At 38.8% G+C, this 115,146-nt stretch overlaps 2 protein-coding genes across 3 annotated transcripts; one reads left to right on the top strand and one right to left on the bottom strand.

Annotated features, from left to right (window-relative positions):
• Positions 1–19,858: 19,858 nt before the first annotated feature.
• TSPAN12 (tetraspanin 12) lies at positions 19,859–84,384 on the bottom strand. Of its 2 annotated transcripts, none has more exons than XM_039255013.1 (8): positions 84,205–84,384; positions 83,122–83,257; positions 70,481–70,563; positions 69,127–69,262; positions 47,985–48,059; positions 44,200–44,307; positions 39,962–40,105; positions 19,859–21,393 (listed from the first exon to the last, which is right to left on the bottom strand). In XM_039255013.1, exons 2-8 carry the CDS (start codon positions 83,185–83,187, stop codon positions 21,088–21,090), a joined length of 918 nt encoding a protein of 305 aa, XP_039110944.1. In that variant the 5' UTR covers positions 83,188–83,257; positions 84,205–84,384; the 3' UTR covers positions 19,859–21,087. The 2 variants fall into 2 exon arrangements, with proteins under 2 accessions (XP_039110944.1, XP_039110945.1); XM_039255014.1 differs by lacking the exon at positions 84,205–84,384 and adding an exon at positions 83,462–83,644.
• Positions 54,176–54,587, top strand: LOC120247203 (60S ribosomal protein L31-like). The gene has a single exon (XM_039255015.1). The coding sequence runs from the start codon at positions 54,176–54,178 to the stop codon at positions 54,539–54,541; it is 366 nt and encodes a 121-aa protein (XP_039110946.1). The 3' UTR covers positions 54,542–54,587.
• Positions 84,385–115,146: the final 30,762 nt, after the last annotated feature.

Genomic DNA, 115,146 nt, shown 5'->3' on the forward strand with positions numbered 1-115,146 from the left:
TTCAGCTTCCCCGGAGCTATCAGGCAGCAGCATACTGCCCAAGGCCGGAGAAACTGCCCACCACATCACTCCACCACACTACCTTGGCAACACCTAATCAGGAAAGGCCAGCAGCCACCCTCCGCCTTACTGAAGGAAGGGCCTAGGGAGAGAGAAGTTAACCTGTTAGTCGCCGAACAAGACTCTAGACTCGCTCTATGATTGGCTAAATTCAAAGGTATCCTAAATGTTATAATTGGATCCCACCAAAAACCTGATAGCGGGAACCAGTCAAATCTAGTATATGTTCACATTTAAATATTAACCAATGACAAACCTGTAACCATAGAGATCTCCTGTCCCTCCCCACGACTTGTTTACTCCTGTTTATAAAAAGGCTGCAAAGGCTTTGTTCAGGGCCTCTCAGCGTCACCGGCAACGAGTGCGCAGAGGTCCGGTTTCGAACCTGCAAATAAACAACCCTTGCCGATTGGCTTTGACTCTGGTCTCTGGTGGTCTGTTTTTGGGGGTCTCTCGAACTCTGGGCGTTTCAACACATGTGCATATAGTCAAAACACCAACACATTGAGACACATGTATGTTATACTCATGCACATACACACTCAAAATGCAAATACACGTGTGTATACAATGTGTGTTAATATACCTAAGTCCTGTGTATGTTTTTACATGGAATAGACGTTTATTAATAGCCCTTATATTACCATCTTTATTAGCTTATCATTCACTAAATTAGAGCTTCTTATTGGTGTGCCCAGCTTACTGATCCCAATCCTCCTCATCATGGTTTTTGGGGGGATTTTCTTTTGTTTGTGTTTGGTTTTTGGGTTTTTGATATAACATGCACAAATATAAAATCTATTTCACTTTTATAGTGATACTCCTGACTTTGGGTTATTTTGTTCAATTGTTTCCCATAATTACTACTCAAACCATGTGTTCTAACTTTGTGCTTACAATTGAAATAAAGTATAATTTCCAGTTACATGTTTTTTTATAACCAAATTGTATATTATGTGTGTGTGTGTGTGTGTGTGTGTGTGTGTGAACAATGTGGCTAGCAAGTGGGCAGGGGCAGAAATCTGTAAAAAAATTCTAAGTAAGAGCCAAGAGTTTGGGCTTATTATTCTAAGTGAAATAAAAAGCCACAAAGAGGGTTTTTTTTTATTTTTTTACATTTATTTTTGAGAGAACAGAGAGAGGCAGAGCACAAGTGGGAGAGGGGGAGAAAGAGGGGGAGACACAGATTCTGAAGCAGGCTCCAGGCTCTGAGCTGTCAGCACAGAGCCCAACTTGGGGCTCAAACCCGTGAACCGTAAGATCATGACCTGAACTGAAGTCAGACACTTAACTGACTGACCCACCCAGGTGCCCCGAGAGCCACAAAGAATTTTAAACAGAGGAGTGACAGGGATTGGTTTCATTTTCAAAGTGCTACCATGAGCTTGAACAACAGGGTGGACTTACTATGAAAGAGAAGCCCAGGAGTAAAAGCAGGTGATCAAAGTTCTCATAGCCACGGTACATTTGAATGCCTGTGAACCATGTGGAGATTTCAAGGAGCAGCTGCAAACATAAACCTGGACTTGCCAGGAGAGGTCAAGGCTGCAGACAGATGTAAGAATTGTGAGAATAGAGGTGGTGTATAAAGCACAGCACCAGAGGATGTTAGCAGGTGAGCATGAACATGAAGAAGATGTGAATACCTGGGACTCCCCAACATTTTCAGGCAGGGGACAAGGGGCAGCAAAGAAAATAGAAGAAACCATCATTGAAGGATCAGAAATAGCAAGTGAGTTTTTATCAGTTTCACCAGCATTGTGAACCAGCTGAACAAAATAAATCTATTTTATATGCTTTCTTCTGCCAAAGCGAAGAATTGGGGTGAGGCATTGCAGTAATTTTTGAAGATGTGTCCATGGATTCTTTGATACTTTGCCCTCCAAAAAGTGGGGCTGACTTTCCCTCCCCTTGTGTGTGGGCTGCATTTAATGACCCACTTCTAATTAATTGAATCTGGTGATTGTGATGGGCTATCACTTCAAGATGAGATTATAAAAAGACTGCAGCTTTAAAAAAATTTTTTTTAATGTTTTATTTATTTCTGAGAGAGAGAGACAACATGAGTAGGGGAAGCTCAGAGAGAGAGGGCAACACAGAATCTGAAACAGGCTCCAGGCTGCAAGCTAGTTGTCAGCACAGAACCCGACGTGGGGCTGGAACCCACAAACCACGAGATCATGACCTGTGCCGAAGTTGGACACTTAACCGACTGAGCCACCCAGGCACCCCAAAAGACTGCAGCTTTTATCTTGGGTGCTCTCACTTGCTTTTTCTCACTTTCTCTTGGATCACCAACTGCTGAGGCAAGCTGATTACCACATTACGAAGTGACCCAAACGGAAAGGGACTGAGAGCTCCAATCAAAAGCTAGCATCAAATTTCGAGCCCCGCGTCGGGCTCTGTGCTGACTGCCAGCTCGGAGCCTGGAGCCTATTTCAGAGTCTGTATCTCCCTCTCTCTCTGACCCTCCCTCCCCTGCTCACGCCGTATCTCTCTCCCTCTCTCTCTCTCTCTCCTAGAAATAAATTTAGGAAAAAAAAAAAAAAGCTAGCATCAACTTGCCAGACAGGTGAGTGAACCAACTTGGAAGTGGATCCTGCGTCATCAGTCACACCTCCAGATGACCGAAACCTCATATCAGGCCTTCATGTGAGACCCTGATCCAGAACCACCCAGCAAAGCAGCTCCAGAAACTGAGAGATAATAATTGTTGTTTTAAGCCACCAAGTTTTGGGGTAAAATGTTAAGAAACAATAGATAATTAATTCATCAGCACATTGGAGACAACAAATGCTACATAACTATGAATAATAAGCTTCCCCTCCAATAGTTTTGTTACTTTAATCCTAAGGGGGAAAAATAAATCAAACATGTTAAATGTGTTTGGAGAGACCAGAGTTGATGTTATCTTTTCTCCACAAAGAAGTGAGAACTTAAGGCATGGACCCCGGTCTGGTTAACATCTTTCATATGCAGCTATTTGGGTCATTAGTATTCCTGGTAATGAAACACAATCTCTAGACATTTAGTGTCCACATGCTATACATTTTGTAAAGTATTCCCAAAAGGAATTACTTTAAAGCCTCCCCAATCTCCCTGAAATTGAAAGGTCAAGACCTACCTTACAGAGAGTAAAGAGAATAAAGAGTGAGTGAGATCTAAAGGAAAGAACAGAAGCCCGGGTTCTCCCCCAACCCTTCTGGGGACTTTGGAAATGTATCCAGCCTTTTGAGCCTCGTGACTGCATCTCTAAAATAAAGTTCTGCCCACTTCACAGATGGATGAAAAGTTAAATAAAATAATATGTGTGAAAAGACTTTTTAAATGACAAGGTCTTAGGGACGCCTGGGTGGCTTAGTCGGTTAAGCGTCCGACTTTCGCTCAGGTCATGATCTCCCGGTTCGTGGGTTCGAGCCCCGCGTCGGGCTCTGTGCTGACTGCCAGCTCAGGGGCTGGAGCCTGTTTCAGAGTCTGTGACTCCCTCTCTCTCTGACCCTCCCCTGCTCACTCTGTCTGTCTCTCCTAGAAATAAATATAATTTAAAAAATAAATAAATAAATAAATAAATAAATAAATGACAAGGTCTTAGGTTGATTACACAGGCCATCCCTGTCTACTCCCTCTGATATTAGAATGTGGATAGAAATAGCAGGATAGAGGTCAATGGTTTGTTTGAGAATAGAATATATTCAGGTGACCTTGAATGTTCCACTTTCAAATTCTTCATATGTTGTATGAGCTCAGCACATTTTACTCCAAAGCACACATTTCTACCAAAGTATCCCTAGATAGCCTTATACACCTGATTCAGCTCTTCTTCTGTTTTACTTTTATAAGTGATTATTAGGAGCTTATTCCTTCTCCTTTTTGATAATTCTTGGTATGAGCTATTTTATCTGGATTAAAGACACAGAAAATCTTAGGGAATAGCTGTAGATTAGCTAGCATTTTTAGCATCAATTTTCTACACTCATTTCTCTGAGTTGAAATCATTAAAAAGAATCATACTAATCATGGCAGTTGCAGCAGATAATGATACTAAGTTCATTTATAAATAAAACCTACACTTTGAAAAATCATTACAGATGAAAGGTATATAAACAAAATATATGTGCTCTTAGTTGGTTCTTAAGGGAATTGTGGCATCAGACTTATTATTATTATTATTATTATTATTATTAATTATTTTAGTTTTATCCTTTCCTAACCTTTAATATAAGGGAGAAGAGCATTCCTAGGGGAAACTTATGGTCTCCAGGAGTGAATGGAGAAAACCATCATAATGACTAGACTCATCTACCTAACCAGTCAAAGAAACATGCAGAATTAACATCTCTTCATAAAAAAAATTCAAATTAGAATGTAAATTTCACCTATTTTTGTCTTTGTCTTCTTAGAAGTTAAATTTTTTGTGATCAATTCTTTTAAAGGGCCTTTAAGAATCATTCTTCTGAACTTTAGCAAATGTTTTGCAACATTATCTATACTACAAACATCTTTGCTTGCAACTGTTGGCTTCATCTCAAGTGTTTGAGATGTTAAAATATTTTTAATATAAAATATTTTGCAAATAATGAAAAGTAGGACAAATAAACAAACACTACATTCTCACCACTGAGATCCAACAAATGTTCATATTTTGACTTGTTTGTTTCAGATATCTCTACTATTTTTAAGAAATGAAGAATTAAAATGACAGGTCCAACTTTCCAGATTCCAATTCCGTCTTTGCTTTTCCGTACACAAACCTTACCCTGAGATTTATTTAAACCTTACACTGTTATTTATGTTTTAATAACTGTTCTGTATAAGGGAGTCTGCAGATTAAACAAAGTTGAGATACCAGAATGTCTTTGGTTTATTGTAGATGAAAGGATTCAAAGGCTGGGAGATGGGAATTTGGAATGTTTTTATCATGTGTGATCCACTCACCCACCCACTAACTCTGCCTTAAGGAAGTACCCAGAAAACACTACCTTTGCCAATGCTTTGAGAAATATACTGGTAAGGAAATGGACCTATACCTTAAAAAGTTCAAGATGCTTCAAGCCTGTGACGATGTTGAGATGCTCCCTCTGAAATGGGCTTCCTGATGCTCATCTTTTGCGACAGCTGGAGGGGATTATCAAGATGGGTGGCAGGCCTTGCAGGCCTAGAACTGTAATCAAGAGAGTTTAACCTAAGAAGATCGTTGGTAGTAGCTAATCGATTATGGTGCTCCTCAAAGAAATATATTTGCACAGTCTACACTCTAAGGGACAAAAATTAATCTTTAATTCTTGTGAACAGTCTTGACTTTAATTGACTCAATGCAGTCACAATGTGTCACATAATCCCTATTCTTGAGCCAGTTTGTAAACATGAGCTCTTTACATGAAAGGACCAGATTGCTTCTAGCTTAGCTGGCATGTTTCTGCCACACTACCACAGGAGGTTTGTGTAAATCTTCTTGAGTTGCCCAAAGGCACCAGCAATCATTTACTAGTGTGGCTGTGCAATGGAAAAAGTGAAATATTTAGAGTTTTCAGAGATTGTTGGACTGACTCGGAGTTAACACCAATTTAGGGAAATCCTGTAAATCAGTGGCCCTGTAGTCAGAATAAGGACATAAGAAGTCAGTGACCTGCATTAAATACAGTTGAGAAGCCAGAAATTCTTTATTATAATGTAGAGAAAGGAATGAGAATCAGAGTCCGTCTCACTGAGATGGGTGAGTGGACTGAGTGGGTCTATAAACTCACTTGTGCTTTACCCAGTTTCTGAATACAAATCATGCCTTCAACAACAGGAAGTTTACCTACTTCAGCTCTTTTATCTATGGAATGAGGACAATAAGGGAGGAAGGATCAAATGAAAGTGGCTGGAGTAGCTCCTCCCTCCCAAAACAAAAAATCACCAATATTATTTCAGAAATTAGTGCCACTATCAAATTTCAAAGATAAGAGGTGGCTGTTTCTGTTGCCTCTCTCGATTCGTTCGCGTATGTAGTCTGTGCCAAGGACAGATGGGTTTGTAAATGTATGTGGATTATCATACATGTAATCAGGTAGCACTGACACTTGCACGGTTGTTCAAGTGTGGTTAATAGTATGCCATCATTACATCTGATGAATCCTCCTCCTCTAGACCAGTTAGTGAAGACCAGAGAAGCAATTTGTTTTTATGTTCCAGGGGCAATAATATAGGTGCCCTGTATGAACCTTGTGCTTTGAAGACTCTCTGGCTCTTATGATAACCAAGTTCTGGGGATCTTCGTCACCTTACCAACCCACTGAACATCACGCTGGCCCACTATTTTGGTAGCACAGTTCCAATTGACCCTGCAATGAAATGTGTGGGAATACTATTACACTGAGGCTGAATTTCTGCACATCGTCCCTCACCTTGACAAGAGTTACATCTTTTTCTCTCTGTGCACTCTACTGTCTTTGTTTGGTCCCTTTACCTGATAAAAAAATCGTGTCTCAATTTTCCTTTACCTGGCCTCTCTTACAAAGCGTGCTCATTTTTTTTCCTTAATTTTCTGACCATTCCTTCTCTGTGTCTTTCACTGCCTCTATCTCTTTAACACACACACACACACACACACACACACACACACACAAATAAAGCTCAATCTAGTCATCGCCCATAATCTCCGTACCCAGAGTATGTTTTTGTGTTAGGATTCATGAGGAAAGAGGTCTCCAGTGTAGAAATTTTGAAATATAGGAAAATACAAGCCTACCAACGTTAGAGCTGGAGGAATCAGAATTAAGTCTGGGAAATGGCCAGAAATCTAGAAGCGATCTCTCCCAATTGTGAAGCCACCAATGAGAAGCCAGATGACAGCTGCCAGAGGAAGAAGTGAGGACTGAGCCACCTGAACTTCATGAAAGTGGCTCTCAATGGAATGATCTACCCTGAAACCACATAAGAAGGAAATTCTGAGGACTTCTTTTCCTAAGTAACACAAGATGATGAATGAGTTGACAGAAAACAATCCAACTGTTTTCAAACACCTATCCTGAACCTGAGCTTTTCCTTCAAAAAGTTGTAGCATCCTGAATTTGCCATGATCATCTCAAACTTGAATCCAAAGCAAAATCTTTACAACAGTTCTCCTTTCTAGTGTTCTCTTCTGTCTCTGGCACTGTATTCTTAACAGTCTCTCTGACTTATACATCAGGGAGTCAGATGTTATTCTCTCTTCAAAATCTATGAGCCTCATTGTTTTCAACCCTCCGTGATTGGTTTCTTTCTTCCCAATCATACTGCAAACATGGTACTTCAAGTTGTCGTGATTCAGTTCATTATACTGCTATGTTTCGTTCTCTCTGCCTTCATGTATTTTCATTGTTCAGTCTCTTCTCCATGCTATGCACATGTAGACTTCAAAAATACGGCCCTGCTGATAAAAACCCATGTGGGGCTCTCCATGGCCTCAGAATTAAGTCCAGAGTTCATAGGAGGCCCCCCACTGACCTACCTTCTCCAGCCATAAAGGGTTCCTTCCTGCTGTGAACACATTCGGCTAACGCCTGTCTTTTCGGCTTATTTATAATGACCCTAACCTGAAATATGCTTCTCATTTTTTTCTCATAAAATCTGCCCCACCACAAGTACAATTTTCCCATGATATGCCAAAACTTCAGTCTGCTTTCATGTCTTGCTTTCTCTGAAATCCTATATCTGTACCGCATACTTTTGCATTTAGCCTTATACAAATTTTCAGTGTTGTTGATTCAATTCACATATTAATGAGTACCTTCAGCTGCCAGAAACTGTACCAGGCACTGGTTAACTATTCCATGTCCATTTGCCTGATCTCTCCGATTACACTGTGAGTTTCTTGAGGCAGGGATTATGGTTTATTTTTTTGCTGATCTTCACAGTGTCCAGCCCAACTTATTCTACATAGCAGATATTCAATGAACCTTACTAAATTGAATTGAATTGGTCTCAAACTTGGCAAGAGAAAATAAGATGAATTCCAAGGAAAGCTAGGAGAGAATAGAAGAGAATTAGGACCCATCATTAGAAATCTGATTGTCAGATTGATTCATATTGAACCATAAGCAGAATAATATAGCACATTATACCTTCGTCACAGCAATTTTCTTCAATTTTGCCAGAGCACAGCTTTCCAGAGGGGAATAGATTTTAAGTTATGCATGTGTGCAGAACTTAACAACACAAGGGCAGTTAAATTCTCACATACTTTGTCCATAATATAAGAGGTAATAGTCCAAGGCGTAGGTTTTAGTACTGAAAAGGCAACTTCCCCCCCACCCAACCTTTAACTGATCTAGCTTCAGGACCCTGCGTTTTGACAAGCATTTGAACAATGAATCATAAAACAAAGGGAAGTTTCTCCTGCCTCAGTAATAGATGCCTTCTGTCTTTCTTACTATATCAATCAAAGATCATTATTTATAGGTCTATTTTGTTAAAACTTCTTTTAAGAATAGGAAAAAACATGTTCTGGAAGCACAGTAGAAATGCCCTGGATTGGAGCAGAATGAAGTCCCTGAGAAATGGAAGAGATGCTGTATCTGATTGCCTATCTTGCTGAATCATTGCAAGGCTCTAAAGATCATTTTTAGAGCAGGCTCAACATTTGATGTGTTATCTCTGTCCAGGTGAATTTCCTTACACTAAGCAGGAGTAATTCAGCCACGTCCTCAAAAAGTGTTAACCACTAAACACTGAGATTAGTAAATTGCTCAAATGGTTAATGAAGAATGGATATCAGCAAAGCCAGCCGAGATCATCCAGTTTGAGTAAGAGCAAGGTAAGAGGTGACCAAAGCCCAAACAGGCAAGTAGGGACCTAACCAATCCTCTGCATGCTCAGAGACTGAGACCCATCTTCAGTTATTTATCATCCACATGATCATTTTAATTTTTTTCCCTCCCTTTCCTTCTTCAGTCAACCACTGATCTTTTTGTCACTATCAATTAGTTTGAATTCTCTAGAGTTTCATATGAATGGAATCATATAGTATGCATTATTCATTGTTTGGCTTCTCTCACTCAGCATATTTCTTTTGATTTTTACCAGTGTTGTATATATCAATAGGTCTTCCCTTTTTGTTGCTAAGCTCCATTCTCTAAGCATAGTTACTTTGTGACTTATCTGTGTTGTTGCATGGTTCAAGAGGCCATTCTTTTTCTTATTATTATTGAGTTATTCCATTATATGGATTTAATGCAATTTGTCCATTCACACGTTCAAGGACATTTGGCTTGTTTCCCGTTTGGGGCTGTTGCTGATAAAACTGCCATAAACATTCATGTGTAAGCCTTTGTATGGAAATATGCTTTGCTATCTCTTCAATAAATAAGTACCTAGGAGAGGAACAGCTAAATCATATATTACTAAGTGTATGTTTAGCGATTTAAGAAACTGTCAAACTACTTACTAATGTCTTTTTCTTTTTTTTAAGAGAGAGAGAGAGAGCAAGCAGGGGAGAGGAGCAGAGGGAAAGATAGAGAATCTTAAGCAGGCTCTATGCTCAGCACAGAGCCCAACTGAAGGCTTGATTCCACAACGTTGGAATCATGACCTGAGCCAAAAGCTCAACTGACTAAGAATCAGGCATTCAACTGACTAAGCCACCCTGGTGTCCCATGTCAAACTGTATTCTATTGTGATTCAACCATTTTACATTTATACCTGCAATGTATGAGAGTTCTAGTTCCTCCACATCTTTATCAATACTTAGTATTGTCAAACTTTTCATTTTTGCCTTTCTAGTAAGTGATACACTGTGGTTTTAACTAACATTTTCCTAATGAATAATGGAATTTAGTATTTTTTTTCATATGCTTATTCTCCATCTGCACATATTCTTTGTGAAGTGTCTGTCCAAATATTTTACCCATTTTTAAATGCAATTTGTTTTCTTATTACTGAGTTTTCAGAGTTTTTATATATTCAGTATATAAGGTCTTTACCATATGTATATTTTGTAAATATTTTCTCCCGTCAGTGCTTTGTCTTTTTATTCTGCTAATGATGTCTTTCAATGAACTGTGTTTTTAACTTTGATGAACTCCAATTTACCAATTGATTATTTTTTAGATTATGTTTTGGTATCATATCTAAGAAATATTTGTTTAATCTGAGGTCATAAAGTTTTTCCTTTTTTTTTTTTCAGTGTTTATTTATTTTTGAGAGAGAGAGAGAGAGAACCAGCAGGGGAGGGGCAGAGAGAGAGGGAGACACAGAATCTGAAGCAGGCTCCAGGCTCTGAGCTGGCAGCACAGAGCCCTGCATGGGGCTCAAACTCACCAACCACGAGATCATGCCCTGAGCTGAAGTCAGATGCTTAACCGACTGAACCACCCAAGTTCCCCAAGATTTTCTGTTTTGTTTCTAGAAGTTTATTTTAGTTCCACATTTAGGCCTGTGATTCACTTTGGATACACTATTTTATCTTCATGTAATGGTGGTTGTACCACTTTTTTAATGATGCAAAATATGGAAGAAATTTTGGGGTTTTGTTTTGTTTTTTGGTTTTGCGTCTAGATATCTTATTGTTCCAGTAGTATTTGTTGAAAATGCTGTCCTTTTACCATTGATTTGTCTTTGCTTCCTTGTCAGAAATCAGTTGTCCATTTATGTAGGTTTATTTCTGGACTTTTTATTCTATTTAATCAGTACCACACAGTCTTAAAACCCAGTATTATTATTAGCCCTCCAACTTTGTTCTTAGTTTTCAACTTTAAAAAAAAAATACCTTAGATCTTTTGCATTTTCATGTGAATTTTAGAATTAGCTTGGCAATTTCTACAAAAACGTCTGCTGGGATTTTGATTGGAATTTGAACCCAAAGATCAATTTAGGGTGAATTATCATCTCCACAATATTAAGTATTCTGATCCATGAATATGCTGTAAGTGTTCATATATGTAAGTATTCTTTAAATTCTCTCAATCATATTTTACAATTTTCAATGGATAGGTCTTGTACATCTTTTTCCCCCTAGATACATCCTTCATTATTTAATATTTTTAATGTAGTTGTAAATGGTGTTGTTTAATTTCAGTTTCTGATTTTTCTTTGCTAGTATATAGAAAACATTTTATTTTTTCATACAGACTTTGTATTTTTCATTTTTACTAATATCACTTACTAGTTGTAGTATTACTTTTGTAAATTATATTGGATTTTCTGCATAGACAATAACATGGTCTGCAAAAAAGATAGACAGACAGACTGGGTGTCTTTATTTCTTTTTCCTGCCTTTTATGACGAGGAAAAATGTCTTATACATTTACCCATGTAGTAGACCCTCCATTATCCTTTAACACTTCCTGTAATGTAGTCTGCTGGTGATGAGTGCTTTTCAGCTTTTGTATATCTGAAGTCTTCATGTTACCTTCACGGAAAAGATATTTTCAGTGGGTAGAAAATTCTAATTTGAAATTTTTTTTCCTTCAGTATGAGACATTATCCCACTGCCATCTTTTTCCAGTAACGATTTCCAGTGGTTGTTACCTTGATGCTTATTCATCTGTATAACATGACTTTCCCTGTCCTCCCTCCCCCACCACCCTCTCTCTGGCTGCTTTAAAGATTTCCTATATTGCTGATTTTAAGTAAAGTGATTATACTGTGACTGGGTGTAGTTTTCTTCATGTTTTTGTGGTTGGGATCCTTTTATATTCCTGGACCTTTGATGCCGGAGTCCCGCTCCAGCCAGGTCCAGGGGTCCCTGAAGGATGGAAAGTGTTGGCAAGAGAGAGTGACAGAGCCATGAGAATCTTTCTGATCACCAGGCAGGCATCTCTGCTCTGACTGGGGCTCAACTTTATTTTATAATTAAGTGTTTGGCAGACGGCACAGAAGTGACATTTGCCTTAGACCATGATTTCTGATGACAAACTTTTTTGATTTGTAAAGACTCCTGCATAACCTTTATCAATAGTGATTGAGGTAGATGATTTAGATGCTTATCCTATGGGGAAGGAAGGTATCTTTAGCATACAAGACAATGTTTTTAGCATAAAAAAGGCAAAGTTAGTTTTTTGTGAGCAGGGGTCAATAGCCTGTTTACTTAAGGGGAAGTATTAAGAAAAACAGGTTTTTCAGGAAACACAAATGTTTGCTCCCATAATCACAAAAGAAGAAGTTCCTACAATAGGTTCCTTCACAAGGTGCAATCAAGCATATCAAGGCCAGAAGAAGTCACTCTGAATACCAATCAACAAGATGCCTTGGGGGTTAATGCTCAAGCAAAACCAGTTGGGTGGGGGTGGATATAGGTCGCCATCTGACAGTAAGAGTTTGTGCAATTTACCTTAACTTCACAAGGAGTTCTTTCTCAACTTATGAGTTCAGAAATGGCTCCCAACACTTTGAAAATCAAGCTTGGAAAATTTTCTTATTCTTCAAATCTTTCTTTTGCTCCTCTGGCTAGAGGTATCTAATTACATGTATATTAGACCACTTGACATTGTCACAGTTCAGTGATGTGCTTGCATTGTCTCTAATTTATTTTTCTGTTGCAGCTTTCTTTTGTATAACCTATATTGCTATGTCTTGAAACTTGTTCATCTTTCTTCCACAATGGTTTATTTGCTGTTAGTTATAAGCAGCATATTTTTCATGTCATGCTTTTGGAGTTTTTATCTCTAAAAGTTCAATTTGATTGTTGTAAAAATTTCTTCCCTGTCTCCATTTAATTTTTATAACACGTGGAATACCAAGATAATTACATTTTTAATATCTTTGTCTGCTAATGTATCTGTGCCAGTTCTGGATCTATTTCATTTGATGTTTGTTGGGTTTTTTTTCTCATTATGGGTCACATTTTCTTGATTTTTAGCATGACTGGTCACCTTTGATTGGATGTCAAACATTGTGAATTTTCCCTTGTTGGAGGATGGCTATTCCTGTATTTCATTAAGTATCTTGAGCTTTGTTCTGGTTTTATTTACAGTACATAGAAGAAGTATGATAATCTAGGGTCTCGCTTTTATGATTTGTTTGGTGCCGGTAGAGCCCTATTTACTTAAAGGCTAATTATTTCTCACTACTGAGGTGGGACTTTCTGTACTCCACTCACTGCCCTATGAATTATGGGGTTTCTGGTCTGGCTAGTGAGAATAGCACTATTTCTAGCCTCTATGGGCACTAAGTACCATTTGCTCTAGTCCTTTTGAATGTGTTGATCATGACTCTTCTGAATACTCAAAGGGGATATTTTACATATCTGCTGAGCTCTTTATCCATGCATTTCTTTTCTCCATCACTCTCAAACTCAACTGCCTTGGTCTCCCTGTATTCTGAGCTTCATCTCCTCTGAATATGGAATCCAGTATATGGAATACTTAGATTCTCCCCCCTTTAGCTACATTCTGGAAGTTGTCTTAAGGAAATAAGTTGGGGAAACCACAAGGCTCACTTCATTTGTTACCAGCCTCTTAAAGATAACTTCTTGGGGCACCTGGGTGGCTCAGTCGGTTAAGCGTCCGACTTCGGCTTAGGTCATGATCCCATGGTTCGTGGGTTCGAGCCCCACGTCGGCCTCTGTGCTGACAGCTCAGAGCCTGTTTCAGATTCTGTGTCTCCCTCTCTCTCTCTGACCCTCTCCTTTTCACGCTCTCTCTCTCTCAGAAATAAATAAAATATTTTAAAAAAGATAACTGTCTTTATTGTCTAATATCCAGTGTCTTTAAAAAAAATCATTGTTTCAAACCTTTTTTGTTATTGTATATTTCAGGCAGAAGGGTACATTTGATCCCTATTGTTCTATCTTGGCTGGAAGTGGAAGTCTTATTTTGCATTCTTAATGTTGATAATAGATATATTAAAAAAATTTCATCTCACAGAATTAAAGACAGTAGGTAATCCTTCCAAATTACTAGACTAAAAGGAAACTTAAATATATTTATAAGGCTCTAGTTTGTCCTTTTACAATATCTATCAAAGATAAATGAGTTAACAAACAAAATAAATGAATATAACTTTTGAATATGTAAAATATTCCTAAAGAAACATTAATTAGCAAAAGTCAGCAATATGTTAAAATAACATGTCATAACCAAGAAATTAAGAATAATTTAGGAAATCTGTTAATATACTAGCTCTCTTGTAAAGTAGTTAAGAGCATGGATTTTGAATTTAGACAAGCCTGGTTAAAATCACACTTACTTGTTTCAGCTCATATTAAAAAAAAAAAAAATCACACTTGGGATGCCTGGGTGGCTTAGTCGGTTGAGCGTCCGACTTTTGCTTAGGTCATGATCTCGCGGTTCGTGGGTTCGAGCCCCGCGTCGGGCTCTGTGCTGACTGCCAGTTCAGAGCCTGGAGCCTGTTTCAGAGTCTGTGACTCCCTCTCTCTCTGATCCTCCCCTGCTCACGCTGTCTCTCTCTCTCTCCTAGAAACAAATGAAACATTTAAAAAAAAAATCACACTTATTTGCTCTGTAACTTGGAGTATGTTCCTTATGATCTCTGATCAATAGGCACCTTTTCTTTATTATAAAACCTACATCATTGGTATTATGAGAAGAGTAAATAGAAAACTGTATTTGATGAACTCAGCACAGAAGTTTTGGATACCACATATTATTTTATTTATTTATTTATTTATTTTGAGAGAGAGAGAGAGAGAGAGAAAGAGAGAGAGAGAGAGAGTTCACTCATGCACAGGCAGAAGAGGGGCAGAGAGAGAGAGAATTCCAAGCAGGTTTTGACCTGTCAGTGCAGAGCCTGATGTGGGTCTCAGTCTCAGGAACTGTGAGACCATGATCTAAGCTGAAATCAAGAGTCGGATGTTTAACCAACTGACCAGCCCAGGTGCCCTTGCCAAGTATTTTCTTAAGTTACTTTCTAGAATTGCATGAAAACTGCAAAATTAGTGGTGATCTGCTACAATCTATAGCTCTCCAGAGATTTTTTTTCAGTGATATGAACTCAGATTTTACTCTGTACACTTCCAGTTTAACAAATGTAGATTCAAAAGTTAAAGGGTTTGGGGTTAGGCATAAAAACATTTTATAAATGTAAGACACTCTTATTTGACTAGACCATAAGTACAACTTGATAGTTCACTCAGACATTTTATAAACTTGACTGAGCTCTAACTGCATTCTACAGATCCAATCTACATTCACTTACAGCTTAATGAGTACTTAGCCCATGAGAATCCAGTGTCCCCTATCCCAGTCAAGAACAGATGGCCTCCTTTAGAGTAGTTTCTCCTTATTGAAATCATTTTGGACAATAGCTTTTGATTCATTTAACTAACTCATAATTCATGCATGTATTAATTCATACACATAGTGAATAGAAATGCACTGATACCTAAGAAACACTACCCAGCCCTATGCAGTGTTGAGTGGGATACAAAGGAGCATATCTGTTCTCAAGAGAGACCAGACGTATGAAGAGAAAATAATAATATAAATAAAAAATAGTGTTATAAAATAGAAAACACAAGGCTCAAACTAGATGCCATGGCAACAAATAAATGCTGAGCTCAGAGGAAGAAGGTTGCTATGGGATGAAAGAAGGTTTGTTGTGGAGCTGCAGGTAGGAAGTGGCTGCTGAGCTGGAACTTAAAGGCTGAGTGCAGGGTGAGCTGGTGGACATGAAGGTCTGTGAGAGGAGCACCAAGATGTGAGCAAGATCAAGGAGCCCCCAGGTATATCCCACGAGGTTAGTGGCAACGAACAGACTATGGTTGGCCTGTGTGGCTGGTGAATATTGACCTAAGTGGGTAAGTACAAGAGGATTGGAAAAATAAGGTCACATGGACGATCTTATTCTGCCAAGACTGAGGAATGTGACCGAGATTGCTAAGTGACACCTGTACCAGTTTCCCCTTCTTCTAAGGTCGTAGAACTTCCTGATTCAATTGGATACATGGGCACCTGGAACAGAGACTATTCCCCCACCCCCCTTATAGCTGTGAGATGTGAATGGAAGCTCTGTGTGTTTCTGGGCACGGGTATGCCCTTAAAGGGAAGAAGCATTTCTCCTCCCATCCACTTTGCGCTTCCTCCAGCCTGCTGCCATAAATGTGGAAGTAGAGTGTGCCATTTGGGGCCATGTGAACACAGCAGAGCAGCATAAGCAAAGGGCTTGAGTCCCTGACTCCTTCAGGCAGTCGTACCTTGGGCCACTCACACATGTACATTTTATGAAATATAAAATCACTTCTATTTTGTTTAAACTACTGGACTGCAGCCAAACCTGGGTGCTGAGCTATTGCTTTCCGGTAGCCCTCATTTAGCCGGGAAAGGCGCAGGATGGCCGGTCCCCTCAGACGTTCATTTACCCCAATGTGCCACAAAAATGACATATACACAAATGAGCTGGACATCTCTGTCTTAATTAAAGCAAAGAACTCCTGGAAGGGTTTGAATAAGGAAGTGACATAATAGGAATTGTGTTTTATAAAAATTGAGTGACATAAAGCAGGCCAGTGTCACCTGGGGTTGGGAGTGGGGATTGTAGGGATTTACAGCAAAGGCATGAGGTGGAACTTTTGGAGACGATGAAATGTCCTGTATCTTGATCGTGGTTGTAGTTAAATGAGTATATAGATTTGTCAAAACTAATACTTAAAATAGGTGTGATGTATTATATATATATTTACATATCATCTCAATAAAGTTGATTACAGAAATTAATTTGGCCCTGTATATGTGCAAGATAGATCAACGGAAGGAGACAAGAAATGGGAGAAGAGAGAAATGTAGGGCTTCAATCAAAGTGTTTGATAATTTGTTCTGGGAAATAGTAGGAAGAATGAAATTAGGAAAAAGAATCATTTTGAAGGAAGAGAATTTGGAGGCAAGTGGGCCTAGCGATACTGATGGCCATGGAGGAGGATTTGGCTTTTCTGTGTGGGGCAACAGACGTGCTTCACCACAGGCTGATGAAGAGGCCACATCACACAGTGGTTAGGGGTAGGATACAGCACTGCCGCTTCCTGGCTAGATGTATTTCTTCAATATCTCTGAGTCCCCCTTCTTCATTTCTATCATGGGGATCATGATGCCTAGAGATTACAAAACGGTTGTAAAAAACAGAGAAAATCCGTGTAACACACCCGGCACCTGGTGGCCTGGCACCTCACGCCCACCCCCGAATGCATCAGATGAGAAGTGATTGCAGTAACATATTCTAAGAGAAAATAAATGATTTTCAAATGGTATGAGAGACTCTCCCATACATGTTTCTAAGAGGTGCGTAGAGGCGAGGAAATAACTCGATTAATAGGAAAGAGAAATCTGCTTGTAAATCACAGGATGATCATAGGGAGTGGGGCTGGATAAGCGACATAGCATTTGGCAGTATTGTTTTAAAAGGGGTGGCTCCTTTTGCCACAGAAGATTCAGTGGTATATTCATTTCTCTTTTCTTTACCTCGCTTGACTCATCCACAGGAGTGGGAGTTCAGACAAAAGGAAGCTTTTGTAGCATCCTACTTAAGATTCTCCTCATATTAGATTTGGTTCCCAGCCCATTTTCTGTCAGGCTTCCTGAGATGGGAAAGCAATGCATAAAAATTCTCAGGCTCGACAGTGAACTCTCTAAGCTCCAGACTGGAATTTGCAGCTGCCTGTGGACATCTCCATCCGCATGTCCTGCAGGCATGTCCCACTCGGTATGTCCCAAACTGAATTAATTACCCTCCCACACACCCACTCCCCCTCCAGTCTTCTATCTGGGTTCATGCCATTGCCAATTTACTAGCTACAAAAATCTAGAATTTCGGGTCTTTTACTTCTCATTCCACCCTCAATTGGCTGCTAATTTTTCTGGATTCACCCTGTTGTAATCTGTTTTTATGCTTTCCTTTCCTGTTTTGTTTTGTTTTTTTCTTTACATCCATTACCCTGGTGAGGATCCTTCTGTCTCCAGGACTCCAGCAACAGCAATCTACCCAGCTCCCCTCCAGAGTCCCAGGTGTTCTAGAATCCAGAGCGCCCAGTACCTACACCAGGTAAAGAATGACCACCCCACAGTGATGTGTAGTAGCTGTACCTGTCCCACTGCCACCAGTTTCTCACTGGGTAATCCGGTTCCGGTTACATTTCTTTTTTTTTTTTTAATGTTTTATTTATTTCTAGGAGAGGAGAGAGAGAGAGAGACAGCATGAGCAGGGGAGGGTCAGAGAGAGAGGGAGTCACAGACTCTGAAACAGGCTCCAGGCTCTGAGCTGGCTGTCAGCACAGAGCCCGACGCGGGGCTCGAACCCACAAACCGCGAGATCATGACTCAAGCAAAAGTCGGACGCTTAACCGACTAAGCCACCCAGGCGCCCCCCGGTTACATTTCTGAAAGGCAAATCACTTCTGAGAGCAAGCACTTCAGTGGCTTCCCATTTAGCTTACAAAATGAATTTCAAAACCTAAATTTCACTCATTTCCTTTCTCATGCTATCTCTTCAAGCATCCTGTGCTCTGTCTCACCACATCAAAGGACACGCTCTGCCCCCAAAATAATAAATATTTACTGACCTCAGAGTCATGGAATGTTCTCCATGAGTTCGATAAGGGCTACTTTCCTTCCTGACTCAGCCTGAAGACCATCTTTTCGGTGTAGTTGCCGCAATTCCACTCTTCTTAGTCTTTTGTTCCTCAGCATGACCCCAGTCACTGCACATTCTCCTGAGAGTTCTATCTCTGGCTAGCACAAGGACCTCTCCACCAGATTTTAGTGCTTGAGGACAGACCCCATCTCCTACTGTCATTTCTGAAACTCCAGGGCACCCTGAATGGACTATTAACTAGTCTGAAAATAATCTTAAATTTTTACCTTACAAACTGGTGATTTTTTTTTTATTAAAGAAAGCTTTTAAAAACTTCCAAAGAAATAGTTAGCGTTTTTTTTCCTGCAGTGTACCCAAACAGTGAACTCCCTCAGCTCTCCCATATTAAATACACTTTTTAAAGGCTCTTGCAGTTTTATTTTTCCAGGTGCACTGCCACCGTAAGAGGCCTGTGTAGACCACGGCTATAAATGTCGTTTGTTCCCATTAAGCAAGTGTAGGATATATAAGATGTCTGTCTAAATTTATGTTGACTATTCTAGAGTACTAAGTTAGGTAATATATCAAAATATCTAAAGTCTAAAAATGTGGAAATTGGCTTTTATTTATAATTTGCAGATTTTTAACTGAGGTCAACACAGTATGTGCTGTTCTTCCTGTGACTGAGACACATCAATGAAAAAGCAGCCATTTGGGTAATTTAAACATTATCCAAATAATTCAAACAATAGTCATAGCTGTCTCAATTCCATGGGCATTTTAAGTGAAGTTATGGAGAGTTGGGTGTTGAGGAAATTATAAAAAGGGACTCTTTTGGTTCTGATTGAGCAAAGGATTTACTCAGTTTTCATTTGAATATAGTGGAAGAGATAAAATCTGGCAGTTAATTTCATATATTGCATTTCTTAGACTCATTTGCTTCTAACAGTTAACTTGAAGAAACTGGGATGTGCAAACATTGAGAGGATGAATTAGCATGAATGTGCATATTTTTATGTTCTAGCAAACAACCACATTATTTATCATTTCACTCAAAACCGAACCTGAAAAGTAAATGGGCATCTTTTTGTGTTTTCTCACTGAGGATACATCCTCTTATAGATTAGTTCCAGAGTTTGGATATCATTATTGTTACTTTACTCCACCATTTCTTCTCGTATTTCTCTCCCCTTGCCAATCATTGTGAGTGGAAAAAGTGCTTGTCGTGCATAAAAATTAGACACAAAGTATTACTCTCTAGAAAATATTTATTGACACATTTTAATTTTCTCTTCATTTTCTATGAAATAAAAGTAATACACAAAATACAGTAAAATGCACTCTCCCCATTTCAAATAAATATATCTTACTCTTGTAAAAAATTTAATAATCTGTGTAATTCACCACAGTATCTTAATCAGTGAAATAAAACAAAGAAAATCTCTAGTTAAATTGTCACTAATTTTAATGATTCTCGTGGCATTTTGCTGAAGAGAAGGAACAGTATTCTCTGTAGAATTATATTCAGACTTGTGAACTATTGCCTCTTGTTTGGAAAAGACAAAGGTAAGCTTCTTTTAAAAAGTGTTGAGTGTCAAAAAGAGCCTTAGTTTGGGAGAAAGGTAGCATCCAAGACTTTGCTAAATGAACTAATGTTATGTGTAAACTTTCTTGCTAATACTTCCTAGAGACCAGACTACATTCTGAGTTAAAATGATTACTATGTATCACACTGGCAATTTTTCAAAATTAGTGGATAATATTTAAATTAACAGTTATGTATGTAATATAAGCCCAAGATGGATTTTTAAAGCTCTATTAACAGGAAAGGTTAACAATAATGGTGCTATACAGGACAAATTTATCCTTTTCACTCACAATTGTTATTCTTAACATTATAAGAACTGAAATCTACTGAATTATACAGACTTGCCACAGACTCTTATATACACATAGATCCCTGATCAGTTTAAGACAATGTGTTAATTTGCTCTTGTTAAGTAGTAAGAATATTTTAGTAACCAGAAAGAATCACATTTAGATAGTCACCAATCTTTAGAGTTTTCTTATGTATAATCTACCCACTCTCAAAAGAATATGTCATCAAGTAATACAATTCATTAATACTGCCTAATTTCCTGTGTTAGCAATCCATTGGTACTTCATACTCTAGCAAGCTTATGAAAGTAAATCACACTTTACTGTGGCTCCAAGGCCACCAGAGCATGGCTTGTTTACATGGATGCAGAAATGCTGGTCAAACTATGCCAAAGTATGAGCCTCAAAGAATAACTGTATTCAGTAAAAATCTTACACAGGCTATAAAATGGGTATTAGATCTGTCCTCAACATTATAAAAGGCATCAACCATTATCCAGGTGGTGACTTATAAAACTTTTCCCTCTTCACTTTAAAGGGTAGAAAATTATATGCTTAGGCATTCCTTATGGCAACATTTTTATTTCCACACATTTCTGAAATGGTTAAGTGTGTGCTCAAAAATGCACAAGTCCAATAAAATAAATTTGTAGTTTCCTTCTTTGACATTCTCTATAATTCTTCCATCTCGAAGTGTGTAGTAAAGCTGTTTGCCATAGATGTGTGTTCAAAGATCCTCGACAGGCTTGGTTTCAACAGTTCAACTGAGTGACATGACAGATGCTGAGTCGTGTCATTCTTCAGGGACATCATTTGGTCTGTCCCAGGCTCCCTTCGATCATAATAGAGAGCCCAGAGCAGAGTAATGGTGAGAATCATGGCCAGGATTTGTGTCACTCCAATGGAGATCCCCAGAAACCTGAGCACCTGCAGTTGTTTGGTTCCTCTCAAAAAGGAATACATTTTCTTCCCACAGCCCTGTAAAAGAAGAACCACAGTCAGTATTACTTTGGGTATGGCACCGAGGGTCAAATAGTGAAAACAAACAATCTGTGTCAGTTAATGGAACCAAACAGCATGAATCATAAAAGTTTAACACAGTGACTCTCAGCAGGGAACACCTATGGAAAACTGGAGGGGAGATGGAGGGGAAACACTTTTTGAAAAGCCTGCCCAGGCGATTCTGATGAGCTTACTCCTTTTTCTATCTTCCTCACCCTTTAAATTGAGAATCACTGGCATAAAACACACTAGGGCAGGGATTGGTAACTTGTTTTGTTTTGTTGTTGTTGTTGTTGCTGTTTGTTGTTTTTTGGGTTTTTTTTGTATTCAATGTTACATTATAGCTCATTTGGTCAGAGACTTCTCCCCAAGGACCGGGAGATCAGGAATGTTTGCCCAGTCTGCTGCTGAAACTTGCTGGTGGGTGGAAATTAATCTATTCCCTTTCACCTATCATCACACAATTTTGTCCACTGCCTGTAGAAGAAATACACATGGGGGGGGGGGGAGAGGGTTCTGGCACAGTATCAAGTCTTAGCTGGATTTATTTATTTATTTATTTATTTATAGACAGAGACACACACACACAGAGAGAGAGAGAGAGCACACACATGAGCAAACCAGGGAGGGGAAGATGGAGAGGGAGCAAAAGAATATTAAGCAGGCTTCACACTCAGCATGGAGCCTGACGCGGGATTCAACCTCAGGATCTTCAGATCTTGACCTGAGGCAAAATCAAGAGTTAGATGCTTAACTGACTGACCTGTCTAGGTGCCCCAAGTAAGGGTTTGAAAAGGATCTTTAGTTTCCCTACATGCTAAAGACACTTGACTTAAACTGATTAACAATGTTTCTTGTTTGTTTATATTTAAATTTAAGTACAAAAGACTAAGGTGTGCTTGTGGGAGACAGAAGAGAATTCTGAAAAAAAAAAAAAAGAGAGGAAGAAAAAAAAAGGGGAAGAAGAACTATGACTAAGGATAACAATAGGGGTGGGGTGGGGGTGGGGGAACTGCAAAGGAAAGGAGGGAGAATGAAACTAACAATTGTCCTAAGTCACTTCTCTGGTGAACAAAAAGCATAGACAACCTGCCAAGTCTCTGTCGAATCCATGACAAAGAAATGATAATTCCCTCTTCCAAAGGAAAGCTGATTCTAAATGAAGGTGAAAATCTAAAAAAGAATTTTATAATAATAAATTTCAAGAACTTGGAAGTTTCTGAGACTTTGCTCTACTTGGAAGAGAACAAATCTGCCTGCCACAGTTTCACGGACTTCTGGCAGAAGACAGAGACCATGGACTTTATTACTCATAGCAACAGCAACAGCCAGACTATGTGCCAGTTCCTCGGGGTCCAAGTGCAACATGGAGACGACTGCACACACAGTGGACTGCATTATGAAAGAGAAACCTGAAGTTAGGGAACCCTAATCTTTCATAACGGGCAGTAAGCATAGATGTCCTTTGCACTAGAGAAAGTCATCATCTTTATTATACTGGACAGTAAATAAACTTGCCCTTTTCTTTGGAGGGAGACACCATCTCTATCATCGAGGCTGTTTTCTGTGCAAAAGCTCTTGAAAAGATAATCCAGAAAAAGGCTTCCAGTGCTTCTGCTCATAAGACATGCAGAAATGCAAGAGACCCATGGGAAATTATCTCCCAACAAGATGAACTTGACTTTTCAAGACTTTTTTGTTCTGAATTTGTGGTAACAGTGATTCATTCTGCTTACCCTATTGAGGCAACTACTTGAATAAAAAGAAATTGATAATTACTCAGAAAACTGCCTCCTGTTTTCTTCTCTAGATTCCACAAAGAACTCCGCTAAATCAAGGACAGCAAGACTACTGAATCAGTTGTTAATCTGTGCATTATAGTGGAGAAGAAGAATGAACAATATATAATTCTAAGATGTATTCTAATTAAGATTGATCAGTAACTTTACTCCAATAAGTCATTATTCTCAAAAAATACAAAATCATATAAAACAAGTTCTGGACATACTACAAGAAATTTTTCTGGTAAATGATATAATGCATTAATGACAAAAGATTAGCATAGCTTGATCAATGTCACCAAAAGTGAATGTAAAATATTTATAATTTAATACTACTTAACATGGGTTTAATAAAATCGCTTCTTTGGCCATCTTACCTTTTTAATACATATACAAATACGCATGAACATGCGTGTATGCACACACACGCACATACAGTCTGTGAAACCAAAACAGCTGTCACGGAGAAAATTCACCCAAGTTACGTATAATTCTAACAAGCATCCTTGCATGACACAGTATAGAGTAACAGTTAAGATCATGAACCGCAGAGCCAGAATTCTGAGTTTCAAATCCCTGCGCTACTTAGAAGCTATGTGACTTTGGACAAGTTACTTAATCTCTCTGTGCTTCAGTTTTCTCATCTAAAAAAGATAATAACAGTGCCTACTTATCTGTCATGTTGGGAAAATTAAATGAATAAACACACTTAAGACTTAAAGTGGGGTCTAGTGCATGGTTACAGTCCCTTGGGTGTCAGCTCTGATCTGGTGTGTCGGCCTCATGAGGTTTTGGGGGTTATTGTGGGTGATCTGGAGCCAACGGCCAAGAAAGAATTCTTGAAGATGGAAATAAAAGGGTGATTTTATTAAACACTGGGACAGGACCGTGGGCAGAAAGAGCTGTCCCAGACCCTGTAGAGAGACTGGTTATATACTTGGGAGTTGGGGGAGGTAAAGTCAAAGGAAAGTTTCCAATGAGACTTTCATATGCTAAAGAAGACTCCGAATACTGGAGACCTAGCTATGGTCAAGTCAGGGTTGTTTTTCCCTCTAGCAAAGGATTGGCATTAAGACAGTAGGGAGTTCCTAGAGAAATATTTTACTCTGCCTGCCTCAAGTATTTGTCAATGGGCTGCAGGTTATAAGGAAATTAAATTCTATCTGCCATTTCCCTCTGTCTTTGTTTCCCACATCAGGCCCACTAAAAATTAGAAAACTCAAATGAAAATAGATAAAAAATTGGGGCATCTGCCTTGGGCTCAGGTCATGATCTTGCAGTTGGGGAGCTGGAGCCCCACGTTGGGCTCTATGCGGACATCTTGGAGCCTGGAGCCTGCTTCAGATTCTGTGTCTCCCTCTGTCTCAGCCTCTCTCTCTATCTTCCTCTCCTTCACTCTCTCAAAAAAATTAAAAATTAAAATTAAATTAAAAATAAAATAGAAAAATCTATGAAAAGCAAGTTTGGATGAACAAGTACAAGGTACAACACTTTTTAAGAGTATGAAAATAGCAAAATCACAGCATTGTGTCACAACTGAGTATTGATGCAACAGCCCTTGCTCACGAGAGCCAAAGTGGCTGATGTTGTTTTTCAGGGCAGTGAACTAACTATCTAAAATGATTATTTGCCACCGATACATTAGATCACTAGCTTTCTCATGAAGCAGAGAAGTATTATTCTTTTTAAGTTTATTTATTTATTCTGAGAGAGAGCAAGTGGGAAAGGAAGAGACAGAGAATCCCAAGCAGGCTTTGCACCATCAGCACACAGCCCGATATGGGGCCCAGAACCATGAACCATGATCATGACCTGAGCTAAAATCAAGAGTTGGATGCTAAACTGACAGAGCCACCCAGGCACCCTGAAAACTATTTAATATAGTTTGGAAAGGGTCACATTAAAGATAGTTAAATTTAAATGGTTTAGCTTCAAACATTTGGAAAATTAACTTCTATAGATACATTATTTAACATCATTGCCAAGTAAGATAGTACCAGATCCCCATAACCATCTTCAGAACAAAGAAATGGATATAAAATAGGAGCGGATTATGTTTAGTTAATTCCTTACCTATATTCATCAGTACTTAGAATAAAAATGGATGCCTAATAAGTAAATAAAGGATTAGTTAGAATAAACAAATCAATAATTTGGTAATAATAATTAAAATAAACTTCAGAATTAAATGTAAACCATTCAAGAAATACATATGCTAATGATTCAATCCTGTGAAATACCAGAAGTCAATTATCGTTTGGTTTTTACCTTTTTAGTAGTCACTGGTACTTACATTTTACCTTTATCATGATATATAGTTCTTATTGGCATAAGATCTCCCACTCCTTTTGACTAATTCATTGTAACTTAAAAAACTGTGCAGGAAAGGCAATGTTTCTTATTTAACAAGTCAGTAAAATCAAGCAGAGATTGATAACCGAACTACAGTCTATTGTGTTCCATATTTTGGCTTCGGGGAAAGTTTGTTCTAATTATATTTTAAACAACCACACTTATAAAAAGGGTATGGTAAATTATATCCTCTGGGATAGTTTGGGAGATGTGATATACTAGTTAACAATGAATGTTCTAGAGTGAAAGGAGACCTTGGAAGTTAATGAGTTCAACTTTTTAACCTTTAAAAATATGGCTAAAACCCATTTCCAGAACAACATCTACAAAACTGGCAGAGAAAGGACCTCTAAATAGTCTCACTTCCACGTATGTAATGAAAGCATTAGCAAAACATTGTCACAATCAACTTTTTTAGAACTCTGAAAATTAACCAAAGCTTACAGCCATCTGAGGAGCATTATTCAAGAGAAGTACCTGAGTCTCGGTAAGAACAGCAAGCACTGTCACATCGTAATGAGCCCTGTCCCATACCCTCTCCTCAGCCCTGCAGCAGCCTTGAAAATCAACAGCCCATAATTATAGCAAAAACCAGTGGCTTGGAAGCCAGAGGCAATAGAATATGACTGGAGCTCCTTCAAAGCCCCATTCTCAGAGAACTGTCATTATTTGTCCAATCTGGTGGTTCCCTGGAAGACCTCATTTGCAAGGCTGTTTTTATTTGAACCTGAGTTGGAGCTCAACAGGGCAACAGCTTTTTCCCTGGGGGTGTCTGTCAAAAGCACCCAGAGGAACTCTGAGGCTGCCTGAGGCAGTGTATAATAACTGCACACAGTGAGCTGGTCAAAAAGCTTAAAGAGAAAATCTGGGGGAATGAGAAGTCCACAGGGGCCTTGGCAAAGCTCTGGGATGCTTGTGGAGATCTCCAAAGTTACACACAAGAGTAGGGCAGTGCTCATGCCCAGGGCTGTGTACATGTTAAGGGAAGACCTAGGAAGGCCCTACAATCTCACCTCTGGCTAACTCTGAGACTCTGTGCACCCTTGACAGAGACGGGGAGCTTTATCAGTTCCAGAAATCTTAAGGAAATCTCTGTTCATTCATTAACTGCCCCTAAGTTAATGAAGCAGACTTTAGAGTCCATACATGACAAAGAATACAGATTTTACAGAATTAATTCAGGAAGGTCACTAATGAACAAACAAGCAACAACAAACTCTAGGGAGGGAAGAGAATCTGATTTCCAGAGTTGCCACATTTTACTATTTACAATGTCCAGTTCTCAACAACAATAAAAACAATTATAAGATGTGCAAAGATTCAAGAAAAGAAGGACTCATATGAATAAAAAGAGACTTCAAGGAAAATGCACTTCTTTTTTTAAAAGTTTTTAATGTTTTTAAAATTTATTTCTGAGAGAGAGAGAGAGATAGCATGAACAGGGGAGGGGCAGAGAGAGAGGGAGATACAGAATCTGAAACAGTCTCCAGGCTCTGAGCTAGCGGTCAGCACAGAGCCGGATGCAGGGCTCGAACCCACAAAACGTGAGATCATGACCTGAGCCGAAGTCGGATGCTTACCCAACTGAGCCACCCAGACACCCCAGAAAATGCACTTCTAATGAGAAGAATTCCCTGCCTCACTAGGAACATGGTGAACATCTCAAGACAAGGGAAGGCAACCAGGCTATGTGTATGTGCACGACATTCCTTATGGCTCTGTAACATAGACTGCCCATTCAGACTGTATGGTACCAGATAGGAGATGTACAGGAGCAAAGCTTGTACAAAAGGCAGCCCCCTGCTGCACTAGGGGCTCAGTCTTTTGGGTCTTAGCCCACTGAGCCCGTACTGGCACAAATAAAGCTGATTCCTGGAAAGAAAACTCTCAGTGTCCTGACTCTCTGTGACTCACTGCTACATTCGGACAACCGAGGTTGTTGTGAATGAGATTGGATTCTGGGCAAAAAGCTTTTTCAGGTTCCCCAGATGTGTGGATATGGGGATATGTCATATGAATCATATGACACATAGTCAGGACCTGGCCTCCTTCTGGATCTTGGAGACGTTAAAGATTATTTCCATGTTAAGGTGGGCAAGGGTTGTTCATTAAAGGCAAAGGTCTTAGATTCCTCAATTAATATAACAATATGTCAACCTTATCACTAACTCATTTAGTTTACAAGCATATAGATAACTCCTCAAACAAGATAGAATTTTAATACTTAAGTTTGTCATTAGAATTCATTAAATGCAAATCTCTCTATACTGCACACAATTTAATATTTTTTGATGACTCAGAGGGTATTGTAGCATGCATTGTGCTGAATATCAGTGAATTATTTACACAATTATTTAAAGTTAATTTTCCAAAAGAACAGTCCTCTTCTTTTTTTTTTCAATATATTTTTTTAAAATTTATTTCTAGAAGAGAGAGAGAGAGAGACAGCATGAGCAGGGGAGGGTCAGAGAGAGAGAGAGATACAGACTCTAAAATAGGCTCTAGGCTCTGAGCTGGCTGTCAGCACAGAGCCCGACGCGGGGCTTGAACCCACGAAACCACGAGATCATGACCGAAGCGAACGTCGGACGCTTAACCGACTAAGCCACCCAGGCGCCCCAAGAACAGTCCTCTTCTTGAGGACAGTGTTTTTCCAAATTTCTTTTTTTTTTTTTAAAGAATTTTTTTTAAAATGTTTTATTTATTTCTAGGAGAGAGAGAGAGAGACAGTGTGAGCAGGGGAGGGTCAGAGAGAGAGGGAGTCACAGACAGAAACAGGCTCCAGGCTCTGAGCTGTCAGCACAGAGCCCGACACGGGGCTCGAACCCACGAACCGCGAGATCATGACCTAAGCGAAAGTTGGACGCTTAACCGACTAAGCCACCCAGGTGCCCTTCCAAATTTCTGTATAAGCATTGTCCTCCTTGGTCTCTCTCTTCCATTATGCACCTTTGAAGTAAGTCAGTCTGAACACAAGTTGTGAGCTTATTTTCAGTCAGTCAGATAATCATGCATAACGTTTACACTTTTCAGTGCAAACTTGGACACTTTTGTTGAAAACCAAAACACCAAGTCTAGAGAAGAAAAAAAAATACAGATGTGTCTCTATACCCTCTATTGTACTATTCATAGAGATTTAGTTGCATAAACAAACATTTCTGTTGAGTGAGTCAAAGAGGAAACAGAAATGTTAGAGTTCAAAACTGCATTCCATTTCACAAAGGGTGTTTTATTCAGAATTGGAAGGAACTCAATTATACTTATTTGCTTTTCTCAAAATAAAAATACTCTAAGTTGATTTACCTTTAATATGTTTTCTTCCTACATAAAGCAATGTTAGTCGTATGTTAATAACTTTGGAAAACTCAAAGGTATGAATACGCATGTGGGCTAACCTACTTTACTTGCTGCAATATTAAAATTCTGGTCAACTATTAACTGTAAATAATAGCACTAACTTTTTATTAGAGAAAAAAATCACTAAACTCTACATTTCCTAGAATCTATTAGAAGGTATGTCAGGATACCTCATTTTACTTAAAGGAATGATATACTTGAAATTATGCTCTGATCTATCTCCAAAATGAATTTCTAAAATTGGAAGAACCCCATGGCTTTTTGTTACTCAATATTCATGGGCAACATAGAAAAAATTAGGCAGACTTCTAATCAGCTTATAAAGATAAAGTATAAATTAAGTCTATGTGCCAATATATGCCAGTATTGATATTTTTCTAATTGATGTTTGGTAATAAACATGGCTCTCAAGTTTGAAATGACTGTGTTAATAATCACATACAACTATATAATCTTCAGCCTTATTTCTTCTAAAATTAAAAAAGAGAATGTACTTCATGAGTCCATGAACTTTACACAGGTTGGACCAAATGTTCTCCACTGATAATCATAAGTGCTGCAGGGAAATGAATGCTTCCTTTAAAAAAATTAAATAGCAAGTAATAAAATTCACCATAGGACTTTCTGTTTTCTTTAAGGGCAAGGCTAACCAAACCCATCCAAAAGAAATGCAGTAAAAAAAAGTCTTCGTATTTCTTAATGACACTCCCTGGTGTCTCTATTAATTCTCACAACATCCCCATTGGATAGACAGAATCACCAAATCTAAAAGACTGCATCTACTGAACATTTTTTATTTTTACAGAGAGATGTGGTTGTAAAGAGACTATACAGTCAGAAAACACAGACAGTGCTGTTCTCCCCTGTGAAGCCGGCTCCTGCAGGAGACACTCCTGATTGACTGAGCAGAAGCACATTTACAAGCTGCTCATTCAAACATTGTCTCATTCAAACATTGTCTCATTCAAACATTGGGCCCTTTGGCCACCTAAATTACATCTATAAGAAGTGAGAAGGTGTTAAAACAAGTGAAGTCAGAAACCACATGAAATCCTCAAACTCTTGACCTGAAAATCTACCTTCAGTCAGCACAGATCTATAGAACCAGAAAATGTATACTCTGCCTGTCTTTAACTAGCAAACCCGAGTCCAATTCGGCTGTTAAAAATCTAATCATAGATTGTTAATCTTTCTATTTATTTTAATAAATACATTAATGAATAAGTTATTATTGTCATTACTGTCATTAGCTACCGCCACACATTGGAGATTTGTGTTTATTATATGCCAAGTGGCTTGCTAAGGGTTTCTCATTAAGAAGCTTGATTTATCTTTGTAATACTAGAGTGCTGTAGGTACTATTATTATCATTATAAAAATAAAGACATTGAGGTTTATGAGTGAAAAAAATCTAGAAGCATTCAGCTTGTTCCTCACCATGTATTCTACATCTCAAAATTTTAGTGTCTAAAAATATGGGCTTTGAAATCAAATAGATCTTAGCTCAGTCACTGACTAGCTATGACACAGGGTTAGATCACTTAGCCTCTTTGAGTCTCATTTTTCTCATCCGTAAAATGGAGATAATAATACCACACCTTAATGGAAATATTTTAGGGCTTTAATGAGGTAATGCACATTTATAGAGCTATGTAAATATGTATCTTATTTTAAAAAAATCCAAGGAGTTTCTAATCTCTAATTTATCTTAACTCTCAGCTGTTACTGGTAGTATTTACTGCAAACAGGCATTGTTCTTAGGGCTTTAATATGGTCATTACTCTCCAAACAACCCTGAGATGGGTACTTTGGTTATCCTCATTTTGCAGGTGAGAAAAATGAAACACAAAGACAGGAAAATCTTGCTCATGATCACACAGCTAGTAAGGCACAGAGTGAAGATTTAACCTCCAGAGTCTGGCCTGGGAGCCTGGTCTTAATCTCTGAACCATGCTTTCTCACTAAAAAAAACTCATTCCTAAAACCCTCTCCTTCCTTGACCTCCAGGGCACTGCTTTCCATTTCTCCTCTGCCTATAGGTGGGGTTCTTCTTCTTTCCTTCATGGCGCCATTCCCTAAATTCTGTCCTCTGCCGCATATACCACACCATCTCTTTGTGTGACCTGATCTCCTCCGATGCATTCACTGCCTTACCTACACTGATAACACCTGTAAACTGTCAGTCCCCCTGCCTGCTCCAGCCTGTTCTCCACTTCATTGTAATCAGCGTTGTCTATGGGAACACAGTCTCCTAGTCAGAGGCCACATTGCCCAGCCTCCCTTGCAGCTAAGCAGGTCCAAGGAAGCCCTTGCCAATGGAACATGAGCAGAGGCGATGAGTGTAAAGCTGAACACGCTGGATGTTCTCTTTCCTAGTTCTTCCTTCCCACTGACTAGAACTGGAGAAAAACAGGAGCAATTTTGGAAAGCAGGTATGAAAAAAGGTGAAATTGTCTCACTATCCTGGGTCCCTGGATGAACCTAGGCAGCAGAGTTGTGTGGCAGCCTGGCCCACCTGACTGGTTTATGAGAGAAAAATAGACTTCCACCTTATTCAACCCACTGCATATGGAAATAGCTCTTTCCCTGATCGGTCCACACAAACTCCACATCTCTGACTGATTCAGTCTACTGAGCTTCGTATTTTTTACTGGATTTCTGTACATGGCGTACGTGACAGAACATTAAACCCACCATTCCCAAGATGGACGCAATCAAATCCAACCTATCTCCTCGGTAAATGGCTACTTTATCCAACCAGGGTCCAAGTCCAAGGCTAGTGTCCTTACAGCTTCCTGTCATTTGTTCTGCACAACCAATTCATCATTTTGTTCGTGTCCCTCAAATCACTCACATCCTTCCCCTCCCCTCTGTCCTCAGTGGCACAACCTGGAACCCAGCCCTTATCGTCACATGAATCACTTGCAATAGTTTCAACAGTCCCCTACCTCATTTGCAGGCCTCAAGGCCTAGTCCTTACCTCGACTCTTCACAACAGCGACATAATGATTTCAAGGCACGCATCTAAACTTGTCACTTCGTGAAGTACTTCTTTCAGGTCAAAACATTAAAATGGCTTTCTTATGAGCAACTTCTAAAGGTAAACCTTGCAAGTCTTCATTAACAAAGCACAAGAAGAAAAGTCATTTGAACAGTGACTAGGTACCTGGAAACCCACAAGTGAACTGTGCCAGAAAGAAAAGAACGCATTTGTATACCTTAGGCAAAACCAGCAGAACAGTTCAAGGCCCGATTAGATCAAGCAAAGCCTGAAGATAAAAGGGACGTTCCCCCCACCAAGCACAAACTAGTCCTGCAGGGCTCTGAATGATAAAACAGACATCACCCCAAGTCAGAGTCAACCTGAGCCCTGCGGGCAGGTGCTGAGGAGATAATGAAGTCAGCAGAGGGGCAGGAGGGAGTGTCTTTGACTTCATATAAAAGAACCCTGAGAATGGAACTTCTTGGGGATATTCCATCTAAATAACCACTGCGCCTGAAAGCTGCCTACCGATTACTATCCGCGCAGGAGGTTCTGTGTGTGTTTATCTGAGAATGGAGCTTCATTATTAATAAATCAGAATCCTGCAACTGCCCAGCGCTAAGCTTTCCTTTCATAATAATGCCTCAAATTTGTGAACGTGCTTGCCTTCCTACTTGGCAACTACTCACAGACTTTAGCATAAAATGCATGCGGTTAGCTGGACAGACAGGGGTCTTTGTAATCCAGTGCCTGCCCTGGCCCCCAAGCCAGGAAGGCCCTCTCATGCCCGAGGCTCTAGCTCTGCTCTGTGCCTCCAGCTCTAACTTGGCACAACTAACTCTTTGCTTGCAATGCCCTTTCCGGTCTTGCCACCCCAATACTTTCTCCACCTGGCTAACACCTGCTTCTCTCAGGGAAAGACTAGCCCTTCTGTTCCCAATGCATATCTCAAACATAAACAAAATGGTAATTACTTACCTGTGTCTGGATCCTTCATGTGGCCCAATATGATGAGGTCATCAATTCCTATCTCTTATTGTAACCACTGATGTGAGGATCATTACTATGCAGATTTGACTACGTTTATGTTAATGCAATGGCCCATCCCTAGCCAGGGGCCTAAACTGTTACTTCTGGCTTCTGATCTTACACTTATCTTTCAACACTTGCTTCTCATTTTGTTTTTTTGTGTGGCAATTTACTTGGTCCTAAGAAAAATCCTACTACTAGTAATTTAAGAGCAGGGTTACCTGGGAGAAAAATAATCTCATAGCTATGTAGAACTTGCCAGAAAACCATACCCCTGTTCCCCACATCTCCTTTTGTATCTACAATACTCTGTCATGTCTCTACCACAGAGCATTGTTAAGGAAATATTTCTGTGTTGAGGATGTTGTATATGAAAATTATAAAATCAAAGTTGTTTCTATTAATCAAAGCAGACGTATAGAATTGACTCATCTTTCTAACTGTTAATAGAAGAGTGTTCATCAAAAGTGCTGAAGGCTAAGATGCTGCCCACAAAAGTAAATGTGCACAGATTATAAAGCAAATACTGTTTGCTGACGACAACAGGGTACAAAGGAGATAGAGGAACAGGATCTCCAACCTGTGAGAGATGATGGCTGAGTTCACGACTCTCAGCTCACACAGCAGAGAACACACAACAGAGAGAACAGAAACCTAAAACGAACCATCCCACAAGGTTCACCATGAGCTGGCCCACCTTCAACCTGGAGGGGCGTCTCTAATATGTCCATCTACCTTCTGGGAGTACCATGGACCCCCTACATGCCTGTCACCATCTAGGCTCTTCATGTTGAAAACCAATCACATCCCTTCACGTCCACGCTCCCTGGCCTTCTCTATCATCCTATCTGTACATGTTTTCTGTTACTCAGGCAAGAAATAAACAACCACCTAAAGAGGCAGAAGTGGTTTGGGGAGAAATTACTTGGGAATTATAAAGAATATTTGCTATTCAGACCCAACATCACATGGAATATATAAAGACAGAGGGTCTAAAGGGAAAGTGTTGCAGGGGCACCTGGGTGGCTCAGTTGATTAAGTGTCCAACTTTGACTCAGCTCATGATCTCATGATTTATGAGTTCAAGCCCAGCATCAGGCTCTGCACCAACAGTATGGGGCCTGTCTGGGATTCTCTCTCTCTCTCCCTCTTCCTGCCCCTCCCCCACTTGCTCTCTCTCTTTCAAAATAAGTAAATAAACTTAAAAAAAAAATAGGGGCACCTGAGTGGTTCAGTTGGTTAAGCATCTGAACTCACAACTTGTGGGTTTGAGCCGTATATTGGGCTGTGTGCTGACAGCTTGGAGCCTGGAGCTTGCTTCAGATCCTGTGTCTCCCTCTCTCTCTGCCCCTCCCCTGCGTGCACTCTGTCTCTCTATCTCTCTCAAAAATAAATGAACATAAAAAAATTAAAAATAAATAAAATAAAGGGAAAGTGTTCCAAAGGCACCCACCTGTGTGGAAGTCATCTCGGTATCCAGCCCTCACATAAACTGCTGTGAGTACTACTTTTCCGAAGAAGCCAACAATATCTTTTAACTGTGGTCTTTCTCTTAACTACAAAACAAAGACATGTGCCTTTGGTGGTACATTTCACTTTACTCTCTGTTCCTCTTTGTTTTACATTTTGAATTGGTCCATTTGAAGGAGGGCTAGTTGTGAACTTGTTTACTTGCATTCATTTTTCTTGAGGCGGCATGCGGAGGAAGAAAATGACATTCCAATCCCTCTGAAAGATGTTTATGCTTCATTTCCCAACAAGGGAAGCAAACACTGCAACTATCTCTATGACTGTGGTTCTTCACACTTTTTGGTATGAAACTCCAAGAAAAGCTAACGAAAGCTAAGGATCTTAGTCATTGAAAAACATGCATATATAATATTGAAAACAATTCCAGCAGTACCATCTTTCCCTTGAAGCCTGTCCTAGAAGAGTAAGGTCCACGGACAAGAGGCTGACAGTCCATACTCGACAAAGCTCTTTTCTCTGCTACCTTCTTTATTTCTCTGTCTCTCCCTTTTTCTTCTCCAGATCAAGTCTAGACAGAGACCTTTAGTAACGACATGGTGGAAAACTCAGCAGGTGAGAGAAGGAAGAGACATCCCAGTCCCATATTTTACTAACTGACACTCTGAGTCTGATGCTTTGCTGAGGCCGAGTCTCACAGCTGGTATTTAGAGAGTGTGGTTACACAAACGACCCCAAGGAACAGGATAGTAAGCAGTCAATACTCACTGACTAGGCTACCTCTGGGTGAGCTTTTGCACTTACAGTTTCTTAGGCTGAAAAATTCTTCAGTGTTTTTTTTTTTTTTTTTAAGTTTATTTTGAGAGGCAAGGGGAGAGAGGTTGCACGCATGGGGAAGGGGCAGAGAGAGAGAGAGAATCCCAAGCAGGCTCTGCACTTTCAGCATGGAGCCTGACGTGGGGCTGGAACTCAGGAATTGCAAGATCATGACCTGAGCCCAAATCAGGAGTCAGATGCTTAACTGATGAGCCACCCAGGTGCCCCTTCAGTGGATCTTTGTATGGCCACATTCTTCTCATCGATCACTCTCAGTTCAAATGTCACTTCCTAAGAAAGGGTGCATAACCATCCTAAGAAGCTCCCTCATCAATAAAGCCATTCTCCAGCACACAACCCTACTTAAGAGTCTTCAAAATGCTTACCATTACCTGAAATTATTTTTATTGTTGTTTTCTTTCTTGATGAATGTCTATACTCCTAATAAGAATATAAGTTACACAGGAGGAGAGATTTTTGTCTGCAACATTCTTCCTTATATCCTCAGCATTTATAATAGCATCTGGCCCTCACAAAACAATGTGAATTAATGAATGTGATGGACCAAATTGATGGTCAGAAATATTTTCATCTGTGATTTTTACATCTATACTTTTATACAAGTGTGTAACTTATTACAGGTATTGGAGGAGTTGTGTGCCAATGCCAATAATACCTCTGATGGGAATGTTTCTAAAATGTGCAATTGTCGCTTTATTTCTGCTCTGTCATTTTTCACAGGTTTCAAATGTGTCATAAAATATTATTCGGTCAGGGACCATGCAGGCCACCAGATGGTTGAGAATGATTTATTTCCTTGATTTCAGACTCCTGAAGAAAGATTGCAGGAAGAAAGCCAGTTCTTATCTCTGAGTTTACAGAATAGGAAAGATAAAAAGGGACCTTGAAGTTCATCTAGTCCAGATCCACTCTTAATTTAAAAACCCATTCTACCCACCAATGACATGGTTATCTGACCTTGACTTTAATATTTTTAGTGATGAGCCACTCATTATTTTATAAGAGAACCTGTGTCACAACTGACGGATTTTGATGAGCAAGGTCTTCCTTCTATTGATTCAAAATTTCCTTCCTGTAACGTCTGGCCCTTGGAGCAACAATGAGTAAGTCTAGTTCCTGTTCTGAATGATGAACTTTGAAATATTTGAAGACATCTAAAATATCTCCCCTTAGTATCTGGTACTTCAGAATAAGCAACATAAATTCCTCCAGCTGTCCCTCACTTGTTCCTCCCTATTAGACCCCTCATCTTCCAGGTGGATGGTCTCTGGGTACTCTTCAATTAGGAAGCATATGTTCTCCAGGGCAAAGTGGAATTAAGCCTTATTTTTAATGATGGGTTTAATTGTACTTGTACCATAAAGCTACTAAGTGATCCACTTTTGTAAGTCAACTATGCATATAATTATGCACTATATCATTACCAATACCAGCATCTGTTATTAATTATGAAATGAAAAAGCAGATTTACTCTAATATAATGAACCTCCATCTCTGCTGGAAGTCTGTCTAAAGAATATCTTATAACTGGCAATGCCGGCTTGCTACTGAAAAATCTTTTGATGAAAATATGAAAAAGCCTTTAAAATAATCTGGCTCCTCAATCAGCACATGCATAATAGTGTGGCTTCTTTCAATCTTAAAATCCATAGAATAAGCAATTATAGACAGTCCGAATGTAAGGCATTCCATTATAAATACTACTAGTGGAAATAATCTAAGATAAACTAGTAAAAATGAATGGCATTTTTACAGCAAAAAAAGTTTATCAGAAGTTTAATTGAATGCTTCCAATCAAAGTACAAGTGAAGTGAATATATCCATATTCAGACTTTATGGGAAGATCTGGGGAATTGATTCATGTTTTGCCATTCTTATGATCTATATTGGTTATAATCATATTATCAGTATTAATCACTAATGAAGGTAGAAATTATGTATAGTGTTGTAGCCCAATAATTTCCCATACTGACTTGCCGCTCCCGAAAACTAACAAACGAATTAAGTTCACACTAGGAAAGTTGATAGGTTTCAATTCACATATACACTTAATATCTATCCTGTAATCATCTGTGGTTTTAAAACCTAATGGGAGTTATAATGTATTTGAATATCCACAGTTATGTTTGCATTTAATAGTATCTTAGAAATATTAAACATTGTTTTCTGTTCTATGGCGTGAACAGGACTTTAACTGTTGAACTGATGAACTGGCCATCCTTATTTCAGACTTTCTCCCAGAAAAAAAGATGTAGCATAATCACTAAGGAACTCAGAGATACTGACCCAGTGATTCTTTGATTATCTTTTAAAATAAATAATCTAGATAATTCAGTTGTTTCAACAATAACAATTCTTGTAATGAGTTGAGTTGTGTTCCCCCAAAAGCATAGGTAGAGGTCCTAATCCCCAGAACCCCAAATGTGATCTTATTTGGAAATAGAGTTATTGCAGATGTAATTAGTTAAGATGAAGTCATACTGTAAGAGGGTGGGCCCCTAATCCAACATGACTTGTGTCCTTATGAACAAGGTGAAATCTGGAGATCTACACAAACAGGGAGAATTCCATGTGAAGACGAAGGCAGAGATTGGGGTGATGCTTCTACAACCAAGGAGCACCAAAGGTTGCCATCTAACTGCCAGCAGCTGAGGGAAAGACATAGAACAGATTCTTCCTCACACCCCTCAGAAGGAACCAACCTTCCTGACACCTTGATCTCAAGCCTTCTAGCTTTCAGAACCACGAAACAATAAATATCTTCTGTTTAAGCCACTCACTTTAAGGTACTTTATTACAGCAGCTCTAGGAAACAAATACAATTCTAAATCTCTTAAAAAATACTTGGCACATTTCTCTGTGGCACTTCAGAGCTCAAAGCACTTTATTTTGGATGTACTTAATATGGCATAGTCTTGTCCTCTGAGATGAATTCTTTAGCTTATATTTAAGCTATAAATACGATGGATCATTTGTGGAGGTAATCGCCGTCTTTTTCAAATAAGTTAATTTACACCATAAATTCACAAAACTGATTTTTGTGCATCTTCGCAACTAACTTGGTCAGCCTAAAAGATGTTTTGAACAATAATAGTATTTCTAGGGGAACATGTATAGCCTCTTAAGATAACTATCTTGAAATATATAAAAATGCACGTTTTATAAATCCGGATGTCCTGTTTTAAAAATTTCACTTTTTTTTTTTTTTTAACGTTTTATTCACTTCTAGGAGAGAGAGAGAGAGAGAGAGAGAGACAGCGTGAACAGGGGAGGGTCAGAGAGAGAGGGAGTCACAGACTGAAACAGACTCCAGGCTCAGAGCAGGCAGTCAGCACAGAGCCCGACGCGGGGCTCGAACCCACGAACCGCGAGATCATGACCTAAGCGAAAGTCGGACGCTTAACCGACTAAGCCAACCAGGCGCCCCTAAAAATTTCACTCTTTATTGCCATACTTTACGGTAAGCTGGAGGTTTTCAATGGTGCTTTTGGATACCCAGATGCTTGACTGGAGATGTTTCTGGGAAATGATCCCAGTCCCTCAGCCTGAGAAGCCTCCCTTCCATCTGATTCACATTTTGAGCTTCCACTCTAGATCAAGACTGCAAGAACATTTTCCGTAATGTGGAAATGTCTTACATCTGCATTGTCTAATACTGAAGCCGCAAGTCTCAAGTGGCATTTAAGCATTTGAAATGCAGCTCTTTAAACTAAGGAAATGAACTTTTAATTTAATTTAATTTAATTTTAATAGCTACATGTAGCTATTGGCGACTATAGTGGATGGTGTAGTTCTAGATTTTAATTTGAATTAAGATTCTGCTGCTTAACAAAGTTTGAAATTCACAGTAAAAGTAAAGGGCTAGGAAAGCTTCTGCTAACAAAGGAATAACTAGTGACTCTGCTAAATTCTTCCAGAAAACACACACATGCAACTTTCTTGGGCATGTGATGACTGATTTTAAACCCAGTAAGCATCTAGTTTTTTTAGATCAGCTTAACTAAAACTAACATTGCTGATCATTAGCCAGTAGGGGGAACTGAAGAGTAGAAGACAATGTTTTCCCGGGAGAGGGATTTTTTTTTCCCCTACATATGTTTTAGTCTCTGTGGAGGCCCTAAAAAACATAATCTATTCGAGAACTCCAAACCTTGTCTTCTGAAATATTCAGAGTTCTTTACACTCTCTGCACACCTTTGTTTTCAAAGCGTCTTTAGGAGGAAAGAGAACTTGGTTCTAGACAATACAGTTTAAAATCCACTGGTTCTAAATCTAGTCTTCCCCAATTTCTTTTTTGCTTAACTTCTCTTTTTAATGTTTATTTTTGAGAGAGACACAGAGAGACAGAGAGACAGAGAGTCAGAGCATGAGCAGAGGAGCAGAGAGAGAAGGAGACACAGAATCTGAAGCAGGGTCCAGGCTCTGAGCTGTCAACACAAAGCCTGATGTGGGGCTTGAACTCACAAACCATGAGAGATCATGAACTGAGCCGAAGTCAGACACAACTGACTGAGCCACCGAGGAGCCCCTCCCCCCAATTTTCTTTGTTAACATGTGATAAGGTTCGGGTTTTTATACAGATTTTTAGTTCTAACCTGTTTTTCCACAAATAAGAGAATAGTTTTAAGGGCCTTTATGTTTAGACAGAAGAGGAAAATTTCATTGGCAAGTTGTTGATTCTTAAAAGTCATTATTAGAAAACTTGTACGCATAATAAGTTCACCACATATGGCCTTACCTCTTGATAAAGGTCACTGAGATCTTCCTGGTGGGCCTGTTTGGAACATCCTGGGAATTCCCTAACACAACAGGAATCTGGGGGCCAGTCCATCTCTGTCATTTCCAGCCAGTCGGTGAAGTACACCACCCCGCAACATTTAAACTGCAAAAGAATGACTCGTCAGGCTCAGCAACTACAAAAATATTTTCTTAACTTACAGAAGATTAAACATTAGATTTCTTAAGTTTTTATACCCAGAGCTAAACTCAACTTTTGTCATCACCTAACGATATGTGTACATTCTATGCTGATGACAAAAATGTAGCGAAGGACTCTATAATGGGACAATTCTGAACAATAATGCTCATAGCACATGAGGACAGATCAGGCATGGCTGAGGCTCTCCACCAGTTTACAAGCCTCCGCAAGTGGTCCTACAGCAACAGACTCCATATTCACAGTAACAAAATCATTAGCTTACCATTAAACCTTTAGCAACTAAAGAATAGTTGATCCATCTATTGGCATATCACCTCGTTGAACTAACTTAACTGCTTATAAATTCAGATATTAAAAGTTTCCATTATCTCTGTAGAAAGAGTTGTTGGCCAAAAGTTCACATCACAAAGATCACCCAACTTGGATGGATGAACCAGTAAATTTTCAAAAATTTTTTGAAACACAAACACAGGTTTGGCCAACAAATTTTTATTTAACTGAACGAGAATCTTGAAATAAAGTATCATTCTATCACCATAATCTCAGAAGAAATTATGTGCCTTTAGCTTGAATAAAATTGGATTTAAGGAAAACTACCATTCTCTTTTGTTCTTTTTTGTCTCATTTCACCAAGGATGAGCAAAAACTTTTCTCTGGTGAAAGTTTAGAAACACTGCTTAAGGACATATGTAGATTAGGTTCAGAATAATTGATTATGGTAATTTTCTACCCTTGGGTCGAGGGAGTTACTCTTCCGTACAGTCAAAAACAAGGACTCTGGGCAACCACTGAGAAGAACTTTGCCAAGAGTGACTGGCTCTGCAAATTATGTAGCCCAACAGACCGATCTGTGTCCAGGATTAACACCGTATCATAAAATATCACAATCCACCATTTCAAAATCCAACTAAAATTATCTACGAAGAATTCTGAACTTCTCATGTAAAATGAAACAAGGAAAATAGTAAAAACCATTTTACACTTTTTCATTTGCCTAAATGCCTAATTTTTAAAAAGAAAAAAAAACATCTTAAGACTATTGTGAATGATGAATTACGGATGCCATGAGTAACACTAAAATTTTCTAAGAAACATTTTTTATATTTTTAGTATTTTCCTTTTATAAACTCGTTCTAAAAGCTACAGACATACCATAAACACCATAAATTAAGTCAAACACAAGTTGACATCATATATTTTACATAAGGCCTGGAGTATCCATAAAAAAAACATATGTAGTAAAAAGACTTCATTTTCTAAAAATCATAAACTACTATATTTCCAAGTCGGGCTTTTTAAATCCTTGCACTTAGAGAAAACCTACTTCTCTCATTTCCTAAGGACATGAGTTTTTCTATGTTGATGACAAAAGTACAGTTCTTGGAACTCAGACTCTATCCACACTAGAGCAGCCCATTTATCTGGCCTTGTCAGGAAATGAGGTGCTCCACAGAAATGATTTTTCCAAATAAGCATACCATGTTCAGTGCCAGATATTTTTTTTAATTTTAATAAGTCACTGAATCATTTTTTCTCATTTTACATAGTTGTTTTCCTTTTATCAACAGAAGATACTAAATCGGTGGTGGTGAAATTTTTCCTGAAAACTTCTCTAAGTGGTTTCCGCATTATACTGCACAAGACTGTGGTCTACATCTTCTCAGTTTCCTCATCTCCTTTAAAATCACATTATGAGACAGGGCCACTCTTGCTAGCATCCTGTGAAACTGGAAAATACCACACCACTTCACATGCAAAGAAAGTGAGGTTCTGATGGGTCAGGTAACTTGCAGAGATCACAGACCAGTGTGTGGCAGGAGCCTATTTATTCCAAAGCCTGTACTCCAATCATTAAGTTAAAATAAATAAGTAGATACACTTAAAACTTCAATTTCTAAAAGAGATATGAAATGAAGATCACTAGGGCTTGAGTGAGAGTCCACTAAAATGAGGTACATGGATAGAACTGCACTGAAAGAGGGTCAGAAAAACCGGGGCCTGGCAAGGTCACCATTAACCCTACAATTTATTTTGCAAGACTGGTGTTATGGGCTGAACTGTGTTCCCCCTTCCCAAAATTCACCCCAGAATGTGACCACCATTGGAGACAGGATCTTTACAGAGAGAATTAAATTAAATAAGGTCATAAATGTGGGCTCTATTCCCATATGACTTACATCCCTATGAGAAGGAGAAACTTGAACACAGATCATACAGAATGATGATGACATGAAGACACGGGGAAAGACTGCGGTCTACAAGCCCGGGAGAGAGGCTTCAGAAGAAATCACCCCGTACCCCTTGATCTCAGACTTCTAGCCTCCCAAACGGTGAGACAATACATTTCTGTTGTTCAAGCCCCCAAGTCTGTGGTAATTTATCATGGCTACAGCCCTAGCAAACTAACACGAAGGGGCTTTAAAAGACTCAGGATGCCCAGAGGTCTTCACCACCTCCTTTTGGATGAAATAGGCCTATGGTACGGAGGAGGGAACTTACCAGGCAGCAAAGCTAGAAACATGTGCACTATCATTTGCAGTGACGTACCTTGTCTACCTAGGTAAAGCCCCTCATTGTGCCACTGGGGGGAGAAACTCCCCTTGCTTTCTAACCTGTTTTATCACATCTACATCAGAAATCCCAGGAAATAAGGAGCTCCAGGCAGGTTCCACCAAGGCCAGCAGCTGAACACAGCTTACCATAAATTCCCTAATGCCTCACCTATTTTCCCTTCGTGTTGCTTTTAGTACAAATGAACAGTAAACAAACAAAGTCAGGAAGCATTTAAATAAATAGGAAATCTGTGTCACTATGATAATTTTCACCATCTCAACAACTGTAACACAAAGAGCCAGATTTGGAGATTATCCTGGACTTGAACCTCTGCCCGTATTCCAGACAGAGTAACTGAGCAGAGAGCAGGATATCTATCATGTAAAACACTGCCTCTCACAGGCATTGTGTCCCAGCTCTAAATGAAATGAAAGGAAACAGGTACACTCGGTCACCCCTGCATCTCCAGTCACAAGAAAACTGCTTGGGCAATGAGTTTGGTTTGAAGCAAGATCAGCGGTTAACTTCAAGTGACCATTTTAAACATGTAAATATAGTCTGTGTTTGAGAAGATGATTGGATACGGGGTTATATAGAAGCTAGGTAAGAAAAGCTAAAAGCACCTGTGCTTTGTGATGCTATAGTTAATAACCTTAAGCTAAATGAGATTAAATTTATGATCCCATTTAATCTTCTCAACAATCCAAGGAGGCAAGTAATTTTATTATCCGTGTTTTACAGGGGAGGAGACTGAGGCTAAAGAAGTTAAGTAAATTATAAAACTCATATATTAGTAAGGAGCAAAGCCAGAGTCTGAACCAAGATCTGACTAGAAAGCTCATGCTTTGTAAAAAAAAAAAAATGTTTCTTTCTTTCTTTCTTTTGAAAGAGAGATCATGAGGGAGGGGCAGAGAGAGAGAGAGAGAGAGAATCCCAAGCAGGCTCCATGCTGTCAGTGCACAGCCTGACACAGGGCTCAATCACATGAACTGTAAGATCATGACCTAAGCCAAAATCAAGAGTCAGATGCTTAACCGACTGAGCCACCCGGGCGCCCCGAAAGCTTATGTTCTCAATGATATACTGATGTTTAATTTCACAGTAAGAGCCATTATTAAAAAAAAATTAACTTTAAAAATAAAGACAGCCCTAAAGGTCATGAAAAATTATCTACTCAACTAAAACTTGAGTATTTATCAAGAAACTCTCAGAAAACTTCACAGTAGTGTAGCAACATGGCTTTTAAGAAATTCTTAAAAGATATGTGAAGCATGTGAAATGAAGGGGAAAATGGTACACACAGGAAGAAAAGAAGGGCATGGAGTCACTTAAGGTATTTCTCAGTAAAAAATTCCATCAATGGTAACTGAATCATAGGCTTCAGTTTTCAGCCCAAAGAAAATGACCAAAGCAAAAGCTTAACATTTGTTTTGAAAGTGTGCCATTGATTCCATACTCTCTGCCTTAGAAATTGTAGCACTTACCTCTCTCTGGAAAAAATTCCAAGCGTGAGTAAGCCACCGGTATCTAGGTAAGCCATAGTTTGTCATTCTGGCTTTCAAAGTGACCATGTCTGACCACTGTACTGGAACCTGGAGATAACAAATGAAATATCAACAGCTGGAACACACAAACATTCATGTATTCACAAGTACAATTGCTCACAAACTCATACACATAGTTGGGATGTACTGCAATTAACCGATGCTATTTTAAATTTATATTTGTGGTCTAAATTAAGCTCAAGCTTATTATCTACTTATTAAATGATTTCTATGTGTAGACGTTTGCAGTAAATGAGGAAGTTCTTTACATTAAACAAAGAAAAATAAGGAAAATCTTTTAATGCCAGTATCAAGCATTAGGAAGCCACAAAACAAGAGGTTTATTGTATATCCTACAGACCCAGCTGAAGAGCTCCTCATAACAAATGACCCCTGCCCAGAAAAGCCCTTTGATTTGATTTCAGAATGCTATGGAGTTGGTCTTTGAAGTGACTGCAGATTATAGAACTAAAATAAAGGGGTAAGAATTAAGAAGGGAAAGAATTCAGCTCAAGTCAAGCCTCACTCTGGATTAAGTGTGTAAATATCTTTCCAAACATCGGATTTTGGATGCATGCTAGAATTTTAGAAAGGCTACCTCTCAAATTAAAGCACTTTTTGTGCTTCTAGTCTCCAGTCACCGAGCGCCGTGTCCCTTAACAGGGTGTTTAATCATGACAGCTTCAGGTACACAACCCAACAGCTGGCCAGAAATCTAGTCAGTGTATCACGCGTGCTTTATGTACAATGCCAGGACAGAAACAGACACGTACGTGTCATAGTCTCACCACACATGTGGTATCATGTTTAGAATATGTAACTGGGAAACTGGACAAATATCCACATCCAATCAACGGGGTGATACAGACCAAACTTAGCCAAACAAGCTTGATGCTCACTCAAGGTTAGGGCTCTTTTGAAATCTTATTTTAAAAGACAGTAATATCAGTAGAAGCAGTTTCAAAATTCCTGACTGCAGAAATTCTTCATTGTTTTCCTTTGTTACTTTTCTTTTTTAATACTTGGAAATCCACATACAGAAGAAAACATGCCAGCACTTGGGCACACAACTTTGTTCCCCCCAAAATTGTCTGACCAGGTACACTTCATGTTCACATGGCTTCAAAAAAATTCAGGGAACTAAACCAAAATTCAGGCTACTCACTATAAATTATTATTTCATGTGCTTATGAACGTAATATAAATGGAAATAAAATAAATTCTCTAAAAATCATAATCTGAAACAGTTAATATTATTAATTTTTCTAGACAAAAAATGAATAGGAGGTGACTATGTATAAGCAACAGAAATAACAGGGAAATGGACTGATGTCAAATCTCTTGACTGGGTTATTAGAATAGTCTTATTTTAAATTTTATTTTACAAAATAAATATAAGTTGTTTCCCTCTTGTGACCACAATCAAGCTGAGACCAAACATGGCAAGAAACAGAGATCATTGAGGTTCTGGCACAAAATACTGTGATTTGGCCATAAAGGAAAACACACACTTACTGGCTCCTTGCATGGAACAGCTAAGAGCACAAAGCCCATTCTATGCAAAGGCCGGGTTCTGCAAAATTTGGCAGCTAATAAACTTTAATGGCACTTTTCATTCACACTGCTATTAGGGCAAAAGCAATAAAAAAATTCTGACAAACTTTTTTTCCAAAGTACCATTTTCCACATTTCACTTTTAAACAGCCCAAACAGCCTTTGCTCTATCCTGGTGACTCAGTGGGGAAGATTTATATAAGCAAACAGTGATGTACGCACTCGGCTGAAATGGTGGTGTGCATCCATTTAGAACCACTATGATACCAAGACAGTATGTGGGGACTGCCCCTTAATAGAATAGAAGAAAGGATCTTCTAGGATTAGATATATTAGAATCAAAACAATTCCTTTCAAATACCTTAAATTAATTCATTTCATATTTGTTATAATTTGGGAGACTTATCAAATATTAGTATGACATAAAAACCATACAAATCATTTTAAAATCCATAGAAAGCAAACTTATTTCTAAAATCCTTTAATTATCAAAAAGAACATGATCAAGAGCTGAGCTGATGGGTTCAGAAGTTAATTATAGGACTACTATCTATTGCTTGAATGCCATTTTATATATGTATTTTGTGAAAACAGAAAAAATTAGAAGAGAACATCTCTTTATCTATAAAGCATAGAAACTGAGTCTGGAACGAACTACTCTTTCATTTTCCTAAATATACAATGTTTCTAGGGATGGGGTGAAAATAGGATTCTCAAACACAGCAGAACATTCCTAATTTAATAGGGGATTTCATTTTGAATAAAGTGTTAAACTTTATCAAATTAGTTAGAACCTGCCCCTACTTTTCCATTTTTAATAGAAAAAAAAAAGTCATCATAAATTCTCTCTTCTCACTAAGAGTTGTCAGACAGGGGAAGCACGAGTGTTTTCAGAGGGGTTCAGACATGTGGCAGTGCCAAAGCATCGTTTCCATGCAAATTAGAGTATGCAAAGTGCCCATTAGTCTGTAATTACCGCTAAGGATTCAGAACAGTCTCACAGTACAGTAACAGATTCGCCACAGAAGCTTCAATAACTGTATCAATACCGAGACAACTTCCATTTTACTGCACAACTGCTGAAATGCCTCTCTGAAACAAGTACAAAATAATCTCTCTCTTCTTAAAAGCTCTTAGATTTTAAAATGTTGAGGGTTCACCTGGGGAACTTGTCACAAGCGCGAATGCCTGGTCCCTGCCCTTTCTCCCTCTGCTTTCCCCTCTATTCTGGCCTAATGCCCTGTAATGCGCATTTTAAAGAACTGCCCTGGGTGACTCCTGCTTTAGACGGTCCAAGGACTACTTGTTGAGAAACATCATCTTCCTGAAACAGAATTACTCCAAGATGCTCGCAGGGGAAAACTCTGGCCTGCCACCATGAAAACGGCCAGCAATCAGACATGCAGAGATGTTCAACCTCACTGGCAATAAATGCACCAATTTTCACCAACGAAGTGGGCAAACATTAAAAAAGTAATAATGCCTGGTGTGAGCAAGAGTGAAGGGCAAGTGATACACCAAGCAAGACTGGTAAAATCTTAAGACTGAGAAAGTCTTACCCTTGTTTATTGTCACATAGCTATACAAGTTTATTTCAATTGATAAAATGAAACAGGAAAAATGCTTAAGAGCTATCTTCATGTAGCCAAGTCTCAAACTAGCAGAGTGTTTCTAGGCTGAAGTAAACACACAACAACTCTTCAAGTACACTTCTTGAAGTGGAAGATGGCTCAGCTTGTTGCAAATGGAAGATGCACTTCCTAATCATCAGGGTACAGCTGTGGGGGACAGTTCCTGAGGCTTACATGTAGGTTTTCAAGCTCTCCCAGATCCTGCTGCAAACGCGAATCTTTCCTATTATACACTCAGAAGCTGGCAAAGTTATTTTAGAACGTATATTATTTCTGGTCTATTGTATCCACGTTTAAGCAACCTGTGGAATTAAAGACATACAGTACAGCATATAAAATATTACAAATTATGATTTGGAACTATGGTTTGGACACAGACAAGAAAATGTTAATTTTCAGAAGTCCTGAGACCATCATTGTTATCATCTGGTATAAACATTCAAATTAATAATCATGGGCCTAAATAACTCCAAAGTATAGGATCTAGAAGGCTGCACTAGATATTCTTCAGACTGTAACTATATCCCACTTTGAACTCACCATAATCTCCTGCTCGTACGTCCAAACACCGCAAGCCAGTTCCACACAGAAAATGACCAGCAAACTTCCAAAGTACTGTAGAAGAACAAACAATTAATGCTGTTAGGAGAGAGTCAAAACAAGATATGGTCATCAGAGACAAGCTAACTATTATTCAGCATTGTTAATCTGGTGGGCCAGAAAACAGAGGCACTTATTCAAGAAGCTCCCCCTGGAAAGATGTGAGAAATGTCAGCAAATTTAGAGAAATATGCAGACAACATTCAGCAACTCACCTACATGGGCTGTTTCTCCAGTGCTCTATTTTATCAAGTACTTTCATGATGCATTCACTCAAACACCTTGTGAAATGGATAGGACTGCCTCATTTTATATATGAAAAAGTCGCTGCAGAAAGTAGACCGTGCGATCTGCTCAAGAATGTGTGCAGTGAATTCCGGAGGGCTAGACCCTCGCGGCTGTGTCTTTATGCCGCACCTCGACACCTCTCCCACTGGTGGAGGTACCTTTGCAGAAATAAATAGTAAAAGTGTGAGAAAGAAAGGGCTCTCGGAAAGTTCTCTTCGCTAAATTCCAGCAGAAATAAAACAACACCACTGCTTTCTGCATCTTCCATTCCTTTTATGTCACTGGGTCAGCGTGGGGGTCCCCGCTAGTGATGATTAGTGATTAACCCCGTTACTGGAATGGCATTTCCCTTAAGGGCAGGAAATTTACTGTGCTCCTTGTTACAAAGCGGGTGCTCAATAAAGATTTGTTACATAATAGAATAAATGAAAACAAAGTGGACTGAAATCACTGTAAGAGACTGGGAGCTGCCTTGGACTGGGTGAACTTTAGGAAGGGGATTTTTAAGATGAGTCAGTAATGACAAGAAGAAGGCAATGCTGATAAGATTTGGGGAAAAGCAATCCAGGAAAGGGAAATATCGAGTGCAAGGCCACCTATCTGAGCAAGGTAATTAGTTAAGAACTCCTTGGCAACTGGAGCACAGAAGGGGGCAGGGTGGGTCCAGGGAGTGTGAGTAGATGAGGAGGAGTATAAAGGGGCAGATCTTCGAGGGCAGTAAAAAGGATTTTGGCTTTTATTCAAAGTGTAATCAAAATCCAGCAGCATGTGACATGATCTGACGTACATTATAAAAACATAATGCTGGCTGTTTTTAAAAAAACAACCTGCAGGAAAGCAAAGGTGTGACAATAAAAAAATTGCTAAATAAAAAATTGCTGAACTAGGATGGTAGCAGGGAAATGAACTGATATAGAATTGTGAGCCATCAAAACTTGAACATCGAGTCTCTTTGCTCATCATTTTTGCCAAGAAAGGGGAGGAGGAAATAAGAAATCTAGAAAATTGAGCTGATTTTCTACTACTTCCAGGATATATCCCTATGATTTAAAGACATCAATCACTGTTATTAGTTTTAATTTGTTTCTTTCATATAAAAAAACAAAGAATATATAGCTGCATAATCTCATAGATAATAACATGGCTTGAAAATAAAAATTGGTTCAAAAGATTAAGTGACATTTTCTTAAGGGCACTCCATTTTATAAGCACTTTTATTTTCAATATATGCAGTACTCCTGGTCAGCATCAATCTACTCAAATCTCATTGCCTTACTTTAAAGATTTTAGCCTTAAAATGATGATCAGTAGAATGTTTGTGAGCACTCAGTACTTTAAGTCAGTCTTTTTCCAAACTCTCTTTAATGGCTTAAGAGATTTCTAGACATGAACAAAACCACATTTCCCCCTTATGTTACAAGAGCAAATATTCAATAATGTATGCCACGTCAATTTTTTCCCCTACATTTGAGAAGAAACTGCAAGAGAGTAAGACTCCAGAGAAAAATAACAGCATGGGATATTTTTGTTTTCTCACATCCCTAATCCAAATTCTTTTCAAAACTGATGTTTGGTTACAATGAAGACCAAAGCAGTCCCGAAAATCAAGACATCTCTGAAATAAAACATAGACATGGCCGCTGTTGCTGGTCAGGAGATAACCTTACTTTGCCTTGAGGATCACCAGGCAGATTGCTGGTCAGGAGATAACCTTACTTTGCCTTGAGGATCACCAGGCAGATTTCTGGATTGATTTTATATCCTGTTAAATCCCACTTGAGTCACTTCTCTTGTTTCTTGCCTCCTGGAGTCAGTAGCCAGTTTACAATGTCTGTGCTGCACCAGCAGAAGGGCCCCCAAGCCAAGAACCCAGGGCAAAGTGCCCGGGCGTAAGCGATACTTGCAGTACCTGAGTAACTCTGCCAGGCCTATGGATCCAAATAGTGCAGTACCTACTCGCATGGCAGCACCTCTGATTTCTCATGGTGAGCTTTGCAGTGGGCTCGCAGAATCATGATCTAAGCGTCCCCAGGACTGCATAAATGGAGCCTATACAACTAAAACAATCGCTTATTAAAAACTCAAAACTGGGATTACCCATCATGGGAAGGAAGACATCCTCATAAATTGGACACTCCTTTAACTCTGGGAAAACTCAAAAATTATTTTATTTTTGCAGATTTCCAATGATGTCATTGGATGCAAGTTCTTTCATATAAAACAATACTTCTGTCTTTATTCCACTTATACTTGGGAGCACAGATTTTTTTCACCTTCAGATTGAAAATATACATTTCATCAACATTGTAAAACCTTCTTGAACTAAATAAATCTAAAATTTAATTCAAATTATACGCATATATATAATGTATATGTATTTTTTACAAACAATGCTGCAGCCTTATGATCAGATGCATGCCTCTGCTTTGTGGTCATTGTATTGGCCTCACACATCTGGTCTTCTAATTCCAAGGAAAATGTTACCTGCCAAATCCATTGTGAACACAGTTTACAGAGATCAACCCCATTTACCCCAACTTTTTCTGTTTCAGTGAGCTCTGAGTCTCAGATGGTCATCCTCAGATTGACTACTGTCCAAAGAATCCCTCTGCCAGTATTTTGTTTAAGGGCTGGATCTGAGTGAGGCATCTGCTAATCTGTAGTTGCAAGAGAACAGAGCTACTAGAGAGTAAAGCAATGGCTCCCACTGCCCTTTGCTATGGTATGAAGTGCACATACATAACACATTTCACTGAAAAGCCATCCATTGTCCTTGGCAGTACTGGGGACATGTGCACATCTCCCCTGAAGGTGTTAGCTTGTGTCTCCCGCGCTTCTACTTTCCCCCTGCACACACCTGGGTGAGATGGTCTGTGCCAATCTAGTCTGCACAGCAACCTGCCCCTCTCATCTCTTTCCTCAAACTCGGGAAGACCTCAGAATTTGGACTCAGAAGCCTGAAGTTCAAACCCAGCTCTGAACACACTCTGTGACCTCTGGCAAATCATTAAACTGGCCCAGCTTCAGTTTACTCATCTGTATGACTAAGGTGAAAATGAAGCTTTATTCGCTATTCTCATCAAGGTTGATGGGAAGGTGGTTTGAAAAATGCTTTTAATTTTAAATTTGCAAAACACTATACAAATGCTATTCTGAATCAGTGTGTGAAATGCAATCCAAAATTAACCTTTCCTTCCTTGCCATAGAGAGTGTGCATTCCCTGCAACATGACATGGTTTTTTCCTCGTTCTCTGCATTCCCTGCAACATGACACGGTTTTTTCCTCGTTCTCCAGCATTTCCTCTCTGTTCTTTACTACTTTACTCTACTCCTTCCCTCCATGTATGGCACAGCTCCTCCTGCTGTCCCTCAGGCTTCACAGGCTTTGGCTTTTAAACCGGTGGCTGCTCCACACATAGGTTACAGTGCTCATTAACTACCTGAGTATCGGTTCTGCCTGGCAGGGATCTTGTTTGTTTGTTTGTTTAAGTTTATTTATTTTGAAAGAGAGAGAGAGAGAGCATAAGCAGGTGAGGGACAGAGACAGAGGGTAGGAGAGAATCTCAAGCAGGCCCCACACTGTCAGCAAGGAGTCCAACACAGGCTCGAACCCACAAACCCTCAGATCATGACCTGAGCCGAAACCAAAAGTCAGACGCTTGATGGACTGAGTCACCCAAGTGCCCCTGGCAGGGACCTTGTGCTTAAACATTACTCTATGCCCAGTAACTAATTAGTACCTGTCACACAGCAAATCATCAATTAATGTTCAGTGGAAATAGTAATCGATTTACCAACTAAAAAGACCTATTTCAGATTTCCTTGAGATTCTCTAATTCAAATTGAGTTTCCTGTTGACATCTGACTCCCTTTGACCTCTGCTTACACACCTAAAGAAATTTTAAATATTGCCTTTCAGTTTTACTATTGTCTTTTTTGTGGATTATTCTATGATAACCCAGTGTGCCTTTAAACATATGAGATGATTTATTGAAGCTAAAGGAAAGGATCTTTCCTCAGCTACCAACAACTAAACATTTTCAACAAATGAAGAAGGTGAAACTGTGTGTGTATACAAAAAACCCAGAATGTGATTATTTGCATGACAAATTATTTTATTTGCTTAAAAAATGATTCAGGACAGAGTTCCTTTAAATAGCTAAGTTCTTCTACTACAACTAAACCAAAATTTTTGTTCTATGGATAAGCTTTATCTCTAAGCATATGTTTAAGAAAAAAAAACTGCATCAAATAAGGCAAGCAGACAAGAGGAAATACACTCCCAAAATATGCAATTAATTAGTGATTTTTTTTTTTTTTTTTTACCAAATCTCTCAAGCAGATGGTAATTACCGTCAGTTAAGAACTGAGAGCCCTCCCTGGGTTAGATAAGAGAAGATCAAATAAAACACTGTATGTGAAATTGCTTTGTTGATTCTTTTTAAACGAGACAAGTGAGAAGAACATGGGATATGAAATAAAATACACTTGGTTTCCATATTCTGGCTCATATACTTATCAGTTGGATGAATGTGGGCAAACAACTAAGCCTCAGTTTCCTCATTTGTAAAATGAGAATGTAAAAAATAACCTTGTGGTGTTGTGCTAAGGACTCAATCAGGTACCATGTTCTTGGGTAGTAAACACTCCCTAAATAGCAGCTATTAGTAACCATATTATAGCACCTAGTAAAGTATAAACTCAAGTGAGGACAAGATGTATTATTTTGGCTTAAATACTTAGCATACTGACTAGCATAGTGCAGACACTCAAGGCCTATTTCTTGAGTGGGTGTGTCAGGACCAGAGGAGGATGTGAGTAACATGGTTCATTTCCTTCCATCAGTGGCACTCCCGTGAAAGGACGTCTCATCCCACAGGTTATTTGCCACAATCTTTTCTGAAATCCCTACCTAGTGAGAATATAGCTGGTATTTTTCCAAACATCTTTATTAGGAAGCTAAGGAGGAAATAGTGGGTGGGGAACCCAACTTCTTTGTAAAAAAGGACTGAAATCAGGTTGTTATTTTAAACTGACGTTGGCCACAATGCGGCACGAATGGCACGGGGGCTAACTACCCCCTCTGCCCACTGGAAGTATGTGAGGAGGAAGAGAAGGACATGAAATCCCACCTTCCTATGTAAGCCCTTGGTGACTTGTAGGTAAATGCATCCCCCAACAGAAACAAAGGGGATTTATTCCCCACTATTAAAGGTGATTTCATCTTGTTATATGTATACAGACAAACTAGTAAAATCTTAAGGAGGTCCTTTCTTAAAGAAACACTTATTTATAAAAATGATTTGGTTCCCTGATACCATCCATCCCAAGATTTCCTCCTAAAGAAAGCAGATTAATAAATACATGTCCCTACCCCTTCTCCCTCCTGAAGTTTCACTAAAAAAAGGGGGGAAGGGGGCATTAAAAAAAAAAAAAAAGGTATATGCCCAGAGGTAAAGGAAAAGGAGACAGCAGCAAGTATAGTTTGGAAATGCACAAATTTATCAGCAGTCCCCGCAAAACCTGAGTCTTAACCACTAGTGAGGAAAGTTGAAAACAACACGGTCCCCAAATGCTCAGGTGTTGGCAGCTGGGATACCTCTGAGAGTGCATGAAGGCAGGGTTAAAAGAACGACTTGTTGCAAGCCTGTTTAGGAAGAAGTGAGATGCCTCAGGTCCAATTTCCCCCCACCAGGTAGCTGGGTGACTACACAGCCCACCCATACAGAAGTTGGGGATATCGATTCAATGGCGACAGTAAAACAGAGTGTCAGGACTGGGGACACTGGACACAGTAGAGGATAAAGTACTGTACTAAAAAAGAGAATTGGGGACCCAGCAGAATGGCTCCCATAAAGAAGGGAGGCGAGAAGAAGGGCCTTTCTGCCATCAACAAGGTAGTGACCAGAGAATACACCAACATTCACAAGTGCATCCATGGAGTAGGGTTCAAGAAGCGTGCCCCTCGGGCACTCAAAGAGACCCGGAAGTTTGCTATGAAGGCAATCGGAACCTCAGATGTACGCACCAACACCAGGCTCAACAAAGCTGTCTGGGCCAAAGGAATAAGGAATGTTCCATACCATATCCATGTGTGGTTGTCCAGGAAACGTAACGAGGATGAAGATTCACAAAATAAGCTCTATACGTTGGTGACCTACGTACCTGTCACCACTTTCAAAAATCTACAGACCGTTAATGTAGATTAGAACTAATTGCTGATTGTCAAATAAAGGTATTTCTGCCTTTAAAAAATAAAAAAGAGAATTGAAATTCAAATTTACATACCTTTTCCACAAACGTTCAAAACTCCAATGGAACCAATTCTAGGGAAAAATTGATTTCTAACTATAATTCCAATCAAAATTATCATGAAAATGCAAATAAACCCAATTTTAGCCATACGGGCTTCAAAAAATTTATCTCCTCTATATGCTTCTTCAGCAAATGACTGAAAGATGTGCTTCCTAAAATGAGAGACTAAACAGAAAAAGACAATGATTTGCACTCCAAAAAACAAGGGATCTAAGATAAGAAAGAGGCAAAGGAAATCCCAGAATGGTAGTAAAGGAATAGTCCATGATGACAAGAGCTACAGTGCACCTAGACTGGAGCAGGTCTAGAATGTTTTGAGAGAGATTTCTTTTTAAAAAATTGATAGAATGCCCCAAATATTTGGACATATAAAGAGAACAGTTACACCAGAGGGAGTTTAGAGTTGAATTACACAGAAATACATAGAAAATAGAATTATTAATTCCAAGAAAACAAAGTACTATTCCAGAAAGAAAAATTAAACCCAGTACTTTTCCTGGCCTAGCTGTGAATAGTATTTCCATAGTCATAATCCTAAGCAATCCTAATCTATCCGGAGTTACGACTTGTCCATGTTGAGGTGTGATAGGAAGTATGCATGAAAGGTTGGGGCATTAGGGCAGGAAAGGGAGTTGTCCATTTTAATAAGTTCTTCATGGGGCACCTGGGTGGCTCAGTCGGTTAAGTGTCTGACTTCGGCTCAGGTCATGATCTCATGGTTCATGGGTTCGAGCCCCGCGTGGGGCTCTGTGCTGACAGCTAGCTCAGAGCCTGGAGCCTGTTTCAGATTGTGTGTCTCCCTCTCTCTCTGACCCTCTCCTGCTCACGCTGTCTCTCTCTCTCTCAGAAATAAATAAAACATTAAAAAAAAAAAGTTCTTCATCATAAGAAGTCAATGGGTAGTACTTACAGCTAAAAATGTTTTAAAAATGAGAATGTACATAAATGAGATTTAGAGATGGGGAAGCAAATTCCAAGGGAATCTGCAAAAACAAAATTGAAAGCGGCTGCCTCTTATGGGTAGAAAATGGTGTAAGACTACTATTTCTCATAGTAAGGCCTTGAAAATGAAATTAACTGTAAATTATGTGCATGAAGCACTATGATAAAAGTAAAAGCAAAATTAAAACAAACAATAGTCTGCCCAAAGCCTTGACACCAAAGAGAAGAAGGTTGGAGATGAGATTATCTATGTTTTACATAGAAAATATTATTCAAACAGGCTGTAAATTTTAAGTGGTCCAATTATACTTCACGGTTACTGAAACTAAGGGGGGTGGGTGGCAAATGGAAACTTCATGCTCAGGTGCTGACATCTTTTTGCTCAATGAAACTTCAGTAGCTTAAAATAGGAGTGCTATAACAAAATACAAAAGTATATACTTAAATGTGATTTATAGACCCAACCCCGGGTCTCTCTGTATCACTGGATCCTGTTTGGCAATTCGGATCTCTCCTGCAACACTGCTCAATAAAACCACACATACAGTCTTTTCAAGTCAGTTTGAGCTGGATTATTTTCCATGATATTCCATTTCAGTCAAAAAATTATGAAGCTTAGAATTCTATTTAATGGACAAATTTCATGCAATGAGAGGGATCTGGCTTTAGTTAACTTGCTAGAGAGATATACATTTTTGTATACTCAAGTAATGTGAGTATATACCATTATAAGTGTGCAAAAGTATATTAAATGTGTGTAAACAATCAACTATACTAATATAACTATGTAAATATGCGTATGTGAATGCATACACACACACACACACACATGCATGCACAAATGATTTACTGTGCCAGAGATTTACATGCTATATAATTTATATAATTATAATTATATACCATATAATTATATAATGCTAAACTATATAACTTACTCCTCAAAAAATATTACAAAAGCATCATTATCTCTATTTTTAAAAAGGGAAAATGGAGGTGGGCACATTCATCCATAAGTGAGAGGCACTAGAACAATAAGTTTCTCAGAGCTCAGGTTTTGAAGTCAAACATCCTAGATCAGATCCCAGCTTTACCACTTAATAGTTGGGCAAATCACTTTTCTATGTCTCAATGTCCTCATCTGTAAAATGAGGATAACAATAGTGCAACCTCATGGTGTGGTTGGGAGAATTTACACATAATACTAGCTGGCACATAGCATGTAGTATATTAGGGATGGCGGTGATGGTGTTAGCAGTGTCTCGCAATCCACCATCTATAGACCTGCAACTTCTGGACATACATGCACACAAGGGCATGATCACACATGTTTATACAAAACCTTTCTTATCTTTGAACTGATGGGGAATGACCTACAAACCTTATGTTCCCATCTTCGACCTTTCCTAGTTGGAAAGAAAAGACTGCCAATAATATCAAAATTTTAAAGATGGCAAGAAATGTCCTTTTTCTTTCCATCTACAATGGCTAAAGGTACAAAAGCTGTTTTAATTGCTATGTAAAATCCTTGACAAGTTATATCAAAAATTCCATCTTTTCTTTTTATGTTTTGAACTTTTCATTAGGTCAGTCAGATCAGCTTCTTTCCAGTAGTAAAATTAATTTTTATTCTTACTCACATTTTACAATCTTATAATGAAGTCTGGTGTCATGTAGCCAATGAGTGCTTAACTGTTCATTAAATGGAACTTTTATGAAAGCACTAATAAATGAAAGTGATTTTTACACCTTTAATTCTTTACTGTTAATAATCAATAATAATAAAATTTCTAATAGTATTTATTTTTGTATAAAATGTCAACTAATTGTCACTTTTGGGAAAATAGAGTAATGTTTAAATTTTCACTTCCAGCTTTTATCGGTCTAATGAAAACATAAAAACAATCAATGTATTGAGTGTTTAAATTTGGAGAGTATTAAATTTTATTTTATTTTATTCTAACGTTTATTTTTTTGAGAGACAGAGCATGAGTGGGGGAGGGGCAGAGAGAGAGGGAGACACAGAACCCAAAGCAGCTCCAGTCTCCGAGCTGTCAGCACAGAGCCTGACAAGGGGCGCAGACCCACAAACTGTGACACCATGACCTGAGCCAAAGTCCGCGCTCAACCAACTGAGCCACCCAGGCGCTCCTGGGAGTATTAAATTTTATAATCAGTTGAGAAACAGAGGAAAAAATATTTTTGAATATTAAGAGCGTCTTATAGAAAATATATTCTATCACTACAAAACTTCTACCTTCATTCCTTCCAGCTTTAGAGAGAGAAGACTATGAGGTATATAGTATCTAAAGGAAACAAAAGGCCCTATATCCAACCTACCACAAATAAACCAGGCACTTCTTTTCCAAACTGTTGTTCTATATAAATGCCATTGGAAAATAATTTTTACGTTAAAACAAAATTGTAATATTTTCCTTGAACACTTTCATATAAGTTTCTCTGTGCAAGCGAGCAGATAACCAGCCAAGTACCGCAGAACACTGTCAGTAAGAATATATTTCACTGAGAGAAAAGTACGAATTATAAACAAGGTAAAATTTATTTTAACCTGCTACTCTCTTAATTTATAACTAAAAAAATGTATAACTAAAAACTCAGGCTGTTTTATCATAAAAAGTATTCAAAATATTGAAAACCATAAAAGTCAGATTTGCTTATCTTGGAAAATTAGTACAACCTGAGATTCACCTCCCTGCAAATGAAAACCATTTCAAAATATAACATACTTTACTGGACATTTTAACATTTTTAAAACACGGTGCCTTCGGACTCCTATCTACATGTTACATATCCAGCACTTTTAATAAACAAAAAGTTTGATTAAAAGCCTGCATTCATGAAATGATAAATGATAAACTCCAGTCTCTACCCTGTCAAATACTAAACTCTGCAAGCTTTCAGTGCTAAGTATCTCTATGTCAGTTGTTTATTTTTCCTTTCCTGGTGATTGGAGGTTTAAAAATATTATATTACTTATAGTTAGTAAATAAGAGAATTCCAGTGCCAAATATTTATACAAGATAATGGAACGGCCGACATTTTGTTAAGAATCCACTGGGACTAAGCTACTAACAGTCCAAGAGTACTTGCTGCTTAAAATATACACCCACACAAAGCTGCTGTGTTAGCCGGGTCTCAAAACGATGTCAGAGGCTTGGTACTTTCTGACGGCCAATTATTCACCATGTTTTATGTCTCTTTACAAATTATTCAAAGCAAAGGCAACATTAAACATCCTTTCTTTTAAGAATCACAAATGGAATGAGATCAGCCTAATTTAGGAAAAAGCCAGAACTATAAACCAATTTTTGAAGAAACCCAATCTTGTAACTCCTGAGCCCATACAGAAATTCAGGGTAAAGTAAGAAACTATAGGAACGACATGGTCCTTTCTTCATGCTTATGTGTGAATAAATACAGAATATTTCTAATAGCACATCATAATTTACGCTCCCTTTTAATTTTATTTGTCCGGTAATTGCTGAGCTAATTTCTTTATCAAGGATGTTGGTGAAGTTCAAATTAGTATGTGTTTGCTTCACGAGCTGTTCAAACTATTTGAGAAATGGGTTACACCAGAATCTGAGGGACTTGGCCAAGGGCTATGAGTTCTCAGGGTCAATGATCTATATCATGAGAAGTAAAGCATTAAGGGTGAGGCAATAAAGCAGCTGGACACGCTAGACAGGTTACCACATATATAGCTTCTGTTGCTTTGTAAGCCAGGTCAGCTAAAGTCCGCCTGCTCAGGCCTATCTCTCCAAAGATTTACGGGGTGTTACTGGTCTCTGAAGAGGCTATCTTTACATATAATTGGGCCCTTCCTCAGAATTTGAGACAGGGGTTCCCACCCCCAGACCTGGGCGGAAAGTGCAAACAGGAAGGAGCTTGAGAAATATTCTAAGCAACAATATCCAAAATAATGCCAGATTTGATTCCCATCCAGATTGTGCTTCTCACTCAGACCCATTCAAATGTGGTCAGATCCCTCCTAAACATGTGAGAGGCAGGAGTTCATTATCACAGGCACTTTTATGAAAACATCTTTTACAGGTTAAGAAATAGGAAAATTTTAAAAGAAGATGTTTTATTGGGCAGGAAGAGAATTTATCCTCTAATACCAGTCAGTAACTTTTGAACCTATTTGTAACTCTATATCTGTGAAAGTTATCATCTTATAAATCACATTCTTTTAATTATTTGACGTTTATTTTCAGACAAGATATGCACTTTAACCTATTTTTGTATATTCTCCAGAACACCACAAACCCTATTTCCTAAAAAGAATATTAAAATAAAATGTTTCCTTTAATTGTACAAAGCTACACATACAACATTTATTGTAAGAATAGAGGTTGATTCTTTTTTTTCTTGTTTTGATAAATCTATTCAAGCAAAAACACATTTTTCCTAAGTCAAAAATATACCTTCTTCCTTAAAAGAAGAAAGTATATGAACATAACTAAATTCAGAGTCATGCTTAATGTTCAGAAAATCATGTGTGAATAACGATAAAATCATTAAATTCTCACCAAAGTTGTTCAAACATCAATAATTCAGCCTCCTTGATAGAAGGTATCGTGTAAATTAAATAGCATGAATTACAGAACTATTTTAAAGAAATGCACCCTTATCACAACAAATATTTGAGCTGTACCAGTGTTGAAAAGTAGAGATCCTCCAAGACCTGCTTTTAACAACAGACCAGCAATCATTTGAATGGAGTATATCCATTATCTACAGGGAAATGCTTCTAACACGCTTGAAAAGTTTATTCTCAAACAAGTTAAGCAGTTCTACGACAATCCTCTGACACCAGTCAGTTATTTATGGAACCGTTCCCCCCCCCCCCCCCCCCCCCCCCAGGCTGGAAAATTGCTGTAGCACTTCAAAGAACTACTGTTCTCACCTTTCCACAAGAGTCCTTGAACCTGGCTTGTCTCCCTAAGGGAACCTTAGCCCCGCACCCAGTTTCCTAGTGCCTATTTTAACCTGATAAACATATTTTTGCTATGACACCTGAACTAAATACATCCAGATTCACAGAATTTTTCTTTATAATATACATCTGAAAAGAAAATTCTAAGATATTAAACTTCCCCACCTGAGTACCTTTATTTCTTCATCGGTAAAGGCACATTGTTAGGATACAATTTTCTGCCATTCTCTCTTGTATCATTATAAAAGGCTCATCATTTAAAAATGTGAGCTCCCTTATCCCATAGTGGCAAAACTAGGTAGGTATTTTCTCCAGGGTAAATGAGCAGAAAGCCCAGAAGCATGCAAGAAAGGACACTGCTACCGGCGTTAGGTGGCAAAAGGTAGATCACATGACTCTTGGGCTCAGAGAACTTTCAACTGCAAAGTAGGTACACATAACATTCAAGACTCTTCATCATGTGGCTAAAGCTCACAAGGCAAGGCCACCTGTCTGCCCTGCATATCTGGCCCACATTTACCATATGATGACACATGCCCTTCTGCACATACACCAGGAGCTTCCAAATGTTTTACTACAATTGCTCTATCCACCAGCCTTTCCGGTCCCCCAGAGTACCTTCTCCCGGAGCCAGGACCTTTCTGTAAGCCACCTCCCACCTCTGTCTGCCCTTCAGCTCCAGCACCATTTCCCGTCCTGTATTAAACGGTCTCAGCAGAACAAGGCTATTGTTCCTTAGAGCTCTTTTTTTTTCTTTTACAAAGATCATTATTTTATTTTATTTAGAAATAGTTTATTGTCAAGTTGGTTTCCATATATGAGCCTTAGAGCTCTTTTAAAAAGCACTTTAGTAACACAAAGAGAAAACTTACAGAATTAAAATATTTTAATTATAAAAGGCAAATGTCTCATGGCCTCACTAAAAGTTCAGCCCATGCCTTCAACTCCGTTTGTAAACCCTGTGAAGTACCTGAAATCTGAAAATATTTTAAATGTTTGTTTCCTAGAAAAGACACTGAAAAAAATCATATTTTTACTTAATGAAAAATAACTGTTACACTGGCAAGTATCATTTCATAAATCCTTTCTTCTTAAGGATGATATTTCTAAAATGTTTAATAGCTGTGATCATTGTGAGGAAATGTGTAGTTTCAAAATGTTAAAGTTTTAAAACTAAAAGAACAGTAATCTAAAGAAAATTCAGGGGTAACCACTTATTTTAGAATGACTCAGATATATTGCGCAACAGAAATACTGAGTGATACAACAGTACTTACACATTTCAAATAAAATTTAAATGAATGTTTGTCATGTGAGCTGAGAAGATTCATCTTAATCTGAGCCCATAACCAGGACCCGTTATCACCCTTTATCTGAAAAAAGAGAGAATTCTATGGATCACAAAGTGTTTCAAATTTATGAAATTTCATGGAAAAAACTAATTTATAAGCTATTATTGCATTATTAACTTCATGAGACACTGCATATAAAGTAAATATTAACCATCATTTTTCTAAAAAGTTTATCTGAAAGCTATTTTCCTCAGGAGCTGAAATGACTTAATTCTCTCATCTTTTACATGTGTCATTTGCCCTCTTGTTTGAACTCTACTTCGAGGGACACCCCTTCCTGAGTCAGTCGTACAGCTATACGATTTCAAATGAATGCCTACTGTTTAGCATTTGCCAAAGGAAGCCAACAGACTGACAATGTGGAAGCAGAGGACAAAGCAAAACCATAGCACAATTGCTGAATTCACCTCAAGGGAGCATTTGCCGCACCGGTAACAGGCATTCACAGCTAGAACGGACCTTTCAATAGAATAGCACGTTCTGCCAGAGAAATACCTGGCTTTAAACACTGCACAGACTAAAGGCGTTCACCAAATTAATGGATATAGATTTATGTGGCTAATATTTAACCAAAGCTATCTCAAATGTATATATTAGCAAACAATAGACAACAAAGTTTAAAATGTTTACTATGACAGAGGACACTTAAATTATGCAAAGGTCAAAAATATAAAAACTTGAACTATTCACACTTCAAACCCCAATGTAAGCAGAAAGTCCAACGAGCACTCAAAATCCTGTCACAAAGACCCAACACTAAAGGCATGAATATCACACAATTGTCCCTGGTCCCTGTCTTGGACACATTTACATTTGAAGACATCTGCTTATGTACTCTTCTGGGGCATAATTAGAAGCAGTCAAACCAACATCACTTAAGACACTGAAGAGGTCACGGAACTCTGTGCTGGGCTTTTGTGGATACGAAAGCAAGTTGTACTGAGCCTCTGAATCCAGAAATGCCTACATCATCTTCAGTTTCCTCTCAAGACCTGAGACTCTTTGTGAGTTTAACAACTTAGTTTGAAAACTATAGCTTTTAAAGAGCTCTAGTTGAAAGGTCAAAATAATATGCCAGTATTGCAGAGATGTGTTTTGATCATATGAAAAGTACATCAATGTAGAGTAATACCTCATTTCCTGATGTCAAGTAATACAAATATTACTATCATGTATAATTCTTTATTCATAATTCAATTTCAGCAAGGTCTCCTAATTCATCCACCTTCCATCCAGTCCCCAAAGTCTTAGTTCAGACCCCAGCCATCGCTTTGAAGACTACTGTGTAATCACTAACAGGACTTCCCAGCGCCTCCAGCCCCAAGTGCTACAAAAATCCATTGGCTCTTCATAGCCCAAGGGACATGAGACTCTCCTACAAAGACCTTCACAACTGGATTACCTCATGTGTTTTTCTCAGTGCACTAACACAACAGCCACACAAAACTTCTAAGTTTTGCATAAACTTGCCATGTTCCTTCACTCCTCTGTGTCTTTGTACACTCTTCATGTTGTTCTAAAGCCCCCTCCCCTTCTCCACCGAAAACCTGACATATTCAATATCCTTTCAATAGCTCAAATAAAGAACCTCCTTTGAAACCTGCCAAAAGTCTCCAATCGCTCCTTATTCTGTGTTCCCACACTTACTTACCTCTAACTTTAATATTGTATTTTGCTTTGCTATTTTCTTTCTATTACCCTCCCCCCCTTTCATCTTTGTATCTCAAGTGTCTACCACACACTGGTCAGAAGACACCTGTCTAAAGAGGGGAAAAGGAAAGAAATGGGAAATGGGAAGGAAAGAAGGGAGAAAGGAAAGGAGAAATGGTTGGATTCTGTGATAAAAGAAAACTATGGCAGAACTTTTATGATAAGGACATTAAAAGATTATATTTTTAAAGGCTAAGTGACTGCCTTGGAATTATAAATGAAGCATATTTAAATCTTAGAGAAATGATGCCAGTAATGAATTAATGTATTGTAAGAGTGGTGTGGTGTAGTGAGTGAGCCCTGCATGGGCCTGAGCAAGATAGGACTCTATTTGAATGCTAATGATGGCAACTAGCAGCTCTGTAGCTTTTTTTTTTTTTACTGTTTATTTATTTTTGAGAGAGAAAGATAGCGAGAGAGAAAGAGAGAGAAAGAGTGAGAGAGAGAACACGAGTAGGGGAGGGGCAGAGAAAGGAGACACAGGATCTGAAGCAGGCTCCAGGGTCTGAGCTGCCAGCACAGAGCCTGATGTAGGGCTCAAAGTCACAGACCTCAGGATCATGACCTGAGCTGAAGTCGGACACTTAACCGACTGAGCCAAGCAGCTCTGTATCTTTTTTCACCCATCCTTCCTTCATCTGTACAATAAATCAAACCACATAAAGTTGCTTTTTCCTAAGAAAACAAAGTAAAACACTAGACAGATGCTGAATATGTGGTCAATAATATGATAGACCTTAACTGAGAACCACAGTTGCTAGGCTACCAACCAAAATCATAAACAGAAAATAATAAAAATATTTAACTCAATAGCTTAATTTTAACTTAATGGCTTATGACTAGCTATATAATTATAAAATTTATAACTGCTTGAAAGAAGGTCTTAAACAGAGAGTCTGGAAAATTACCATTTAAGATATTCCGGTTTTGCATTATGATTTCAACCAACAAAAAAACCCGAAGATGGTTAATTTCCTCATGGCTATTAAAAAGTTACGTGATTTCCATTAAGAAAATAATTTCAAATCTGGCTCAATCACTGTATATTTTAAGAAAGCTTTATAAGCACTTTCATATAATCACTAGCTATATGCAAATTCTCTGGAGTAATAAAAATGGAAAAAATAAAAGAAAACCTTCCCTTTGAAACACAAGGTACTTGGTCTTGAACTTGTGAGGTGCATCCAACTTCAGTTCTGACCAGTGCTTGACTAGTGGTTTGCTGGCGGTTGGATGTATATTAGCATCATGCTCTGACAAGTGATGATCTCCTGATGGTGACATTCAGCTGTTGTCGATATTGTAAACATGTTCGCTCAATCTGTTTACATTCCCCTGAGCGGGCACCACTTTCCTAATGCCTGTGTTAATAGCAAGATAGAACTGCAATAACAAATGAATTTCATTTAGTCTACTACTAAAAGCCTTGGGAGTAACCATCTAAGGCTTAAAACCAATTTCCATGTAGCTTCAATTCCTTTTTACAAAAGAGAAGGAATTTCTATTACTAAAATCACTTTGAAAGTCATGGCATGTGCAAGTTTATTTTCCTAGTCATTTTTGGTTTGTTTTCCTAAAATAATTTGAATTTAATTACTTTTGTAAATAAACAAAATATATTGTTATAAATACATAAAAGTTTCTGTTCTATGACAATTTCACATGTGTTAAGAATAAATCTAGTTAGAGTAGGGTTGCCAGACTTAGCAAACAAAATTACTGGATGCTCATTTAAATCTGAGTTTCAAATAAACATGAATAATGTTTTGTAGATGTATATCCTAAATATTGCATGAGACATACTTACACTAAAAGATTACTTGTTGCTTATCTGAAATCCAAATTTAATTGCTTATCTTGTACTTTACATAGGAATTTTAAATTAGGGTACTTTAACCACTTGCATCTATAACTCAACAGATCGGTAAAATTCATGTCCAAAATTCACCAAAATGTTTCCTATGGGTGGCCTCTTAGGCTGTCTAGTTTTTGGTATTTTAGGGGGGTGGTGTAAGGAGAGGGCAGGTTGGTTACAAAGACCTGTTTTGAGAGTCTCCCATTTTTTCTTGATCAGTCTAATAAATAACGGCATTCTGACTTTTGCTCAACAGCACTGTAGCCCCGTAGCCAGCTCCTTTTTATTTTTTAATCATTCATTGAAAAGATATGACAGCTCTCAGAGATACTGGTTGTCTTAAATAAATAAATAAAAACAAAAAGCTTCTTCCTACTAATCTCATTTACAGTTCTTAAAAGTGAAACAAGATTTTGAATAAAGGGAATGAATGAGTTGGATTGAATGTACTGGGCTTCTTAAGATATTAATTAGGATAAAAGGGCACAAAGTAAAGAAAACATGAGAGTTGTCTTGCAAATATTTGCTAAAGACCTAATAACATCCTGTCCTATTTTGCATTAGCGCCTCTTCCCTCCTTTAAGAAGCCATTCCCCTTGTAGTGGAACCCTATCCACTAGGCTCCTTCTTTTTTATTTTATTTTATTATTTTAAAAAAATTTTTAACATTTTTATTTATTATTGAGAGACCGAGCATGAGCAGGGGAGGGGCAGAGAGAGGGGGAGACACAGAATCTGAAGGAGGCTCCAGGCTCTGAGCTGCCAGCACAGAACCTGATGAGGGGCTTGAACTCACAAACTGCGAGATCATGACCTGAGCCAAAGTCAGATGCTTAACTGACGGAGCCCGCCGGGCACCCCTATTATTAATTTTTAAAGATGATCATTCTTTATATGGGGTTTTAACAATTTCACAATATAAATTCAAGTAATAAACCTGCTTGGAATCAACCAGATGTCCAAATAACATCCAAAGATAGGGTGGTGAAGGTGGCAGTTTATTTGCTGCCCCAAAATGAAGACCTGCTTCGATTCGATTCCAGCATCGTCACTGGAATTCGTGGGTCAGATCCCTCCTTTAAAATCTCACTCGCCTCACTGCCTGCCTGGCTCCACCTCCCCTCTGAGCGGCTATCGGCTCCTACTCGCACTGTCCTAATGTCCCATCCAGTGTGCAATTTTATACACATTTACTGAAGCTATAGGCAAAGTGAACAGTTCATATTACCAAGTTGTTTGTAGTCTGGTAGTTTGGGCTGGTTACAAAAAAAAGGAAATTTATAATAAGGTAAATGTGCCAGGCTTCAAAGGTTGAGAAGCAGCTACTAGAGACATCAGGAAAGGCCCAATGAGACTGGGCTTGACAGTTAGAAACACTGAGGTTTGGATCAAAGCACCACCCATAATTGTTGAGTGGCTTTGGACATATTACTGAAACTTTCTGAACCTCATATATAATTATTTACCTTAGATATTTGTTGTCAGGTTGAAGAAATGAAAGATCATAGGGAAAATACTTTATAGAATGTGAGAAACATTTATAAGCACTTAGGAAAAGACGGCAGCGTAACATAGTGAAGTTGTTACAGATATGTCGTACTGGACGGCCATGGCCTGAGTACAACAGATTCTCCATTTACTAGCTATGCAAACCCAGACAATCAGCCAATCTGTGCATCATGTCCTCATCCATATTATGGAATTAACAGTATCTATCTCATTAGAATTGTGGAGACAAAATTGATGAATTCATATAAAACTCTTTGTGTAAAAAAATTCATGTAAACCTCTACAACATCTGGAAGCACCTGAGAAATGTTAACTACTTTATCATCATCATCTTTGTTATTATTATGATTTCAGTCCTCCATGTCACCTTTGCATCATAAGGCTCTTTCCAGCCTCTCATCACAATTCTCTGTGATCCATCCTGCCTCAAGTAGCGACCAAACTACTCGGTTCTTTGTCAACTTGCTTTACGGGCCTTCAAACAGCCTAATGGAATGCATACATGGTCTTCAAAATGGGTTCCTAAAAGTCTTTGAGCTTCCAGGAAATATGCTATCCCACCCTACCCAAACACACAATCCAGGAACTGCCCAGAGTGGTGGAGACAGGGGGAAGACTAGTCATTCTTAAATTGTTGTGTAAATGGGACATCATTCTAAAATTGTGGTTTTAAAAACGAATCCTGGAGATTTTTTGTAAGTTTAAAATACCTTCTTCATCCTTTAAAATATGAGTGTCATGTAAAGTAAGTCCTTGAGGTTATGTTTAAATTATTGTCCAAATGTCTTAATTGGCAAATTAAGATTCCAAACCCTTTTGCCATTCTCCTCACTGTACACCAAAGGGGAGACAAGTAAAGTAATGGGCATGTTTCCCTTCTCTGAGTGTAGTTTATTTTCTGCAGCATTTTCAGTTTTCCAATCAAGGACCCGAAGAATCCATGAAGCCAACAGTTATCCTCCAAGAAGCCAACTAATACATTAACACAGGTTGTTCCTGTGAAATTCAAAGCTTTAGTTCAGCTTCCCACTAAGATTCTGTTTTTATTGGCTTGGGATGGGATCCAGTCAAGCACTGGTGTGCGGGAGCGGACTCCTGAGAGCCAATTTGTGCTCATCTCTCCCCAACTCTGCATTCAGTGATACCACTTTGGTAGCCTGAAATCAACCATGCTGCAAGTATTTACCCCACGGACATCTTCAAATGCTACAAATCAGGACTTTTTTCCGCTCAGCTATCCAGCATATCAGCACACCATTAAAATGTTTTTTGAAAGTTCCCTACAAGAAATTAATGCACGGTTAGCACTGAGTTCTACTGCAAAGAAAGGCATATATCCACTGAATTAATTCTTCCAGAATCTGAGATGTCTGCAATTCCATGTTAGCAGCCTCACTACCTGATGCCACTAACAAGCAATGTGTTATTGCTTCAAAAAAAAAAAAAAAAAAAGATGCATGTATATATATATGTATATGCTATAGTTTAAACTGACTCAAATTTTTAATGTTAAAAGAGAGTTGTCTAAGCCTGATTATGGATTTTAGAATAATAGATTTTATATGCTGAAGGGAATCTGAGAAGCCATCTAGTCCAACTCTTTCAGAATCAAAACAAAACAAAACAAACAACACAAACAAAAGCCACAGAGACTATGGAAACCAAGACTCACTCTATCCACTAACCTCTGTAAAGGCAGTGCTGGGATTTTAATATCCGTCTGCTACTTCATCACCTGAATTTCCATACAGGTTTTTATGTTTGTTTTTTTTAAAGAAGAGAGAGAGAGAAATAGAGTTCTGTTATGTCTTCCTCGTTCTAGTCCTAAGGAGCCTGTTTGGGTAGTAATAAGGCTCATGACACAAGAAAAAAAAACTCATTCTTTCAAATGAAAATGTCAATACATAGCCTGAGTGAAATAATTAAATAGCATACATATTTCCATACCTCATCATTTGAGTACAACAAATACTTGTGCTGAAATCATCTCTCATGGAAAGAACGCTTCCCTTCTCACAGGATGTTGAACAATTACCACAGATTAGAGTACTGCTATCACGGTTCCCTAAGCACGTAATCTTGTGCACTGATAAAAAAATAATAGTCCTGGTTGGTCATTTTACCCATAACAAAGAGAAGATATAAACACCATACCCATGCAAGAAGTAACAGATTTCTTTTCACTGTTCCACAGTATCCTAACATCCCCACAATGATAAGGAAACAGCAAACAGCAATCATGACTGGATGAACCACAGGAAAATAAGTCAAGATGACAGCCTCCTCTACCCTGAAAGAAGAACGATAATGTCATGTTATACATAAAATAGAACCAAAATGCACCCAAGACATAGTACAAGACACAACTGAGATTCGTGTTAATAATCTTTTAAATCATCATGCCTCAATGCTGATGACTGTAGTGCTATTTTCAAAATCACTGCACTATCACTGACTTGATTGCTTGTCTTATTTTTGTATGTTTTGCTTAGGTTTTTTTTATACAAGTGGTAGCACTTCTACCTTCACTCATTTAAAATACATTATAAGATATGGCTCAGTCAATTAAGCATCTCAGGTCTTGATCTTAGGGTAGTGAGTTCAAGTCTCACACTGGGCTCTACAGTGGGCATGAAGCCTCCTTTAAAAAAAAATAAATGATAGGGGTCCCCAATAAGAAGTCAATCTACTATCAGCTCTGAAGCTGTAGCCTAAGGAAACCACACTGCCCCACTGCCGCTTCCTTGCTGAGAAGAATCTCCCTCCTCCTCTGATCTGGGATTTCGCGTGCAATACTCTCTCTGCCCGGCAAGTAATCTTTCACCAAAATGTGAAACGCGGCTAAGTAAAAAGAAATTAGTCTATATTAAAAGAAAGAGGGAGGAAGATGATTTTTACTAGAAAACTTTTTTCTATGAAAAAAATCATTAACAAGAACCATACTAGTAAGAGTAATAATAATAACAAAAAATTAGCCATTACTGTTTACTAAGCTCCACTTTGTTTAGGGCTTTACAAAATGTATCTCAGTTAATCCTTCTGACATTTCAGAGTGGTATATGTGACAGTTCCCATTCAGACATGAAGAAATGGAAGCTGGGAGAAGTTAAGTAACTTGCCTTTGGTGATGTTAGTGGATCACCCTTTTGAAATTTTAGAAGAAAATGGGAATGCTGAGTTTGGTTTTCCGTAGCTGAGGGATATGAAAGTAAGAAGGTGTTGGTAGTAATTTTCTTATAGAAAAGTAGTTATAATGTCCTTTTCGCACAAATGTGACACGGCTGACTCACTGTCCAGAGGACAGGCAACTGGTGTTAGCATACCCAGAGGTGTTCTCTAGGATATGTGGCATACTTTAATGACAATGCTAGAAGATGCAAGTGTCTGTAACAAAAGTTATTGATTGTGGAAGAGCACTACCGTCTAAACAGCTAAGGGCAAAGTTACTTAGAAACTTGGGTCTAAGAAAACCTGATGAAAGAAATCAATCATTAATTATAAAGCTTACCTTGTTTCTGCAGTTAAAGTCAGAACATTATTTAGGTAGTCCCTCATCCAAGCGGAAACTGCCAACACACTGATAGACATTAACTGGAAAGAAAAAAAATACAAATTGGTTACCAACATTCTCTGCAGGATTAATCATTTTAAAAATTAAGGATTTTTTTTTGTTATATAACCATTGTGCTTTTTCCCCAATTACCATCTAGAAATTTACTATTATGATAAATATCTGCCCCTTCATTTTGTAATCATGCCATAGCCCCTAAATAGAAGGTCACCAAATAGGACACAGATAGCAAAGCTATTACATGGTTGATTCCAGGTTCAAGGCAGGAATTGAACAAGATGAAGAGGCCACAGAATGACTAAGTGATCAGATGTACAAGATAAGCCTAAAACACATCATATGCAGTAGCAAGGAGGCAATGAAATCCATACGACTGATATTGCCAAGAAAGTCACAGGAGGGAACTTGAAAGGGCTTCCATTGGCTAAAGGTCAACAATTTGAGCATCAAAATAATAATAATAATAAATGCAATGCTTTGAAATATCACATGCTAAAATCTATGAATTCATATAATAATTAAAACTCCCTCGTCACCTTTGTAGGATGGTGGATACTCATTATTCAGAAAACTGGTAGGAATCCAATATTTATCCTACCTTTCTTATACAAAAGAAAGAACTGAAGACCTCATGAAAGTTTTATAGAAGAATTTCTGCTAATACATGCATAAAGCATAATAGAGCATCACTATTTAACCACACCCTCTGAAATAATGGATCTCTAGGCAAAGATCCTCAGTGACTGCCCAAATTATCAGGACAGTGGTTCTCAGTTGTATTTGTACACCGACATCACTTAAGACTCTTAAAAAATTTACTGAGCCCAGAACCATCCCGGACAAATTCTTTAAAGTGGGGCAGAGGCATGAGAAATGTGTAAGGTTCCACAGATGTTCTAATATGTAGTCAGGACTATGAACTGTGTAACGTGAAAGGCTAATTTCTAGAAAGGAGAGATAAGGTGGAAGTAAAAAATACCAGACCCCACTCCTTAGTTTTAATGTCACAAAGAAGACACAATGTCCCCCGAACAAGATACAATCAGAAGTACGCAGAGATGAAGTATTTTTACCAACAAGTCAACCTTAATCTAATCAAGCCTCCAGCTCTATTTATCGGTTTATAGGAAATACAGGGAATAGATTTAAACTTGTTAAATGCCACTACGGGGATGCAATCAGCAAAATCGAGAATATGAGAAATTTCACAGGACAAATGGTCTGATTGCTTCAATTAAAAAAACTGGCCAAGTGGAAAAGAAAGAAGAAAAGAGAAATTACTATAAATTAAAAGAAACTTAAGAGATTCCCCAAAGCAATATGTTGACCTGATCCTGATTCAAACAAAACAATCACAGAAAGACATTTATGAGATGACTGGGGATATTTTCACATGACTGGATATTTCAAAATATTAAGAAATTATTGTTTTAGATACGACAGTGGTATTAAGATTTTTTAAAGGATCCCTATCTTTTAGAGATACATGCTGAATGGTTAAATAAATAATCATGATGCATAAGATTTAGTTGGGAAGTGGAGGTTATGTTGACAATTGGATAATAGGTGATTAAGAATTAATTATACGGTGTTTCCCACTTTTGTATATGTTTTAAATTGCCCATAGTTTTATTTAAACAGCTATAAAGAACATGTTCAAAATGAGTCTTCCTGGGAAAAATTTTCAACTTTTCAAAAAGTTGAAGGTAACCCCTAACCCTCTCCTATTTAGATGGAAATATTTTCTAAAGGGTAGAGTTATATTTTTAAGCACAATATAGCGAAATTTGACTTAGTTTGATTTTTAATAATTTCTGGCATATTAATGAACATCAATTACCATTATGCATTATAGATTTAGCTTTAAATTCATTAAATAATGAATGTACAAGACAAGAATGAGTCTGTACTGACTGAGTCAAGCAGTGGCCATGCAAATGCTTTCTGGATAAAGGCTCCAAAGCAAACAGAATATGTAGAGTTCTATGACCTCTTGTACAGGGAAGTATGGCTACCTGCTTGGAAAATCAGGTAGTGAATTTGCTCATTTTTCATTCAGTGGCAAATTCTGACTCAACACCTGTTAATCTGCCTCACACTGTCTGTGCTAGATTTAGAGACCCCACAGTGAGTAAGAGATGCGAGATCCCAGCCTTTGTGAAGCTGCTTGTGGGACACGAAGAGTGAACAGTAAAGTAGATAATTACAGACTATAAAGCATATCATGAAGAACAGAAAAATGAAGTAATCTGTTCAACGTCCTACAGCTTCTAAGTGCCAAAACTGAGATTCAAATCCAGGCCATTGGTCTTTGGAGGTTTAGGCTTAGTCAGTAACTTCTTCCGAGTTTAGAAATGAACATATCGAGGCACCCAGCTGGCTCAGTCGGTTCAGCATCCAACTGGCTCAGGTCATGATCTCACGATTCTCAAGGTCTAGCCCCGTGTCAGGCTCTGTGCTGACAGCTCTGAGCCTGCTTCAGATTCTCTGTCTCTGTCTCTCTCTGTGTGTGTCCCCTCCTCACCGGTGCATGTGTGCATGCTGTGCACTCGACTCACGTGCGTGCTCTCTCTCTCTCTCAAAAATAAATAAATAAACATTAAAAAAATGATGTGTCGATTTCCACAGTGAGGAGACTAGCCCACACAGCATGTAGGGATCTTTTTTTAAAAGGAGAGGGATAAGACTAAGTCTGAATGTCTTAACTATATCCTTTGGGGAATAGAATCTCAGGAGTCAATGGCGTAAAACAGATTACGAACCCTGGGGCCACAGTTCAGTGAAGAATAAGGCCAGTTATTACTATCCTCATTTTTGTTGGGAATAAAAACAGATTGTAAAAGTAAAAACTAATAAAAGTTACCCCGTGGGTCAGTCAGCCACAGTTTATTAATCATGCTTCTAGCTTCTGTGAATTTGATGCTTTAACATCTGTTCTATATGTTCAAGCCAGACACACCTTGGTCTGAACAAACCGATAATGTGCCTGAGCCACCTTACCTTGGCTGCCTGCCCTCCACCACCTTCAGAGGAGGTCTGCTCCCAGGTTCACGCTTGTCATTTTCAAATACAAAACTACCAATCCAGACCCCACACCCCAACCACATCTTGTATGGGTCTGTTTCACTCTGGCCCACTCTATACCTGCCGTAATCACAGCAAGGTCCAGGTGCCAGACGACCAGGGACACCCCTGTACTCCAGACGCTGCTGAAATTATTTATACTAGCCAATCCAGAACCTACTTACTTTGCCTTGCCCGTTCCTTGTTGATGTAGCTATAACAAAAGTGCCCCATCCCTCTTTCTCTCTGCCTTGTGATGGACCTCAGTGCTTACCCTTTGGCCCTCATGATGAGACGTGTACTGTCTACCTCAGGATCTGTAAGTATAATAAACTATCTTTTCAACGGTAGTCATCTGATCTGTTGGCTTCTCCATAGCTAAATAATAACAGAACCTATTAAAACACACAGGGCTAGCAGGGCACCATGGACCTTATATCTAAGGCTCCATATTCTCCCTCTATTTGACATGTAGGTGGGCTTTTAAATACCTTGTAAGTTTCACAGGAGCCAGAAAATTCTATTAATGTTATAGTTTATTTACTTCAAATCCTTGTACAATTACAAATAATTCTCTCCTCTCTTTATCATTATTTAAAGTAATTACTGATCTTGGTTTCTCTGTCTTCTAATTTCTTACAGGCTATTTAGCCAATGTTCAGTATCTTAGCTCTGAGACAGGTGTCAATAAACTATCAGATTCTTCATTTTGGTATAGTAATATTATCAGTGGTTGTCATTATACACATCTTCCATTTATAACAAAAAATGTATATATCTTTTAAGTGGCATATCCCAAAACATTTCTAGTAGGATAGAATTGGTTAAGTGGACAGGTTTTGAAGTAATTCTTACATTCAAAAAATATATATTGATCAACTGCTCTTGGCCAGGTCCTTTCTGATGTAGTAGAGATACATGGATGGGCCATACCAGGCATTATCTCTATTCTGTGGTGAAACTTAGTAAGAGAACACACCTTAATCAACCCATCAAAGACATAAATGTGTAGCTGTAAACTGTAATAAATTCATTCTGGGAAGAAATAATACTGGTTGCTATAAGAGTCTTATTTGTGGTACCTGACCTATTCCATGGAGTCAAAAAGACTTCTCTCAGAGAGCTGAGGGCTGAAGGATAATTACACAAGTTCATTATGGAAAGAGCATTTGAAAAGTACATTCCAGCCAGAAGGAAAAGCAAAGACCCTAGGATGGAAGGCTGCATGACATGTTCACGGAAGGGAAATTGCCATGTGATAAGAATGGAAAGCCAAGCAGGGACCCGAATACACGGTCTTAGAGACTATTTAAGGCATATAGTCTTGGCCATAATGGCTATAAGAAGCCATTGAATCAAAAAGCCTTGGTTTATAATTCCACCTGTGCTCCTTTTTAGCTATATGACATTGGGTATCATTGAATCTTTCCTAAGCCTGTTTCCTCACATACAATCTGTAGGCTAGGAAGAGCGACTTCACAGAGGATTTATGCAATGAAAAGACAGACTAGGATTCTTACATATATTACCTACTACTATCTCAAGTCACTTTTGACCTCAGGGCTTTCTCTTAATCTTTCTCAGTCAACTTAAGAGATAAGACAACTCCTAGATCAGTTCAGAATAGAACCTTCAGATATTTGAAGGTCTAGCACGTGGATGAGGAAGGAAGCTCTGTGATATAGCTACCTATTGGATTGCATGGCCATTCTCGATTTTGACATCTCTGAAACAGAACTCATTTCCGTTCCTCTCGAAACCTGTGTGTCCCTCCCACTGTGTTTCCTATCTCAGTAAATGGTATAATCAACGCTTCAATCACATAAACTGGCAACTTGGCAGACAGCCTGGACCTCTCCCTCTTCCTCAGTCCTATATCTAATTATTTTCAAGTCCTACAGACTGTTCCGGCACCACGGCTGGTGAATTCCTCCCCGCTTCCTGCCACTTCTGGCTAGTTCAGGCCCTCAGTCTCTTGCCAGGTAATTACACTCACCTTATAATGAACTCTCCGGCTCACAGAGTCCACCTCAAATTCACCCTTCAGTTAGCTTTAGGAAACACAGATTGAGTTCTTCTGCTTATACAGCTCCCAAGCTGCCCTGAGGGGGTCTTCCCAGCTCTTGTTTCCACTGCCCCCAACTCTCTCCTAGAGAGTCAAGTTTAAACTCTTCAGCAGGGCACAGAGGCCCTCTTCAGTCACCTTTAAGTGATCTCTTCAATCTGTTCCCTGCCTGCTCCTTGCCGCACACATTCTGTACCCAGATACAAAAAGCTGCCTGTACTTCTCCGGCAATGCACCATGCAGCTCCCCCCAAGCCTCTGTGTCCTTGCCCATGCAGTTCCCCCTGCCTGGGATGCACCCTGCCCCAGCCTTCCCATCCTCACCAGCAGAACAGCTCAACCTTACCCTTCGAGACCAGCTCAAATGGCTAGCATGTAAAGATGTTCTCCCAATTCCCTCCTTATCCCCGGGACAGACTTCACACAGCAATTATCTATTGTTTCCTATTTTCACCCACCCATCTTATTCCACAGAGCACTGCTTACAGCCCCATCACGCAGAAGAGTACCAGGCCCAGCAGTGAGACCCGACAGATATTAGATGAATAAATGAGAAAATGATTTAATTAAAGAGAGATGATTTCAACTTGCTAGATGAGCTAAGGAAAACTAAGAGATGCTTCAAGAAGAGCTAAGCTTTCTATCACTGGAAGTTTTCCAGTAGAGAGATGCTTGCTGAATTACAAGTTCAAAGATTTATAAATCAGGTCAGAAGTCGGTCTAAGTGTTCTCAAGCGTCCTTTAAACTACAAGCTTCTACTTGACTCCACTGTTCTTTTGCACAGTAGTTACCCAAGCATTGTAGTTGTGCCCAGAACATTAGTCAAAATAAATAATATCAACACAAAGCCCTATCTTATGGCGAACAAGCAACTCTGAGAATAAAACTACTTTTTATTATGACATTATTTCCAGCTGCATTAAATGTCTGGAAACCGTTTCGTTCTCAAAGAGTGGTTTTACTCACTGGGGTTGAGAAAATCATAGTAGTAACAACATAGAGTGCATGGTGTAGCAAGAAACAAAGCTAAAAGGAGATGAGGTCACCTCAATACAAATCTTGATGCTATTAAATCTACAAGCACAAATAATGCAAGCAATTCAGGACCCTTTCCTAATAACAGCATTTTCTACTAGGTTTTCAAATGAAAATAAAATAATACTTCAACTGTCATTCATGATGACTAAATTACCAGGGGCAGTATAATTATCATACATAACTAGGCATATACCACCTTACATTTTCTCCAATATTGTGAAATATTGTTTGTAGTTGAAGAAAATGTTTAGAAAATAACCCAAATATTACTCTAAAGAAATATACTTAATCTACTACTTAGCAGGACATTTGCCACATTCTGTCTTGCAAAACATTTAGAAAATGCTAGCTCTCAACAAATACTTATATATATGAAATTTGCTGTTGTTGGAGATATATTCTGGTTTTGCTCAAATCTAATTATGTAAAAATAAGAATTGAATCAAGTTGTTTTCTCAATCAGAATTTTACGTGTATGCACATTCCCTAAACTTATTATGAAATGTATGATTTTGGTTTCCACCAAACAATAAGAGCATAGTCACAAAATAGACTTTCTAATTCTTTCAACTGTCTGCCATCCATAATCTATAGTCTTATATAAAAGAACAGTTCAAGGCTGTTCAAAGCTGTTCAAGGCTGACAAATGTTTAAAACCATCTACCTTAACTTTACTTTTTATGTCAAATCTGGTAGCAAAGAGCAGAATGCAGAAGAGAGATGGGAAACTTAGTTACAGTTCTGTCTCTACAGAGAACTTGGACAAGTAATTCAAACTTCTGGAACCTTTGTTTGTTTATCCTGAAAATGGAGAACTGGACTAGGTGCTTTTAAAATTCCCTTTGTCTTGGGGTGCTTGGGTTGCTCACTCGGTCGGTTAAGTGTCCAGCTTCAGCTCAGGTCATGATCTCATGGTTTGTGGGTTCAGGTTCTTGTCAGGCCCTGTACTGTTAGCTCAGAGCCTGGAGTCTGCCACAGGTTCTGTGTCTCCTGTCTCTCTGCCCCTCACCTGCTCGCACTCTGTCTCTCTCTCAAAATTAAATAAACAGTAAAAAAAATTTTTTTAATTCCCTTTGGCTTAAAAAAAAAAGGATTGAAATAGTTATTTCTTGAAACACAAAGTTAAATCAAGTCTTGATTATTTGGGGGCTGGCAGGCCAACGTCAGTACTGTTCTGGTCTGCTGCAGGGTCACGGTCGAAAGAGTCACCCAGGCCCCTCTCCCAAGGATGGTCCTTATGAACCATGCGATGGCTCATCTTTGCTCAGTTGGGGCCACACTGTATAAAAAAACATGTGCCGGCTTTGCCCCTGAGACTAAAGCTTATTTAAAGTTTATTTTTATTTATTTATGTATTTATTCTCTGAGAGAGAGAGACAGCGTGAGCAGGGGAGGGTCAGAAAGAGAGGGAGACGCAGAATCCAAAATGGGCTCCAGGCTCTGAGCTGGCAGTCAGCACAGAGCCCGACGCAGGGCTCGAACCCACGAACGCCAGATCATGACCTGAGCGGAAGTCAGACGCTTAACCGACTGAGCCAGCAAGGCGCCCCTAAAGTTTATTTTTAGAAACAACTAACATTTGTTGGGAGGCTCTCCCCTAGTCCTTAGAATTAAAGAAAACTTCAAGGACTTTCAGAGTATAAAGTTAGGGACCACGATTTAAAAAGCTGTATTTTTATATGACTACATAAATGCCACGTGAATACAAACGTCTACTTGCCAAGAATCTCTGTAAGGTCTGCCACGGGTCAAACACCTAAGGTTCAGTACATATGGCCAGGGAAAAGGAAACAGAACATTAACCTTCTGCTGTTTCATTTACCCAAAAGATACTCATTTCATATCCCAAAAGAATGAACTGGATTCCCTATCCACTTTTTCGGTTTTCTTTTATAAGCTTCTTTTCTTAGTTCATTAGAGTAGTTCCTCTCTATTGCTACTATCTTTAGTAATGGTAGGTGAAAAACAGTGGCTCTTATCTGCCAGTGAGAAATCGGATTTAAAAACTACAGATGGGAAATTGTATTTTTAGAAAATAATAAGCAAACATATTTGATAAATGTTAAGTGCTCCCCAACTTCAAGAACTTCCAAAGACAACCATATTTATCCACAGTTGTAATAGCAGAAAATTATCATCTATGAATGGCAAGCATTCATATCATAGAGCCACAGAAGTTGTCTTTAAAATGGAGGAAAGCTTTCATTTACTTAAATAATATGCCATTTAAATAGTAAAAGAGGGATAAAACTGAAGTGAAAATAGCTCATTTCCTTGCTCCTTTGTGGCCAGAATGTGAATCATGGTTTCAAAAGAGCTCTTGGGGCAGTTCACCCACGTGCACCGTGTCCCATGTGACCTCTCCTGTTACAAACCCACGACACTCATGACAAACCTCCAATATCTGTGTGTCGGCTCCCCTACAGCTGTACCAGGTCGCGCTTCTTCAGAACGTGGAAGAGCCACTCGACAGAGGGCACATCGAGGTGACTGGTCCCACGGCAATGGAGAGAAGGCAGTGCGTTTGTGATCTTGAATTGTTTCCTCTTAGACACGTCTCTGCCTCACATTTAGAAAACTACCCAGGATGTACTTTAACACACACACACAAAGCACTCTGTTTGATGTCCAACTCTCAGAACAGCAAAACAAAATTGTATAGGTCCTCAGTTAAGATTTTCATTTTCTTTTCCCTAAAATTCTTTTGGGTAGAGAAGGAAAGATGGTAGAAATAGGGAAGGTGGAGGGGTGGGGGAACTATTAAAATGTCAAAAGAAGGGTAAAATGTTTTAGCTTTTGATCCCAGAGGTAAAGAGGGCAGGTTTCTCAATCTTGCAAAACCAGGGGCAAGAATAATCCCCTCTCCATACTCCGGGTGTGAAGTCTGATGTAAGAAGTTGGGCTCACGTGTTACACTTGTTTGTTCTGCTTCTAATTCCGGTAAGAACTGAACAGGGACTAAAGCCTTGCTCCTCAATACATGGGACGTAGACCAACAACATCACAGAGGAGCTTTTTAGAAATGCAGGCTTCCAGGCCCAAGCCCCTGCTGTACTGAATCAGAGTCTGCATTCTAACAAGCTGCCAGGTGGTCCGTATGCACATGCAGGTGAGATGCACTGCTCTAGAGGACTTGGAATTAAGAGCCGGACAGCTTATCCCTTCCTGCTCAGGATGTTTACCTCTCCACTGCAAATAAATTCACCCCCATTTCCAGTCCTACAACTTCCATCACACTCGGGGAAGAAAAATTTTGAACTTGGAGTCCCTGTTCTGCCACTCACTAGCAAGTTATTGAACTTTTCTGAATAACCTCTCTTTCTCCAAAAAAGAAACAATTTTCCAAGGCCGTTATGAGAACTAGATGAGAGAGTAGTGCAAGAATGCCCAGGAATGCGCCCGGCACAAGGCTGAAAACTACGTCTGACTCAGTAAGAAAACACAGGATCTGCAAACATTGTTTTAGCACTGAAAGAATAATGCCAATTCTCCCAAAGTTAGATATACAATGCATACAATTCCCAAAAGATACCAACAGATATTTTTAATTATATAAAATAAGCTTAAAGTCCATTGGGAAAAAGAAACCCTGACTAAAACAAGAAAGACAGGTGCTTTGAAAGAACAGAAGAATATGAAAGAATATATAAAATCTTAGTGAAAAACTCTTTTTAAAACAGTATATAAAAATTTTTTGGACTATTGTATAGTAATAGCATAAATGAAATCAATGAACAAACTGTAAGGCAAACCTAAATGGTAAATATGACATACTTAATGAATATGAATTATGAAATGAAAAAATATATATGAAATATATACGTGTCTAAAGAAAATTATGCTCATGCTCAATTGGGAAAAGAGGAAATAAAAAACAAAGCAACAGTGAAATAACACTTTAAACCATTCAAACTGACAAAAATTTAAAAGTGCCCTAATACTAACAAGATGGCAATAAATATTTCTGTGCATAAAATGGGATGTATTGGTATTCTTCTTTCTAGAGGATAGATTCCTGGCGCAGGATTTCTGGGTCAAGGAACCAGTAACAATTGCTGCTATTACTGTTATTACCACCACAGGGGTTCCTTTGATTGAACACTCCACCTCCTGATAATCTACTTGAGCATCATTACTGTAGTAACAGTGGTAACAAACACAAGTACTACTATCTAGTATTACTACTTCCACACAGCACAGGTAGGCCCCACTGTGTACATTAACTCTAATCCTCACAACAATGCTAGAAAGGAGGAACTATCATTCCTACTTCACAGGCTGGGAAACTGGAGCACTAAATGTGACTAGCAAATGGAAGAAGAACTGTATAAAGATTAGTTCTTTTGTTGTTGTCTACATCACACATCCTCCCACGAAGCAATCCCACTCCTGCTACTTGAACCCGCGTGAGAAAAAAACAATTTAACAAAAAAATATTGTGACTGTACATATAAATGTACGTGAATGAGTATATGGGGGCACGTATGAGTAAATACATCTTTGTATGAAATATAAAAGAATACAGAGGGATCCATACCAGGCAGCTAACATGAATTATTTTCTTGGAGGGGAAGCTGGGCTGGAAAGGGGCTGGGGAAGGGCTGGAGAAAGGGGGAAGGGATCTCAATGAATAAATAAAACATGCACACAGAAAGTGAGAAGGTTGAGGTACAGGCTAACAGCAAAGACATGACATTTTACATTTGGTGGGGGGCAAGAAAGAGCCCTGGAGGAATTTAATGAACAGTTTTTTTAAGTAATTCATTACTTGGAATAGCAATATTTTGGTTAAATGATTGAGGTTTTTTCCACCCACATAATACAGATGATTAAAAAAATTTCCAAATCATTATTCTTTGGACAACAACAAAAGTCCTAGAAATTCCAAGACTGAGAACACAGTAATCATCCATGTAAAGGCACTTTCTGAGAGAGAGAAAGCAGAGTTCTGTTACTGGAACAGTCACCATCGGGCCATTTGAGTTCTGGCCAGTCACTAACCTACACTTCGTTTTCTCATTCACAAAGTAAGGAAGTTCAATCAAGTCATCTTTAAATTCCCTTTTAGTTATAAAAAGGTGATGACACTATAATTAAAAAGCATAAAGAAGAAAAGTGAAAGACCAGTAAATTGAAGTGAGAATTATTATACATTTGAAAAAAAAAAAACCACAAAGTTCAAAATCTTAATAACCTTATAACTAAGTGGGTGATTTAATGATCCACTGAAGAAAATGTACATATTTAGAATTAAAAACTGCAATAAGATCAATTAGTGATTTTACATTTCCAAGCGGTGAATTGAACTATTCGATGATTTTTAACTTTCAGGTAGAGGAAATAAAATGTTGCCAGTTCAGATATCTTTTCAGATTACTCATGGAAGGAAGGCTTAATTTGTCACTTTAAAAGAGAGCCACCTATGGGGACTAGTTCAAGCCAAAGTGTCATCCTCTAGGGACCATATGTACTAGCCTTATGAAAGGAGGCTGGTCAATGCCAGCTAGTCAGCCAGATAAATAAATCACACATTAAAATTTCTAATAGAAAATTCTGAATATAAATGATTAATAAAATACAAAATTGGCAAAAAAAAACTTGCTTAAGGACGACAGCTTCTTGAAGCAACATTCAAAGTTTTAATTTTTATATTTTCCTCATAAATTTTATAAATAATAATGTGATTATTAATATCACATAATGAAAATTTATGCCTGGGCACAAAGCACAGAAAATCACTAGCTCATACAGCATAAAGATTTCCATGAGCTTGTTAAATTTTATATATTTTATTTCCTTAAAAGGTTATGGGAATTTCCAAAAGCATACATAAAATTCCCTAAAACTTTGCCAACTTCGAAATAGTTACATGAAAACCACCTTTTCAGGGGATCTGTGGAATCTCCTAGAAAAATCCACCCAATCTTTCTATAGGGTATCTGTGCATGAATTCCTAAAAAAAAACAAACAAAAACAAAAACAAAACAAAAAACACTGTAAGACTGCTTTACCCCAACCAGATTTTATAGGCTAGGATGAGGTAACGCAACAATTTATGGCTTGGGCAGTTATCTGAAATTCCTGAAAACAAGCAGTTCCCTAAGTAGTGTGTCATAATTTTCTTATCTATAAGCACAAGCACGTGCATTTATTTATATCCCTAGATTAACTTCAAGTCTAATTTTACTGCCACCAGTATCCAGGCGTCGATTTCTCTTTTCTAATTACAAATGGCACTTCAGCTAGATCAAAGGCATTTTAAGATCAAAGTGGACTTCTCTGAAAAATAGAGGGTGTGATCCTCTGTAATTAATTAATGTTTAGCCATGCCCTTTGGCGCATTAAGCGGTGGCTGGAGGAGACCGAGTCCAGCCGTCCCCACCTGTTGGTGCAGTGGAGCTGTTTGACTTACCCAAAAGAGCAGATTGAGGGCATAGAGAAGGCAACGCAGGCACTTCACGGAATCTTCTCTGGCCATTGTGAGCCCCGTATGGGAGAAGCCCCATCCTTTCACCACATCCTACTCTCTCCGGCAAAGTAGCTGAGGTCTGCAGGGGGCGGAGAGAACAGGGGACTTCTCATCACCGCGCTCCTCACCCCCCAGCCCATCCCGCCCCTGCAGCCCTCAGCTGGGTCCAGAGTCCGATCCGAAGCCACGGTCATTCGAGACATCGCTTCATCGAAAATCAATTGTTAAGCTTGTAACTGTAACCCAAACTCCCCTAAAGTTCCAAACCGGCTTCAGATAACACCTGCTGAGAAGAGAAAAGATTGACTCCCGGATGAATGAAGGCACACAGTAAACTCCCGTTCTCAGGGGACGCTCGGCGGTGTCCTCTGCATTCTGATGAGACGCTCTTGAAAACGTCCCTCAGTCCACGCCCCTCCTGGGGAACAGCTCAGCTCGGAACTGTCCCGAAGGTTGGAAACCACACTACCCCCGGGAGACGTCACCGGCGCCGCCGGCTAGTCCGCGAGTGCGTGCGTCCCCCGCATTAGGACAGCTCCCGGGCCCCCCAATTCCGCACCCCTCCCCATCCCGCCACGCGAGTGTGAACGCGGGGCACTGGGGGGACGCGGCGCTGAGCTGGGATTCCGCCCCGCGCCTAGGGTTTCTCGGGGAGAACGTGAGAAATGGTGCTCCGGCCCGGAATGATGGATTAACCGGGGGCGGGGGCGGGGGCGGGGAGGGGCGCAGGGGAATTAGGGCCGGTGCAGCTGTGCAGACGCCGGGTTAGTCACTCCCGGCCCCCTCCCCCGGCCCGGGCCGCGGCCGCGACCCCGCTCTCCGGGCCGCCGGAGCAGCACAAAGCCGAGCGCGGTCCCCCGCGCCGCCGCCGCGTCCGCGCGCCCCCGGCAGGGCGCGGGGGGAAGCGCGGGCAGCGGCGGAGCCCCGCCGCCAGCCGCTAAGTCGTTTAGCACACAGCGCCGGGGACAGCCGCCGGCGGGCTGGCGGGACGGCCCGCGGGGGAGACGGGGACGTGCGGCCACTCACCGTCGGCGCTGCGCTCCGCGCCCCACTCCCGCCGGGGGACGGTCGGGGACGCGCTGCGGGGGCTCATCGGGGCAGGGACGCTGCTCCCGGAGAGCCGAAGGGCTGCATTGGCTCAAGCAGGAGACGCTTCCTTCTCTTCCTCTCCCCGCGCCGCCGCCGTCGCCGCCTCCTGGGAAAAAGGGGGGGAAAAAAAAAAGAGTCCTGGGCAGCAGTTGCTGGAAAGTCTCTGTTAAGCCACCTCCCAGCGCCGCTGTCCCTCCCAAGTCCTCGCCAAGTCCGGACGAGGCAGCGGCGGCAGCCAAGGCCAGCTGCACAAACTCTCAGCGCATGCTCCAGCCGCCGGCTGCCCGGGTTGGATCCGAGTGGGTGTTTCTTGTCCCTTCACCAGGCGTGAGCCCCCGAAGGGACGCCTCACCTCTAGGAGACCCGGTCCAGAGAGATACAAAACCTATGCACTTTGGGGAAGTCCGCGCAGTCAACCTCTTAAAATGGTGGTGCCCGAGAAGGGGAGGCTGGGTTATAACCATAGGGAAACAAGCTTTTATTATATGAAAATATTTGTGTTTGAGAAGGGGGGGGGGCGAAGGAGTGGCCCAACCCAATTCCTGCAATGAGAAACTGGTTTTCACAACCTTTCTGGAACCACCTCCTGTGATTTGTCACTAACATGGTGCCCTATGATCCTTCTTACTGCTTTGTTGCCCTCTTGATCTAAAATCAGAAGTTCTTTCCCACTTCCACGGTGAACTGATACCATTTACGTAAGAGTAAACGTGTCCGGGTCTGATGTCCAGAATAGGAAGAAAAAACGTTTTTAACTCTTTCACAAGTAACCCAAAGTTTCCAAAATTTTCTCCCAATAAGATTGTCTGAGTTTTAACTGGGTGACTTCTCTTGAATTGTGTGTAGAGTAGCAGGTCTTTAAATTTGTTTTTAAACTAGAACTTCAAGAAGTATTAAAGTAATAAGAGACTGTCTTTCCATTGTACCTTCCCTTTGGGAAATAAGAAGTTTTACACTTAAAGAAAATCACTCACTCATAGTCTCCATATAAGACATTGATGTTTTATGCCCCGTGATAGTTCACATCTCTATGATTACTTTTGTGCACATTGTGTGGCAAATAAAACTATACTAACAAATACAAATTCCATGAAATACAGGCAACATCTTTGGGAAAACCTCATAATGTAAGTCCTCCTTAAATTTCTTTAGGAGAAAAAAAGAAATTTGGAACTCCTGTGTCTATCATCATCTGCCTGGAGTCAGTAGCTGCATGACCAGAGTGACAATGAGACACACGCTCTCATTTGGGTGGAAGTAAAATCAAGACTAAAAGGCACCTGAGAGCTCTGGGTTAGGGTCAGGAAAATTCTTGGTCAGCAAGTCACTAAGCTAAATGTAAGGCAGCAAGCCCAAAAGAGCACAAAGATAGCTATCCACACAAAAGACCAAGAAAAACATGCAGGAGTCCCTTAGATGACTCTAATCTGGCAATAAAGTATCTTCTGGAATCATGGAGAAGAGGAAAGGAATCCATTTTTCATTGGGATGTACACCAGTCCTCAGCAGGGGACTCCTGAGAATCCTGCCATTTGAACCCTGTTGATCACCCACGTTCCTCTGAGAAGCAGAACCATCCCCACGTTGAGGGGCGTCTATGACTGCAATTATAATTAACGGGAAAGAGTCCAAAGAATTCTCAAGTCTCTGAATAGAGCTCCCCCTCTACTCTGAGAAAGCAGTAAAGTTGCCTTTTCATAATTAATAAGCTTTTAAGGGTCCTAGAATAATAAAATTTTGGAGGAGAGTGCCTTAGAAGTAATATACATCCAACCTCTAAATAAGGAATATGGAACCAAGAGAAGTTAAGGAAGCTGCTCAGTGTTACATCTCTGGTTGACTCAGATTCCAAACTACAATCCAGAATCATAATTCTCGAGCAAACTAGTTCAGTGACTCTCAAAAGTGCTGTACCTTCGAATCACTTGGAGAGTTTTGAAAAAATCCTTAATACTTAAGTCCTACCCCACACCAATTAAATCAGAATCTCTGCAGATGGGCCTAAGCATCTAGATTTTTCAAAGTTCCCAAGTTAATTTTACTCAGCAGTGATGTTTGAAAACCATCATGAGCAGTGATTTACAGATGCCTGAAAACCAGCAAAGGGGTCTCTTCAGGTTTAGTTGGATCAAATCCCTCATCTGTGAGCTGATAAATCGTGGTTAATATCCCTATTTTTCAAGTTAAGCAGAAAACAGAGCTGCTATAATATTCCTGATAAATGGTCATCAGAGTCTATGAGTCAATCCTTCAGTAGAGGAGTCCTCACCGTCTTTGAGGCATTGCGGGACTAGGCAGTTCTCATTGTCTAAACCTGACCGCACCTCCCTTTATCTTCTGTTCCTCAACTGTAGTTCCGCTTGTAGTCAATCCTCCCATCTGACAGCCTGTCACCTTCTCAGGGACAGCTGCTCTCCCCTCCTTCTCCAATTCTTTTCTTCACCGGGATTATAGGAGCATGAAACGACTTGACATCCCGGCTGCCATTCTGCAGGCTCTATATTTTTTTGGGTGAGAATAACTTATTTCATGCATAAAAAGTAAGATAGAAAAATATCAAAATGGCATGACAACTTGAATATAGAATAACCCATTAGAAAGATTGTATGGTCCATGCGTTGTCCATGAGGTAGGAACCCAATTCCATGCCTGTTTATGCTCATTATATACCTTTTGGTTGTGTGGTATCCACTGTGCCACATGCTGGAGATACTAAGGAAGAGATGGGGCTCTATCCTCCAAGAAAAGGGAAACCTATTCTTCTCAGTTTAGGTACTAACAACAGCTATAATTTATGAACAACCTCATATGCATCAGTTTCAGAGTCAAGAGTAAAACTCAGTTAGGGACGCCTGGGTGGCTCAGCCTCTTAAGCATCTGACTTTCAATTTCAGCCCAGGTCACAATCGCACAGTTTGTGAGTTAGAGCCGCACATTGGGCTCTCTGCTGTCAGCATAGAGCCTGCTTCAGATTCTCTGTCTCCCTCTTTCTTTGCCCCTCCCCAAGTTGCACACTCTCTCTCTTAAAAATAAACAAGTATTTAAAAATAATTTAGGGGCGCCTGGGTGGCTCAGTTGGTTAAGCGTCTGACTTCAGCTCAGGTCATGATCTCACGATTCGTGGGTTCAAGCCCCGCGACGGACTCTGTGCTGACAGCTCAGAGCTTGGAGCCTGCTTCAGATTCTGTGTCTCCCTCCCCCACTGCCCCTCCCCTGCCCATAGTCTATCCTTCTCTCTCTCTCTTTCAAAAATAAACATTAAAATATATATGTATTTTTTTAAAAAACCCACTCACCTATACAGTAAGTTGATACAAGGTTCTCAAGGCACAAAGCAACTCATTTGTCCACATCCTATTGCACTCACTCCGCTCAAGTTGTGCAGACGGAAGGAGCAGCGTCGGTACCTGTTTGGATGAATGAGTTTCTATTGCTTCTTAGCGTAATATTCTTACAAGTATACCTAAGAGAGTTCTTTGCAATCAATACAAGAAAGAAAGTTACTGTGTTTGAAGTAATATGTGCCTGGCATAAACGGTGCTTCTCAAAATGTACACTGTTAATTTCTCATAACTACATAGTGAGATACTGGGACTCAGATGGTAGATTTCTCCTGCCCCGAATAGGTGGTAAGTAAAGAAACGGAGACTTCAGGATCTGACTCTTTCTACAGTTAATCTGCATTATAATAATATTTCAAATCCTGGTAAGGATACATCAACAAAACTCGGGAAAAAAACGTATTGTAGACATTTTTATTAGTTCTTGAGAATATGAGGCTGAATTCCAAATATGTATACTGCAAGTATAACTGGTCACTCTATTTCACCTTTTACCTCTGAAAGAGCATACGTAGCCAGTAGGACCTGAGCAAAGCCTTTCATCCCTGAATTAGGTAAACTGTTCTCAATGACAAGCTTAATGTTGGCACATAAAATACAAGGTGCCTTGTTAGATCAGAATTTCAGATAAACAAGAAATAAAGTTTTGGTGTAAGGGTGCCCCAAATATTGCATGGGACAAATACCACATTAAGCATACATACACTGAAAAATTATTCATCATTTATCTGAAATTCAAGCTTAACTATGCAAACTACATTTTTATTTGCCAATTCTGGCCACCCTCTGCAAGCTAGAAAATTCAACCGGAAGTGCCACAAGAGTAAGGATATAAGTAAATACGTTATTATACATAACAGTAAGTCCCAAAATAGCAATTCATCCACTCAATGATGCCATCAAGGAATCAATTATTTTTGCACCTTGTTCTTTTGATCTACACAAGGTATAAGCTCCTGTCTTTTGGCTTCATCTTCTCATGAGTGCAAGATGGCTGTGCAAATCCAGGCATTGTATTCAGTTACTACTTCTTCTAGAGGAGGAAGAAACTGTTCCCTTCTCTGGGTCTTCCTTAGAAGAAGAAAACCTCTCCCAGAAATTTTGTAGCAGGCTATTCCTGGTGATTCTAGAACCCTGTGTCATCTCATGTATGCATCAGTTATTGGCAAGGAGTATGAGTCTGTCGTGGTTGATTCAAAGCAGTCAAAATGTAGTTGGTCCAAGGGTTGTGGGTTATCATTAAGCTGATTAACAAAGCAGTCAAAATGCATTCCCTGAGTCTTGGGGCAACTCTTCTCTGAAGCACTTGGCCAAACAGAGGAGGACAGATAACTGAACAGAGACAGACTTCTGTCTGAACCCCGAAGTGGAGAAAAGAATGGATACTACCATCTTCTTTCCTGTTCACTGGTAAAACAACCCAGCCGTCAGCCAGCTATTTCTTGGCACTACTCAGCCAAAGCCCTGGGTCACTGAAAGAATCGCTGAAGCAGGAACAGATTAGCAACGGCAAAGGTCCCTAAGAAAACCCCATCACATCATTTCCATCTCATGACCTAAGCTTACATCCTGCACCCACACTTGCCTTTGTACACCACGCTATTGATTAAAGGATTGCCTCAGTCAGCACCCTCATAAAACCCCCTAGAAGACTTTCCTCTGTAAGTTTATCCAAACCCAGCCTCTGTACAAAGTTCAGAGACTTGGATTCATTTCACCAGCCGATACTGGTACAAAGAATCCAGTCCTATTTGATAAATATTTATTGAATTGTTACCACAAACTCAGAACTCTAACAGGAGATTACATTCTAGCGTAATTTTGACTCTCAAAGAATTTATAACTTCATTAGCATACTTCCTCTTCAGAAAGCAGAATTTATAGAATTTAAGAACGCTTTCCCTTTGTAAGAAGTCTTAATTTACAGTTCTTTGAAACATACTGTACAGGCTCCATTTACAAATAGCTGCTAAAGCCTACCTTTCTTATAAAGATCCCTCAGGAATTCTTCTATTATTCCACATTAGCTTCTTGTCATGTCCACAATATAACCAGGAAGAAGATAGTTACCATGAATATTAGACGTTAGTCTTCATCTGCTGCTCCTTCCAATCCACTGGCTATGCTCTAAAGCTTTCAGGTTTGCCCAAAAATTCACTAATAAAACCTTTATTTATTTAGATTAGATTAAAATATTTAATTTTAGAAATCATTTTCTAAAATATTAGCTAATCCAAACTCACTACTGTCCTCATGCTACCATGTACCGGCCAACCATTTTATGCAAAAAAAAAAAAAAAAAAAAAAAAACCCTGTGATTTTGTGGTTAGAATTCAGCTTTTACAAAAGGTTTACCATTGCAACCTGGATTTTCTATTCTTATGTTATTATTATATGTATGTGTATTGGGTGTAACCGTATGTGGCAAACTAGAGATGTAGTAATTTTTCATTTCATATTTAGTAACATGAATGCTATTGACCAATGAATAAAAAAGAAACTAGTGTCTCTGCTTTCTCTGATGATGAACCCTTTTGTTCATTGCAAAGAACTGACAATTGCCATTATGTTTTACTGTATTTGTATCATCAGTATTCTTTCTTAGAAGGAGTACTAAATGATTTCTATTCATGGTAATAAAGGAAGAGATACCATGTCAGGAACATAAAACATCTATATATAACGTATACAGTTAGTCTTTTAAACATACAAGTGTTTCTATCATTTTAATGCTTTTCTTAGCTTATCATCACTGTAACTGACTTAAAAAAGAGATTTGGAAGATAATATATTTGATTTAGCAAACTTACATGTATTTTCCCGAATGATTTGCAGGAATGAAATTATTATTAATTTTTTTTTTTTTGGTGTAAGTTTTACGTTGATGGTGTTTTATGACCCACCATCACGTTAGCACTGGGTCACAGGGACGAATCTTTCCAGGCCTGCCAAAGTGGAGACGAGCTGGTTCTTTCTCCAGGGAAGGTGGCCCAAAACGTAGCAGCAGCCAATGTAGGCTGCAAGGCTGACCATATGTTAACTTAATTAACTAGGTCCCAACAGCCATTCCTCAGATCAGACGTAAAAGCTGAGCCTGTAGCAGCCAAAAACTTATGTTACTTAGGTGTACTCTCTTTCTTGATCTTTTCTTTCTTTTACTGTTCCCAACTTGCACATATACTGACAGCATTATAAATCACGTCCCCTCTTCCCTCCCTTCGACAGCCTCTCTCTTCAGGCTAGGGTTGCCACCCATCCCATGAACTGATCAAGTGTGTTACACACCCACAGTCTCACAAACGTGCCACATTCGGTTATGGGAGTGGGCAGGGATGGCCAGAACCTAAACACTAGACCAATCAATTAGGGTGTGACTGGAACTCGAGGGAAGATCCGTCAAAAGGCAATGTAAATTCAGGCAGCCAAGCGGAACTAAGCATGCGGGGAATGCGCTGGCAAGCGCGAGAGGGGACTCTAGCAGGAATACAGACGACAGCATCCGAGAAGCCCAGCAAATAGGAACAGGCAGGTGCCCTGCTGGACAAACGGAAGTCAGCGGCACAGGAGCTGCCCAGCAAAAAAGCATGAAAAAGTTCACAAGATCAAGGACAGCTGCCCTCCGTGTCAAGGTGATTTAGTCCTTCTCTGCCAAGGCCCACAGGGAGAAGCTGGTCCAGGTTGATGAATGCAGTTCAGAGAAATGCAAGATTTGAGAGCAAGAGCCACAGTCACAGAGAAATTCCTCTAGTCCTTAGTTTTAAGAGTCATAATGTTAAGATTAGAAAAGTTTGTGGTTTCCAGATTAAGGGAGATCCTAAATGCTGGGCAGAGGAATGCGCACTTCATTCAGAAGCAATGACCGCCACGAAAGGGTTTTGACATGGGCGGAAGAATAACAGAAGGAACCTACCTCAGGGGTTTTGGCGTCAGGCCCCCCTGAGTGTGAATGCTGCCTTCACCGCTTGCTTGTAATGTGATGATGAGCAGATGACCTTGCCTCTATAAGCCTCAGTTTCTTTTCTGTATACCTTCCTCTTAAAATGGTCATGAGCATTCTGAAAGGTGTGAGTGGCCTAAATTTGGCTGGGGTCACACCGTCCTTTGAGGTTTCAATAGAATAAGTTGAGTTTATTTCCCATACACGGTGGGGAGATCTGTTTTCCCTGTGCAATCCTTCTGGGGATTATTTGGATGAAAAAGAAGGGGCCACACTTCTTCTAGAGTTCTGAATCAGTTTATGGATCATCTCGTCATACCACGCATGCTATTCTTTTCTCCGAAGGATGGCAGCCTTCAAGAAGACTCCTTCCTTCTCAAAGTACGGCCAGCACAAGCCTACGCTCGTAGTTGCCTTTGACTGAAATCTCAGAGGATCCGAAGGGATTTCTGTAAGAGCAGCACATACAACTCAAAAACAAATATTAGAAATTCTCTGATTCCTCTAAAACTGCTTATTTGTTACCTGTTGCCTTTCTCTGAGGTTTTCGCGTTGACTGACCCTCCTCTTACCTGCTCTTCTCTCTCAATGCTTTTACTCCAACCTCAAATTCCTCGTAGCTTCTCATGCAGACGACATAGCTATCTATTTTGTTTTACAGTCAACTTTGAAGCGATGCCGCAGACGTCTCAGCTTTCACACAATTCTCTCCCTGAGCAGCATGCTGGTGTGAGGCAAGTGTGAAGAGTGTCATGGATCTGATGAAAGTACAGTGGACAGTGGACAGCTAATTTTCAGAAGAGAACCTGGGGTGATAGTGGTTTTGGGGAGTCATTTTGGGATCAGAACAAATATCACTGACCTCAGAAACTATTCCTTTCAAGAAATCGCATTTTGATTGGATGACTTTGTAGAGAGAGGAATCTGGGGACACTGTTGAACACAATACCAGAACCGGCAGGCAATTAGTGGAATTTACCAGCTGGCTGACGTCAGGGAAAAGGTAGAGGAGAACCTTACCAGTGTCGTGGTCACCCCAGGATGGCTATAGCACACCCCACGCTGTGCCTCCATGAGGAACAGCATTGGAGCCTTAACACCAAGTGGGGGAAATGGATTCCACCAAAATAACCCAGGAGATCACTACACAAATAAACAAGCAAATAACTATAACAAGTCCCAAAGTGGAAGGGAGGGGCCAGTACCTAGAGTTGATACAATATATTATCTGAAATGTCTGGTTTCCACCCAAAAAAATTGAGGCCTGAAAAGAAACCGGAAGGTATGACTCACATACAAGAAAAAAAAAAGCAGACATCAGCAGCTGCCTGTGACAGTGACCTGATGCTGGATCTAACAGAAAAAGAGTTCAAAGTAGCCATTATAACTATGTTCACAGCACCAAAGGAAGTATGACCAAGGAAGAAAAGGAAGGCATGATGGCAGTGTCACTTCACATAGATAATACGAATAAAAAGATCTAAATTTTAGGGACTCTTGGGTGGCTCAGTCGGTTGAGTGTTAGACTTTGGCTCAGGTCCATGATCTCAAGGTTCGTGGGTTCAGGCCCCGCATCGGGCTCTGTGCTGACAGCTAGCTCAGAGCCTGGAGCCTATTTCAGATTCTGTGTCTCCCTGTCTCTCTGATCCTCCCCTGCTCATGCTGTCTCTCTCTCAGAAATAAATAAAATATTAAAAAAAAATTTTTTTTAAAGATCTAAATTTAAAAAAATAACCAAATGTTGCTATATGTGCTAGACTCAATAATACATTTTATATTTATGAGAACACTTTATATAAACAGCTTTATGTATATATAAAACCATACATTATATATAGCTATGTGTGTGTGTGAGCCTGTGTGTGTGTGTGTGTGTATGTGTGTGTGTGTAAAGTGTATTGTTGGGCCTAGAACACATAGAAATGTCATATAATTGTAATATACTTGCCAACGACAGCACAAAGGAGGCGTGTAGGAGCAAAGCTATAATGGGCTACAGGAAATGACTATAGGTGATAAAGTAATAATTATATAAAATAGAAAAAGAAGAGAAAGGAAGGAAAGAAGGAAGGAAGGAAGGAAGGAAGGAAGGAAGGAAGGAAGGAAGGAAGGATGGGGGGAAAAGAGAATTCCCCATCTGCCTCATCAGAGATAATGGGTACGAACCCCTATCTTCCCTTGCAGCTGCTCGCTACATCCTGATGCCCCTCTTCTGCAGGCTCAACCCCAGGCTGGTGTGGAGACACTCCTGATGTAGCAATACAGGAGTTGCAACAAGATGGGCGGAGCCTATTTGGTGCCAGGGCTTCAGAGAATCCCCCTGTCCCCTAGTTGCAGCCCATCCTTATTGACTCTACTGCTCCAGCACTAACTACCGGTTCTGGCTTCTGCTTTTCCTACCTGACATTCCAATTTAGAATTATATTTAGAACTAAAAATCCTTCCCCAAACCCCATCTTCTTGGCTAGGCCTTAGTAGTCTTCTTAATCTCTCCTTCCAGAGGCTTGATCTTGCTTCCTATGTTTCATTTGCTTTCTTACCTTTCTCAGACATGTTGGGATTAGATTCTGAAACTATCAGTATTACATCCTTCTTAACTTGGAGTTTTCTTGATGTTGCCCCACCCCCACCACCATCAGCACCCTCCATACTTACACACACACACACACACACACGATGTTAGATTTTCTTAGTTACAAAAACCAGCAGGAAGCAAGTTTCCTGCCTGACCCTTCAGACAGGTACCTGCAGCCCGAGAGCTGGGGCACAGTCTCAGCCCTTTCCTATACTGGCCTATAGGGATTGCTATGGTTTTTGTGTCTGTATTTGTTTTGTCTAAACATGTTTGAGTTTTACCAGTGAATGCGCTCAAGTGTCCTCAAGATCAGCACTGATCTCACAGCTTATGTAAATAAGTAGGTTATTAGCTTCTCTACTAAGTGAGTTTGTAATATAACTTCCTGTTGTCTCACTGTCAGACTGGCTTTTACTGGTTCATTTGTTATCTTTTACTGGTCAGCATGTGCCTGCAACAAGCTACTCAGCCTTCCCCTTCCTTGTTCCCTGCTCTCCTTCCTACCAAAAGCAAAGGAACACATTTTCTAATTTACTTTGGGCTGAAAATCACTAGAAGCAAGATGCTGGAACCAAACTCAGAATCAGAGGAAATATATTCTAATGAGACTCTAGAAAAGTCCCTGAGCTTAAGTGTAAGGATTTTGTGATGTCTGTGTTTGCATGAGGATTTAATGCAAGGATTGTGTGTACAGTTGTGTATTTTTGTATGTTTTCACTCATCTGTGTTCTGTACAGTTAAGGTTCTCAGATCAGTGGCTTCTGGTCATAAAAGTATAACTACATTTTCCTTTTGAAAAAAAAAAGACTCAGAAAATATGTGAAGGGAATTTTATTTTCAGCATATCATAATACTTCCAAGTCTAATTTTGTATCCGAGCTCCTTCACACCTATATAGTGAGTGAAATGACCACTGAACTGGGAAGCAGAAGACTGAGGTTCAAATACAGATTCTTCTTGAGCCAGGAAACCTAGTGTTGTTTAGTGTTTCTCCATCTAGAAGGTTAAGAAAGAATGTAACCTGGTTAATTTTAATGTTATAGTTCCAACTTTGAACAATTCAATCACATTTCTGTCCTTCCTGCTGTTTTTGAAAAATTTCTTTAGTGTTTATTCATTATTTTTAATTTAATACTTATTTACTTTTGAGACACAGAGCATGAGCAGGGAAAAGGCAGAGAGAGAAGGAGACACAGAATCTGAAGCAGTCTCAAGGCTCTGAGCTGTCAGCACAGAGCCCAACTCAGGGCTCGAACTCACGAACCATGAGAGTTCATGACCTGAGCTGAAGTCAGCCACTTAACACAGGCATCCCTAGTGTTTATTTATTTTTGAGAGAAAGACACAGAGTATGACTGGGGGAGAGGCAGAGAGAGAAGGAGACACAGAATTTGAAGCAGGCTCCAGGCTCCAAGCAGTCAGCACAGAGCTCGATGTGGGGCTCAAACTCATGAACCATGATATCATGAGATCATGACCAGAGCTGAAGTTGGACGCTCAACCGACTAAACCACCTAGGCACCCTTGTCCTTCCTACTTCTGACAAAAGTTGCTACCCATAGTAATTTTTATAGAGGCAAAACATTCATGATCTTACATTCTTTTCTTAAATCTAAACACTAAGTGCTGATATGGGGGAATGTCCCTCAATTCTATTGATAGCAATAGTTGAATGATTTGATATTATTATGACAAATCACATTCTAGTTATTAAGGTTCAAAGTTAGGTTTACAATATTAGTTTATATACTATTTTTGATTTAAAAAGACAAAAGTAATCCTCTGTAAGAGATCTTTAGAAACAGTCTTTGTGTTATATAACAAAAGACTCTTGTCTCCTCTAGGTGTATTTAGGCATTGTAGATGTTAAATTTGCTTTCTTTCTTATTCTTTTGTCTTTCACCTTGGAAGATGGCTGTGATTGAACCATACAGTTGTATTATGTGTCCACATTCATACTCAGTCCTATCATGTTTTGATCATTGGACATTCACAGTAGACATAATTATACTTTATAAATCTGTGCTAACTGGTAGCTACTAATTTCCTCTGTTAACTCAGATTCAACACCATAAATCATGATGCATTTATCCTACCGTTCTTTCGTTTACAGAATAAAAATGACAATGTGATATGATTTTTATGACTTGACAATCATCACAAAATAATTAGTACGTTAGTAATCAGCAATAGTTCAGTACAAGTACATTTGAGATTCTCAATTGAATAGAATGGGGGGGAAGGTGGTTTTCAAAAGACATGTTTTCTGCTAAAACTAACAGTAGTGCCAAATGTTTTAGACATTTTTGCAATGCAGATAATAAAACTGCAGTGAATTAGACTAGAAATATCAAACTCATTTCAAATAACTGACTTGTTCTTAAGTCAGACTCCCCACTTTGCACTAGGCATCCTCTTCATGAATACTGAAAAAGAAACACTTAACTCGCCCTGATGAATGCAACAATTATAACACAAAAGAAATCATTAATGCATCAGAACAGAAGAGTATGGTCTGTTAGCATCTAATTAGGCTCTTGCTGTAATTATCCTCCATTTGAGAAATTTTCTTAATGCAAAAATGATAAAACAAATCATGAGTATTCACTTAGTTTAATTAGTTAGCACTAAGGCACATTTAGTTTAATCTGTATCCTTTTTATATACTTTGTTCAAATGATCTTAACTATGGAAAAGCTGAATATTCTACGACTTCAAACTTTTTACAATATCCACATCATAAAATCTTTCTTGTATACCCTTGTCTCTCCACAGACAAATTTCCAACATTGTGCTTGGTTATTTGTGCTGAAGGGCTAAAGGAGGAGGGGAAGGACTAGGAAGCATTGTTGAGTTAGAGTTGGAACAGAAAAGGAATGAGAGAAAGGAGAAAGCAAGAAAGGAACAGGATAGGGATGGAGGAGAGATTTTAACAAAGAAAGGAAGACTAGGAGAGGAGATGGGAGGAGAAGATTGAAATAAAGAAGGAAGGATGAACCAGAAAAGGAAGAGATAATGAGTTGGCTGAAATAAAAGGAAAAATACAAAGATTTCACTCATGGCTCATTGGTGATCACATTGTGATTTTTAAAAATTTTATGTCTGTCTGTCTATCTATCTATCTATCTATCTATCTATCTATCATCTATCTACTCAGTAATGGGTTTTTTAAAAAAAAATCATCCTTCTTTCTCTGGGAAAAAGCACAGGAAGAGAGGACTAAATTCTGCCTACAATTCTCCAAAAAGAAAATTCTCCAAATTCCATAACATTTTTCCATTTCTTCCATGACCAAGAAAACTCTCAGACACCTAACTGGACTAAGTCAGTCTTGATTCTTAGGATCACAAGTTCTTGCTGGCCCTTGGAAAACATGACCCTTAATCAACCGAAAGCTCCTAAGAGGGTAGGAACAAACTTTAGCCCAGTGCTGGAAAGCAGGTTAATGTGCATGCCTCTCTGTGGAGAGACGTGACAGCACTCCATCTAGACGTGCTGGCAGGATTGAGTTGTAACCAAGTCAGACTCTTCCCCTATTTGCATCAGTGGAAGAAAAATTCATCTTTCCTACTAGCAATTTCTTTTACAATTTATGATCAGTAAAGCTTCTTTGCTATTCTGATTACATTTTTAAAAACCATGCTTGGAAAGACTGTGCTAAATGAATTCTTCCCAAATCTTTATGTGTAACGGTCTTGAGCTATTTCAAATGCACATATACATTAAAACATTTCAATACATGAGTAAAATCTTGATTTGGACCTATAAAAGCCATTTGGTAATAATTCAGTTTTGATTATAGATCTGGGGTATAAGGAAAGTTTCAGAATAAGTAGTTCTAAAATCTCTTCTATCATCAAAATTGATGTTTAATAAAATAAATACTTGACGAATAATCAAGGAAGCATGCTCAGATTCATTCTCTGAAGTAAAACATAAAAAATATGCTGCACACCATTGATTCAAGTTTTAAGAGGGAAGAAGCTTTTGAGAACTGTCATTTAATTTCATCAGTTTATGGTCATCTGGCAAACAGTGATATGGTCATGCTGGTCATTAACATATTAAAAGATCTGAACTACTTGGTAAATAGCAGCAGCTCTGAGCCCTTGATTCCCCAACCACCCTGTCCACTCTCTCATTATCTTCCCACTGTCTAGAAAATAAAGCATTAAGGTTGGTGCAGCACGTGCTCTCCAGGTTCTGTCCCAAGGCTTTGGAACATCCATGCTACTTTGCTTGTATCTGAACCATAATGGTATTTGATAGTTTAAATATAACCTCTGAATGGAATATGTGATGTCAGTTTCCACCTAATGAGAGAATTATGTTTGCAGAGGGAAAGAGTGATATAATTACCATAGTTGTTGTTTTTTTTATGTGTGTTTTTCTTTAAATTTATTTCTAGGAGAGAGAGAGAGAGAGAGACAGCGTGAGCAGGGGAGGGTCAGAGAGAGAGGGAGTCACAGACTCTGAAACAGGCTCCAGGCTCTGAGCAGGCAGTCAGCACAGAGCCCGAAGCAGGGCTCGAACCCACGAACCGCGAGATCATGACCTAAACCAAAGTCGGACGCTTAACCGACTAAGCCACCCAGGCGCCCCTTTTTTAATGTGTTTTTAAACTGCAAGCTTGTATACCCTTCTCTCCTTTGAAATGGTCCAGCCTATTCCACCCAGTCTCTGGATATCATTAGAACTTTGTTCTACGAGCCAATATAGTGGCTCAACTTCCATTGCCAATGTTGACCTCCATTTCAGGACTCTGTTGCTCGTAGTGATGTAGGCAAACCATGGCATGACTGCATTGCCATTGCGCCTCTTTTATTCCCATAGTCTTTTCCACTTCCCCCTTGAATGAAGGAGGAGAAGGACATGTATGTGGGGGAGTGAGCTAGTCTTTCTCCAGCCAGCTTAACAGATCTTTTAATAGGTTCATGATCACAGCGGTTTGTGATCATGAACACAGGCTTTTCCTGTACAAATTTTTTATGGGAGTTCTTGATTTATCTTCATGGAGCAAGCTTCCTTTGGAGCTGGGTTGTGGGTACCACAACCAATAGAAGTCAACTCTTCTCACTAATAATTACATTGGCAGGTCTAAAATGAAACACTTTTACTTTCTCCTTTTCAAATTGAGCTCCCCATGACTAGGACCACTGTTGAGAGAAATCTCTCTCTGTTCTTGAGGCTCATCCCAAAAAACCTTATTTCAGCTCTGGCATGTCCAGACTTCACATCTCTTCCAGGAGGTAAATGAAACCTTCGGGGTGCCATATCGGTGTGAGATGAGGTCCGTGAGATAAAATGTTGCCTGAATCTCCACGACACACACACACATGCAGTGGGCTGTAAGAATGTCCTTCCTCTCCCAATCTTCCTTGCTATATTTAACATCTTCTTTTTAGTTATTATCTTTAAATGTTCCATGCTAGTCAAAGACATATCCAAAATAATTGCGTGAGTTTCTTTTTCACATGAGAAACTACAAAGGTGCTGAATAAAATAGCACCATCTCTTCTTTCTGCATTTTGTGAGAAGAAAATATTTTGCTGATGTAAACTCTCCTCATTTCAACTTCATTATTTTGTTTTCTGCCTTTTCTCGGAGTTAAAAGGGCTTCAGGTGAGAAGTGATCGAACACTAAACGTGTCACATGAAACTTTCTCTTTCCACTCAGCACTAATGAAAATATTTGTCTTCTACTTAACTAACAGGTCTTTTCTTTAAAACTTGCTGAACTTGTTTTTTACCTGAGGAACTTCAGTGCAAACCATAACAGGGATGCTTTAGATTTCCATCTCTTTCATTCCTCAGGAAAAAAAGAAAAGAAAGGGGGAGAAAAAGGTCCCAATTTTACCAGCAGAATAAATAAAATGAAGACAATTTTCTTAGTTCATAAAATGATAATTTTAAACTCTCATTGGCTTATTATTTTTATTAAATATGAACCAAAAATCACTCTATATCACCAACACAGTGTATGTAAATTGCCAATATATTTTCATTTTATGTAATTACAATGTGGAAAGCACAAATAGAAATGAGCAATCATTAACAGATATGTAATGCTTTAGAATTTTAACAGTGATGTTTGTTCATTCAGCTAACTCAAACTTAACATACGGCATACCTAAGTTTTTTGCACCTTAAAAACATCTCAATGTCCTGCTATAAATCTACCAATCCAATTAAAAAAAAAAATTGGTTAAGACATATAGGTATATACAACCAGCATAAGAATATTGTAAACTGTTTTATCTACTCAACAAAATTATTTCACTGAAGCTAAATAAATAGTCATCAAATTACTACCCAGAAAACTCAGCAGCTGCTTCTATTTAAGACTTTCATATATGTCTTTACTGTCCCCTCCCTACCCAGCCGAATTAACCCTAGAAAGAGACAGTGGGATTCATTTCAAGAGCTCTTTCTCCCTGCAGGGCACTGGGAGATGATGGAATGAGAAGCAGCTGCATTTCCTGAGCCATTCTGTCCCTTCTGGTTATTTTTATTCCTTTTTTTGCCCTCCACAGTCTCTCCCTTCCCATATACAATCTCAATTAGTTCTCAAGCTTTAAATTGCATTTTTACCTTGATGACACCTAAAAGTACCTCTCTAGCCCAAACTCCCTCTACTGGGAACTCCAGATGCCAATATTCAACCAGGCTGCAGAATATCTCAAGCTTCACGTGTGCAACATGGAGCTCCCAGTCATGGAACACCGTACCATTTCTCAATAAGTGTAAATGGAACCACCATTCATACATTTTTCAACCAGAAACCTAAAGTTTATCCTTGACTCAAATTTCTCTCTTACCCTTATATTGAATTTAGCCTGATGGAAAGTTCTATTAATTTTACTGCAAAATATACCTCAAATCCATTTCATTCTGTCTCCACTGCCAACAAGCCCATCAAGAAAATGGCGATCTCTCAATTGGACTACTTTGTCAGCCTTTGTCACATCAATATTTGCTCTCCTCAACTCATTCTCTATAAGCAATAGGAATTCTTGTCCTATTGTTATAGAAAACTGAGGTTCCTGATGGTAAATAAATTTGCTCAAGTTTACATGGCAGTGAAGGATAGCATTAGACTTTTAAGCCAGGTGAACCAGCTCAAAGTTCAACAATTTATTCAACTTCATGTGACTACAAAATGGACCTAGCTAGTTCAAATTTGGGTTCTTTTTACTAAGTTATACTGCTATTCTATATTTAAAGGAGTAGTGACCAGAAGAATACTTTTTATGTCTCGCAAATTAAAATGGACCAGGAAACTCACATGTGTATGTATATACATATATTGTAGAAAATATGAAAATAGTAAGAGATGTTAAGAAGGGAGTAACAGATGAAATTATGATTAATTTATTTTCTGCATAATTTTCTACTTCTTAATTTTCCTAAATTTTCTATTAATGACATATACCTGTTTAAATAGGTCTGAATATAACTAAAATACATATTTTAAGTAAACTAAATTAAACTGAAACCTTAACCTGTTTATATTACCTTTATGATCAAATTTTCATTTCTTTAATAGTTTTATGACTTAATTTTTATTAATTTTATAAATTGTGTTAAACAGATTAATCAAAAGTTTCTCTGCAATTGAAATGAGAAATTTTAAGTTTTTAAAGACTTTGCTTCCTTCTTACATTTTCCTGACCAAATCTGTCATCAAAACTCTTTCTCTTTTAATTCTTAAGTTATTCTAAATACTTTAGGGTAAAAGGCATCTTCATGTACACTTGAAAGTAATCATAAGGACTAGCATAGAATTTACATATTGAATGCTTCTTAGAGGCCTTTGATTGTTTTCCTAATTGTGAATGGTCCCTAGAGTTCCATCTATAACCTTTACTTGCTCCAAAATTGCAACATGATACATCCACCTTCTATTGATGACCACTCTGGCATTTTCAACAGCATACACCTAAAACTGAACTCGTTGACAGGCCTAGGCTTAATTAAGTCCCCCTCATTGATGCTTCCATAACACCCTGTGAAACCTCTTTTAACACATAACTTGTGTGTCATAATTACCTGTTAGCCTATATTCTCCACTAGATTGTAACCTCCTTAACGGCAGTCTCTGTCCTTCATCTCCCCAGTGTCTAAAAATTGCCTTAGGAGATTTTGTCAACATATTTTTTCAAATTAAATAAGCGAACTTCTCTAAAACAGTATAATAAAAATAGTTTCACTCAATCAAATTCTACATCATGGTAAGAAGCATAATTAACACTTGAAGGCAATTTAAAGTTAGTCAATCAACATATATTTCAATGCCTAAAACATTCAGTTTCCTCTGGACCAGCCTGGGAAGGATTTAAAGATACAGTTTATCAGTTGGAAAATTTTGGTTTTTGGCATACTAAAGAGGAGATAGCAGCAAAGTGTATTCAAATCATGGTAAAGTATTTAATTTCAATGTTCTTGAGTTCATGGAGTTGGTCTTCAATTTTCTTCTGTAGTTCACTAGATCTCATCTCTGTTATTCCATTTAGAAGGTGTCTTTAGATGTACAAAGACTTCATTGAAGAATAATAAGTTTCAGTAAGGCTGAAATAGAGGGAATTGTTTTCCTTTCATATAGCTCTCTGAAAAAGTCTCACATTTCGTTATCCAAGTACTGTCAACATCTTTGCAAGCTCTCTCTCTCTCTCTCTCAATTCTATTTCATTGTATTTGATTCTTTTAATGTTGTTTAGTGTTGGCACCTGATATAAAATGACACTTTGAGAATTTCAACAACCACAACAGTATGTAGATGACAACCACTTTTTACAGTTTCCACAAGAGTTTCAAAGTCTCATATTTTGCAACAAATAATCATGATTAAAAAAAAAAAAAGAACTCAAGCAGCCATTGGCTATATGAACAAAACTAACACCAGGGTATTTGGCTGGTGAATGAAGGAGACCTTAAGGACTTAAAGTAGGCAGCCCCAAATCTAGTGTATGGTAATTGTTGGGCCTAGGGATTCTTCTCACTCCAATGGATATAGGATATGTGATCTCTGGGAGATTGTATGCAGCCAGAGTTTCAACCCCATGAAGTCTGAAGTTAGAGTTCTTGTGGGGTATCGTTTACACTATGCAGATCGTTGCCTAACATTGTACAAGGGGCTTTGGAGCCTCTGTTTGGCAGCCAGCCATGATTCACTGCAGCGGCATATTTTTGAGGCAGCTGGTCCTCTGTGTACACACACACACACACACACACACACACACACACACACTCAACCCACTGCAGAAATTAACCCTTTCTCACCTAACAATACATGCATACCCTGACTTCACACTGCCCATGAGAATCATGTCTTACTCATTGAGGGCCAGTTGTGTGCCATCTCTTGCCATGTAATACCTCTAAGCTTCACAACAACCCTATAAAGCAGGTATTACTATTCCCAATGGACAGTGAGAACTTAGAGGTTGAACATCTGCCCGAGTTTTCAGAACTAGTCTAAGGCTTAACTGGTTTTAAACCAAGATCTGTCTAGTTTCCAAACCCTTCTTGCATTAAAAACTAGTGATCTATTCATGCATCACAAGAGGACCTAGAGAGAGGACAAAAGCTCTTTTGAAGTGCAAACTCTTAAAAAGCCATTAGGCAGTTAGGTAAATTCTATTATTAAAATTACAAGCCTATCTTCCTTATTACAGAGCTGACTTGCTTGAGAACCATATGAGCCTGTGATTAATTAAAGTGTGTGCTTTAATCTCAATGATATGTTGTATTTTAAATATTCATTATTTTAGGGTCACCTGGGCGGCTCAGTTGGTTGAGCGTCGGACTTTGGCTCAGGTCATGATCTCACGGTTTGTGGGTTTGAGCCCCACATTGGGCTCACTGCTGTCAATATGGAGCCCGCCTCAGATCCTTTGTTCCCCCATCTCTCTCTCTCTGCTTGTGCTCTATCAAAAATAAATAAAACATTAAAAAATTAAAAATAAATAAAAAGATATGCATTATTCTAATGAAATAACTTACTTTAATAAAGCACCTCAAAAGTTGTCAAGGTTTCAAAAAAGGAAGGGAATTGCCAATAATGTGGTCAGATTGCAGTACGGTAAAGGTCAGCTGCCCATCTCCCAAAGCAACATCCGAGGTTGGCCTTCTCTAGTGAGTTTGCCATGGCCTAACTGGGGCACTGGCTTCAACGTTTTGAGGTCAATTTGTGTCTGATACTAAAAGTTATTTCTATTAAATAAGAGTTTTTATTCCTCCAGACTGGTTTTTACATGGGGAGAAAATCCTTAATGGTTTGTTAATTTTTTAAATATTCAATTTATTATAGTTATAAGGAAACAAGGATTAGTTCTTCTTTACAGTTGTCAGTTTATTTTATAAACCTTATTATCCCATGTAGAGGACTAGCAAATTTTCACAATTTAAAAGAGGCCTTTAATTACTATCTAAAAGGGGTTATAAACCTTGTTAATTAAACTGCTTTTAACATTTTAAACTGCATTAATACATTTAAAATGCTCAAATTCTTTCAACACATACATAAATTATCTAGCACACTTTTTCAAGTATTTAAGCAATACTTAGAAAATTAATAAATGAAACTTTAAAAATGGTTTCCTTTAAGTTTTTTAAATGTTCAAATACTGTATATAATAAATCAGTTTTTAATTAGCCAGGTGTAAAAGTGTCCTATACATTGCAGATATATTTTTAAGTTTATTTCTTTTGAGGGAGTAGGCATGGAAGGAGCTGAGAGAATGCAAGAGAGAGAGAGAGAGAGAGAATCCCAAGGAGTTCTGTCAGTGCAAGGAACCGAATGCAGGGCTGGAACTCATGAACCCATGAGATCATGACCTGAGCTGAAATCAAGAGTCTACCACTTAACCAACTGAGCCACCCTGGTGCCTCTACTTTATAAATATCTAATATAGCAAGTATGCATACATTAATTAATGTAAAATATTAATAATAGCTTTTGGATCTCTAAAACATTTGTACAATTAATTCTAAATCTTCTTAGAGTGTAACATTCTTTTCCACAAAGGAAGAAACATATATTATCTCACAAAATGTTAGGGGTTATATCACCATACAACTTTTGGAGCTGCCTTCTCAGCTTCTCAATGAATTGAGACTAGTCCCCTGATAAGACTGGATCCTGTCTCTGATAGGGATGAAACATGCTGAACCCTGTAGAATATAGCAGACTATAATAAGGACTTTAAGTGAAAGAAGAAAACTTCATGGAGCTCATGACCATTAGAAATGAATCACATGATTATCTAATTTTCAAGTCAGGTTAGAGTCCTACCCAGGTGGTCATGCCTCTTAATTGGATTTTGCTTTCCTTAGTTCTTAAGACAAGTAAATATATTCATATCTAGGTGTAAAGATACTTGAATGTAAGGTATTTCTGCATTTTCTCACACTAATCAAATTACCCAACTCTTCCTGGTATTAAAACCATATTGGATTGAATTCTGAAATATCTTGGAGCTTTGTCTGACAATTTTGCTCACAACTTCTAACACCATTCTATGAACAGACACATCTCTTTAAGGCAGATGCACACTAACCAAGATCACAAAAGTAAATTATCAAGACAAAATGCCAATGTATTAATTACAAGGAGAAGTAGGGCTGGTAAGAAAGCCAGGCACTTAAAATCTTCTGGTGCATACCTTATCTTCCTTTAATCAAGACTCATGAAGAGGTGAGTTATTACGTGAAGATTGCCTGGTGAGTATGAATCAGAACAAGAGAAATTAAATATATCTATGATTTAAACAATCATATATTATCCTTCCTGCCCCGAAAGTTTGGTACCAGTTAAAAAGCAAATATGGAGTCACACAGATACAGCTCAAAATGTAGAGACACAGCGTTAGCTGCCTTACTAAGCGCACTTGATGCTATTCCTTCGCTGAATTAGACCAAATGACATTATCACTAGTAAAACTGCTCAATACCAGTTTCCCTTATAGCCAGGCCCCTGACTACCGGGAAGCAGAAAAACGAAAAAGCATGCATTCTGTGGGAAGACTGGTTTCCAAAGAGGGAGACACTGAGAGAGAAAGAGAGACAAAGAAGGTGGCAGAGTGCCATCTCTCTCTTCCACATTTCACTTATTAGATAACACATTTCTTTTCCTGCTAGAAGGGGTAAACTGGGGAAAGAGAGGCCAGGAATTTTTCTCTTAGGGAATCCTTCCACATAAAGATTGGGGAATGAATGCTCCCTGAGCCTTGGTGACATCCATCTCCACAGGAAGGAGTGATCCCATCTGCCACAGCATCTGGGAAAGTGTTGTTTGGGTACCTGGACCAGGACTGCTTCAGCCCCTGTTGGGGCAAGAAAGGCACGGCCAGTATCTGCCCCTGGAATTCTCATCTTCCCATGCTTCCATTGCAGATCAATCCCTTTTCTCATTTGCAGGGAGTTGTGGTGTTTTGTTTTTTATTCCTTCCTTTTTCTTTTTAAATTCTGTTAACATATTAAATCAGGTTGATGTCAAGTTGCATGGGCCTGGAAGCTATTCTGCCTTTCTAAACACCCTTTGCATGTCTCTGCCATGATCCATTATACTTCCATCTTAGTTCTCTCCATTCCAGATTCATGAAGGATGAGCCAGTCCCCAGGAAAGTCATAATAGATTCTGTGGAGCTAAAACTACTCAGTGAGACGGAGAGATTCTATCCTATTTGCATCCTCCCGGGAACCTTCATGCAATGGCAGTAATTGATTTCTTTTTATGGATATGTCTGCTTTGCTGCTCAGTTTTTCAAAACTAAAAAATAATTGCTTAGGAATAAATACATAGGTGCTGAATTTATTTTTTTCAGCAAGGGAAGATTAGTATCAAAGTAAAAAATGAAGTTCCTCCTGGGATGAGAGGAAGGGAAATGTAATTAGGAAGAAACACAGGGCACTATCGAAGTACTATGAATGTTCTATTCCTTAATCTGAGTGCTTATTGTTACCACAAACACATTAGCTATCTGTCTTCATATTTTTGTATATGAATGATAAATTTCAAAGAAAAAATAATTTATCCACAATAAAAATGGCAAGTGTAATGATTCAATTTAAGTAAAATTTTATGCACGTGTATGTATGTATAATAATAGAGATGTGTGAAATGACAATCATAAAAATGTTAATGAAAGATCTCTTAAGATAATGAGATTTCAGATTGTTTTTGGTTAGTTTCTTTGAGGTTTTTTTTTTCTTTTCCTGCATTAATGTTCTTATGTTATGAATGTAACTAGAGAAATCAATAAAGCTGTTTTCATTGAGAACCAAAAAGAAACAGAACTGCTGCACACAAAAAGTTATTAAGTGAAGTTGTATATGTAGCTTTGTGTTTTGCATTCATTATTCAATTCCATTTCTAGGCATTTATTCTTCTCTAATTAATGGAAAGGCAATACCTGGTATACTGTGTGCTGCATGGGTTCAAACCTCACTGTGGGCACCAAAATCAGCATTATTTTTCTATTGCTGCCGTAATAAAGTACCACAAATAAAGTGACTTAACACAGCACACATTTATCACAATTCTGAAGCTCAGAAGTCCAACATGGGTCTGCGTACGCTCAAATCAAGATGGTCTCTGTAGGCTCAAATCAAGATGCTTGCAAGGCTGCTTCCTTTCAGAGGCTCTAGGGGATGGTGTGTTTCCTTGTCTTTCACAGCTTCTGGAGACTGCCCATACTTGTTGGCTTAAGGCCTCTTCTTCTTTCTCTCTGTCCATTCTTCCTTCGGATTCTCTTCTCTGCCTGAAGGTTCTTTTAAGGACTCATGTGATTGGGTTGATTTCCCCATTTCAAAGTCTTTAAGGTTAGTCATATCTTCAAAGTCTCTTTATTCATGTAAGATAATATGTTCATAGGTTCTAAGAATTAGAATAGCAACATCTTTGGGTGGCTATTATTCTGCCTACTATATCTGGCTTAAGGATACAGAATTATAATTCTGTGTTTATCTACATATAATTTTTCTCTAATTAAAAAATGTAAAAGAAAATTCATTTAATAATCTTCTAAAAACACATTGTCAAATATGAACGTAATTTTAATTTAGTGAAAATAACTTCTGAACAAAAAATGGAAAGCATTGTTTATGACAATGACTCAGTTGAAAAATAGGCACATTTATAAATTGTCAAATAAAAATGCAGTCATGTAAATACTGGAAGCCCAAACCTTATAAATAATTCAGGGCTTCAAAAAATAAGGTTTCTTCAACAAGTTTTTATTTTAAAAAAAATTTTTTTTTGTTTTATTTATTTTTGAGACATAGAGAGACAGAGCACAAGTTGGGGAGGGGCAGAGAGAGAGGGAGACAGAGAATCTGAAACAGGCTCCAGGCTCTGCACTGTCAGCACAGAGCCGGTCGTGGGGCTGGAACCCACAAACCATGTGATCATGACCTCAGCCGAAGTTAGCTGCTTAACCAACTGAGCCACCCAGGTGCCCCTCTTCAACGAGTTTTTAAAAAGACTATAAAATCAGATGGCCACAAGGCAGAGGTAGGAATTATCATACATATGTACATCCCTCAACCAGGGTCAGCTTCCCAAACAGGTGTCAAGAATGCCAGTGAGACCGGCGCCTGGCTGGCTCAGTCTGTAGAGCCTGTGACTTCATCTCCCGCTTGTGAGTATGAACCCCACATGGGGTGTAGAGATCACTTAAAAAATAAAAAAGTATATAAATTAAATTTTAAAAAAATACCAGTAGGAGCCATTTACTGCACACTACTAAGGCCTCATTTTTGCACCTCATCTCTTACCCTTATTGAACATTCTTCCAATAAGAATTTATTCCTTTGGGTTCAAATCCTCTATTATGATACCAGCTCTTGGAATATAAGCTAAATATTGGCAAAAACCTTGGCCTGAATTTGTTAAAAACAGTGTAAAGGTTGGAGGAAGGAAGTGCACCAGAAGAACTCTACCAGAAACTAGGAATGGGTCACTGAAATGGAAAACACAAGAGTCTAAGTTTTCCTATTTTCTATTTTTTAAATGCATCATCCTGTACCAATAATGACAAGTCTTGACTACCAGCCAAGGGAAAATAAGATATAAGGTTATAGAGGCATTTTTATTAAATTTAAAAAATTTGATGTCCTGTTCAGAAAGGACAGTGACAAGGGATTCTTGAAGAAATAATATGAGAGGAAGATGTAATCTTCAACAAATGGAAAGAGATACATGCAGTCTATCATAAATCATTGATCATAGTTATGCCTAATGTTTTATAACGTTTTCCATGCATTGCCTATTGTTGATTCATATTAATAAAAAATAACCTGAAATTAATGCCAAATGCCCTCAGAAAATATTGCAAAGAAAGGACATTGCTTACAGGATTACTTCTGCTTCTGCTCAGAAGAGTTTGAAAGCTTTATATCACTCGGTGGCATATTTCATTTAAAGCAGGCTTGTCTACTTTCATCTCTGTGCTATGTATAGCATGCTGAGCTATCTTCCTCAGATCAAAGGGAAACTCACTGTACTTTATTTACAAAGGCAAATTTAATGGGTAACCAAGGTACTTATTTCACTAAACTGACTAGTTCCTTTGAACTAATATCTTCACTGATCCATAGACCATGCTCAAATGTGGAGAAGGCTTCCTTGAATCTGGAAAATGTTCTTAGCCTAATTGGTGCACTTTCTTTGAACTGCATGCCATGGATTTTATTATGCTGTAAATGCACAACAGAGGTTTCTTCAGGACACATGAGTGTTCAAAACCTTTAGAAAACAAAAAACAAAACAACAAAAAATATACCAACACTGCAAAATTGAAGCTATTTTATTTCATCATCAATGGGTAAAAATAACTCACTCCAAAGTACATGATTATGGTATTAGTAGTTTATAATAATAGATGCAGTAATTTGCATGTAGCTGGCTAACTAATAACTTACAATGCTCACTTCCACATTGATTTAAGGAGAAAATATGTTTGGTGTGTCACATTAATGTAACTACGAACATGAATATATGTGAAGCAACATCGTGCAATTGAAAGAATATAGATTTAAGAGTCTTACATTCTAATACTCCATTATCAGAACAGAGTGATTTTTGCCAAAGTTGTTACTGTCTCTGAATCTCAAATTCCTCATCTTCAAAATAAGAAGTCTTCTTTTTTGATAGACATCAGTAAGAATTTCTGGCTCTCGTCCCATGGGGCACAAGAGGGAATTGCATTCTTTTGCCCATTGAGCTTACTATGCATGATGCTGTAACTTACTTTGGCCAAAGAAATATGAGGGGAAGTAATATGTCATTTCTGAGGAAAAATGCGAATTAGCATTATGAAACTTTACAGAAGTGTATTCCTTTCCCGGGACAATCTTGGAAACATGTATGCATATCATATAGAGTTGCAAGTCTGAGCCACCACATGGAGAAGAGCTGCCTTTGAGAAGTAGTTGGACTTAAATCTTGCTGTTTTGGGGGGCACCTGGGTGGTTCAGTCGGTTAAGCATCTGACTTTGGCTCAGGTCATGACCTCATAGTCCGTGAGTTTGAGCTCCGCATCTGTGCTGACAGCTCAGAGCCTGGAGCCTGCTTTGGATTCTGTGTCTCCCTCTTTCTCTCTGCCCTTCCCCCACTTGTGCTATCTCTTTCTCAAAAATAAATAAACATTAAAGAATAAATAAATAAAACCTTGCTGTTTTAAGCACTGAGAGTTGTTACCACAGTTGTTGCCTGTTCTGACTGAATATCCCTGTGAAATTAATGACAAGATTTGGTAAAATCATATAAATAAGGCACCTAGCTGAGTGCTTAGCACATATTCATTGATTCATAAATGCTTGTTCTTTTCCTTATCTTTTGTAAAGTCTTGTCCACTTTTTAAAAAGTGAACGTGCTATCATAAGCTTACAATAATATAATGTTAATAATTTTCTCCTCACCCCTTCCATCCTTTCCTATTCTCTTTTCACTTCTCCTGCCTCTTTCTCTGGCTCACAGCAACCAGCTATTGCAGGCAGAAGTAAAAATATAAACATTTATTTCATAAAAATTTCCATGCTCCTCATAGTGATAATATCAAGAAAGAGAAAGGTTTTTTTTAATCTTAGACAGAGAGAGTGCATGAACAGAGAAGAGGGGAAGAGGAGCAGAGAGAGAGAGAGAAAATCTCAAGCAGGCTCCACATTCAGAATGGAGCCCAATGAAGGGCTCAATCCCTTTACCCTAAAAGCATGAGCTGAGCTGACATCAAGAGTCAGACACTCAACTGACTGAGCCACCCTGGCGCCCCTCAAGAAAGAATTTAAACACTGGCTAAATCACCTGAAAATTCAATTTTTGTCCTCCAGAGCCTGCAGAGGTAGTCTTCTCTGGATTGTCTTCCTTTGATGCTATCGCTTCTAAGTACTTTCCAAGAACCATGGCAGTTCTGAAGAGTATTTTCTATTATACTTACTTCAGTGTCACAATTTCCGTTGGTTTAATTGCTCTGAGAATAGCTATATTTCTGTTTAGCTTATCTTGGTCTTACATTGAGTGTTTGTTTTGTTTTGTTTTAATTTACCACACTACCTGGAAAATGAAAGCATACAGAAATATATAACAAGATAACTTTTCCTGTCCAGTGAATGTAATAAATGGCCCGGAACATAATATCATTAACATATATAGACCACTGACTATGTGCCAGGTGCTTTCTAAGCACCTGGCAAGCAACGCTTTATGTAGTCTCCATGACCCTATGAGGTAGTTAGTACAATCAAGAATGATAAAGGCGAGGGGCACCTGGGTGGCTCAGTCGGTTAAGCGACTGACTTCGGATCAGGTCACAATCTCATGGTTCGTGGTTCAAGCCCCGTGTCGGGCTCTGTGCTTACAGCTAGCTCAGAGCCTGGAGCCTGTCTCCGGATTCTGTCTCTCTCTCTCTCTGTCTCAGAAATAAATAAAACAAAACAAACAAACAAAAAGAATGATAAAGGTGAGTTTAGAGAAACCAACTCATCAACATCCCTGGCACTAATTAGTGGAGCAGGAAAGGTGTCCAAACAGTTTGACTGCAAAGTCCATACCCTGAACCAATTCCTAGTACCCGTATCACAGTGTTGGTGTTGCCCATAAAGCCATTCTGTAATGTACAAAGTCATGTGCTTATAGAGATATACTAGCAGACTGTTTCATACTGATTTCTTATATGCCAAGTCCCACCCTCAGTCCCCACTAAATAATTGACCACATACTACATTCCTCCCTAATAAATGGATTGCCCACATGTACATATAAGAACATCATGTATCGAGAATATTTGTTTCTGTAAATTTCCTGGAAATCAGAGAATGGAAGAAGAGGGGGATGCTTTTGTTTTCCCTTTGTCATCCAGGGCACAGGTAGCAATTATTTGTTTATTAAACTCTTGGATTATTTACAGAAAACATTTACAGGGAGGTATTTTAACCCATATTTATTGAATTTTTGAATATGGTTGTATAAAAGACACTATACTAGGAATATTTATGAAATATAGAGATTTGATCCTTGCCTCTCCAAACTCAGTTTTGGAAGGGAAAATAGTTGAAAGATGAACTAGATTGTTGTTGTTTTTGTTGTTGTTGTATAGCTGTGGTCACCTGTTGTAATGGAGAAGAGAAGAGCACAGCTCTAGGTTTCTTTGTATAATATTTTAATTTCATTCCATATTTAAGTTAATTAAAACTGCTATGGAAAATTATCTCTAGTGCCTTCTGTTCTCATTCCATTCTGAGGAGGAAAAAAAGAGAAGACATTCATTACTCTACCCATTAATTTCCTCAGAGTTAATTTTTTAGTGTAAGGAGGCTGCTTAGAATCCTTTAGAAGTTCTGAGGTAGAAAGGAAATATTACGTGTATTAACCAAAGGAACAGAGGGATAAGATCCAGGAGGAATTGAATAGTTATAAATATGGTATTTTAGATTAGCAAACAATATTGCTTTAAAATGGTAAGTAGCTTCGTTATTTTCTCACATCATCTTTATTTCTGCCTCAATTGTACATATATGTATACATATATATGTATGAAGGATTCTCAATTTGTGCATATATGAATTCATAAGAATTTTCTAATTGAGTCTTCTTGAAAGTCTGTCATTCACTTGACTCCATTGTAAAATATTCTCTAGTTCTACAGAGAAAGAGTTATATGGAAGAACAATATTAATATTTGGGGCTAAAATGTGTCATACAGTTTGATATAATTTAACGTGGATGAATAAATACATGAACATAAGCATATGTGCAGAGTCAAAAAGAATGTGAAAGGACATCTAGTTCATACTGTGTCTCTAGGTAGGGGAGTCCTTAAATAATCAAAGACAGACAGTTATTAAGAACATTTCCTTGATTAATCATGAATTTGCTGCAGGGAGAAGAGCTATAGGTGGAGGGATAGTAAGCTGATATTTCCCCAGAGAACAATTTAAAATCTTAATTTTGATAAATGTCTATAAATTAGAACACTAACACATGCTAATTATAGCAACTGACTGAAGCAAAAGTAACACAAAGATAAAGGAAGACGCACTACTCCATGTTTTAATAATTTATATACATGTACACTGAGGACGATGAAGTCCCAAATGGATGAGGATTATACTCTAGGCCTAAACCTCAGTGGTAAAGAATTCCTAGATGACAAAGAAATAGTTACCTCTATCTTGATCAAAAGTAATATATTGCCTTGTCAAGAAAACATCTCTCCAAAAATATATTTAATGCTTTGACAAGAACGCATTGTTATACCATTCCCATTTCCATGAATTTATCCGCACTTTAAATGGGATTTAAGAATACGGAAAGAATAAAATAAATACTGTATTTATAGCAGTTTTATCTAATTGCCAAATTTAGCACAAGTTTCGTGACCTTCAGTTGTACATCCATCAGGGGAATACTACTTAGCCTTTTAAAGGAATACACTTCTGATACACACAGCAGTGCTGGTGAATCGCAAAGGCATTATGCTAGGTAAAAAGAATTTGCTCAGCCAACTCAGAGAGTTACATAGTGTCTAGTTCTGTCTGTGTGACATTCTGAAAGTGGCAAACTATAGGGATGGAAAACAATGCAGTCAGAGGTTTTGTATGTCAGGGACTAAGTACGATAATGCGTAGGAGAAAAGATAATGACAAAAGAGACATAAGTGAATTTGGGAGAATGAGTGAAATTGTACTGTATCTTGATTGCGATCCATTTTTCAAAATGCAAAAAGAATGACTTACATTCTATGTAAACTATACATCAATAAAAAATACCACCACCAACAAAAAGGAACATATTTTCTAGTAACTACAAAATACACTATGGTTAAGTGAAATATGTAACTCTGACAAAACCTGATGTATTAACTTCTATGGATTTCCCTCAGGTGAAAGAGGTGACTATAGTTTGGCACAGAACGTCTTTTGGCACTTAATTCACAAATGCCTATACAAATACATGTCTGCCTCTTTAAAAATGTATGTTTTGTGTGGCTTAAGCAGAAAGTTGATGGCTTTGCAGCCTCTAGCATTTGTGCAATTTTCATTATTTGATGTACATGAGAAGTAAATCCATTCTTTCGTCAGAAGAAGCAAAAGGTTTCCAGTTTTATTAAAGAATTAGCTTAGTTTTTATTTTTTTAATTAATTAATTTTTTTTTTTTTTTGAGAAAGAGACAGAGACAGACAGACGGAACATGAGTGAGGGAGGGGCAGAGACAGAGACACCGAATCCAAAGCAGACTCCAAGCTCTGAGCTGTCAGCACAGCCTGATGCAGGGCTCAAACCCACAAACTGTGAGATCATGACCTGAGCCGAAGTTGGCTGCGTAACTGACAGAGCCACCCAGGCGTCCAATTAAATAACTAGCTTAAGTGATATTTTTGAAACTGGAAAGACCAAGATAAGTTGTGTCATGGTGTTTAAAATAAGGGGACTAAGAAGGAGAGGGCAAGATGGCGGAGAAGTAAGGAGCTCCGTACTTGCACTCGCGCCCATACATCACACAGAAAAGATCTGAAGCCATTGGAAACCT

This window comes from Hyaena hyaena, unplaced genomic scaffold (genome assembly GCF_003009895.1).
Source record: "Hyaena hyaena isolate Hyena2069 unplaced genomic scaffold, ASM300989v1 scaffold_508, whole genome shotgun sequence".
Classification (NCBI taxonomy): domain Eukaryota; kingdom Metazoa; phylum Chordata; class Mammalia; order Carnivora; family Hyaenidae; genus Hyaena; species Hyaena hyaena.

What these genes read in the sequence shown, in the direction of transcription:
- LOC120247203 (XM_039255015.1), top strand. Translation starts at nt 54,176, where the DNA reads ATGGCTCCCATAAAGAAGGGAGGCGAGAAGAAGGGCCTTTCTGCCATC.
- TSPAN12 (XM_039255013.1), bottom strand. Translation starts at nt 83,187, where the DNA reads ATGGCCAGAGAAGATTCCGTGAAGTGCCTGCGTTGCCTTCTCTATGCC. An exon ending in CCCTCAATCTGCTCTTTTGG is followed by an intron (nt 70,564 to 83,121) that starts GTAAGTCAAACA and finishes TTTTCTTTCCAG; the next exon opens with TTAATGTCTATCAGTGTGTT. An exon ending in ATCTGTTACTTCTTGCATGG is followed by an intron (nt 48,060 to 69,126) that starts GTATGGTGTTTA and finishes GTTCTTCTACAG; the next exon opens with TACTTTGGAAGTTTGCTGGT.